This window comes from Procambarus clarkii, chromosome 23 (genome assembly GCF_040958095.1).
Source record: "Procambarus clarkii isolate CNS0578487 chromosome 23, FALCON_Pclarkii_2.0, whole genome shotgun sequence".
NCBI classification, from domain to species: domain Eukaryota; kingdom Metazoa; phylum Arthropoda; class Malacostraca; order Decapoda; family Cambaridae; genus Procambarus; species Procambarus clarkii.
This window is the reverse complement of record NC_091172.1, coordinates 31,125,116-31,269,294: the sequence shown is the minus strand read 5'-3', so window position 1 is coordinate 31,269,294 and position 144,179 is coordinate 31,125,116. Positions and strand designations below refer to the sequence as shown.

Genomic DNA, 144,179 nt, shown 5'->3' with positions numbered 1-144,179 from the left:
TTCCTTGAGCTTTATCAGTGTTAGGCCTCAGACGACCCGCAGCAGTGTAGCAACCTCGCCAATGAAGAGATTGAAAAAGTTGTGTTTGTATTCATAAGGAGAGCGACGAGCGAGGCAGGACCCGCCTGAGGTATACAGGTGTGTATGACACTGTATAACGGATTGAATATTAATAGTGCAAATTACACTAAAGCAATTTGGATGAGCAAGGAAGATGTGTATATGGATTTAGATTGCACATTGCCATTATTGCATGCATTTAATTCAAAATTGACAAAGAAACAATGCGAAAGATATGAAAGGTTTGATTTAGATCAAATCTAATGGTGAACTAGAATTTGTTTATGCTTAATTAGCTTCTAATTATAACTTGGGTTCTAATTTACTTCTAATTCTAAATTGGAATCTAATTTATTTCTAATTTTAAATTGGGGTTTAGATTATGCAGTAACTAATTTTAATCATTATCATTATCATTTAATCAGCTTTAATTGGACTTTTAAGGAAATAATGTATTGTAATTTTGTGTAAAACAACTCTATTATAAATGTAAAAATATTTATAAATAAAGATTTTGATTTTGAGTTTCGCGAAATTCCGTTTTGGATATTAAGGTCCTGATTTGGGACCCCACTATAGTGACTGCTGGGGTCAGAAGTGACCCCAGTGGGACCCCACTATAGTGAGGGTCCCACACACACACACACCTGTGTGTGTGTGTGTGTGTGTGTGTGTGTGTGTGTATTCACCTAGTTGTGCTTTCGGCGGTTGAGCTCTGGCTCTTTCGTTACGCCTGTCAACTGTCAATCAACTGGTGTACAGGTTCCTGAGCCTATTGGGCTCTATCATATCTACATTTGAAACTGTGTATGGAGTCAGCCTCCACCACATCACTGCCTAATGCATTCCATTTGTCTACTACTCTGACTGTGTGTGTGTGTGTGTGTGTGTGTGTGTATGGGGGGGGGGGATGGGGTGATGAGGAGAGGGAGGAGAGACAGATACCGTGGTCAAGTTACAAGTGCGGGCACAGGGCCAGGACGCCACAGTCCACTACTGTCTTTTGTTTATACAGGGGTCATCTACCTCTCCCTCTACCCTCCCCACCCCCCACCCCTCCTCTACCACAACTCCCCCCCCCTCCACATTCATCATAACACTGTTCCAAAATATCAGTTACTTCTAACAGGTAATCAGCACCCAATCTCTCTGCCACAAGCACTAGCCAAACCCACACACAAACCCTTAACAAAAGTCCTACAACAACAACAACAGAAGCTGTTCCTCGTTAACCATAGCCTCAACAACCACATATTACTGTACACATCATCGTTCACAAAAGGCCTACTTACATACATTACCCCCCCCCCCCTCCAAAAAAATATCATTATAAAACAAAACATAACCGTAGCCTACTGGTAGTATAATATCTGAAAGCCCCACACATTGAAACTCGAAAATATTCTCAAATATTTTATATTTATTGACTTTATTTTAACATTGTGTAGTATAACCCATTTTGTTGAATCTATCTTTTGTTCAGCTGCAACCTACTTAATTCATACAACACGGGTTGAGACTAACAACGCAATTCCGCTTAGAAACAAACACTGATGTCCTCAAGACATTTGTGTTGCTGTCGACCAGGGGCCAGATTCACGATACAGTTACGCAACCACTTACGAACCTGTCCATCTTTTCTCAATCTTTGGCGTCTTTGTTTACAATTATTAAACAGTTAATGAGCTCCGAAGCACCAGGAGGCTGTTTATAACAATAACAACAGTTGATTGGGAAGTTCTCATGCTTGTAAACTGTTTAATAAATGTAACCAAAGCCGTCAAAGATTGAGGAAAGATGCACACGTTCGTAAGTACTTGCGTAACTGCTTCGTGAATCTGGCCCCAGGACCTAGACTCACGAAGTTCCATGTATTTCTTCGTAAGCAAGTGAAGGAATTCTTAAGAACGAAGGTTCTTAAGAATTGCCTAAGAAGGTTCTAACGTCCGATTCAGAAAGATGTACTTGCAAAGATTTTAGCAACTTCACTTAAGTCTCACTAGATGTCAATAGGGCTTTTCGTTTGGCCAATCAGAGAGAGAGAAGGTAACATTTTTCCATGTTACAACTGTAGCCAATCACGACGGCTACATATCGGAGCTCATCCATTGTCACTTGTCACCTATTTATGTCGAATTTTCTTATAAAATTAATATATTTCCAAGTATAACTATGTTTTCTCAACATCTACAGCCAGCACTGACATTGCTGTAAACAAATATGTTATATTTTTTTTTACATACGTAATTCTAAGAGATATTGTGTGGCTTTCTTTGACGTTTCGATTTGAGAATCGATGGTATTTATTTATATATTTACCTAAATTTACCCAAGGGCCACTAAGTATCTAGTGGGCTCGACGAGGACAGAAAGCCGGCGGCTTGTTAAAGGTTCCGCCAATTATCCTAATGATATTTTCTAGCTAGATTTTGGCATTTACGGCTTCAGCGGGTAGGCGGTTCCATGGGTTTATAACCATCTGGATGAAAAAACATTTTTTTTCAGTACACACACAAATCACAATAGCGTGACGCATCAAATGAACAAATCCACAAGGTCCGTGACGAGGGTTCGAACCTACGTCTGAGAGCATCCCAGACGCTGCCTTAATCGACAATTCGCCCCATTCACTCGAGCTCTGTCAATAGGCCGTTCTATCTATAATATCGAGTGCATGGGGGAAATTGTGTAAAATCCTGGTTAGTGTCTCGGAGAGGCTGCAGGGTCCAAGTAAGGGCAGTGGAACTTCTGGTTGCAATTCTTTTCCATTTTGCACAGTCGATTAAAGCAGCGTCTCGGAGGCTCTCGTACATAGGTTCGAACCCTCGTCACGGCCCTTGGGGATTTGTTCATCTTTGCCAGTCCTAATTGAGGACATACTCTCCAACGCTATTTCTGTGACTGCCCTGTTATCAGTGACTTCACACCAAATAGTATGAGGTACTTTGAGCTCTGTAATTACTTCATACACTGAGGAATATGGAAGATATTCTTGTGCTGTACCCAGATTTTATTAATGGCGGTTAATAGATCACCTTACATTTCTTGTTCTCTCCTGATTCCATGTATGACTGGATATTGGTTATCCAATATCCCCACTTGTGAGGTGGGGATATTGGATGAGCTTGTAGCTGGTTTTTGATCTACACTGTGTGGTCCTTCATACAGATATATATATATATATATATATATATATATATATATATATATATATATATATATATATATATATATATATATATATATATATTTTACCAATTATTACCTCTTGTAATAAGCGTGAAATTGTTGTTTAGTCAGAGTTGATTTGTTCTTTGTATTGAGGCAGGTATTTTCTCCCCTGATTCCATGTATGACTAACCATCCTGTGAGAGAGGGAATATGGATGAGCTTGTAACTAGTTTCTGATCTACACTGTGTAATCTCTCAAACAGAATAGGGTAGCAGCATATTGCTGTGTATACTGAGCTTGTTAATAAAAATAAATCAGTAATAAAGGTTTTAAATTATAACTTGTATTATTATTACCAGTATTATCCTTATTAAATCATAAATGTTAACCATGGATCATTAAGATCTCATATTGATATGTATATGTTAATAATGTTGACCAAACCACACACTAGAATGCATATATAGCTAACATGAAGGACTCCTTGATGAGACTCGCCAGCAAAAAAAAATGTTTGTTTATAATAAAATCGATCCTCCGGGTTATGTAGTAGAGAAAAATTGAGTTATATCCAGTTTACGTAAAGCTACGAGTGGTTGAGAGCACTCTTAGCGCGAGGCGGTGTACTTACGAAGTTTTCCATTCTTAAATGTCTACCTGAATACCGACACAGCCGCTACGAAGATAAACGTTCCTAAGTACGTGGGTAACTGCTTCGGTATTTGTATGGTCAGCACAGTAATCGGACCAGGCAATGTGATGTAGTAATTGCGCGAATTCGCCTTGGCTATAGACACATCTGGCAGGTTAGTGAGGCTGAGCCACTACCAGAATATTCAGATTGTAAACTCTGTGATAAACCTTTAATGCATTCACTAGAACACTATATTGATGAATGTGAAACCGTAAAGGACTTTAGACCTCCTGGCCTATTGTACCACCAACTGTGTAACTATTTCATTGACTCAGGTGTTCTGGACGACATCCTAACAATTTACCCAAAATTTGCTTGTCCATTTTAAAGAATGAAGAACAATTTCTATTTATATTCTAAGCTGTATCACTTATGAACCCATCCCTGCCCTTGTGTGGCAGTGCACAATAGAAAGTTGTTTTCACATATCCACACATTAAAACATTGATTGTAACCATGATATATATGTGCTTCAGCCTACAGTTTAGACCTATTGTCTTATGTATGACCCTCTGTCCTGCGTGACAGTGAATACTAGCATTAACCTCAATTTAATAAGACTATCAAAATCCTCAGATTAGGCAAAATTGTAATTAATTTTGTCAATAAAGATGTTAATAATAATAAAATTCGTGAATCTGCCCCCAGGGGGCCAGATTCATCTTATCTCAATTCCAGAATTCATCTGGAATTGAGTTCATCTGGCCAGATTCATCTTTTTTCAAGATTCAGAACATTTTTTCTCAATCTTTGACGGCTTTTTTTACAATTATTAAACAGTTAATGAGCTCCGAAGCACCAGGAGGCTGTTTATAACAATAACAACAGTTGATTGGGAAGTTTTCATGCTTGTAAACTGTTTTATAAATGCAACCAAAGCCGTCAAATATTAAGAAAAGATGAACAATTTCGTAAGTACTCGTGTAACTGCTTCGTGAATCTGGCCCCAGCCCGTCATGTTGAACAGTAAGTCGCATTTTGACGTATAACTCCTCTAAGGCCATAATGTATTAATCACAGCGGCTCTCACAAGTGGTGTGATGTCCCGTTATCCTCTTACAAGTCCTCTGGTTGGTTAGGTTAGGGTACCTTAGTACGATAATTCCTTGACGCTAGCGAGAATGGACTCAGCTTCCCAACGTCAATAAACTGAAGTACTAAATTGCCCGAACCTAACCTGATCGTGGCCCCCCCCCCCCCCACGAAAAGAAAACGGGACATCACGTCAATTATGGGAGCCGCTGATTAGTTTATTAGGCTTTGACCTCAGGGAATATGTACGTCATAATACGACGTGCTACTGAAGAGACTGTACATGAACAAATCCACAAGGGCCGTGACGAGGATTCGAACCTGCGTCCGGGAGCATCCCAGATATGTACATGTACTCAGTACCTCCTCACCTTACACTACTCCTCTCTTCTATCACAAACTAATCAAATATTTTTGAAGACGCTGTAGAAAACTTTGAATATGAAATGTAAATATGGTTTGGTGGTGGTGGTACAATTTGTTTATATTTGCTATCCATCAAATTGCCTTGTTATTTTATTTATATACTGTGTGTTATGTAAATATACGCCACACCGCACTAATTGGAAGCTATTAATGTTTTATGGACGTGAACCTGTTCACTCCAGCCACACCTGTTCACTCCAGCCACAACTGTTCACTCCAGCCACACCTGTTCACTCCAGCCACACCTGTTCACTCCAGCCACACCTGTTCACTCCAGCCACACCTGTTCACTCCAGCCACAACTGTTCACTCCAGCCACACCTGTTCACTCCAGCCACAACTGTTCACTCCAGCCACAACTGTTCACTCCAGCCACAACTGTTCACTCCAGCCACAACTGTTCACTCCAGCCACAACTGTTCACTCCAGCCACAACTGTTCACTCCAGCCACTCTCTGGTTCACTCTCTGGTTGTTTTGCATTTCCTGCCATATCGTTCGCTCCAGTGTGCTGTTATTCTACTGTGCAAATCTGGGACCGTTCAGCATCTTCCATGCTCCGACAATAACTCGATCCCTCTCTCTCGTCTCCATTTTAGAGAGCATAATTTGAGAGGTTAAGGACAGTTACAGTATTTCAGTTGCTTTCTCATGTCTATGCGTGGCGAATATGTTGTCTGTATTCCTGTAATTCAGCAATGTTTCCTGGTGTGAAGGAGGAAGTGAGTACCGAGCAGTACTCAAGGCGGGACAGCACCAGTGAATTTAAAAGTATGATTTGGACCTTCTCATAATCCTATTATTTTCCTGGCGGGTGATGTATTTGTTTGTTATATTAACTCGATGTCAGGTCGTCAGTCATCATTATTCCCAGATACTTCGCATGTTGTTTTCCTTGTATGAGTGTGTCTTGTACCTTCTGTTACGTTGAAAGGTTTCATTTCTACCATATCTATCTGGAATTTATCATTGTTCAATGCCATGTCGTTTTCCGTTGCTATATAGATTTGATATCAGCTTGTACTTTTTCAGTGTCTTCTGCAGAAGTTATTTTCAAATACAAATACAAGTATTTATTCAGGTAAAGTACATACATACAAGGTGAAATACAAAAGTTGATGGATTCATAGACAGAGCTAGTACATACAATGCCTAAAGCTACTATTACGCAAAGCGTTTCGGGCAGGTTAGGTTAGGGTCCTCTGGTGAAAGGGGTTAGGGTCCCCTTTCATGGTGATTTTTCTTGTTGCCCGCACAGGATGACACGAAGCTGTGACTCGTATATCTGTCCACATCGAGAGATGCTTCATCTCTGAGGACGAGATGAAGCCAGGGAGCCACAACTGGCCCTCAGGTACACAACTTTGACTGTGCTTCGATATTTATTTTGGTTGACTTATTTATAAGAGCGTCAGCAGCAAGACATCTAACGATTCTTAAGCTTCATCTTGCCCTTGTTAGGCCCCATTTAGACTAAGCAATTCAGTCTTGGCCTCTGCACAACAAAATGGACATAAGATTCACTTGACTGTGTTCAGAGTTAGACGACAAGGTTAACCGCAGGAATTAAAAACCTCCCTTATGAAGAGAGACCAAAAGCTTAATTTACAATCTAGAGAAAGACGAAGAGTAAGGAGGAGACACGATTAAAATACATAGATGAAGGAGTAATAACAAAAGGGATATTAATAATATTTTAAATATATTCAACACAAAATAGAATTTGAAACAAGAGATAAAAGTCGAGAATTTGGAAATAACAGGATAAAGAAGAGAAGGGGGAGTAAGAGAAGAAGGAAGAGAAGAAGGAAGAGAAGAAGGAAGAGTACAAACAAAAGAAACCAGAAGAAATACACAGATGCGTCAGGGAGTATTTCAAGACTGTAAACAAGTAGAAATTCATCTAATTATATGTTTAGCATTCTTTGGGCGAGCCGGGAGACACTTTTATTACACGTGGGTGTTGTGTGGGACATGTGGGTGTTGTGTGGGACATGTGGGTGTTGTGTGGGACATGTGGGTGTTGTGTGGGACATGTGGGTGTTGTGTGGGACATGTGGGTGTTGTGTGGGACATCTGGGTGTTGTGTGGGACATGTGGGTGTTGTGTGGGACATGTGGGTGTTGTGTGGGACATCTGGGTGTTGTGTGGGACATGTGGGTGTTGTGTGGGACACGTGGGTGTTGTGTGGGACATGTGGGTGTTGTGTGGGACATGTGGGTGTTGTGTGGGACACGTGGGTGTTGTGTGGGACATGTGGGTGTTGTGTGGGACATGTGGGTGTTGTGTGGGACACGTGGGTGTTGTGTGGGACATGTGGGTGTTATGTGGGTGTTGTGTGGGACATCTGGGTGTTGTGAGGGATATGTGGGTGTTGTGTGGGACATGTGGGTGTTGTGACGGACATCTGGGTGTTGTGTGGGACATGTGGGTGTTGTGTGGGACATGTGGGTGTTGTGTGGGACATCTGGGTGTTGGTGGGACATGTGGGTGTTGTGTGGGACATGTGGGTGTTGTGTGGGACATCTGGGTGTTGTGAGGGATATGTGGGTGTTGTGTGGGACATGTGGGTGTTGTGTGGGACATGTGGGTGATGTGTGGGACATCTGGGTGTTGTGTGGGACATCTGGGTGTTGGTGGGACATGTGGGTGTTGTGTGGGACATGTGGGTGTTGTGTGGGACATCTGGGTGTTGTGAGGGATATGTGGGTGTTGTGTGGGACATGTGGGTGTTGTGTGGGACATCTGGGTGTTGTGTGGGACATGTGGGTGTTGTGTGGGACATGTGGGTGTTGTGTGGGACATGTGGGTGTTGTGTGGGACATGAGGGTGTTGTGTGGGACATGTGGGTGTTGTGTGGGACATGTGGGTGTTGTGTGGGACATCTGGGTGTTGTGTGGGACATGTTGGTGTTGTGTGGGACATCTGGGTGTTGTGTGGGACATGTTGGTGTTGTGTGGGACATCTGGGTGTTGTGTGGGACATCTGGGTGTTGTGTGGGACATCTGGGTGTTGTGTGGGACATGTTGGTGTTGTGTGGGACATCTGGGTGTTGTGTGGGACATCTGGGTGTTGTGTGGGACATGTTGGTGTTGTGTGGGACATGTGGGTGTTGTGTGGGACATGTGGGTGTTGTGTGGGACATGTGGGTGTTGTGTGGGACATCTGGGTGTTGTGAGGGACATGTGGGTGTTGTGTGGGACATCTGGGTGTTGTGAGGGACATCTGGGTGTTGTGTGGGACATCTGGGTGTTGTGAGGGACATGTGGGTGTTGTGTGGGACATCTGGGTGTTGTGAGAGACATCTGGGTGTTGTGTGGGACATCTGGGTGTTGTGTGGGACACGTGGGTGTTGTGTGGGACACGTGGGTGTTGTGTGGGACATCTGGGTGTTGTGTGGGACATCTGGGTGTTGTGAGAGACATCTGGGTGTTGTGTGGGACATCTGGGTGTTGTGTGGGACACGTGGGTGTTGTGTGGGACATCTGGGTGTTGTGTGGGACATCTGGGTGTTGTGTGGGACATCTGGGTGTTGTGTGGGATATCTGGGTGTTGTGTGGGACATCTGGGTGTTGTGTGAGACATCTGGGTGTTGTGTGGGATATCTGGGTGTTGTGTGGGACATCTGGGTGTTGTGTGGGACATCTGGGTGTTGTGTGGGATATCTGGGTGTTGTGTGGGACATCTGGGTGTTGTGTGGGACATCTGGGTGTTGTGTGGGACATCTGGGTGTTGTGTGGGACATCTGGGTGTTGTGAGGGACATCTGGGTGTTGTGTGAGACATCTGGGTGAGAGAGAGAGAGAGAGAGAGAGAGAGAGAGAGAGAGAGAGAGAGAGAGAGAGAGAGAGAGAGAGAGAGAGAGAGAGAGAGAGAGAGAGAGAGAGAGAGAGAGAGAGAGAGAGAGAGAGACTGTGAGAGAGAGAGAGAGAGAGAGAGAGAGAGAGAGAGAGAGAGAGAGAGAGAGAGAGAGAGAGAGAGAGAGAGAGAGAGAGAGAGAGAGAGAGAGAGAGAGAGAGAGACTGTGAGAGAGAGAGAGAGAGAGAGAGAGAGAGAGAGAGAGAGAGAGAGAGAGAGAGAGAGAGAGAGAGAGAGAGAGAGAGAGAGAGAGAGAGAGAGAGAGAGAGAGAGAGACTGTGTGAGAGAGAGAGAGACTGTGTGAGAGAGAGAGAGAGAGAGAGAGAGAGAGAGAGAGAGAGAGAGAGAGAGAGAGAGAGAGAGAGAGAGAGAGAGAGAGAGAGAGAGAGAGAGAGAGAGAGAGAGAGAGAGAGAGAGAGAGAGAGAGAGAGAGAAGGGGAGAGAGAGAGAGAGAGAGAGCTACCTGACGTGTATTATGGCAGCCTTTTGAGGGCAGCTACAGTGTGCAGCAGACTGTGGGCGGCCTCGCGGGCGCCCCCACACTGGGTTAATCTCGGAGGAGGTGGGCGGCTGTGGTGGGCGGCTGTGGTGGGCGGCTGTGGTGGTCGGCTGTGGTGGTTGGCTGTGGTGGGCGGCTGTGGTGGGCGACTGTGGTGGGCGGCTGTGGTGGGCGGCTGTGGTGGTCGGCTGTGGAGGGCGGCTGTGGTGGGCGGCTGTGGTGGGCGGCTGTGGTAGGCGGCTGTGGTGGGCGGCTGTGGAGGTCGGCAGTGGTGGGCGGCTGTAGTGGGCGGCTGTGGTGGGTGGCTGTGGTGGGCGGCTGTGGTGGGCGGCTGTGGTGGACGGCTGTGGAGGGCGGCTGTGGTGGACGGCTGTGGTGGGCGGCTATGGTGGGCGTCTGTGGTGGACGGCTGTGGTGGGCGGCTATGGTGGGCGGCTGTGGTGGGCGGCTGTGGTGGGCGGCTGTGGTGGGCGGCTGTGGAGGGCGGCTGTGGTGGACGGCTGTGGTGGGCGGCTATGGTGGGCGGCTGTGGTGGGCGGCTGGGCTTAATACACACCAGAAAGGCAGGTATAATTTGTAGTGTGAGTGGGTAGGGGGTTTCAGTAGCGTTGGAGGAGCTGTGGTAGCATTAGAGGAGATGTGGTAGCGTTGGAGGAGCTGTGGTAGCATTAGAGGAGATGTGGTAGCGTTGGAGGAGGTATGGTAGTGTTGGAGGTGTGGTAGCGTTGGAGTAGCTGTGGTAGCATTAGAGGAGATGAGGTAGCGTTGGAGGAGCTGTGGTAGCATTAGAGGAGATGAGGTAGCGTTGGAGGAGCTGTGGTAGTATTGGAGGAGATGAGGTAGCGTTGGAGGAGCTGTGGTAGCATTGGAGGAGGTGTGGTAGCGTTGGAGGAGGTATGGTAGTGTTGGAGGTGTGGTAGCGTTGGAGTAGCTGTGGTAGCGTTGGAGTAGCTGTGGTAGCGTTGGAGGAGCTGTGGTAGCATTAGAGGAGATGAGGTAGCGTTGGAGGAGCTGTGGTAGCATTGGAGGAGGTGTGGTAGCGTTGAGGAGGTATGGTAGTGTTGGAGGTGTGGTAGCGTTGGAGTAGCTGTGGTAGCGTTGGAGTAGCTGTGGTAGCGTTGGAGGAGCTGTGGTAGCGTTGGAGGAGCTGTGGTAGCGTTGGAGGAGGTATGGTAGCGTTGTCTCAGCAAGATGGGTCAAGTAGGAGACATGTGTAGGTGAGTCACTACCCCCCCCCCTCCCCCCTTAGCTACACCTGCTCCTTTTTATTTAAGCACACCTGTTCTCTTCACTCCATCTACACCTGCTCCTGTCCTCCCCCACATGCACCCAGTAATACTTGCCAACATACACTCATGCAAACTTTCAATACACTCTAAAATATACTGGGCGAGACACATATGCCCGCTGCCTTTCTTCACCTAAACTGATACCCGTGAGTCAGATAGCTGTATATCTATCTATCTATATCTATTGCCGGTGTGCTGTGTCCTCCTGAGATAACTAGAGCGTTATTGCTCTAAACTCACCACTAAACAACGTATTTAACTATGTACTCATTGACTGTCTAGGTAACGAACTAGACACTCAACAACGCCAAGTTGTCGAGTGTGAAAATTATTCAGTGCTTCGACTCGCAATTAAGCTTCGCTTCATCTTTGATTCTTGATGCCTCCCTAAGCATTTAACAAAGTTAAAGACACACACAAAATATATCTTTTAATGGATAGATACTTATATATTTCTTATGAGGTATGCAAATTAGTTTTCAAAAGGAGTAATGTCCCCCCTGCAAGTTTTTCACGAAAAAAAGGAGTTAAAGTTGTTGTCTTCAGTCCTCATATGTTTTGGTGTGTATCATCATGCAGTGACTGGGAGTTAACAGGAGCCCGCCCACCTGTTGCTAGCTCAGGCACCGGTACCAAGAGCGCTGCTTCACGCTCATGGTCTAGTTCTATTGATATCGTCCAAAGACGTAAAATATATAGAAATATGGAGATACAGATCTGAATAGAACGCACGTAAAATCTTACCAAATATGCTGAGTTTGTTTATAACTCACTGGCATCGGTTTACCCAAATCTTAAACTAAAATTACTAGGCACAGAGATGCCGGCAAAGTATTCTGAGAAGCATCATCGGTTATATTATATCCTCTTAGGTCTACTTGTAAATTATTCTGATGATATCAAAGACCAGGAGGTCGCAAGATATGCCGTTATGAGTGAAATTGGTCACGTTGAGACCTGGTCGAAAGTAGAGTTATTCAACAGCCAGCACCTCAACCTGTATGGCTGTGAATTATGGGTTATGAATGTAGAAAATATTCCAGACGTAACTTGGTAGTCAGTGCCATATATCTTGCCTGGCCTCATGTCCACACTCACACTCGAAGAAATAATTCATAAACTATTATATTCATTTATGTGAAGGGAGTCACCCATGTTGAGAAGCACTTTAAATGCTGTTGAAATCATATCAATGTTGCATGAGAGTGTTGAGAGTGTTGATCCTCGCTAGTGCTTAGACTTGTTCATGTATGAAGTTGAGGGGTGTGCAAATTGGTATAACTTCGTGGTATAATTAATTTATGTCAGTCCAATCCAATTAGGGTGTCCAATCCTTCAGATTGGACACCCTAATTTTGTGTTTTGTGTTTTCCCAATACATGTTTCACGACTGTAAATGTAAACTGTGAGCTTTAACAGTTGTACACCTGTTTCCTCTAGCCACACTTGTTCACTTCAACCACACCTGTACACCTGTTTACTCCATCCACACCTGTTCACTCTAGCCACACCTATACATCTGTTCACTTCAGCCACATCTGTACACGATGTGGACATGAGCACAAGGAACTGGGAAATGAGGACATGCAGCTTGGATAGAATGAAGGGAAGAAACCACTAGGACCGTCGGGAATCGAACGCAGACCTGCAAGAAGCGAGGCCTCCACTCTACAGACGAGTCCAAGTGGATAGATATAACCATAACCCAGATTTAAAGCCAAGAAAAAGTAGAGATCAGTTATCTCGAGGCGAGTCTTGGAGACCCTACCAGAGCAACCACAGTGGTTTGGAGGGAGCAAAGAAGGGTGTGCATGGACTGTTGGCGATGGTGCGTGGTGGTGGTGGTGGTGGTGGTGGTGGTGGTGGTGGTGGAGCAAGGGTGGTGATAGTGGTGTGGAAGAGGAAACAGTAATGGGGCGAGAGGGAAGTGAAGAGGGAGGGGGGGGGGGTGCTGTAGGGGCGGGAGGAAGAGAGAGCCAGAGTAGGGCAAGAGGGCCAGGAATAAAGATGACGGAGGCCCACTACATGGCTCCCCTCTCTTCTCCCCCCCCCCACCACCACCACCACCACCCACTGTAGCAAATAAACACTGATGTTAACACAGTGGGCAGGTAGGATGGTAGGTAGGCAGGCAGGCAGGCAGGCAGAGAGGCAGGCAGTCAGGCAAGCAGGCAGGCAGACAGACAGGCAGGAAGGCAGGAAGGCAGGCAGGCCGGCAGACAGGATAGGTATAGAGAGTGACAGCAGCCAAAGGTAGACAGGAAACGCAGGCAGAGCAAACAAGCAGACACAAGCAGAAAAAGGCAGGCTAAAGTATGCAGTGATGCAGGCAGGCGCAGGTTGGCAGACTGCTTGCTTGGGATATCCTTCATCTGACCTCATTATCCTTGCCCACATCAGCTATTTCACCTGTGATGATGCGACTGCCTTCCTCAGCTGTGACAGACCGCACGCCTCCACACGCCCACAACCTCTCCCATTATGCTGGGGCTTGCTTCTTATGTTTACCATTTATATTGACTATTCCATGCGGAGTCCATGCCTAACCGTGCTGCCTATTCTAGCACTGGTCTCACATAGGTTGTATAGAGTATCTTCAAAGAATTCTTATTAAGGTTTTCAAATTCTGTTACAATTTTTGCCAGCGTTCCATCTGCTGGCGATCATATACTCTTTATATGTCTGTCTGTGGTGTTGACGCCGGGCTTGTATCTACTCACAAATCTTTCTGTCTGTCCTATTCCAGTGATCCCTGTCCCTTTATGGCGCTTAAATTCCTCGGTAGTTTTGAGTAGTGTGCCAACATAAACATGTATGAGCTCACTCCCTCGGGTCGGTAACATTAGGGACACCAATAGTTCCCAGAGTGAGCACTCTAAGTCTGCACACGTCACAGCCCTCCAACCACAACTTTCTTAACTGGTGATCATTTGTTACCTGACCGTCAGGTACTGGGGTACCTGTCCAGGTATCCCAGCTTGCCTCGCCATCTTCTTTAAAAAAAACTTTCACTGGGGACAGTATTTTGATAAATGTGACCATGGTGTTATTGCACATAAAATGCGTTCAAAAGGAATTACCGGAAAAATAGGCAGATGGATCAACAATTTCCCGACTAACAGAACCCAATGTGTAATAGTGTGTGTCAAGCATGAGAATCCCTTAGAAAAAAAATGTTGTTGGGGACAGTATTAATTTTTTTGTTAGAAAGTAGGAGGATGCAGCATAACCAGCTGTCTCTTCCAACTGTATTTCGACGATCTTGTCTGCCATGATTTTCTCTTCTAAATCCATGTTGTCTGTTGCAAAGTTTATCCTCTCCAGGTACTCCATTATTCTCATCCTGATTCCTGACAACATTCACCAGCAAGCTGGCAGGAATGTGTGTCTATGACGCTGTGTATAATTTAGTGTTTCCTGTCAGATCTCCTTACTATTAGTATTGGGATTGGGGTTGCCTTTTCACTGATTTCCAGATCTCCAGTTTCGAGTATTTCATTAAGATTAGTAATTAGGTAGAGACACAGTACCCTTTTCAGAATTCGTCAGAAGCCTCCTCTAGCAGCCTTATACAACAGCCTCGTCTAGCAGCCTTATACAACAGCCTCGTCTAGCAGGCTTATACAACAGCCTCCTCTAGCAGCCTTATACAACAGCCTTCTTCAGCGGCCTCCATCAGTGGTTTCCTTCAGCAGCCTCCTACAACAGCCACAGTGACGCCTAGTCTGGTCCCGCTGATCTTGATGTGTCTAGTTCCTCCAGAGGATATTTTACTTCATCTTTAGTGTCCGCTATCTTATATTGTTTCCAGACATCTTTCGCCTCTCACTCTCATTCTCTAAACTGGTTCTATCGAGGAAACTTTTGGGCCCTCATGCTTAGCTCCTCACACACCTCGTTGTCGGTTTCGTTGAGAATATCCCCTTGTTTCCTCTGCTTGATCACAGGATTTCTTACTGTTGTTTTTCTTTCTTAAATGGCTACACAGTAACTTTGGTTGATCGTCAGCTTCTGTCTCTAAATTATTCTCGAATCGCCTAGCGGCATCTCTCCTGACTCTGGTGTACTTATTTCTGCCTTATTTAGTGCCTCTCAATTAGCCCTTGTGCCGAGTTCTCCGAAGACGTTCATCCCCCCCCCACTCCCGCAGTGTTTTGTGAGTGGGATTAAGTGCTCTGTGGCATGTGAGCATTTCCGGAGAGGCTCACAAAGACAGCTCATAGACTCATTATCTAATGTTAAATACGATAAAAGCTTTTGATATGTACTTTACTTTTGGTGAGGCTTTACAAAGTCTGGGTGTTATTACAAGTGGCAGGCTGGCCAGCGGTAGACGCGTGCCCTCTACTGAGGCTTTGTGTGGGGCACTTGTTCGGTGCTTGATGTGTTGTGGTGGTTGTTACTACACCACCAGTGGTGTGTGCTGGTCACGGTGGTGTCACTACACCACCAGTGGTGTGTGCTGGTCACGGTGGTGTGGTAGTCGTGCTTGGTAGTGTGGTGGTGGTGGGGCGGGTGGTAGTGTGGTGGTGGTGGGGCGGGTGGTAGTGTGGTGGTGGTGGGGCGGGTGGTAGTGTGGTGGTGGCGGGGCGGGAGGTAGTGTGGTGGTGGCGGGGCGGGAGGTAGTGTGGTGGTGGTGGGGCGGGTGGTAGTGTGGTGGTGGCGGGGCGGGTGGTAGTGTGGTGGTGGCGGGGCGGGAGGTAGTGTGGTGGTGGTGGGGCGGGTGGTAGTGTGGTGGTGGCGGGGCGGGAGGTGGTGTGGTGGTGGCGGGGCGGGTGGTAGTGTGGTGGTGGCGGGGCGGGTGGTAGTGTGGTGGTGGCGGGGCGGGTGGTAGTGTGGTGGTGGTGGGGCGGGTGGTAGTGTGGTGGTGGCGGGGCGGGAGGTGGTGTGGTGGTGGAAGCATGATAGCGCCTGGGATGTAGGGTGGATGCTCATGTCTGGCAAGTACCACCCCGGAAGTACACACCTTCTTATAAGGCTATTTCCACACACGCTAACACACACACACACACACACACACACACACACACACACACACACACACACACACACACACACACACACACACACACACACACACACACACACACACACTGCATTTACTCTCTTTGCACTTCGTGACACACACACACACACACACACACACACATATACACACACAGGAAGAAAGATCACGGGGTTGATATCACGCCAGACCTGTTCCCCGAAGCCCACATCAAAAGGATATCATCAGCGGCATATGCGAGGCTGACAAACATAAGAAGTGCTATTAAAAGCTAGTGTAAGAAATTATGCAGAACCTTGTATACCTCATATGTGAGATTAATACTGGAGTATGCGGCTCCAACCTGGAGCCTAGCCAAGCACAAGTGGAAAAAGAAAATGTTTAGAGGTATGCCTGGAGGCCTGGTCGACGTTGATACCCGAAATCAACCCATGATCTACGTCAAGGTATACCACCAGATTAGTCCTCGAGCTGAGAGGTATGAGCTGCGAGGAAAGAGTACTGCAACTAAACCTTAAGACACTGGAAGATAGACATGATTGGGAAGACACGATTACCACCTACAAAAATTCTCAGAGGAATTGACAGGGTAGATAAAAACTTAACTATTTAGTATGAGTGGTACACGATCAAGGTGGGTACTTAGTACCCAAATTAGCCACAGAGACGTTGGAAAGATTATTTCAGCGTCAGAGAAGTCAGCGAATAGGCAGTGATGTGGTGGGTCAGTGGGGTAAACTTTACGCTTCCAAGCTTCAGAGTCGCTGTTTAACACATGGAGGGAGAAATACAAAATATATTATTTGTGGCCTTCGCTTTAGCAAGAGTGCAGCAGTTGCCCGTGTCTGAAGAAACACATCATCAAACTAGAAAGGATGCAAAAATAAACTACTTTTTGGCTTCTGACAAAAATAAGAACTATGAGGAGAGGCCAGAGGAGTTAAATATGTCAACGCTGGAAAACGGAAATAAAACAAGATATGATCACGACATACAAAATATTGGGAGGTATTGACAAATGTGACACATTCTGAAAACCAGTAGTTTTTTTTAAACTACTTCAAGAACAAGAGACCATATATTTGAATTTAGAAAAGGAAGGTACTGAAAAAATACCAAAGTAATATTTTGTGACCAAGTGAATGGTGGATCCCAAACCAATTAGTAGTTTCAAAGCGTCATTTGACAGGATAATAGTAGATTGAACACACAAACACACACATATAAAGTGTGTGTGTGTGTGTGTGTGTGTGTGTGTGTGTGTGTGTGTGTGTGTGTGTGTGTGTGTGTGTGTGTGTGTGTGTGTGTGTGTGTGTGTGCGCTACAACAGCTACGCGGGCTGTTGTAGCCTTCTACAACAGCCCGCGTAGGGGCGCCGCGGGGGGCTGCCTACACCTGCCCATCTCTTCCTCACAACTAATACAACAAGAGACACATTTAGCTGGTTCCTAGTTCACGTGTGTGTGGGGGGGGGGCGGGGAGGGGTGCCACCACCTCCTGCCCTCCCCCCCCCCCACGAGGGGCAGTCTGCGGCAGTATAGGCTCCGCCAGCAGCAGCTGTGATGTCAGCTGTGGTGCGGCCTTCTCTGACCTCCTCACACCCATATTCCCGCCCACACACCGCCCACACACCGCCCACCGCACCCAATGCTAGCCAAGTCGCTTCCCTACCACCAGCCGATTATTTTTAGTATATATTTGTGCCTTTGGTATTACACTCTATGGTTAAGTGTGTGGGTGAGGGTGTGGGTGCCAGGGTGAGGGTGTGGGTGCCAGGCTGAGGGTGTGGGTGCCAGGCGCGGGCCACACAAGGCCCCCAATATGTTGCCAAAACAGGTGAAGGAGTCGAGTCATTGAGTGAAGCTCTCAATGCTTCAAGTTACCTGGAAGGTGATGGTGATCACCATCATTATAATGGTTACTTGGGGGCATATCGCTGCTGAGGATGAACATGTTGGTGCCTAATAGCCAGAACTGCACTACTTGGCCTAGTATGCACATTCCCATGTGTCTTACAGGCCGAATGATGTTCGTGATTTTGAAATATTTCTTCCAGATTGGTTCTTTTCTAACAATAATAACCTATTTTATTAAGAAAATGAAACTCACACCCCGCAAGTGATTCCCCAGTTGCATATAGTCCTGGGCACCATTCAGGCTTGTTTGTATTTGTGTTCCTAACGTGTGCCTCAAAGAATGAGGTGATTTGATAAAATACTATGCCCAAGATTACCATCAGAGTGCCGGCGGGCTGATGGGCAAAATAGCCTCGGCTACCATCAGGTTTCGACCGGTCGTAATGGTCGAGTGGATAAGGTGTCCTGTACACACCAGTTGCATTGTGCTCCTGGCAGTATGGGTTCGAGTCATTTCTGGAGTGTGAGTTTTCAGTTGCATATATATATATATATATATATATATATATATATATATATATATATATATATATATATATATATATATATATATATATATATATATATATATATATATATATATATATATATATATGTGTGTGTGTGTGTGTGTGTGTGTGTACTCACATATTTGTGCTTGCGGGGGTTGAGCTTTGGCTCTTTGGTCCCGCCTCTCAACTGTCAATCAACAGGTGTACAGATTCCTGAGCCTACTGGGCTCTATCATATCTACATTTAAAACTGTGTATGGAGTCAGCCTCCACCACATCACTGCCTAGTGTATTCCACCTGTTAACTACTCTGACACTGAAAAAGTTCTTTCTAACGTCCCTGTGGCTCATGTGGGACACCAGGCTCTTGGTTCAGAGCGCCGGACATACTGGCTACTGAGGCGACGGTGGTGAGTCACAGTGTGTCATGCAGGTGGGTGTCATGCTGGTGGGTGAGTACAATGAGTGTAAGGATGGACACCCAAGATACGTCTAGATCATTTCTTCAATTCACAGTTAAGCTTACCAAGGTCAGCATTGTATACGTCCCATAGTTACCATCCATACAAGCTCAGACACTGACTGTTAAATAACTTCACTTTCCATCAGGTATCAAGATGATTCATTCATGATGAAAATTGTTCTGACCTTCATGTCTCTGACATCATCAGAAACATGGACAAGTGGGCCCAATGGGACTATAATATGCCCCAGAAGCTTCTCCAGACACTTTACTGGAGTGTCTCTGCCTAGTAACTTAAGCTTGGCACCTCAACCACACGAGTCCGGTCAGTTACGAGCAGCCACGGCACACTGGCAGGTGCGGACGTCACCTCGTATTCTCCAATAAATCTTTCGCATATATCTAGCGTTTCCCAAACCTGTTTTGTTGGTGCAAATACAGCTAGATCATAACAGAAATATTGGCCTTAGCACTGCCTGAGCAACAGGAAGCTCTAATGGTTGACGCAACAGTCGGCAGGTAAAACACAATAGCAGTAAAACACCATCTTGTTTATACTCCATTTCTTAGGAAGAAATTTTCACAGAGAACATTTGCATAGTCGGTAAGAAATATGTAAATGTCTAACGGTAAAAAGACTTATTTTCCTGCTAAATGGTTCACTAAAAAGGTCGGTGTGTGTGTTCTGTTTTGTCCAAAACATTGGAAGCACCATGACTTGAAGTATGTGGGCAGCATGGGCAGGTGTGTGGGGGATGGGCAGCATGGGCAGGTGTGTGGAGGATGGGCAGCATGGGCAGGTGTCTGGAAGATGGGCAGCATGGGCAGGTGTCTGGAAGATGGGCAGCATGGGCAGGTGTCTGGAGGATGGTCAGCATGGGCAGGTGTGTGGGGGAGGGCAGCATGAGCAGGTGTCTGGAAGATGGGCAGCATGGGCAGGTGTCTGCAGGGCAGCATGGGCAGGTGTCTGGAAGATGGGCAGCATGGGCAGGTGTGTGGAGGGAGGGCAGCATGGGCAGGTGTGTGGAGGGAGGGCAGCATGGGCAGGTGTGTGGAGGGAGGGCAGCATGGGCAGGTGTGTGGAGGGAGGGCAGCATGGGCAGGTGTGTGGAGGGAGGGCAGCATGGGCAGGTGTGTGGAGGGAGGGCAGCATGGGCAGGTGTGTGGAGGGAGGGCAGCATGGGCAGGTGTGTGGAGGGAGGGCAGCATGGGCAGGTGTGTGGAGGGAGGACAGCATGGGCAGGTGTGTGGAGGGAGGGCAGCATGGGCAGGTGTGTGGAGGGAGGGCAGCATGGGCAGGTGTGTGGAGGGAGGGCAGCATGGGCAGGTGTGTGGAGGGAGGGCAGCATGGGCAGGTGTGTGGAGGGAGGGCAGCATGGGCAGGTGTGTGGAGGGAGGGCAGCATGGGCAGGTGTGTGGAGGGAGGGCAGAGTATGGTAGAGGGGCATGAGAGGCAGGTGTGATCAGACTGCACTAAGCACACCTTGAGGTAAATATAGCCCTCAGCCTTTTATGTGCGGGTATTTGTGGTCCATGTGGGTGTTTGAGGCGTGCCGGGGGGTATTTGGTCATACCCAGGCACCAGCCGGGGGGTATTTGGTCATACCCAGGCACCAGCCGGGGGGTATTTGGTCATACCCAGGCACCAGCCGGGGGGTATTTGGTCATACCCAGGCACCAGCCGGGGGGTATTTGGTCATACCCAGGCACCAGCCGGGGGGTATTTGGTCATACCCAGGCACCAGCCGGGGGGTATTTGGTCATACCCAGGCACCAGCCGGGGGGTATTTGGTCATACCCAGGCACCAGCCGGGGGGTATTTGGTCATACCCAGGCACCAGCCGGGGGGTATTTGGTCATACCCAGGCACCAGCCGGGGGGTATTTGGTCATACCCAGGCACCAGCCGGGGGGTATTTGGTCATACCCAGGCACCAGCCGGGGGGTATTTGGTCATACCCAGGCACCAGCCGGGGGGTATTTGGTCATACCCAGGCACCAGCCGGGGGGTATTTGGTCATACCCAGGCACCAGCCGGGGGGTATTTGGTCATACCCAGGCACCAGCCGGGGGGTATTTGGTCATACCCAGGCACCAGCCGGGGGGTATTTGGTCATACCCAGGCACCAGCCGGGGGGTATTTGGTCATACCCAGGCACCAGCCGGGGGGTATTTGGTCATACCCAGGCACCAGCCGGGGGGTATTTGGTCATACCCAGGCACCAGCCGGGGGGTATTTGGTCATACCCAGGCACCAGCCGGGGGGTATTTGGTCATACCCAGGCACCAGCCGGGGGGTATTTGGTCATACCCAGGCACCAGCCGGGGGGTATTTGGTCATACCCAGGCACCAGCCGGGGGGTATTTGGTCATACCCAGGCACCAGCCGGGGGGGGGGGGGGTATATGGTCATACTCAGGCACCAGCCGGGGGTTTTTCGTATCACAGGTGAGGCATGTATATAGTAGGTATATAAAAACACGCACCTATTCGAATGCAACTTTGTGATAAAATTTCAAAGCAATCGGTAAAGAGGTTTCGAAGATTTCCCTGACATGAAAAACACAAGTTTGTCAAAAAAGCATGCTGTTCCCTATCACAGACGTGACATCTATATAGTATGTATATAAAGACCCACTCAGATGCGAATGGAACGTTGTGTGAAAATTTCAAAGCATTCGGTGAAGAACCTTCGGAGATTATTTATATAGATTTTGCGTGACATTGTATTGGAATTGAGCTGTGTTGCTTACCATACCGCTCATTTCGTAAGTATAAGTATAGATGCCACACCTGTGACAGGTAAAAACATTTTTATTTTTTTTAAGAAACAGCGCCATCTGTTGCAGGTAAGAGCAACTCACGCTATATTAAATATGTTTCCATTCCATTTCAATATTTCCAATTTCATTGATAAATTGAATTTTCAAAGATTTCGAATTATTTTAATTTTCATTTAATTATTTTGTGTGACATTGTGTTGGAATTGAGCTGTGTTGTTTACAATACCATTCATTTCGTGAGTATAGTTTTTTTTTATTTATTTCAGTTTTTCATTTCGTTTTTTAACCGATTTTTCTTATATTTCAGTGATGGGAACATCAGATCACTTGATGTTCCCAATTTTCTGATGGGAACATCAGATCATTTGGGAAGGCATCGAACGAGGAAGTGGAGAATGGGAAGAACAAAGGGGGGAGAGGGGCAGATGGGAAGAGAGTAGGAATAGTGAAAGAGATATGAGAGAAAGGGAAGATAAGGAAAGAGGGAAGAGTAGGGAAGGGGAAAGAGAGACCGAGAGACACACAGCCAAGTGCTATATGACAAAGAGTACTGGGAAGACGGGGCACCACGAGGATAGCTCTCTCTCATCCTGTAACTATACTTGGGTAATTATACACACACACACACACACGCACGCCCGCACACTCACATGCACACACACACACACACACACACACACACACACACACACACACACACACACACACACACACACACACACACACACCGTCTATAAATATAAGGCAGGTAAGTCTTTAACCGTATGTGACACTATGACACCTTGTGGCCAGATGACGCGAGTGTCACGCGCTGGCCACCCCCCACTCACTCCTCCCCTCACCCACCTCCCCTCACCCACCTCCCCTCACCCACCTTCCCTCACCCACCACCCCTCACCCACCTCCCCCTCACCCACCTCCCCTCGTCCTCAACTCACAGTACCACTGACCCAACACCAGAAGTGAGCCGCCGGGCCCAGAATAGCCGCATGTGTCGCTCCATTATACAAACAAGGTGTGTGTTTTCTCTCTCTCTCAAGGTTACTGCTAAACAGCGGTGCACTATTGCTGGGAGAGTATTTCACCTCTTGCACTATTCTGGGATAGTATATGACCCCTGGTGGACTATTCTGGGAATGTACGATACCTGTTGGACTATCGTGGATAGTATAACATCTGCTGGACTATTTAGGGGTAGTAGGTCACTCTCTGGACTATTCAGGGAAAACAAGAATGTATAAAAAGTGAGCTTCAAGGCAATGTACTCAAACATAGACGAGATTACAATTAAAACAAGCAAACTTGGAGAAAGGTCATAAGAAGAAAAAGCAGACATAATAGCACTAACAGAAACAAAACTAACAAATGCAGTGTTTCTGCAGGAATACTATGTAGTAAGGAAAGAGAGGGAAGGAAGAGGTGGCGGTGGAGTAGCTCTGCTGATAAGAAAAGACTGGAGTTTTGAGGAGGGCTGTGAAAGTTTCAGCGACCACATAACAGTACAATGGGAATTGGGGGACAAACCTTATAGTAATAGTCATATATAATCCCCCACCAAATGACAGAATACCCAGATATGATAGAAACAACATGGCCATCATTAATATAATAGAGAGAGCAGCTTCTGTTACTAGCAGGAACGGACCCAGACTGCTAATCATGAGGGAAATTCAACCACGGGGAAAATAGATTGGGAGAACAGAGACCCACATGGAAGACCAGATACATGGAGAGCTAAGCTGCTGGACGTGGCAACAAGAAACTTTCGAGGCCAACACGTCTTGGGATCAACAAGAATGAGAGGAGAAGATGAACCAGCAATACATGATCTGATATTCACCCTGAATGAGTTGGATATATGGGAAGTAAAAGGGGATGCCCCCATGGGAATGAGTGACCACAGTCTACTGATATTTGAGTAACAGGTAGAGTTAGGGGTAATCTCACCCATGGAAGAACTAGATAGCAAGGTTCTGGGATACCGAAAGGGAAATTATCAGATAAGAAAATTCATAAGATAAATTCCATGGGACACAGGACTCAGAACTAAGACCGTATAAGACATGATGGACTATGTCACCCAAAAGTGTCAGGAGGCGGTAAACAGGTTTATCCCGGCCCAAAAGGAAAACAATGAGTAACAAAAGAAGATTCCGTGGTTTAATAGGGCCATTTAATAGGCTTCCATTTAATAGGTTTAATAGGCTTCGTTTAATAGGCTTCGTTTAATAGGCTTCGATTTAATATGGAAGGTAAGGAACACAACAAAAGGGCAAGGAGGTACATCCGAAATATCAGAACAGACAGCAGAGAGAGAGAGAGACACTTTCCATAGCGCCAGGAATGAGTATGTCAGTGTGAGAACTGAGGCAGAGAGACAGTATGATATTGATATAGCACATAAACAATGATATCACATAACGTGACATATATCAATGAGAAAATCAACTAAGACAATTAATTAGGCGCGATCCTACGACCTTGGCATTGCCAGCCGCGTACTGTACCACTACAAGTTGTAGAGTAGACTGACTTTAACACGATAACAATGGTCTAGTGGTAGAGTACGTGGCTGACAGTGCCAAGCTCGTAGCATCCCGCCCACCTCATTACCATAGTGGACTTTCTCAAAGCAAATAAAACAAAGATGGAACAAAAACTGTTCTACAGTCACATCAGAGAGAAAATGACAGTGAAAGAACAAGTGGTGAAGTAGGTAATTATCACACACAGTGTTGAGGGGAAGTACACACAGTGTTGAGGGGAAGTACACACAGTGTTGAGGGGAAGTACACCACAGTGTTGAGGGGAAGTACACACAGTGTTGAGGGGAATTACACCACAGTGTTGAGGGGAAGTACACACAGTGTTGAGGGGAAGTACGCCACAGTGTTGAGGGGAAGTACACCACAGTGTTGAGGGGAAGTACACCACAGTGTTGAGGGGAAGTACACACAGTGTTGAGGGGAAGTACGCCACAGTGTTGAGGGGAAGTACACCACAGTGTTGAGGGGAAGTACACACAGTGTTGAGGGGAATTACACCACAGTGTTGAGGGGAAGTACACACAGTGTTGAGGGGAAGTACGCCACAGTGTTGAGGGGAAGTACACCACAGTGTTGAGGGGAAGTACACCACAGTGTTGAGGGGAAGTACACACAGTGTTGAGGGGAAGTACGCCACAGTGTTGAGGGGAATTACACCACAGTGTTGAGGGGAAGTACACACAGTGTTGAGGGGAAGTACACACAGTGTTGAGGGGAAGTACACACAGTGTTGAGGGGAAGTACACCACAGTGTTGAGGGGAAGTACACCACAGTGTTGAGGGGAAGTACACACAGTGTTGAGGGGAAGTACACCACAGTGTTGAGGGGAAGTACACACAGTGTTGAGGGGAAGTACACACAGTGTTGAGGGGAAGTACACACAGTGTTGAGGGGAAGTACACACAGTGTTGAGGGGAAGTACACCACAGTGTTGAGGGGAAGTACACCACAGTGTTGAGGGGAAGTACACCACAGTGTTGAGGGGAAGTACACCACAGTGTTGAGGGGAAGTACACACAGTGTTGAGGGGAAGTACACCACAGTGTTGAGGGGAAGTACACCACAGTGTTGAGGGGAAGTACACACAGTGTTGAGGGGAAGTACACCACAGTGTTGAGGGGAAGTACACACAGTGTTGAGGGGAAGTACACCACAGTGTTGAGGGGAAGTACACCACAGTGTTGAGGGGAAGTACACCACAGTGTTGAGGGGAAGTACACACAGTGTTGAGGGGAAGTACACCACAGTGTTGAGGGGAAGTACACCACAGTGTTGAGGGGAAGTACACACAGTGTTGAGGGGAAGTACACCACAGTGTTGAGGGGAAGTACACACAGTGTTGAGGGGAAGTACACACAGTGTTGAGGGGAAGTACACCACAGTGTTGAGGGGAAGTACACACAGTGTTGAGGGGAAGTACACCACAGTGTTGAGGGGAAGTACACCACAGTGTTGAGGGGAAGTACACACATTGTTGAGGGGAAGTACACATAGTGTTGAGGGGAAGTACACCACAGTGTTGAGGGGAAGCACACCACAGTGTTGAGGGGAAGTACACCACAGTGTTGAGGGGAAGTACACCACAGTGTTGAGGGGAAGTACACCACAGTGTTGAGGGGAAGCACACCACAGTGTTGAGGGGAAGTACACCACAGTGTTGAGGGGAAGCACACCACAGTGTTGAGGGGAAGTACACCACAGTGTTGAGGGGAAGTACACCACAGTGTTGAGGGGAAGTACACCACAGTGTTGAGGGGAAGCACACCACAGTGTTGAGGGGAAGCACACCACAGTGTTGAGGGGAAGTACACATAGTGTTGAGGGGAAGTACACCACAGTGTTGAGGGGAAGTACACCACAGTGTTGAGGGGAAGTACACCACAGTGTTGAGGGGAAGTACACCACAGTGTTGAGGGGAAGCACACCACAGTGTTGAGGGGAAGTACACATAGTGTTGAGGGGAAGTACACCACAGTGTTGAGGGGAAGTACACCACAGTGTTGAGGGGAAGTACACCATAGTGTTGAGGGGAAGTACACACAGTGTTGAGGGGAAGTACACACAGTGTTGAGGGGAAGTACACACAGTGTTGAGGGGAAGCACACACAGTGTTGAGGGGAAGTACACACAGTGTTGAGGGGAAGCACACACAGTGTTGAGGGGAAGTACACACAGTGTTGAGGGGAAGCACACACAGTGTTGAGGGGAAGTACACACAGTGTTGAGGGGAAGACACGGGCGCCACTCCCTACGGCTGGTCGTGGGACAGCAGTAGAAGTCAAGAGACCTTGAAATTGTTGGCATAGACGTCATTCTCTGCCAGCAACGGTAAGCTCTGGTCTGCAGCGTCTCATGATCTCATGGAGAAGGGAGAGATATGAGGGCGAGGAGGGGCGGAAATATGAGAGGCGAGAGGTGTGAGGAGTGAGAAGGGGAGAAATATGAGGGCGAGGAATATTCCCTCACTCACGAAAAATATAATCGTTTCAACTGCCATCAACTTGGTGATGTTGTGTTCCTGCTTCCATGTGTGTGTGTGTGTGTGTGTGTGTGTGTGTGTGTGTGTGTGTGTGTGTGTGTGTGTGTGTGTGTGTGTGTGTGTGTGTGTGTGTGTGTGTGTGGACGTGTGTGTGTGTGGAAGTTGCTAAGCTGGAGTGGCGATGTAACTCTTGTGAGGGACATGAGGCCAGTCCAAGACCTGGGATATGAGGAGAGAATGAGGGAGCGGTACCCAGCGCTTGAGTTAACAGTGGCTCAGTGCTCAATAACCCACTGTACTCATGTATGAGAATACATCTCTAAATCTGTCTGTCTATGTTGGGCAAAATGTATGAGTGATGGTTAGTGTTGTACAGGACAACAATCTCCTTCTGACTTGACTGCCCAACTATATATATATATATATATATATATATATATATATATATATATATATATATATATATATATATATATATATATATATATATATATATATATATCCGGCAAATCCTTAGTCCTAATTTTCCCCGGAAAACGACCCGTCAAATCGTTTAACAACCAGGTGCCCAATCACTGCTAAGGTGAACAGGGGCTTTAGTTAAGGATTGGCGCTCAGTCAATCTTCCCAGGCCAGGATACGAACGAGCATTAAACAATAATAATAATAATAACAATAATAATTTTACTGCTAAAAAAATACCCAGGAATGTGCTACAGTGGTTAATTATCTAGTAGAGAAAGTGCATCTTAGCAAACACAGAACGTAGAGAACACTGTATTGTTTCCTCACAATACTGTAACAACGTTGTTGAAAGGTTGGAGGTGGTTGAGTTAGCAGCTGAGGTACAACACCACTTGGGTCGGGACCCCAGAGCTGAGAGCCGCACGATGCCTTCACCCACACTGTCTCTTATTGTGAGGATATTACCCGCTCCACCATACTCTATAGCAGCACGGAGAGGCAGCAGGAGCGTGTACAGACACAGAGGCAGCAGGAGCGTGTATACATACAGAGGCAGCAGGAGCGTGTATAGACACAGAGGCAGCAGGAGCGTGTACAGACACAGAGGCAGCAGGAGCGTGTATACATACAGAGGCAGCAGGAGCGTGTACAGATACAGAGGCAGCAGGAGCGTGTACAGATACAGAGGCAGCAGGAGCGTGTACAGATACAGAGGCAGCAGGAGCGTGTATACATACAGAGGCAGCAGGAGCGTGTACAGACACAGAGGCAGCAGGAGCGTGTATACATACAGAGGCAGCAGGAGCGTGTACAGATACAGAGGCAGCAGGAGCGTGTACAGATACAGAGGCAGCAGGAGCGTGTATACATACAGAGGCAGCAGGAGCGTGTACAGACACAGAGGCAGCAGGAGCGTGTATACATACAGAGGCAGCAGGAGCGTGTACAGATACAGAGGCAGCAGGAGCGTGTACAGATACAGAGGCAGCAGGAGCGTGTATACATACAGAGGCAGCAGGAGCGTGTACAGACACAGAGGCAGCAGGAGCGTGTATACATACAGAGGCAGCAGGAGCGTGTACAGATACAGAGGCAGCAGGAGCGTGTACAGATACAGAGGCAGCAGGAGCGTGTATCTGAAGCATCTATGTATACCGCTCCAAGCTAATCGGGGACGCCGGCCCTATACTGGAGAATAATGTCTCTCACAGCCAGTACCTATTATGGTGTGATATTATCTGTGGGCGGAGTGGCGAGGGGGGAGATGTGAGGGGCGAGGAGGGGAGATGTGAGGGGCGAGGAGGGGAGATGTGAGTGGCGAGGGGGGAGATATGAGGGGCGAGGAGGGGAGATGTGAGGGACGAGGGGGGAGATGTGAGGGGCGAGGGAGGAGATGTGAGGGACGAGGAGGGGAGATGTGAGGGGCGAGGGGGGAGATGTGAGGGACGAGGAGGGGAGATGTGAGGGGCGAGGGGGGAGATGTGAGGGACGAGGAGGGGAGATGTGAGGGGCGAGGGGGGAGATGTGAGGGACGAGGAGGGGAGATGTGAGGGGCGGGGGGGGAGATGTGAGGGGCGAGGAGGGGAGATGTGAGGGGCGAGGAGGGGAGATGTGAGGGGCGAGGGGGGAGATGTGAGGGACGAGGAGGGGAGAAGAGGGGCGAGGTGGAGATATGAGGGGCAAGGAGGGGATATGAGGGGCAAGGAGGGGAGATATGAGGGGCGAGGAGGGGAGATATGAGGGGCGAGGAGGGGAGATATGAGGGGCGAGGAGGAGATATGAGGGGCGAGGAGTGGAGATATGAGGGGCGAGGAGGGGAGATATGAGGGGCGAGGAGGGGAGATATGAGGGGCGAGGAGATATGAGGGGCGAGGAGGAGATATGAGGGGCGAGGAGGAGATATGAGGGGCGAGGAGGGGAGATATGAGGGGCGAGGAGGAGATATGAGGGGCGAGGAGGGAAGATATGAGGGGCGAGGAGGAGGAGATAGGAGGGGCGAGGAGGGGAGATATGAGGGGCGAGGAGGAGATATGAGGGGCGAGGAGGAGATATGAGGGGCGAGGAGGGGAGATATGAGGGGCGAGGAGGGGAGATATGAGGGGCGAGGAGGTGAGATATGAGGGGCGAGGAGGGGAGATATGAGGGGCGAGGAGGGGAGATATGAGGGGCGAGAAGGAGATATGAGGGGCGAGGAGGAGATATGAGGGGCGAGGAGGAGGAGATATGAGGGGCGAGGAGGGGAGATATGAGGGGCGAGGAGGGTAGATATGAGGGGCGAGGAGGGGAGATATGACGGGCGAGGTGGAGGAGATATGAGGGGCGAGGAGGGGAGATATGAGGGGCGAGGAGGGTAGATATAAGGGGCGAGGAGGAGATATGAGGGGCGAGGAGGGTAGATATGAGGGGCGAGGAGGGGAGATATGACGGGCGAGGTGGAGGAGATATGAGGGGCGAGGAGGGGAGATATGAGGGGCGAGGAGGGGAGATATGAGAAGCGAGGAGGAGATATGAGGGGCGAGGAGATATGAGGGGCGAGGAGGGGAGATATGAGGGGCGAGGAGGGGAGATATGAGGGGCGAGGTGGAGGAGATATGAGGGGCGAGGAGGGTAGATATGAGGGGCGAGGAGGGGAGACATGAGGGGCGAGGTGGAGGAGATATGAGGGGCGAGGAGGGTAGATATGAGGGGCGAGGAGGGGAGACATGAGGGGCGAGGTGGAGGAGATATGAGGGGCGAGGAGTGTAGATATGAGGGGCGAGGAGGGGAGATATGAGGGGCGAGGAGGGGAGATATGAGGGGCGAGGAGGAGGAGATATGAGGCGCCAAGTCATGGGAAACAGGACTAAATCAGCGGGTGAGATAACTGAAGCAACAGATCAAACAAAAACAACAGAAGCAGGTGTGTAGCAGGAGTAACAGTAGCAGGTGTGTAGCAGAAGAAACAGCTTGGTGTGTAGCAGGATGAATAACAGGTGTAGCAGGGGTAACATCTAGCAGGTGTGTAGCAGGAGCAGCCATAACGGGTGTGTAGCAGAAGCAACAGTACCAGGTATGCAGCAAGAGAAACTCTAGTAGGTGTGTAGCAAGAGCAACAGTAGCAGGAGCAACTCTAGCAGGTGTTTAGCAGGAGCAACCATAGCAGGTGTGTAGCAGGAGCAACTCTAGCAGGTGTTTAGCAGGAGTAACCATAGCAGGTGTGTAGCAGGAGCAACTCTAGCAGGTGTATAGCAGGAGCAACTCTAGCAGATGTGTAGTAGGATCAACAGTAGCAGGTGTGAAGCAGGAGCAACCGTAGTAGGTGTGTAGCAGGATGAAAAATAGCAGGTGTAGCAGGGGTAACATCCAGCAAGTATTTAGCAGGAGCAACTCTAGCAGGTGTGTAGCAGGATCAACAGGAACAACAGTAGCAGGTGTGTAGCAGGATGAATAATAGCAGGTGTAGCAGGGGTAACATCCAGCAAGTATTTAGCAGGAGCAACTCTAGCAGGTGTGTAACAGGAGCAACAGTAGCAGGTGGGTAGCAGGAGCAACAGTAGCAGGTGTGTAGCAAGCAACAGTAGCAGGTGTGTAGCAGGAGCAACAGTAGCAAGTGTGTAGCAGGAGCAACAGTAGCAGGTGTGTAGCAGGAGCAACTCTAGAAGGTAACAGGTGTGTAGCACGAGCAAATGTAGCAGGTGTGTAGCAGGAGCACTTCTTGCAGATGTGTACCAGGCGCAACAGTAGCAGGCATGTGGCAGGAACAACAGTAGCAGGTGTGTAGCAAGAGCAACTCTAGCAGGTGTGTAGTAGGATCAACAGTAGAGGTGTATAGGATAAGCAACGGTAGCAGGTGTGTAGCAGGGTCAACAGTAACAGGTGTGTAGCAGGAAGAACAGTAGCAGGTGTGTAGCAGGATCAACAGTAGCAGCAGTAACAGGGTCCTCAGTAGCAGGTGTGTAGCAGAATCAACAGTAGCAGGTGTTTAGCAGGAGCAACATTAGCAGGTGTGTAGAAGGATCAACAGTAGCAGGTGTGTAGCAGGAACAAAAGTTGCAGGAGCACATCTAGCAGGTGTCTAGCAGGAGCAACAGTAGCAGCAGTAACAGGGTCCTCAGTAGCAGGTGTGTAGCAGAATCAACAGTAGCAGGTGTTTAGCAGGAGCAACATTAGCAGGTGTGTAGAAGGATCAACGGTAGCAGGTGTGTAGCAGGAACAAAAGTTGCAGGAGCACATCTAGCAGGTGTCTAGCAGGAGCAACAGTAGAAAGTGGTATTAGGAAAAACTTGTGAAGTAGGAACAGCTGAAAAAAAAGAGGAGCAACTGGCCCTGTTAAAGGAGCTGATTAAGTAACAACAGCATGAGAAGGAAGATACAAGAAATGCAACAAGAAAACAATCGTTTCAGAAATATTAAGAGACCAGAAACAGCAAGAAATGGAGCAAAAGCAGCAGGAGCAGCATCAGCAGCAGGAGCATCAGCAGCAGCAGCAGCAGCAGGAGCATCAGCATCAGCAGCAGCAGCAGGAGCATCAGCATCAGCAGCAGCAGCAGGTGCATCAGCAGCAGCAGCAGCAGCAGCAGGAGTAGTATTACCAGAAACGGCAGCAACAACAGCAGAGACGATCAGGTTGACGCCCACTACAAACTACCGTCAAGTTCCTCCTCCCATCGCTGCACACGGCCCCAGCTGGGTCCCGGCGTGCCGTGTGCAGAGGGTATTCTTGGCAATGGCCGCAGGGAAGGGGGCGGCTCCCCCAAGAAAACCTGCGGCGGGGCTGACTTGGTCCTCAATCGTAATAAGGCGAGGAGTCGAGAGGCAGTGTCCATCCGAGGAGGAAGCAGCAGCTAGCTAGCGAGCCTGTAGTGTTACCCGTGTGAAGGTAGGGGGGGTGTGTGGGGGCCTGTCTGGTATACCCCAAGACACTTACACTTGTGCTTCACCAGGCTTACATCTTTGTCCAGTGTATCGCACTCAACTTGCGGCGGTGTAGGCAGTAGTACCCGAGGCTTGTACACGCGTCGCTGGTGCTGTTTAGCGGCCACCTAAGCCCTGGTGGTGGTGTCGTTCGGGTGAGGGGCCACTCAGGACACAGGTGGCGCGCTGTGTTGTGTCCGATGAGAACACCCCCTTCATCACAGGAGACACAGCTGTGTACCGCAGCAGGCAGGTGCTGTGTTTGAGTGACAGGTACCAATGGTCCAGCAGCACCTGCATCCCTAGGCCCTCAAGAGGCACCTCCTGGCACCCAGGGCCATCCCCGTGTCTTCTTCAGGAACTTTAGCCCCAAAATTTTAATTCGTAAGCAACTCCCCCACCGAAGGTCAGGACTTGTACGGAAGTTTGCTCGAGTTGTGTGTGGGTCAGGCCCTGAGCAGCGAGGTCTGACAGGCCCTGAGCAGCGAGGTCTGACAGGCCCTGAGCAGCGAGGTCTGACAGGCCCTGAGCAGCGAGGTCTGACAGGCCCTGAGCAGCGAGGTCTGACAGGCCCTGAGCAGCGAGGTCTGACAGGCCCTGAGCAGCGAGGTCTGACAGGCCCTGAACAGCGAGGTCTGACAGGCCTGGAGCAGCGAGGTCTGACAGGCCCTGAGCAATAGAGTCTGACAGGTCCAGAGCAGCATAGTCTGTCAGTTCCTGAGCAGCATGGTCTGTCAGGCCCTGAACAGCATGGTCTGTCAGGCCCTGAACAGCATGGTCTGTCAGGCCCTGAACAGCATGGTCTGTCAGTTCCTGAGCAGCATGGTCTGTCAGTTCCAGAGCAGCATGGTCTGTCAGGCCCTGAGCAGCATGGTCTGTCAGGCCCTGAGCAGCATGGTCTGTCAGGCCCTGAGCAGCATGGTCTGTCAGGCCCTGAGCAACATGGTCTGTCAGGTCCTGAGCAGCGAGGTCTGACAGTTCCTGAGCAGCGAAGTCTGACAGTTCCTGAGCAGCGAAGTCTGACAGTTCCTGAGCAGCGAAGTCTGACAGTTCCTGAGCAGCGAAGTCTGACAGTTCCTGAGCAATAGGGTCTGACCAAAACTTAACAAAGCTGTTAACTGCCAGTGAGATCGAAGTTCAGTTTGAGTCCGATTTTACTGATGCTCAATTAGATTCATTTCTTTTATCAGAAGAAAATACACCACAGTGCATTTATTTTAAAGTTCTAATGTCTATATGTGTGTAAAGTCACATACACACGTTTGTGTGTATTGCTAGAGCCCTAATGTCAGCGTTCTGAATACGTTGAATTGGACACTTTTCCAGGGAGGATCTTCAACTATTATTCTTTACCAAGGTAGGGAAGGTGGCAAGAGGCCGGTTGTGTGTTGTTAATCACACGGAGAACCTCACCCATGCCGACCCCGACCCAAGAGGCACCTCGTCAACCCCATCCTGAGCGTCAGTCAGGCTCAAGGGGTCACGAAGGAGCGTCCACCGTATCTTCCCCCCACCCCACTCCACCTCCGCCACTCCATACTGAGGGTATTATAATACCCACGTGCCTCATTAGGCTTGTAATTACATCCTGGCTTGTAATTGGCTGGTGGAGAAGTTTGTAGACTGCAGCTTCAGTAAGGGATAGAGAGATGGTGGTGTTTTAATATTTCTGAAAATGGTGGTAATATTGTATTTCACCTGATCTCAGGAGATAACGAAGATACCACGATACTTTCCTGTACCACTGTGGTGAACTGTGACTCAATTGTACCACGGCTCTACGGGCATAACGTACCCATCTGTACCAAAGTGTTGTACGCTACGCCTACCTGTACATAATTAAGGTACACACTCCAACTCTGCAAAGGCTGAAATGGTACGCTGTACCTACTTCTTCACTGCTGCATAAAGCTACACTATGTCCATCTGCACCGTCTTAAGAGCTGTGCCGTCTTAAGTCCCTGTATCGCGAGGTACAATGGTACTCTGCCTCTATCATGAAGTGCGATGGTACAGCAAGCCTACAAAAACAAAAACCTTTATACACCGGTACAGTGAAAATACGTATACAAGCGGGTGTGGCGGTGTACACTGTACCGGTAACTAGGCACATGAACTGTGATCACTGATGACATACACAGTAGTGAGGTTTCAGAGCGCGATCAGAAGGTATAGCAGGTCGGAGTCAGTTCGTTGTTACCACAGTGTAATTTTCGACGTTAGTAAGGGTTCAGGTTGTTAGGAAGGGTGCCAGAGAGGGTGCTGCCGGACAGCGGGCCCGGAGCTGGCACTCGACTCATCCAGAAATAGCGGTGGCACTACGAGCCAAAATTAGCTTGTAGCTTGGTTGGCGAATGGAGGTGCCGGCTGCTCCTGCTCCGGTATTCCTTACCTCTCGCTGTCTCAACTACATTCTTTCTTTAATCTTTAAACAAACTCGCAATTAAAATAATGCAACTATCAACACAGGGCTAGCTGTAGGTTTTCATGTCAAACATACTTTTATATTCGTTTATCTGATTTTCCGGTTTATTATACTGAAGCGGTAGAGAGAGCCAGGTATATGGGTGCTGTAGTTAATTTGACAATTCATTCGCCTCTCTGAGATACTAATTAAGATATTTGTTTATGAAATACATCATTATTTGATATAACTGTGCACATACATAGTAGTGTCACATTTGTACCTGCAAATACACCTTTGCTCTTCATATATACATCAGGCTGTACATACACCTTGAAGAATACCCCACTTCTAGGTGTATATACACTGAAAGTTTACTTAAGTCTTTGACTACGTTTAACACAAAAGTGTTGTTTTTGGTTGCTAAGTAAAACTATTGTGGCGGCCTTAAACCTCTCGTGGTTGACAGGCCTTATGCCCAGCATCATAACATAGCCACGAACACAGAATATCTTTCTAAAATTAATTAATGAGCAAATCGAGTGAACGTTGGTGAACTCAACGGTTGTAGGCCCTCATGCCCATTGATCATTATTTCCAAAGTTATTTGCAACATTGATCTTTAATTCCAAGGTGATACATTCTTACCCCTGTGAATTCACACACACACAGGACTAAGCTGGAAAAAGTTCAGAGGTAAGACACTAGGCTAGTCCCAGAACTAAGAGGCTTGAGTTACGAAGAAAGGCTGCGTGAAATGCACCTCACGTCGCTGGAAGATAGGAGAGCTCGGTTAGACATGATCACCACCTATAAAATTCTAAGAGGAATTGACAGGGTAGATAAACAAAATTGTCTAACACTGGTGGTACGCAAACAAGGGGACACATGTGGAAACTGAGTACCCAAATGAGCCACAGGGCCGTTAGAAAGAACTTTGTCAGTGTCAGAGTAGTTACAGGTGGAATGCATTAAGCAGTGATGTGGTGGAGGCTGACTCCATACACAGTTTCAAGTGTAGATATGATAGAGCCCAATAGGCTCAGGAACCTGTACACCAGTTGATTGACAGTTGAGAGGCGGGACCAAAGAGCCAGCGCTCAACCCCCGTAAGCACACCTAGGTGAGTACACACACACTGGGTACAACAGCCGGTGAACTCTAAGAACTTTCACAGTAAACGTACAATTCTTTAAATTGAATATTTTACCTGATATGTAATACCCATTACTCAGCGAGCACCCGTCGCTTTTATCTATGATAATGAACTTTACACTAACAGCAAAATTTATAAATTTTTAATCTCGAGCACTAGCAAAATATGAACTGGGGTCATCACATGAACTCCAATTCAAATCTCTTACTGCTCTAAACTTCAGTGCTCAGTTTCAGGTTGTGAAATCCATTCACATTACACACACACACGTACTACAGAGTGAGAGGCTCATATACTTAAGACATTTCTCTCCCCAGGCCGACCACCGCCGCAGACATGCCATTCAAGCCTCCATCCACCCCAAAATGCCCCAAGTGCGAGAAGTCTGTATACCACGCCGAGGCGCGGGTGGTGGGCGACGTGTCCTTCCACAAGGAATGCTACAAGTGCAGTAAGTCATCAGTACTTTTCATTTTCTACACTGACACCTTACTATCGCAAATGTGGACACCCAACAAAGAGTGCTATTTGTACGTCGGCGTACATACACAGATTATTTACTGTAATGTTTGCACTCAGGACTGTTATCTAATTCATGGTTATTCAGTAAGCTGTTGTAATGGTTGCATTAAATCCCACACGGTTGATAGGCGTTTTGGCCAACACAAATGTAGGCTTGGTTTCAATTCCTTCAAGACATAAACAGCCATTTTATATAACAAGTAAATTACATTAAGCATTACTCAAATTTCGTCTATGACGAGCGCAGCGTGAAGGTGCTAAATAGTTACCCAGGTTCCACGCTTTCCTTTTATAATTACATACTTTAGATTCTATTAAATTTTCCTCAAATATAATAATAAGCTTATGTTACGTAGGTGTCCAACGCAACTAATGTAATACCTGTGCAACCTACCCCCAGGTATGTGCAATAAGATGCTGGATTCTACCAACTCCAACCTGCACGAGAATGTGCTCTACTGCAAGACCTGCCACGGCCGCAAGTTTGGTCCCAAGGGCTACGGCTTCGGCGGTGGCGCTGCTGGCCTCAGCATGGACACCGGCTCACACCTCGAGGAGTAAGTGTTCCTTCCCCATCACGTTCCTCACCATTGGTACCATTAGTGGAGCCTCGCTGCTCAGAGCCCACGACCCGCAAGGGCGCCCACGACCCCATCCCCAAGGGCGGGAGGTTGGGTCCTGCTCCCCGTGTAGCTCGTGCCTGTAGACACGGGGCTGGGCAGTCACCTCCGTCAAGGGCACCTCTTTTTCCTCATTGGGTGTAATGATTTATTTCATCAAATTTCACGGTTCATTAACCATAAATGTGTTGAGTGCACAGTTAGCTCCAGAGCTCAATGCTCATGTTTGGGTGCACAGTTAGTTCTGTGTTCGCAAACGCCAGTTTGTTGAAGAATTCAAATACAGTACTGTTATTAGTAATATTAAAATGGCCACGGGTGCTAGTTTAAAGAGAGCAGGCCGTTCTCATTGGCGTATGATGTGAAGTTGTTTAGTATAACCAGTAGCGTACCAGCTTAGGCAACCACCTAACTTACAAAAGCGCCGAGTCTATTATTCAGGCTTTCTTTTCGTGCAAGTTATGGTGCTTTAAATCCCAACCACTTGGGCTGGACGGTAGTGACGGTCTCGCTTTCAGCAGGTCGGCGTTCAGTCCCCGACCGTCCAAGTGGTTGGGCACCATTCCTTCCCCCCCCCCCCCCCGTCCCATCCCATATCCTTATCCTGACCCCTTCCCAGTGCTATATAGTCGTAATGGCTTGGCGAGTTCCCCCTGATAGTTCCCTTGGTGCTTTAAATTCACGAAAGCACATGTATTTAGACGCTAGGACTGTATCATTCACACTGCCGGGCATGAGGTGAGAACGGCTTATTGAGAGTACCAACTCCTAGGAAGATGTAGTTAGGACCAACTCCTAGGGAGGTGTAGTTAGGAACAACTCCTAGGGAGATGTAGTTAGGAAGGTGTTAGGAGCACTCCTAGGAAGCTGCAGTTAGGATCAACTCCCAGGAAGGTGTAGTTATGGGTAGCAAATCGTGAAGTATTAGTAATTATAATATATTTTTCTGAATCATTCTAGAGAGTTATCCTCCAATATCAGTTATGTTATGCGAAGGACTTATATGGAAAAAAATGCCCCAATTAATTAAATAAAACTAAACCAATGTCACCTAGACTTCAAAATGAGTCACCTAAAAATTAGTGAATGTGTTCCCGCTGTGACAAAACTGGTCGGTTAAAACACATCATCATCATCTACATTCTTCATTATACTAACACCTTTATTGCAAAATTTTCAAGTTCATTTTTATTTATTTTATTTATATTTGTTCCTTCACATCGAGCTTGTGTTTATGTTAATGTCCCTACTGAAAATGTGAACGATTTGTCTGACCGTTTCCATAATCATGAAGATGGAAGCCTAACCTGCAAAAAATTGTCATATGTTATACAATTTCTAATCTGACCACATGTTTTTTCCTTTCTGAGAAAATAGCTACTCATTCTTCACATTATTCTTATTATTTTTATTATCGATTCCGTCTTTAATTGGTTATTTTATTCCCTCTCAGTCAGAGGATAGAGGGCCTTCTCTTGCTTTTTGTTAACAATCATCAAGGTTATTTATACCTGTAAGACGAAACTTCTCAATTGGTTAAGTCACGTTCCGGTAATCGCTACCTGGAGTACACACTGGATGTACACTGGTACATGTAGTACACACTAAGTGTACACTGCTGCATGGAGTACACATGGCGATATATATATAGATATATATTCGATCACAAGTAGTCTTCACCAGTGTTAAAAGTAATCTTACGGACTCAAAAGAGACAGCTTAAATCATTAAAAAGAATGTAAATAAATAAATAAATATATATATACACAAAAACTGAGAAGACACTCTGTGGTAGCTGCCTCCGAGCTGCGATAACCAGTTGGGAAGTTTCCCTCACTGATAAAATACTGCCTCTCCAGGACGCTTCCAGCGACTCACGCTCTCTCCCCTTCCTCCCCTACAGAAAGAAGTAAAAGCTCCTCCTACGCCTCAATATACAGTCTTGAAAATTCAAAAGCGTAGAGCCCGACTGGTAACACGAGGATCTTAGTTAGTGCCTGGGATGAATGCTGTTGCCTTGGAGACTATTACGATTCAAATTGTCATTTTGAGGAATCAGATTTGTTTGATGGATTTCCTCTTTACTATTGCTAAACGCTCTCATTCTCTCTCTCTCTCTCGTCTCCACTGCTATGGTAACACCAGTGCACCAGCAATGAAAAAAACTATTGGATCGCAATGTTCGGAGCCTAAAATTGTGTGCATTGGCTTACTGTGACACAGTAACTGAAGCTATCAAGCCTGACTATGCAGCCCGCTTCATGCTTAAACGCTACGCTACGCTACACGCGGCTTCGGACTCTGCTACGCCTCTTATTAAACGCTATTTACGCTCAGTTTAGTTCGAAACGACTTCCTGTCAAGAGGGTGCTGACGAACAGGCACCATGACTCTCTGGTGATGTCAGACCTAGCTGACACAAGCTAACGCGTGTCACTAATAACTGTTGTAAAGCTGGCGTCAGCTGAGCAGCTGGAGCCCAGAGCACCTGACAACTCTGCTGACAGCCAGCTCTGACGCACCACAGAGTCGCTTGTCTACCGCTGCGCCTTCTTTGGGGAGACATCTTGGAGTACGATAAGTTGCTTCATGCTAAGTCACTAACAATGTGGGTGACAGACAACGGTTGATCTCATGACCAATAAAGCCTAGCCTCCCTCTCTCCTCGCCCCGCGGACCCCCGCAGGGGGAGCAATAGGCTATAACACTCCAAAAACAGCTCTCAGCCTTACTATTTGGTAAAGAAGCAGTTACAAATGGCATTCATTTAGGGTTTAAGTCACCCACTACGCTTATTATATTTATTTATGCTATGCTTAAAAGGCTTTATTTTTTTGCTTATAGTGCTAACTATTTTTATACGCTCAGTCGACGTTCCTATTGTAACCTCTGTGGAATATTTTTATAGGAAATATACGCTACAAAGAAATGAATTCTTGGGTTTCCTTCCAACATTCACCATATTGAGTGCAACTGTGAGCAGACCACAGGTTGTGAGGCCGCCTCTGTGACGAGGTGAGCCTCAGGGGGTGGCAAGCAGGACTGTCCTGCAGGGGGATAAACATGTGTGCCAGTGTTCGACTCCCACCTCCGGAACACTTACTGATGCTACCTAGATCTTAATAAACATTTTAACAACCACTACAAATCTATCTGTGCATGCTCCTCCTTGTAAGCAAAACGGGCATCGCTTGGCTCCAGTAGTTTGTCAGAGAGAATGCTCTGAAGAAGGTGGAAACGTAACAGCCATAACACTATACACGTGTCCAGTGTCAGAGTACAGGCCAGCTTGAGCTGCCTTGGTGCCTCTAGGTGTATGTAATGTTTATCCTTGTGGCTTATATATGGTTACTTGCCACTTACTAAACAATAGAGAAAGCCCTCTAACCTCTGATTTGCCCCGGAATCTTAAAGCTACGAAAGTACACAATGGAATCAGATGTTTTTTCTCTGTTCTAAAAAAACGTAAGAGATCTTGTTGACCTAAAAAGAATTTGTTGCAGGATTGGCCCTTCCTGTGCCCCCCCGGCACCTACCGTACCCTGTCTTATCTAGCTGTTTAGTATAGACCTACGTCTTAATTCAGTGTTACATTTCCACCTTCAAGAAGGCGGTGCCACAACAGTTAAATAATGTAATGATATGAGCACCTGATATAGCCCTACAAGCCACACAACAAGTTAAGACTACCAACGCCACTTTCTGCCTTAATAAGTCTGTATACAAAAGGTAGGCAATACATAATATATATATATATATATATATATATATATTATATATATATATATATGTATATATATATATATATATATACATATATATATATATATATATATATATATATATATATATATATATATATATATATATATATATATAATGAGAGTATACATCTTTAAATATGGCACAATTAATAGAATACTTATGTTGGGCAGTAAAAGTAATACAAACTAATAATGACATTTCATAGGACTAAATGGCATCATAGAAATAAGAGAAATCATGAGGCTGCCAGTAACTATAAGATGAAGCATAAGGACAAGTCAGGTGAGAAGCCGTGGTTGAGGCCCTCAAAGCCTCAGGGACCTTGAAGGTGTAAAAGGTAACAATTAACACAATAGGCGCTCTATAGAGCCACCTGAAATGAGTGCCACAAAGGTGAATCCTCAGGAATCCTCATGTTGTCCTCATAACAAACACTGGAGAATGTGTAGGGAATGTGGCGTATTGTGTGGAGCGTCTCACCGGTGGGAACACCATCCAACCATACCCCTACTACTACGAGTCTGACGCCTCCTGAACCTGTCTCTCTCTCTCTGGGCTTGTCTTCGGTGCAGGAGGAATGACTATGTGAAGCCCTACAAGCCGCCGCGAGCGGAAGCGGGCGAGGGGTGTCCGCGATGTGGGGGCAAGGTCTTCGCGGCTGAGCTTATGCTAGCCAAGGGCAAGGTAAGTCACTCTTATTTAACTTGAACGTGTCGCTCTAGCAGCTAAGTTACTGATAAGTTATACACATGTGTGTTATCCTACTTTTGGGTCTAATTTACTGGTGAAGTACACACACACACACACACACACACACACACACACACACACACACACACACACACACACACACACACACACACACACACACACACACACACACACACACACACACGTGCGCGAGTTCAATGCGTCTACCAAAGCTACTGTTAAGTTTCATTGCGGGTACTTTTTATTGGGTAAACTGCAGTGATATGTCACTCAGTTAACACTTCAGTGATAGAGTTGCCAGATATACCGAGAGCTGGTACAACACTACCTATACCGAGAGCTGGTACAACACTACCTATACCGAGAGCTGGTACAACACTACCTATACCGAGAGTTGGTACAACACTACCTATACCGAGAGCTGGTACAACACTACCTATACCGAGAGTTGGTACAACACTACCTATACCGAGAGCTGGTACAACACTACCTATACCGAGAGCTGGTACAACACTACCTATACCGAGAGCTGGTACAACACTGCCTATACCGAGAGCTGGTACAACACTACCTATACCGAGAGCTGGTACAACACTACCTATACCAAGAGCTGGTACAACACTACCTATACCAAGAGCTAGTACAACACTACCTATACCGAGAGCTGGTACAACACTACCTATACCAAGAGCTGGTACAACACTACCTATACCAAGAGCTGGTACAACACTACCTATACCGAGAGCTGGTACATCACTACCAGTCTAGTCAGGTGGTCTAGTGGAATAACTAGACCAGCTGACTAGACCAGACGATTAGATCAGCTGACTAGATCAGCTGACTATACACAGCTGACTAGACCACCTGACTAGACCACCTGACTAGACCACCTGACTGGTATTAAGAATATTTACAATTTTTGCTATGATGGTGTTGTTATAAGTTTTGTTGATGCCAGCAGTGTTACTGATGTTGTCAGTAACACTGCTGATGTTACTGATGTTGTCAGCAGTTTCGTTGATGTTGGAAGTATTCATATGGCTTCCTGCTGGCCGAGCGGTCACCCATACAGCGGCTGTCTTAACCTGAGTGCACCAGTGATCTATGTTGTCAGCCGTATAACTGTTCTCTTCTGTTGTTGTCAGCCGTATAACTGCTCTCTTCTGTTGTTGTCAGCCATATAACTGTTCTCTTCTGTTGTTGTCAGCCGTATAACTGTTCTCTTCTGTTGTTGTCAGCCGTATAACTGCTCTCTTCTGTTGTTGTCAGCCGTATAACTGCTCTCTTCTGTTGTTGTCAGCCGTATAACTGTTCTCTTCTGTTGTTGTCAGCCGTATAACTGCTCTCTTCTGTTGTTGTCAGCCGTATAACTGTTCTCTTCTGTTGTTGTCAGCCGTATAACTGTTCTCTTCTGTTGTTGTCAGCCGTATAACTGTTCTCTTCTGTTGTTGTCAGCCATATAACTGTTCTCTTCTGTTGTTGTCAGCCGTATAACTGTTCTCTTCTGTTGTTGTCAGCCGTATAACTGTTCTCTTCTGTTGTTGTCAGCCGTATAACTGTTCTCTTCTGTTGTCAGCCATATAACTGTTCTCTTCTGTTGTTGTCAGCCGTATAACTGTTCTCTTCTGTTGTTGTCAGCCGTATAACTGTTCTCTTCTGTTGTTGTCAGCCGTATAACTGTTCTCTTCTGTTGTTGTCAGCCATATAACTGTTCTCTTCTGTTGTTGTCAGCCGTATAACTGTTCTCTTCTGTTGTTGTCAGCCGTATAACTGTTCTCTTCTGTTGTTGTCAGCCGAATAACTTTCTCTTCTGTTGTTGTCAGCCGAATAACTGATGTACTCTGTTGTTGTCATCGATGTAACTGATCTATTCTGTTGATGTCAGCTGTATAGCTGATCTGTTGGTGTCAGCAATATAACTGATACATTCTGTTGCTGTCCAAATTTGCCAAATTGGTCCAAAATTGGCCACAAATACGACGATGTTAGACGTTCATTTCTACTCATGTTCGTTCTAAGTGTTGCCGTCAGTCGTTCACATTTGCTGCTGTGAGGCACTGAAACTGACAGTGCCATTAGCGCGGCTCGTCAGTCTAATTTACTGTCCTAACAGGGCCTAACAGGGGAGCTCCCGCCTTTCTTTCATCCCATGGACCTACAGTTATCTCAAAGGTGAGACTAGAAGGCACAATTTTCTCCTCTTTGAAGGTTAACTTCCACAGACTGTATGACGCCGGGTAGTTACGAGGTCCTAGTCCTCGCAGACTGTATGATGCCGGGTAGTTACGAGGTCCTAGTCCTCGCAGACTGTATGATGCCGGGTAGTTACGAGGTCCTAGTCCTCGCAGACTGTATGATGCCGGGTAGTTACGAGGTCCTAGTCCTCGCAGACTGTATGATGCCGGGTAGTTACGAGGTCCTATATAGTCCTCGCAGACTGTATGATGCCGGGTAGTTACGAGGTCCTAGTCCTCGCAAACAGCGAACCATTAACCGTTGCTGGTATCGTTATACGTCAAAATACGATGTACGTATTTTCTCGTACATACGTATACAACATGACGTACGTACAAAAATACGTACGTATACAAAATACGTACGTACGTATACAACATGATGGACTGCCAAGACCTGTCCTTAGTTGATATTTTGTGTACTGATTTCCAATACAAGTATAATTATGGTATTACTCAAGAACTCCGCGTCTTACACAAGCCAACCTCAAACAAAACCAGTCTCATGCGTAGTTGAATTTGAAACCAACATTCACTGCAGTTAGGAGACCGATTACTGGAGATAGATATTGAAGACTACAGCTAGAGACCATTACTGGAGTTAAGGACCGACCGCTGTAGTTAGATATCGACCATTATAGAGACTAACAATTAAAATTAGAGACCGACCATTACAGTTTGAGGTAAAACAACCTTCCCTCTAACAACTGTGGTTGGAGACCGACCAATACAGCGAGAGAACGACCAATACAGCTGGAGACCGACCAATACAGCTGGAGACCGACCAATACAGCTAGAGACCGACCAATACAGCTAGAGAACGACCAATACAGCTAGAGACCGACCAATACAGCTAGAGACCGACCAATACAGCTAGAGACCGACCAATACAGCTAGAGACCGACCAATATACCTAGAGACCGACCAATACAGCTAGAGAACGACCAATATAGCTAGAGACCGACCAATATAGCTAGAGACCGACCAATACAGCTAGAGACCGACCAATACAGCTAGAGACCGACCAATACAGCGAGAGACCAACCAATGCAGCTAGAGACCTACTAATATACCTAGAGACCGATTAATACAGCTAGAGACCGACCAATAATGCAGCTAGAGACCTACTAATATACCTAGAGACCGATTAATACGGCTAGAGACCAACCAATGCAGCTAGAGACCTACTAATATACCTAGAGACCGACTAATATAGTTAGAGACCGACTAATACTGCTAGAGACAGTCCATTGTAATAAGAGTTCTACCACTATAGCTAAAGCCTAACTACTGTAGTTAGAGACCGATGACCACATCTACAGTGTAGTCTGACCGTTTCATATAGAGACTGACAGCTCTCTACTCTACACAATGAGAAGTTTGAACAATAGTTGTCAGTTCTTAGAAAATAACGTTTCCTTTATTTATCGAAAATAATTCAGTTCACAGTTTGAAAATAAGACAACAACAACAATAATAAGAAAACCGACAGAAGCCGTGAGAGGGTTTCGAACCTATGGGCTTAGTACATCTGGGAACACCCAGCGTTAAGGTTCGAACCCTCATCATGGCTCCTGTGGATTTGTTCAATAATAATAATAATAATAATAATAATAATAATAATAATAATAATAATAATAATAATAATAATAAACTTGGCTACTGGTTGAAACCAAGCTGCCACATACATAAGGCGATCACAGTAACATCATGTATCTCTGAGAACCATTGGAGCAGGACCATGGGTATGGGACCCGCGTCCTGTGTAACTGACAGATGTTCAGACACATAAGCGCGGCTAGTGTCTCAGGTGATCCAGGACGATGGGTCGGACCCACTCTCCTGCTCCAAAGGTTTTCCCCCAAAGGTGAGAGCTTCCAAAGAGCCCGTCAGCAAGACCCTTGGACACGTCTGGTGGCCATGTATATAACTTGGGCACGTCTGGTGGCCATGTAAATAACTTGGGCACGTCTGGTGGCCATGTATATAACCTGGGCACTTCTGGTGGCCATGTATATAACCTGGGCACTTCTGGTGACCATGTACATAACTTGGGCACGTCTGGTGGAAATGTATATAACTTGGGCACGTCTGGTGGAAATGTATATAACTTGGGCACGTCTGGTGGCCACGTATATAACTTGGGCACTTCTGGTGGCCATGTATATAACTTGGGCACTTCTGGTGGCCATGTATATACCTTGGGCACTTCTGGTGGCCATGTATATAACTTGGGCACGTCTGGTGGCCATGTATATAACTTGGGCACTTCTGGTGGTCATGTATATAACTTGGGCACTTCTGGTGGTCATGTATATAACTTGGGCACTTCTGGTGGCCATGTATATAACTTGGGCACGTCTGGTGGCCATGTATATAACTTGGGCACTTCTTCATACCAACGCACTCGCTCATACATCTACATACATACATAACACATTTACACATAATACATAAATACATATACTTATTCAGATGAAATTGCAGTTACCGGTTCACTAGTGGAACAGTTTTCTTTCGCTTGCCCCTCCCCCTCCCCCCAACACAGGCCACCAGGTGTAAAGAGTTAGGGGAGTGTAGGTGAATACACACACCTTACACGGAACACTTACACACTTATATAGTCCCACACCGATGCGCTCACTCGTAAGGGGATCATATACACACACAAATATATATATTCACACACACACACACATTATATATATATATATATATATATATATATATATATATATATATATATATATATATATATATATATATATATATATATATATATATATATATACACATTTGGTTATGTGTTACAGAGGACGATAGATGTCAAAATAAATTACCCCTTCTCTCCTCCCCCCCCCCCAAAAAAAAAAAAAAAATCTATCCGTTGTCTAACCTTTAAACCATGAGTTTAAAGGTCAGATACCTGATATGAGTTAATTAATACATTACCTATTAATTAACTACACAGTCTTTACGGCAAAGGAAATCATAACTTCGGTATTTATTCATTGAATGATGTGAAAACTTCCCCTTCAAAGGCAGGTGGAGATAATGTATTTTCAGTAAACAAAAAATGTTTACGAACAATAAATTAATAGAGCAATTATTTGCGCGCTTAAATATATACTTTAAACATGAAGTAACATAAAAAGCAACATTACAAACCAGGATAAAAATGATCACGTAATACCTTTTTTTTTATTTTAAATCACATTTACTTCTTACATAATTTGTACTCAAACACTCTAGCAAAATATGAAATGAATGAATAAGTAACAAGTTAGACAAGAAACATTATAAGGGGGTGAAACTGTGTCTATAAAACGGAGTCAGCCACAGCACGTCCGCCCCTCGCTGCGGTGAGACAGTAACTGACGACACTGGACACGGGCTGAAGAGTCTCCGCGCAATAAAATATTAATTTACAAATTTGTAACAAAACCATAAAGTCTACCAGATTAAATGTATTCACAAATTAATTTAATTTCACAAATTAATCAGTAATGAAAATGAATCCATCTGATCAAAAATGGTACAGAACAAATAGTGAAATACAAATTAATGATCTTCTCACGTGTGGACCTAGTTCGTGGAGAGGAGGGCATAAGGTGTAAGGCGGCCTTCAAAACTCACGATGCCAACACAAGCAAATGGGTGATTCCAAGGATCAACATTACCGCGGCCCGGTTTCTGACCAGACCGCCTAATTTGTGGTCTGACCAACCAGACTGTTAGAGGCAGCTGCTCACAGTCTTACATAAAGTTTACATTCAGGGTGATCAGGTATCCTTTGGAGGTGTTTATCAAGTTCTCTCTTGAACACCGTGAGAACAATTCATTTACATATATTCAGTACTTACATAAAATCTTTTCCTGAATAAAATATGTGTTCTTAAGCACATGTAGTTGCGTACAGGAAGAGGACACTCATCAAGAGGAGAGCAACTGGAACACCTCAGAACTAACTGTTGTTAAGCCAAACTCGGTTCACAACATTAAAATGTGATTTAAAATACACTCAGGAAAATATTTTGTAGATCAAATGAAAGCTTAAAGGCTTAGCGCTACGGGGCTGAGTAAACACACACACAGTTCCTCAATAGGAAAAGGAGAATATTTTAGTTGACCTAACTTCAAGTCTCTCACCAGAGGCACACACATCAACAGAGCCTCATCAGCGGCACATGCAAACCTGATAAATACCTGGATACCTGTCAAAAATGTGGACAAGTAGGCATTCAAGGCACTGTGCACAACCTACGTGAGAACACTATTGGGTTATGCAGCTCATGCATGGAGTCCATATCTATAAAAACACATCTCGAGAAATTCCAGAAATATGCCACCAGACTTGTTCCAGAACTGAAAGGGCTGAAATACGAGGAAAGACTGAAGGAGGTGGATCGTATTACACTAAATAAGAAACGAAAAAGAGACATGATTGCGACGTAAAAGATCCCATGGGATATTAACAAAGTTACCAATAGCACAATGTGTATCAGGTGCAAGAGAGAGAGAACACGCGAGGAAATTAGACACAGAAGTCACAGGTATGGGAAGAACAATTTATTAAAGCCTAATAGTGTATTGAATGGAACCATATTACGTAATCAAAGCTAATTCCATACATAAGTTTAAATACAAATATAATATAAATGTAATGGGCCAGGAGCTATTGCATCAAGCGACCGACAGGAGGAAAGGTCAGATTCCAAGAGCGGGCGCTCGACCTCGTAGGTGCCATTAGGTTAGTACAGTTGACATATAATATATTCCTCCAATAAAGTAAACTAAAACCCGTGTAATTAGGGAACAGTTGATTGAACGTCCCGAGAGGCGGGACCTAGGAGCTGAAACCTAACCTCCACAGACAGACAGACAGACAAGAGAGCACAAACATTCCCGTGTCGGTTCTCTCTCGTCATCAATAGAGCTTCAGTCAATAACTACAGTTTCAATATCGGGTACAGCCCAGGCACAATCTGCCCACTCCCTCGTTCATCCTGCCTCACCCTCCACCTTCATAACAAAATATAGTTTTACGTACATAATATTTTTCTCCACGAGACGAGAACAGCTTGTTTGTTCAGCGGTGTTCAGCGGTGTTCAGCGGTGTTCAGCGGTGTTCAGCGGTGTTCAGCGGTGTTCAGCGGTGTTCAGCGGTGTTCAGAGGTGTTCAGCGGTGTTCAGCGGTGTTCAGCGAGACTAGCCACACGCGTCCATATGTTGTTCATATCTGTTCATCGCTGATTGAAAGGTTGATCTGTATTCAATTAATATGTTATGTATTGAATTTCTAATGTGTCCTCCGGCTGGTGTGCCCTGCCTCCATGTCCTCATGTGTCATGTGTCATACCAGAGTATGGGAACGATTGTGCATGAGAGGACAGCGCTAGGAGATACATGGGAGAGAGTCTAAGTGTTACATGGGAGGGAAAGTGATGGGGGAAAGTTCCATGCACCATACCTCTCACCCCCCCCATGTATCGCTCCCTCACTCTCATGTATTGCTCTCTCACCCTCACATGTGTCACACCTCACTTTCTCCTTGTGTCACGCTTCATTCCCACATGTCTCACTCACCCATTCCCATGTATCATTCTCCCATTCCCACATGTATCACTCACCCATTGCCATGTATCACCCATTTCTCCCCTCTCTCATATCCCTTGGCTCACCAATCAGTTCCACCATGTATCACCCCTCATCCCCTCCACATGTATTACTATGTATCACCCACTTATTTCATGTATCACCCCTTTATTCTCACATGTATCACCCCTTTATTCTCACATGTATCACCCCTTTATTCTCACATGTATCACCCCTTTATTCTCACATGTATCACCCCTTTATTCTCACATGTATCACCCCTTTATTCTCACATGTATCACCCCTTTATTATCTCTCCTTTGTTATTCGTGACTCTTTTGGCAACAAATGTAATCACGGAATAACCGGATTGGTCTTCCGGCTGATGGAATTGAATTGTATATTTCTGGGCAGGAGAGGATCAGACCTTCATGATAGCCACGGCTCTTTCAGACGTTGCCACGGCTGTTTCAGACGTTGCCACGGCTGCTTCGGACGTTGCCATGGCTGTTTTAGACGTTACCATGGCTCTTCCGGACGTTGCCACGGCTGTTTCAGACGTTGCCACGGCTGTTTTAGACGTTGCCATGGCTCTTCCGGACGTTGCCACGGCTGTTTCAGACGTTGCCACGGCTGTTTAGGACGTTGTCATGGCTGTTTTAGACGTTGCCATGGCTCTTCCGGACGTTGCCACGGCTGTTTCAGACGTTGCCATAGAAGACACCGTTACCTGTCTGGTTGACATGTCAGTCGGAGGCCGGCTGAAGGGATCACCGCGGCGTATTGCTATGGCAACCCTTCCTGCAGCTCCTTCACTACTAGTCATTTCTCCAATTGTGAACATTTCTTCTTCTTTTTCCACTCTGTTAATCCCCCCTAAGTATTTTATACGTCTCCATCATGTCTCCCCTTTCTCTCTCTCATCATTCCTAGCGTCTTCAGGTTTAGCTTCTTTAGTCTCTGTTCATACCCCCATCCCTCGCAATATTGGAACGAGCCTTGTTGCAAACTTATGGCCTTTTCGAGTTGGGGCTGCACACTCTAACACTGGTCTCACATACGCGGTGTTCAGTGATCTAAATGCTTCATTATTTATGTTCCTGAATGATGTTCTGAATTTTGCTAGCGTAGGAGTATGCTGCTGATGTTATCCTGTTTATATGAGCCTCTGGAGTTAGGATTGATGTTATGTCCACTTCCAGGTCTTTTGGTCTCCTGATGATCAAAACTTCCTTCACCTTATACTTGCTGGTGTTAAACTCTACTAGTCATTTCTGGGACCAACTCTGCAGCTTGTATAAGTCGTAGTGGAGAATCTTACATTCCTCATCTGTCACAACTCTTCTCATGAGTTTTATATCCTCTGGAGACATTGACATATAATACTCAGCTCCTGTAGAGAGATCGTTTACATATATGAGAACTAGTAAGGGTCCCAGCACTGATCCTTGAGGCACTCCGCTTGTTACTTTACGCCAGTCCCACTTCTCGTGTGGCGTGTGTGTGTGTGTGTGTGTGTGTGTGTGTGTGTGTGTGTGTGTGTGTGTGTGTGTGTGTGTGTGTGTGTGTGTGTGTGTGTGTGTGTGTGTGTGTGTGTGTGTGTGTGTGTGTGTGTGTGTGTGTGTGTGTGTGTGTGTGTGTGTGTGTGTGTGTGTGTGTGTGTGTGTGTGTGTGTGTGTGTGTGTGTGTGTGTGTGTGTGTGTGTGTGTGTGTGTGTGTGTGTGTGTGTGTGTGTGTGTGTGTGTGTGTGTGTGTGTGTGTGTGTGTGTGTGTGTGTGTGTGTGTGTGTGTGTGTGTGTGTGTGTGTGTGTGTGTGTGTGTGTGTGTGTGTGTGTGTGTGTGTGTGTGTGTGTGTGTGTGTGTGTGTGTGTGTGTGTGTGTGTGTGTGTGTGTGTGTGTGTGTGTGTGTGTGTGTGTGTGTGTGTGTGTGTGTGTGTGTGTGTGTGTGTGTGTGTGTGTGTGTGTGTGTGTGTGTGTGTGTGTGTGTGTGTGTGTGTGTGTGTGTGTGTGTGTGTGTGTGTGTGTGTGTGTGTGTGTGTGTGTGTGTGTGTGTGTGTGTGTGTGTGTGTGTGTGTGTGTGTGTGTGTGTGTGTGTGTGTGTGTGTGCAATTGAAATTATAAACAACTTAAGCAATGAAAAACTAGTACCAACAAACATAAGTTCCAAATAATACACACATATAAATGTTTGGGGGCGCGTTTCCTCTCACCCAATGGCCCTGTTCACCTAGTAGTAGATAGGTACCCAGGAATTAGTCAGCTTATGAAGTTGCATCCTGGGGGGGGAGGGTCAGAAAATTGACCTCTCGGAGGGGACCTTGACATAAATCAAACATTTATATACATTGGCTGCCTGTCCCCCGACACAGTGAATAAAAATCGAGAGCCCTTTACTCTTGACAACCACCCAATTCAACATATGAATGCAGGCAGAATACTGGGATACACAAGCTGAAAATATTCTGAGCCCTTGACACGAGCACCCAGCTACCCTAACACAAGGCTCTAGTCGGGCCGCTTCTCCAATACCCTCAAGCACCACTACATACCTTGAAGGAACTAACATGCAAACACTACAGTGTAACATAAGGCGCTCAGAAGAGCAGCAAAACACCGTCCACCATGTGACCAGACAATCCAGGAGCTCCATCAAGCCCTGAACACACAACCACTGAACATCAGACTACAGCACCAAGCCACCAGGGTGTGGAACACTCTCAAAATGTTAGGAGACCCAATGAAAGACTAGTCCAGGATGAGACGACTAACTGCCATAGCTGGTGGCCCAAGAGCTTGGATGTACTCGAGGGCAACCAAGCACAACAATATATACTTAGGTGAAAACACCAGAACTCCCCCCCCCCGTCCCCACACACACAAAAAAATATAAAGACCCTTAAACCAAACGTCCAAAAATTACGTACACAAGCATCAGAGTGTGTATATTTGAATTCTACACAGTATACACCTATAGACACCTGTATAGGTTGACATATATGTGAGGAACCTTATGAACATTACATCTCTAGTGCAAGTGAGAGCAAGCTGCCAGCACACACACATCGTGTCAGCAAGGCGGACTGCCCGCCAGCTATCATAACCCACATTATATTTCCCATTTCTAAACTTTTCCCTTCATCTGTACCTCTTCATTTTCTTTACTGTAGCCAAAAAAGAAAAGGAAATATCAGAAGGGGCGAGAGAGAGAAGGTGGGAGGACACTGCAGGTGGGTGGGGGGATGGGGGGTGTTGGGTGGGGGAGCCAGGGTGACGGGGGTGGACATACAGTAAGGGTGGTTGTGTGGTGGTGACGGGGGGACAGGGAAGTCATGGGACACCACAGGGAAGCTGCTGAGTTAGGTTATCACCTTTAATTAACGACACTATAACCCCAACCAGCGGCTCGTGCCACGTAAAACAACATGGTATACCTCACCCAACAGGAACTATTATATAAAACAGGAGGCGCCATTTGACTTCTGCGCAGTACACCAAGTAGGCTTAAGCTGACTATGTGCTTCAAACTTCACATCAATACAATGAGGCATACTCAAGATATATTGCAGCATACTCATGTTCACAAAGACTTCACAATCTTCTTGAGGTTATCTTGAGATGATTTCGGGGCTTTAGTGTCCCCGCGGGCCGGTCCTCGACCAGGCCTCTACCCCCAGGAAGCAGCCCGTGACAGCTGACTAACTCCCAGGTACCTATTTTACTGCTAGGTAACAGGGGCATAGGGTGAAAGAAACTCTGCCAATGGTTTCTCGCCGGCGCCTGGGATCGAACCCAGGACCACAGGATCACAAGTCCAGTGTGCTGTCCGCTCGGCCGACCGGCTCCCATAGCATAGTTATGAGAGAATAATGAGGCCAAGTGAGGTAGGTCCTCTGAATGAGGGACCTTTGAGCCCATGATGGTTCGGTCGGAAGTGCATGCGCCTGGGAAGTTCAGGGATGTAGGTTCGAGCCTACTGCTTGGCCTCAATATCTTCCCTTATACCAAAACAATAACGTCAGCATAGGCCTACACTGTCCCAGTAACGAAAGAGGTCTATTAGACTCCCACATATGTGTTCCTGGTACCAAGTCAATACCTGGAGGCCTCCTGAGTTCATCTCACCAGTGTTGCTATGACAAGTTGTGCAACACAACGAACACTCAATACACTGATATGTTCTTTACCTAGTGATAAGAAACCTGCTGGAATTAAATACAAATAAATACAACTAATAAATTAAAATGAGATACCAAATGATTTCATTAACATTAATAATAAGCAAAATAATGATTCAAAATCAGACTCTAGTTGTATATAAAAATATTACACATTGATGGACATATTTAATTTCCTTAATTTAAAATAAAGTTCACATAATTACTAAAGATAAAAGTAATAACAATAATAACCATTATAATTATTATTAAAATATTAAGACAACGTCCACTAGCGACATTCGAACCAACATGAACACACGAAATCATGACTTTATATAATACTGTTTTGTTTGATAAAAGTTAAGACTTTTATCATTAGTATCATGCATAAGAAATTACATAACATCAGTTGATCGAGGGTAGACAGGCAGGTCTAAAGAGCTGAAGGTCAACCTCTAAGCATAGAGCAAGATGAGTGCATCTAGACTAGAGGCAAGCAGTCCCTACGCTACCAACATGTGCTCACTAACCAATAAAATCATTTACCTTTTTGTGGTTAATAATACGACTGACTGAAGATCCTCTGGTCTGCCTCTCTGTTTCTCTCTGTCTCTCTCTGTCTCTCTGTCTCTCTCTGTCTCTCTCCGTGTCTCTTTCTCTCTCTCTCTGTCTCTTTCCGTGTCTCTCTCTCTTTCTCTGTCTCTCTGTCTCTCCACATCAAAATCATTATTTATTTACTTCTTATTTTGCCAAGGATAACAAAAATCCAGTTGTTATTCACTATCATAACCCCACCATCTGACGTCTGATAACGTCATCATCTGACGTCTCATAACGTCATCATCTGACGTCTCATAACCCCACCATCTGACGTCTGATAACGTCATCATCTGACGTCTATAACCCCACCATCTGACGTCTCATAACCCCACCATCTGACGTCTCATAACCCCACCATCTGACGTCTCATAACGTCATCATCTGACGTCTCATAACCCCACCATCTGACGTCTCATAACCTCACCATCTGACGTCTATAACCCCACCATCTGACGTCCCATAACCCCACCATCTGACGTCTATAACCCCACCATCTGACGTCTCATAACCCCACCATCTGACGTCTCATAACCCCACCATCTGACGTCTATAACCCCACCATCTGACGTCTCATAACCCCACCATCTGACGTCTCATAACCCCACCATCTGACGTCTCATAACCCCACCATCTGACGTCTCATAACCCCACCACCTGACGTCTGGACATCTGATGTACACACGCTGTATATCTCAACAATACTCATCACTCTGCCCGGGAGACAGATGGCATACGAAACCTCTTGATCTCGACTCATCAAGTGCTTGATGTACCTCCCGCTCTCTTAACATACGTAGTTCAGTATACTTTCCTGAACCTACACAATAGTTGTCTATGTGGCAGGTCAAGCCTCGCTGGGTGACCTACCTGACCCTGAGACAGGCCAAGCCTCGCTGGGTGACCTACCTGACCCTGAGACAGGTCAAGCCTCGCTGGGTGACCTACCTGACACTGAGACAGGTCAAGCCACGCTGGGTGACCTACCTGACCCTGAGACAGGTCAAGCCTCGCTGGGTGACCTACCTGACACTGAGACAGGTCAAGCCTCGCTGGGTGACCTACCTGACACTGAGACAGGTCAAGCCACGCTGGGTGACCTACCTGACCCTGAGACAGGTCAAGCCTCGCTGGGTGACCTACCTGACACTGAGACAGGTCAAACCTCGCTGGGTGACCTACCTGACACTGAGACAGGTCAAACCTCGCTGGGTGACCTACCTGACACTGAGACAGGTCAAACCTCGCTGGGTGACCTACCTGACACTGAGACAGGTCAAACCTCGCTGGGTGACCTACCTGACACTGAGACAGGTCAAACCTCGCTGGGTGACCTACCTGACACTGAGACAGGTCAAGCCACGCTGGGTGACCTACCTGACCCTGAGACAGGTCAAGCTACGCTGGGTGACCTGCCTGACCCTGAGACAGGTCAAGCCTCGCTAAGTGGCCTGACCAATAGCAGAACCTCACACGAGACTACTGTCACACTGACGTCTAAATACCCAAATATACGTAGATGTGATCAAGTGTGTATACATAACATGAAGGAAGAGGACTGTATACTGAAGGGGATCTTGTATACACAGGATTCCACTAATGAGGTCTTAAGAGGTACAGGGTATCTAGATACAGAACGGTAACCACGTTACTATTCTGACAGACAAACTAATTCACAGAACAGATAAACGTAGGAGTCTATAGCCAATTTAAGATGGAGATAACAGAGAATAACATAACCAAAAATAACCTGGTAAAAATCAAACACAAGCCAGAGACAAATTAGTTTTATTATTAAGTGTTATTATTATTATATTATTATTATAATAATTTATTATTATATTTATTATTTTATTATTAAAAATTAAGACAAATTCTCCCTCAACGTGCAGATAACGCAGCCAATTACGATACAAAATCATTTCAATTTGATCTCGACGGACAATAAATCAGGGACACTATCTACTATCAATACAAAAAAAAAAACCTCAGATCCCAATCTCACGTGTTTACACAAACATTAAAACACCCAAAAGGAAAAAAAAAAAAAAAATAATCGGGAAGGGCTGTTTAGTAAATACAGTTTCGACAATAAGAGGATTGAGTGGGCACAACACAGAACTAGTGAACATCCAGTAGGAAAGGTTCAGTACCCAGTCTTCCCGGCAAGGATTACACCAACTGACAGCTGAGGTATATACAATATGCTGGAGATATGTTTGTTTGTAGAAGACTCACCAGGTCCATCTTAGGGCCCATCAGGCCCAACTTAAGGCCACACACATCAGAAAATGAAAAGACGGAGGCCAGATTCACGAAGAAGTTACGCAAGCACTTACGAACGTGCACGTTTTTCCTCCATCTTTGGTTACATTTATTAAACAGTTTACAAGCATGAAAACTTGCCAATCAACTGTTGTTATTGTTATAAACAGCCTCCTGGTGCTTCGCAGCTCATTAACTGTTTAATAATTGTAAACAAAGCTGCCAAGGATTGAAAAAAGATGGACAGGTTCGTAAGTGCTGGCGTAACTGCTTCGTGAATCTGGCCCCTGGCTGGTCCGTCCGTCCTGGACCGTTATCAAGTCGTATGTGCGACATTATCACACATATGACTTAATAATAGCCCGGGACGGACCGAAACGTCGTAGTTTCTTCATCATCTGGTGTGTGGTTTGGTCATCATACAGTGATGGTGACACCACCACCACACACAGTGATGGTGACACCACCACCACACACAGTGATGGTGACACCACTACCACACACAGTGATGGTGACACCACCACCACACAGTTAGAGTTTAACCCAACCAAATGTAATGTAATGAAGATAGGTGTAGGGAGCAGGAGGCCTGATACAAGGATGATACAATAGTATCATCTGGGAGAGTAAATTTTACAAGAGTCCGAGAAAGAAAAAGACTTGGGGGTTGATATCACGCCAGACCTGTCTCCTACAGCCCATATCAAGAGGATAACATCAACGGCATACGCCAGGCTGGCCAACATAAGAACGGCATTCAGAAACTTGTGTAAGGAATCATTCAGAACTTTGTATACCACATATGTCAGACCAATCCTGGAGTATGCAGCTCCAGCATGGAGTCCATATCTAATCAAAGATAAGACCAAACTGGAAAAGGTTCAAAGGTTTGCCACCAGACTAGTACCCGAGCTGAGAGGTATGAGCTACGATGAGAGACTACGGGAATTAAACCTCACTTCGCTGGAAGACAGAAGAGTTAGGGGGGACATGATCACCACATTCAAGATTCTCAAGGGAATTGATAGGGTAGATAAAGACAGGCTATTTAACACAAGGGGCACACGCACTAGGGGACACAGGTGGAAACTGAGTGCCCAAATGAGCTACAGAGATATTAGAAGTGGTTGACAAATGGAATGCATTAGGCAGCGATGTGGTGGAGGCTGACTCCATACACAGTTTCAAGTGTAGATATGATAGAGCCCGATAGGCTCAGGAACCTGTACACCTGTTGATTGACAGTTGAGAGGCGGGACCAAAGAGCCAGAGCTCAACCCCCGCAAGCACAATTAGGTGAGTACACAGAGATGGTGACACCACCACCACCACACACAGTGATGGTGACACCACCACCACCACACACAGTGATGGTGACACCACCACCACACACAGTGATGGTGACACCACCACCACACACAGTGATGGTGACACCACCACCACACACAGTGATGGTGACACCAAGGATTAAAACAGAAGAGGACTGTTTGAGGCTTCAAGAAGACCTAGACAAGCTGAAGGAATGGTCGAACAAATGGTTGTTAGAGTTTAACCCAACCAAATGTAATGTAATGAAGATAGGTGTAGGGAGCAGGAGGCCAGATACAAGGTATCATCTGGGAGAGGAAATTCTTCAGGAGTCAGAGAAGGAAAAAGACTTGGGGGTTGATATCACGCCAGACCTGTCTCCTGCAGCACATATCAAGCGGATAACATCAGCGGCATATGCCAGGCTGGCCAACATACGAACGGCATTCAGAAACTTGTGTAAAGAATCATTCAGAACTTTGTATACCACATATGTCAGGCCAATCCTGGAGTATGCAGCCCCAGCATGGAGTCCATATCTAGTCAAGGATAAGACTAAACTGGAAAAGGTTCAAAGGTTTGCCACCAGACTAGTACCCGAGCTGAGAGGTATGAGCTACGAGGAGAGACTACGGGAATTAAACCTCACTTCGCTGGAAGACAGAAGAGTTAGGGGGGACATGATCACCACATTCAAGATTCTGAAGGGGATTGATAGGGTAGATAAAGACAGTCTATTTAACACAAGGGGAACACGCACAAGGGGACACAGGTGGAAACTGAGTGCCCAAATGAGCCACAGAGATATTAGAAAGAACTTTTTTAGTGTCAGAGTGGTTGACAAATGGAATGCATTAGGGGGTGATGTGGTGGAGGCTGACTCCATACACAGTTTCAAGTGTAGATATGACAGAGCCCGATAGGCTCAGGAATCTGTACACCTGTTGATTGACGGTTGAGAGGCGGGACCAAAGAGCCAGAGCTCAACCCCCGCAAACACAACTAGGTGAGTACAACTAGGTGAGTACACAGTGATGGTGACACCACCACCACCACACACAGAGATGGTGACACCACCACCACCACACACAGTGATGGTGACACCGCCACCACCACCACACAACACTCACCACCACCGCTCACAATGCTCTCTCATCACATATTCATCACCTCTACTCGGTTTCCATAATTTAAATCTCTTCTTCCCCCTCAGACCCTCAGACCGCTGCGATGTATTCAGTGAGTCAGTGAATACAGCGGTCAGCGCTCTGGGGGTGTATTGTAGTGTAGTGTATTATGCTAAACCGCATCTTACTGTATCATTTTATTTTGTGTATACAAGATTTACTGTCAAGTACTTTTTGTTCGCCTCATTTGGGTAATATGTTAATATTCTGTTCGTGTTTTGTTCTCTGTTCTCTCTCTCTGTTATTCTTCTAAGTGTGTTCTCGCTTGCCCCGTGTTCCCTTGTTCTTCCTATCTGTGTGTGCACCCCCGAGGTCCCCCCTGAACACATGTGCACCCCCAAGGTCCTTCCTGAACACATGTGCACCCCCCGAGGTCCTTCCTGAACACATGTGCACCCCCAAGGTCCTCCCTGAACACATGTGTACCCCGAGGTCCTCCCTGAACACATGTGTACCCCGAGGTCCTCCCTGAACACATGTGCACCCCCAAGGTCCCCCCTGAACACATGTGTACCCCGAGGTCCTCCCTGAACACATGTATACACCCCCAAGGTCCTCCCTGAACACATGTATACACCCCCAAGGTCCTCCCTGAACACATGTGTACCCCGAGGTCCTCCCTGAACACATGTGTACCCCGAGGTCCTCCCTGAACACATGTGTACCCCGAGGTCCTCCCTGAACACATGTATACACCCCCAAGGTCCTCCCTGAACACATGTGTACCCCGAGGTCCTCCCTGAACACATGTGTACCCCGAGGTCCTCCCTGAACACATGTGCACCCCCAAGGTCCTCCCTGAACACATGTGTACCCCGAGGTTTTCCCTGAACACATGTGCACCCCCAAGGTCCCCCCTGAACACATGTATACACCCCCAAGGTCCTCCCTGAACACATGTGTACCCCGAGGTTTTCCCTGAACACATGTGCACCCCCAAGGTCCCCCCTGAACACATGTATACACCCCAAGGTCCCCCTGAACACATGTATACACCCCCGAGGTCCCCCCAGAACACATGTATACACCCCCAAGGTCCCCCCAGAACACATGTATACACCCCCGAGGTCCTTCTGAACACATGTATACACCCCCAAGGTCCCCCCTGAACACATGTGCACCCCCAAGGTCCCCCCTGAACATATGTAAACCAGACACTCTCCCCCACCAGAGCTACCACCGCACCTGCTTCAACTGCAAGGCGTGCCGCAAGCCTCTCGACTCCGTCGTTCACTGCGATGGTCCAGACAAGGAAGTCTACTGTAAAGGTGAGTCCTCACGTCTCCTCCTGCGACTCCTGACTCACGCGTCTCACTCCTCACTCATCTCATTCATCACTGGTCTCAGTCCTCACCCATCTCATTCATCACTGGTCTCAGTCCTCACCCATCTCATTCATCACTGGTCTCAGTCCTCACCCATATTGAGTGTTTAATTATTTTATCTGCTACTGCTCTCCTGTGTGGTGATGGTGAGTACATGGTAAACATGGGTGGTGGAAGGAGCACTGTGGCCGAGGAGGAGAGTCAGGTCAGTAGGGGCGGTGGGAGGCATGTTTTGTGCGCTCATTATGTGGGTTATTGCAGCCATGTTGGTGGCCTCATGAGGCTCTATGTTGTTGACACCGTGAGGGACCCTTGTGGTGGAGTAGTGTGGTTGTTGACACTGTGAAGGACCCTAGTGGTGGAGTAGTGTGGTTGTTGACACGGTGAAGGACCCTAGTGGTGGAGTAGTGTGGTTGTTGACACGGTGAAGGACCCTAGTGGTGGAGTAGTGTGGTTGTTGACACCGTGAAGGACCCTCGTGGTGGAGTAGTGTGGTTGTTGACACGGTGAATGTCCCTAGTGGTGGAGTAGTGTGGTTGTTGACACGGTGAATGTCCCTAGTGGTGGAGTAGTGTGGTTGTTGACACGGTGAAGGATTATGTCGATGATCGGTGTGACACGGATCATTACAAAAGAGGTTCGTAACATGAAGAGCGGCGACCAAACTCTTGGCCCGGGTGCCCAGAGAGGCAATATTCAACAGGTGTATTGGACTGGAGAAGGTTGCTTAAGCTTATAGCCCAGAGCGTTGACAGAGGTGATGATCTGAGACTATGGTAGGGTAGAGTGGGTACACCTATGGTGGTGGTTGTGGGTTGTTGTGGAAGTTCCCTCCAGTGTATTACACTACAATCTTGCCTAGGTTAATAGCTTCTACTTCAGCAATAGTTGTATTGATCCACTTGTCGACCCTAATGTTCAGGGCTACGGTGGGGGGAGGGGGGGGGGGGTCACGTGTAATTTGCATAAATATATTCATAAATATGCATAAATTGAAATGGTGGTGGTATTTTCAAGATGTTATTTTTGAGAGTTCCTGTTGTCTGAGGAACATAACAGAACAGTTGAAGGAGTTATTGAGTCGAATTATGGCCGACAGTTAGGTTGTGTCTTAGCTCCTGTTCTGCCTCCCGGTGCTAGGAGGAGGGTTTACCTGAATACCACCATCTCTAGTGGCCTCCACGGGGACAGAAAGCTGGTGAGTTGTCAAAGCCCCCCCCCACTCCCCCGTCATTCTTGGGGATTTTTTCCCAAATTATATTTTGGTCTGGAGTATTGTCTTCTGGAGAGGGGGGGGGGTTATCTTGAGATGATTTCGGGGCTTTAGTGTCCCCGCGGCCCGGTCCTCGACCAGGCCTCCAACCTCAGGAAGCAGCCCGTGACAGCTGACTAACACCCAGGTACCTATTTTTACTGCTGCGTAACACGGGCATAGGGTGAAAGAAACTCTGGCCATTGTTTCTCTCCGGCGCCCGGGATCGAACCCGGGACCACAGGATCACAAGTCCAGCGTGTTGTCCGCTCGGCCGACCGGCTCCCGACCGAGGGGGGGGGCAATTCCATGGGTTTATTACCATATGGGTGAACAAGCCGCTCATTTATTGTCACATATTGTTACTCGTAGTTTTTGTCTTCTGTGTAAGTTATATTGAACATGTACATGAGATGAGCCTTGTTATGTCCGGTTTGTAGTGTTGTCGAGTTAGTATTAACTTAGTGTTGTTAAAGGGGTGAGTTAGTGCTGTGGCTCTCAACCACTCCTGATATGAGAGTTCATTTAGGTCTGGCATGACTCTTATCGCTCTGAGCTGAACTTTTCCAAAAGCAGATATGCTTCTGTAAGGTGAGGTCTCCATGTTGGCTACAGTTGTCCACACGAGGACGCACCACACACTTTTACACTTGAATAACCACTTTCTTATCCCTTAAAGTCAAAGGTTCGTTTCATTATTCCTGCTCCATTACCGAGGCTCCCACTTGGGCAACATTAACAACTCTCAGGTTGTGTTCTTCATCACAATACTGCATGGTTGTGTTGATGGCGTGGCGGTCATGAGGTGTACTGCTGAGCCCTACATGCACCGTCTTGCACGACGGAGCATCTCTTACAACGCCTGCATCTCGTGCTCTCACCTGGCCAGTGTGCTCGTAGACACCTGGCCAGTGTGCTCGTAGACACCTGGCCAGTGTGCTCGTAGACACCTGGCCAGTGTGCTCGTAGACACCTGGCCAGTGTGCTCGTAGACACCTGGCCAGTGTGTTCGTAGACACCTGGCCAGTGTGCTCGTAGACACCTGGCCAGTGTGCTCGTAGACACCTGGCCAGTGTGCTCGTAGAGACCTGGCCAGTGTGCTCGTAGACACCTGGCCAGTGTGCTCGTAGACACCTGGCCAGTGTGCTCGTAGAGACCTGGCCAGTGTGCTCGTAGACACCTGGCCAGTGTGCTCGTAGACACCTGGCCAGTGTGCTCGTAGAGACCACAGTAACACTGACCATGGTACTGTCCCTCTGTAACACATCACAGGTTCAGCGCTCTTGTTAGCTGGGTTCAATCACCCCATCTTAGTTTTTTATCTGACCCTAAACTACCTTAGCAGCCTGACCTGATCTATATATGCATGTTACTCCTCAGGTCGACTTAACCTACGTAAAACTTGACCTAATTAAGTTCATTTTATTAACAATAGATTAATGTATATAGATACACTATTATGTAAATATACGAAATTGCCTTGTCTGCTAAGGCAAATAGTCCCTCTGTACCCCCCCCACCACACACACACACACACACACACACACACACACACACACACACACACATACACACACACTCACACACACACACACACACACACACACACACACACACACACACACACACACACACTCACACACACACACACACACACACACACACACACATTTTGTCTTGTGACCATCGTGTTGGGTGGACGTGGGTTGGGAGCTCCTGTCTCACTAGTGGAGTGGGAGGGGTAATCAGGCAGCTTCGAAGTGAAAAAGTGTGTACAAGTGAATGAAAAAACCTTGAGTTTTGGCCAGAGCCATAAAGTAGTGAAGAAAAACAGTTTAAATAGCGTAATTCAAAATAGTTGTAGTATTGTGGCAGTGTGTAGTGTGGAGCAGACCTCACCGACCTCTGACCGCGTGACCTCACCCCGGCAGCAACCCTCCTACCACCACGGGGACGACGCTTGGAGATTCACTCACCTATTGTGTTAGCAGGACGGTAAGATACTTGGAACCCCTGTGGGTAAGGTTGCATTATAGCAATGACTAGGTCAGGAAGGGCGTCTAGGTCCAGCAGTATTATGATTGAGGAAGAAGATAGGTTTGTGGAGAAGATGATTGGGAAATTTGTAGAGAAGAGGGATGTTTGGATAGGTGATCTAATCCAGGGGATTAAAAGTGAAGTCTTTAATAAGATACAGGGCGAGGTTCAAAGACTCAAACAAGAGTTTATGGATTATATTCAAGAGGAAATCAGGAAGAGCAGGGTAGAATGGCAAGGAGAAATATCTAGGCTTACTAATGAATTTGGCAGGAATAAGGGAAGCTTGGCAGGGGAAGGGGAAGTAGTAGTAGTAGGTGGAGTAGCGGGTGTAGGAGGGGTGGGGGTCAGCCAGGGAGAGGGCCACCAGCATGACCCTGAACTGAGAAAGAGGACAATCATAATCCATGGATTACTTGAAGCCAGGGCACCATCGAGGCAGGAAAGGATGGAGATTGAGGATTTGGAACTACAGGGGATCTTGAGAGACATGAGAGCCCAGATGGCAGGGAATGAGGTGCAAGTCCACCGACGCATTGGACCATACAACTGTAACAGGAAACGACCTGTCCTGGTACAGTTCACTAACGAAGAGGCAGTGGATTACATACTGCATCACAAACACCTACTCAGAGGTAGCGAAAATTACTACAACGTATTTATTGACAAATTCATGACGAAGGAGGAACAGATTGCCCACAGAGCAAGCAAACAACAATACGACTCTTCCCATTTGAGCGCAGCTACACACCCCAGTGCTAATCCACCCCATGCTAACCAGCTCACACGTGCTTCTCAGGTCACCCCTTTCCCAAATCAGCCGCCCCTGCTTATCTCCCCAGCACATCCCTTGACCCCTCTGACCCCACTGGAGTCAAATTCATCCCACATTCCAAGGACCCCCTCATCACCTCAACCCCCAAAACCCGTCCAGCCCTCGTCCCCTCAACCCCCAAAACCCACCCAGCTCTCATCTCCTCAACCCCCAAATCCCATCCAGACCTCATCCCCTCAACCCCAAGAACCCACCCAGACCTCATCCCCTCAACACCCAAAGCCTACCCTGCCCTCACCCCTCCTCATCCCCTCTCCTTCCATGTGACCCCCCACCCTTGCGAGGGAGGTGGGAGGTCCCCCCCACCCCCTCTATCCATCCCCCTCCCAACCTCTCAACCTCTATCTGTCTCCCAACCTTACGCCATCTCCCAACCCCTCTATGCCCTCCCTAATCTTCAGACCCAGTATGCCCTTCCTACTCCAGACCTACCTACCCAGGCCCTACCCCAGACCCTCCTACCTACCTTCCTAGAAGCCCAGCCCCCAGTAGCCCCCCAAGCACCCCTCCTGAACTCTTTCACCCCCCATACACCCCCCGGACCCCCCCAGACACCCCCTGGATCCCCCCGGACATCCCCCGGACCCTCCCCGCCCCCAGTCATCCCCCAGACACCCCCCAGATCCCCCAGATCCCCTCTGCCCCCAGTCACCCCCCAGACATCCCCCAGATCCCCCCAGACCCCCAGAGAAAGGGAGAACTCTGGTACAAGAGTTTCCATGAAGAATCTCAAGGTTTGGTACACCAATGCTGATGGGGTATCTAATAAAGCAGAAGAGATAAAAGAAAGAGTGAGTGAAGCAGATCCTGACATAGTTGCAATTGTGGAAACTAAAATTAATGACATGATCTCAGATGCTATCTTTCCTGAAGGGTACCAGGTGATACGAAAAGAGAGGACACAGAGACAGGGAGGGGGAGTAGCACTCCTAATAAAGCGGAAATGGAAGTTTGAAGACCTGGGAAATCGAGTTACCAATGAGTGCACAAGCTTCATACATGGAACTCTGACAGTAGATGGGAGGAAGATTGTGATCATGGTAATCTACAATCCCCCACCAAACAGTAGAAGACCCAGGCAGGAGTATGATGACAACAACAAAGCATGTATTGATGAACTGCAGAAGGCAGCAACACTAGCCCACAGAATGAGAGCGAAGCTGCTGATCATGGGGGACCTAAATCATGGAGAGATAAATTGGGAATCAAGGAATCCCCATGGAGGGGATGAAACGTGGGGAGCAAAATTAGTAGATGTTATAGACAGGAATTTCCTGACACAACATGTGAAGGAAGACACAAGGGAAAGAGGAGGAGATGCACCGAGCCTATTAGACCTGATTTTCACCCAGAACGTAGAAGATATCGAGAATTTAGAGCATGAAATACCTCTAGGGGCCAGTGACCATTGTGTCCTAGTCTTTGACTACATGATGGAATTCAAAATTATGACCATGGGACAAGAGATCTGGGAAAGGAGAGCTGACTACAGGAAAGGGGACTATATGAGGATAAGGGACTATCTGGGTGAAGTGCAGTGGGAGGAAGAAATTAGAGGAAAAACAGTCCAAGATATGATGGACCTAGTCATACAGAAATGCCAGGAGGCCGAAGAGAGATTTATACCAACGGTAAAGGGAAAAAATAAGAAGGAATATAATAACCCATGGTTTAATAGACAGTGTCAGGAAGCAAAAATGGCCAGCAGGCGGGAGTGGAGGAAGTACAGAAGACAAAGAACAGAGGACAACAGAAGCAGATACAACAGAGCTAGGAACGATTACATTAACATAAGACGAACATCGGAAAGGGACTATGAGAACGATATTGCAATCAAAGCGAAAAAACAACCTAAGTTACTACACAGTCATATAAGAAGAAAAATGTCGGTGAACGACCAAGTGACAAGACTAAGGAAGACAGAGGGGGCATATACTGAAAGTGACAAGGAAATCTGCGAGGCACTGAATGCCAGTTTCCATGGAGTGTTCACTACCGAGCCTGAGCAGCTCCCATTGTTGGAAGGGGTTACCCTAGATGAAAGACTATCAGATATAGAGGTGACAGCAGAGGAGGTAATGAAACAGTTGACAACTCTAGATGCAACTAAAGCAGTTGGACCAGACAAAGTATCACCGTGGATACTAAAAGAAGCAGCACAGGCCCTCAGCGTGCCTCTGGCAATGATCTTTAATGAGTCACTTATGTCAGGAGAATTGCCCAGTTGCTGGAAGAAGGCAAATGTCGTGCCGATCTTCAAGAAAGGAGATAGGGAGGAGGCACTTAACTACAGACCTGTATCACTGACAAGCATCCCCTGTAAAATACTGGAAAGAATAATTAGGCTACGACTGGTTGCACACCTGGAGAACATTAGGTTTGTGAACAAACATCAACATGGGTTCTGGACAGGGAAATCGTGCCTAACAAACCTTCTGGAATTCTATGATAAAATAACGAGGATAAGACAGGACAGAGATGGTTGGGCAGACTGCATATTTCTGGACTGCCAAAAAGCCTTTGATACAGTACCGCACATGAGACTGCTGTTCAAGCTCGAGAGGCAGGCGGGGGTGGGGGGAAAGGTCCTAGAATGGATAAGGAACTACCTAACAGGAAGGAGCCAAAGAGTTACGGTAAGGGGCGAGAAGTCGGACTGGCGAACAGTAACAAGTGGAGTACCACAAGGATCGGTGCTGGGACCAATTCTATTTCTTGTGTATGTTAACGACATGTTTACAGGCGTAGAGTCCTACATGTCGATGTTTGCGGATGATGCAAAGTTGATGAGAAGAGTTGTGACAGATGAGGATTGCAGGATCCTCCAAGAGGACCTGAACAGATTGCAGAGATGGTCAGAGAAATGGCTACTAGAATTCAACACGAGCAAATGTAAAGTTATGGAAATGGGACTAGGAGATAGGAGACCAAAGGGACAGTACACAATGAAGGGGAACAGCCTACCTGTAACGACGCGTGAAAGAGACCTGGGGGTGGACGTAACACCTAATCTATCTCCTGAGGCACATATTAATAGGATAACGACAGCAGCGTACTCTACACTGGCAAAAGTTAGAACATCATTCAGAAACCTAAGTAAGGAGGCATTTAGGGCGCTTTACACTGCCTACGTAAGGCCAGTCTTAGAGTATGCCGCCTCATCATGGAGTCCCCATCTGAAGAAGCATATAATGAAACTGGAAAAGGTTCAGAGGTTTGCAACGAGACTCGTCCCAGAGCTACGAGGGATGGGGTATGAAGAGCGCCTGAGGGAACTGTGCCTTACGACACTAGAAAGAAGAAGGGAGAGGGGGGACATGATAGGAACGTATAAGATACTCAGAGGAATTGACAGAGTGGACATAGACGAAATGTTCACACGGAATAGTAACAGAACGAGAGGACATGGATGGAAGCTTGAAACTCAGATGAGTCACAGAGATGTAAGGAAGTTTTCTTTTAGCGTGAGAGTAGTGGGGAAATGGAATGCACTTCAGGAACAGGTTGTGGAAGCAAATACTATTCATAATTTTAAAACCAGGTATGATAGGGAAATGGGACAGGAGTCATTGCTGTAAACAACCGATGCTCGAAAGGCGGGATCCAAGAGTCAATGCTCGATCCTGCAAGCACATATAGGTGAGTACATATAGGTGAGTACACACACACACACACACACACACACACACACACACACACACACACACACACACACACACACACACACTCACACACACACACACACACACACACACACACACACACACACACACACACACACACACACACACACACACACACACACACACACACACACACACACACACTCACACACACACACACACACACACACACACACACACACACACACACACACACACACACACACACACACACATATACACTTAGAGTATGCCGCCTCATCATGGAGTCCCCATCTGAAGAAGCATATAATGAAACTGGAAAAGGTTCAGAGGTTTGCAACGAGACTCGTCCCAGAGCTACGAGGGATGGGGTATGAAGAGCGCCTGAGGGAACTGTGCCTTACGACACTAGAAAGAAGAAGGGAGAGGGGGGACATGATAGGAACGTATAAGATACTCAGAGGAATTGACAGAGTGGACATAGACGAAATGTTCACACGGAATAGTAACAGAACGAGAGGACATGGATGGAAGCTTGAAACTCAGATGAGTCACAGAGATGTTAGGAAGTTTTCTTTTAGCGTGAGAGTAGTGGGGAAATGGAATGCACTTCAGGAACAGGTTGTGGAAGCAAATACTATTCATAATTTTAAAACCAGGTATGATAGGGAAATGGGACAGGAGTCATTGCTGTAAACAACCGATGCTCGAAAGGCGGGATCCAAGAGTCAATGCTCGATCCTGCAAGCACATATAGGTGAGTACATATAGGTGAGTACACACACGGGGTCTGGACAGCACGCAGGACTCGTAATTCTGTGGCCCGGGTTCGATTCCCGGACCAGGCAGAAACAAATGGGTAAAGTTTCTTTCCACCCTCAATGCCCCCTGTTACCTAGCAGTAAATAGGTACCTGGGAGTTAGACAGCTTCTACGGGCTGCTTCCTGGGTGTGTGTGTGTGTAGGAAAAAAATACTAAAAAAAAATAATTAGTTAATAGTTAGTAACGGTTGAATAACAATTGAGAGGCGGGCCGTAAGAGCAAAGCTCAACCCCAGCAAGCACAACTAGGTGAATACACACACACACACACACACACACACTGGATAGCTGGCTGAGTGAACAGCGCTCTAGACTCATGGACCTAGGGACCGGGGTTCGATCCCGGACGCCGGCGGAAAAACAAATGGGCAGAGTTTCTTTCATCCTGATGCCCCTGTTACCTAGGAGTAAATAGATACCTGGGAGTTAGACAGTTGTTACGGGCTGCTTCCTGTTCGTGTGTGTGTGTGTTAAGAAATATATGTTATTGGGAATTCTGACTCGTGGGATTTTATTATTTATTTTAATTATTAATTGATTAAGTTAATGAATTCGAATTTATAATTTAAATTTAATTATTATTTTATTTCTTACGATAGCTTAGTGGACTGTAAGAATTTAAATTATCCCAAGAGTCATATCCCTTCACAAGTTTGGGGGTTTATAAGTTGTAGCCAAACACTCGAGAATTATCGAGTAACAGGAAAATTTATACTAATCAGCTAGTTGGTAAATCTATTGGAGGTTTGAGTACTCAATCGCCTTATCTGATTTGAAGGCTTGAATTTGGGTACTAGTGTGGGACACGTGGGCACTCAGCCAGGTATGGCCCTGGTGGGTGTGGCGTCGATACGTGGCCACGTGTTGCCACGAGTAGATGTCGCCAAGTTCCTCAGGTTGCCACAGAAGATCCGCCGGATGGATACAATATAGCTACTGCAAATATCCTCCTAATCACAGATATGGCACATCAGTTATTAATTGTCACGTGATTGTGAGAAGCTCACCCGATTTTGGGTGTTCGCCTGACTCATCACCGGCTGCCTATTATAATATTATAAGGCCCGGTAATAACATGTAGATTATTTTGACAAACCGGATACGAGGTAGTCTCGTAGTGTTGAGGTAGCGGCAGCAGAGGAACGTAATGATGGCTCCGGTCACGAGTATGAACGTGGCTGTCCAGTGTGCTTCCTCACAGGAGATATGCTGGTTATATAATGGAGTCTCCTGCCTTCCCAGGCCCTAGTCACGCCTCTAGGAACAGTACAATTTTCTGCCCATTTATGGACGAAGGAAGGGAGGCGTTGATTTGAATTATTATATTATTTAATCCAGTCACAGGGAACAGTTTTTTATTGATTTTAATACTGGACTGGAGGTTTAAAGTGATTATTTAATATTTGATGTAGATATGTTATGGCGTGGCAATAACATCCCATGTTTATGGGAAAATTGCGCTGTAATCTCATTTTCTTTGAACGAATTACTAAATTAATTTGTGTTAGTATGGGTTAATTGATTAATACAGGAACAGCAACGTAATTAGTTGCATATTGTATTAAAGAATAAGTAAATGGGATCGGTTTTCCCCCGACATATGTAGTAGAAGTAATAGAGGAAAAATTGATTGGTTAGAAAGGCGGGGTTCAAAAGCTAATAGCCCGAATCTGCAGGTACAAATAGTACAAATTGTAAATATAAACACACACACACACACACACTTCTATTTCTTGTATATGTTAACGACATGTTTACAGGCGTAGAGTCCTACATGTCGATGTTTGCGGATGATGCAAAGTTGATGAGAAGAGTTGTGACAGATGAGGATTGCAGGATCCTCCAAGAGGACCTGAACAGATTGCAGAGATGGTCAGAGAAATGGCTACTAGAATTCAACACGAGCAAATGTAAAGTTATGGAAATGGGACTAGGAGATAGGAGACCAAAGGGACAGTACACAATGAAGGGGAACAGCCTACCTGTAACGACGCGTGAAAGAGACCTGGGGGTGGACGTAACACCTAATCTATCTCCTGAGGCACATATTAATAGGATAACGACAGCAGCGTACTCTACACTGGCAAAAGTTAGAACATCATTCAGAAACCTAAGTAAGGAGGCATTTAGGGCGCTTTACACTGCCTACGTAAGGCCAGTCTTAGAGTATGCCGCCTCATCATGGAGTCCCCATCTGAAGAAGCATATAATGAAACTGGAAAAGGTTCAGAGGTTTGCAACGAGACTCGTCCCAGAGCTACGAGGGATGGGGTATGAAGAGCGCCTGAGGGAACTGTGCCTTACGACACTAGAAAGAAGAAGGGAGAGGGGGGACATGATAGGAACGTATAAGATACTCAGAGGAATTGACAGAGTGGACATAGACGAAATGTTCACACGGAATAGTAACAGAACGAGAGGACATGGATGGAAGCTTGAAACTCAGATGAGTCACAGAGATGTAAGGAAGTTTTCTTTTAGCGTGAGAGTAGTGGGGAAATGGAATGCACTTCAGGAACAGGTTGTGGAAGCAAATACTATTCATAATTTTAAAACCAGGTATGATAGGGAAATGGGACAGGAGTCATTGCTGTAAACAACCGATGCTCGAAAGGCGGGATCCAAGAGTCAATGCTCGATCCTGCAAGCACATATAGGTGAGTACATATAGGTGAGTACACACACGAGAGAGAGGTATCAGGTATCAGGCAAAGTACCAGGATATAACGTTACCAGAGACCTGCCCCCCCCCACACCGTTATCAGTGCCAGAGCTGTGCTAGTGACATACCTGGAGGGTGCCAAACCTCTCCACTACCTCTCCCCCGGCACCCCTACCGGCACCCCGCCTGCCACCCACATGGTCTATCGGTGAATGACGTCCCGGGCTCGAATCCTCGACCTAGTAGAAACAATTTGGCAGCATTTCTTTTCACCTCGTGCTTCTATTTACCCATCAAGAACCAGGTACCTGAGAGTCAGCCAGCTGTTGATGGTTGCAGCCTTTTGAAGGACAGTAGTTAGGCAAATATAAATACATACACGTGTTCAATGACAAGCCGCGTGCACACACACACACACACACACACACACACACACACACACACACACACACACACACACACACACACACACACACACACACACACACACACACACACACACACACACACACACACACACACACACACACACACACACACTAGGTGAGTACACACACACTAGGTGAGTACACACACACGCCCTGTGCCAAATCAAGGAAGGACCAACTGGGAACCAATCCTTCTGGACTTGGTAGTAAACCAGTTGGTGGGTGGTGTTCCGAGGGGAAACTAGTGGGCAGGGCTTAGCATGAGGTATGGGAAGGGAAAGCTCTCAGCCTGCTTGTTAACAGGAGTCGGCAGGCGTCTGCTGCTGCACCCTCCTGTGTAAACAAGTGAGGGAGGAGCGTGGGCGTCTCTCAGTACGAGGAGACAGTCACGTCGCGGTCAAGTTCATTCGAATCCACATTGTATGGCTGAGAGTGATGCAAGCTAGGAGAGGCCAGGGCAATGGGTCGAGAACCCTGTAGGAAGTGCCCTTTGTATTGGAGAGAACAAGAGCATCCAGCCAAGCTTCGGGGACGGACTCAGTATCCCAGGTTTGGTTACAAATACGTCCTGAGAACCGTAAGGAAGAGGGAGGGGAGGCGGCAGAGGGGCCACCCTCGGGGGCCACCACCGGCCTGCAGTAGCGACGAGACACAACAAACCCAAGTTCCGGAGGAGTAAAGAAATTGCTGAAGGAGTACCAAAACTGTGCTCAAACTTTAATGGGCGAGAACAGCATTTTCTGTCAAGAAGTTAGGAGGTGAGAGCAGGTGTTAATTTCTAAGAAATGAGAACCGAATCTGGTCTCGACAGTCCAGGGACCTATAGGGATACCGTCTTTCTAATGCCCATTTGACAAGTCTAATTAGCCAGCCTCTAGTCGATTGGTTCAGTCGGACCCCCTCTAGAATCTCCAAATTTACCCTTCCTCCCTCCACCAAACAAAGAATTTTGCTCCCACGATCTGCAATTGATTGCCGATTGATTGATTGATTGATGAATATTAAGCCACCCAAGAGGTGACACGAACATGAGTAGTCCGTAAGTGGTAAATGTTTTTAGTGAATGTGATATTTAGTCGTGAAAAGATATACTATGTGCTGAGCGGGCAATTAAAGTAACATGGCTCAGAGCTGATTGCTTGGCTGAACTACAATATGAAGGGAAACAGGGAATATGCAGGTCACCATGAATGGGGAAACACATGGGTGCCAGAGACACCCTACTAGGGCCTGCTTTGTACATTTTGTTTGGATAATGTACCCACTGGTCGTCCTAGCAGTGGTAGTCGAACGGTTAGAGAAACAAATCTATATTAATTTTACCGACATACAATTCTCTTTAATTTTAACTGTGCCACCGATTCCTAGAGTTGGAACCATTTTTTTGGTATTTAGAGTTGTGCCACAGTAATAGTAAACTAGTTTCAGAGTTTGTGAACATAGATCAGGATGTAGTGTAAGGTTAAATAGGATAAAACGTGCAGTTTCAGACCCGTATGAAGAGAGTTTAGGACCCAGAGTTGACGTTTCTGACACTGATATCATCTATATCAGCTGGTCACTAAGATGGCAACATGAACTCCAAAGTTGCCAGTCAAAACAAGTTACAGAAGTAGTGTAGTGTTAAGGTCCAGCCCAACCACTTGGGCTGGACGGTAGTGCGTCAGTCTTGCTTTATGCAGGTTGGCGTTCAATCCCCGACCGTCCAAGTGGTTGGTCACCATTCCTTCCCTCCGTCCCATCCCAAATCCTTATCCTGACCCCTTCCCAGTGCTATACAGCATTGGAATTCGGCTTACCGCTTGCTCCTGATACTTCCCTTCTCTTCCCATCTCAAAAATGTAGTACCATCAACATTCAGAAAGTAGCGTGTTGCGCTCATGTCTTCAGGAGAGATACACATTGTCACATATACTATAAAGATACGCATATACGAGACAGGTGTAGGGAGGCATCAATATATAGTGTGGGAGAGCAGCCTCGTCCACCAAGCTATCACTCCAAACAAAACCAAAAACAAAATGCAACCGTTTTACCTAACCAGAAACGTACGAACCCAAGCAACCCACCTAACCTATCGAGGCTGATACGTATTAAACGTCAATATTATGTCGGTCCATTTTTTTTACCCAAGTTTAAGGGATTGTTCGATTCCGTAATAAATGCGACGTATTAGTTCAGAGGACAGGCGGAGGAGAGGGAGACTCGGGCTATTGTGTTTGGCCTGAAGCTGGAGATGAAAGTGATCTTCAGTCCTCAGCATCTTGGGAGGGAAAGGAGAGATGTAATATGGAAGGCGATGAACGCCCAAGATGCCGTGAGGTCTCCTTCTCACATCTCTTGGTTAAGGTTTTGCATCTCATTCATTTGGAAATCAGCAGCAGTTGCAATGTTGCATTATCCAACGCTCGCCTGCAACAGACAGTTGCCGGATGGCCTTTGTTGAGATCACTGAGGTGCTTGGATAAGTATAAATTACCGTGACATTCTTACAGACAGATCCTAAAAGAAATCGATATTTTACGGCCAAAAGTATCGTAATACACCGTTTAAGGAACGTTCCTGTCCCTATGAAACGTCACACTGAACGGTTTATGGCTTAAAATTTGGCATTTGTTCAACCCCTCAAAGCATTCTGTCAGGCACTTGTGCAATGGTCCTCAAAAGTGCATATTTCCAATGCTTTTATTTCCTGTCCTCCAAAAAACAGTTGCAATAGATGAAAAGTACAAAATATGGACTGTTTCGCACAAAATATTACGTGTAATTTTAAGGAGGGTTAGAGAAAGAGCACAACCAAACCTATTTCCTCGTAGGCCTAGTGCAGTATATATATATATATATATATATATATATATATATATATATATATATATATATATATATATATATATATATATATATATATATATATAACTGAAAACTCACACCCCAGAAGTGACTCGAACCCATACTCCCAGAAGCAACGCAACTGGTATGTACAAGACGCCTTAATCCACTTGACCATCACGACCGGACAAAATGAGGTGATAGCCGAGGCTATTTGAACCACCCCACCGCCGGCACTCGGATAGTAATCTTGGGCATAGCATGAAGGTCAAGTGGATTAAGGCGTCTTGTACATACCAGTTGCGTTGCTTCTGGGAGTATGGGTTCGAGTCACTTCTGGGGTGTGAGTTTTCAGTTGCATATTGTCCTGGGGACCATTCAGGCTTGTTCACATTTGTGTTCCTCACGTGTGCCCCAAAGAATGAGGTGATTTGGTAAAATGCTATGCCCAAGATTACTATCCGAGTGCCGGCGGTGGGGTGGTTCAAATAGCCTCGGCTATCACCTCATTTTGTCCGGTCGTGATGGTCAAGTGGATTAAGGCGTCTTGTACATACCAGTTGCGTTGCTTCTGGGAGTATGGGTTCGAGTCACTTCTGGGGTGTGAGTTTTCAGTTGCATATTGTCCTGGGGACCATTCAGGCTTGTTCGCATATATATATATATATATATATATATATATATATATATATATATATATATATATATATATATATATATATATATATATATATATATATACGTAACAATTAGGCCCAATATTGTGTATGTTAGGCCTAGGATTTCTTATTTAAGGCTAGGTCAGGCTAGGTTGATGATCATAGGCTGTATCAGTTACGTCATTCAGACTCATAATACATGTGGACCCTTTTGTATACAACAGTTCAGGTTTTGTATATTCCCTATAATTGTTATCGGTCCTATCATTGTATATTGTTCTCCATAGTTGCTATATCATCTATCATTGTGTATATATCCCTTCACACTTGCTACAGCTCCCGCTAGTACAGTCGGGTTAGTTTTCGACTCACAATCGAGAATTCCGGATTCGGATCCCGGTCGGGACCGAAATGGTTGGGCATATTTTATTTTACCTAATGCCTCTGTTCACCTAGTAGCAAGTAGGTACCCAGGAGTTAATCAGCTTGTTGTGGGGTGGCATCCTGGGGGGGGGGAGGGCACTACACCCAGGAGGAGGGAGGGTGTGGAGTGAAGTACCTCGATATAAGCTTAACATCTATGGATACACTCTGGCTGCCTGTCCCGCCACACAATGAATTATTAAAATTATTATGAAGAATGTTTCATTATAGATTATTACATATATTATTATCATTGTGTATATTCCTCAAAAGTTGCTATATAGGTCCTCCTTTTGGAGGGTGGTATTCAGTAAACAGGAGTCACCAGCCCGCGGTGACACCCAGACTGTACACATATATAGACACAGTCTCAGTGGGAGAGCGGGTTCAGGTATTTACTGTTATTTTTCATTTCTCTCGGGGTCATAAAAATTTTCATTCGGGAGTCAGTCGTCCTAAAATTTTCATTTAGTGGACTGTCGTCTTAAAAGCTTCACTGATGGGTGAGCTGTGCTAGAATCTTACTCTGCAATCTTGCAAATATGAAACTGGGAGCTTGTTTTCCTTAATTTCTATCTTATTACGTTTCTATCCAATTTTAAAACACTTTCATCTTCCTTCTTGAGACATGGAGTTATCTGGATAAGAAGTGGAAGAGGAGAATCAGGAAAAGAAAAAGAGGGAAGTGGGAAGGAAGGAGAGCTGTTGAGGTGCCAGGAAAGGAGGGGAATCAGGATGGCAAGGTAGCGTAAGTGCCAGAGGGGAGACAGGTGAGGGGATGGAAACGTGGGTCTGAATGTCGTGTGTAGGGACTGTTGGGGTGGGCCAGGAGTTGGTGGCTGGGGTGGGCCAGGAGTTGGTGGCTGGGGTGGGCCAGGAGTTGGTGGCTGGGGTGGGCCAGGAGTTGGTGGCTGGGGTGGGCCAGGAGTTGGTGGCTGGGGTGGGCCAGGAGTTGGTGGCTGGGGTGGGCCAGGAGTTGGTGGCTGGGGTGGGCCAGGAGTTGGTGGCTGGGGTGGGCCAGGAGTTGGTGGCTGGGGTGGGCCAGGAGTTGGTGGCTGGGGTGGGCCAGGAGTTGGTGGCTGGGGTGGGCCAGGAGTTGGTGGCTGGGGTTGGCCTGCCACCCATCACCTCACTACACTGCCATTAGATGCCAAAAGCGAATGGGAGGCACTTTACTGGATTTGATACCCGCCCGCTGCCACCACCCTCCCACCCGCCCTCTGCCACCACCCACCCACCCGCCCACTGCCACCACCACCCACCCGCCCGCCCGCTGCCACCACTACTTCACCTACCAGATAACTCAGGGCGGAAAAGGCACTTTTGGGGTCGTTATCGGGCCGCGAGGTGGCGGGCGACCAGGACCACTGGCACGTGTTGTTCGTTGTTAACAATGACGTAGAGAGTCAGGTAGTAATGAGGGACGGAACGGTCAGGGTGAGACAGGGTGAGAGAGGGAGGGAGGGGGACATGAGGGTGAGAGATGGGGGGGGGGGAAGGAGGGAGGTAGGACGTGATAAGGTCTATTCTTACAAGTGAATACTGGAAGAGGAAGAGGCTCCGTTGCTTCAAGTATTACAGAGTGTACACCTTATGTGAAGAATAGTCACTAATACAGGGTTAGTACAGCACTGATGTTGGGCAGGTGAGCCCCGGGCCCAAGGCAGGTGAGCCCTGGACCCTTCACCTGAGAACCATTACCAACTTGTGAGGAGTCATTAAGAACACAACAATTTCATGAATCACACACACACATAATTACGAATATTCAATAATCAATATGGGTCCACGGGAGTGGTCCGTGTGTCTCATCCTGTGAGTGGACCATGGTCCCTGTGAGTGGACCATGGTCCGTGTGAGTGGACCATGGTCCCTGTGAGTGGACCATGGTCCCTGTGAGTGGACCATGGTCCCTGTGAGTGGACCATGGTCCGTGTGAGTGGACCATGGTCCGTGTACCTGTGTCTACCAAGTGCTCAGACACTGATACTAAGCTTCGTCAGTACCCGGCTTAATGTTCTCGGTCCATCTCACAGCCTAAGTGGCCCCTCGACACTGTTACTGTGTGAACCACAGGTGATACAAATATGATACATATCCATATTCATGAAGAGATAAGACATATCCATGCGAAAATGTGACACATATCTACGAGGAGATATAACACAGACCCATGATAACATATGACATATAATCATAAGGAGACATGACTCACATTCATGAGGGGACATGGCTCACATTCTCTTCATGAGGAGATATGACTCACATTCATGAGGAGACATGGCTCACATTCATGAGGAGACATGACTCACATTCTCTTCATGAGGAGATATGACTCACATTCATGAGGAGATGACTCACATTCATGAGGGGACATGACTCACATGCATGAGAAGACATGACTCACATTCATGAGGGGATATGACTCACATTCATGAGGGGACATGACTCACATTCATGAGGGGACATGACTCACATGCATGAGAAGACATGACTCACATTCATGAGGGGATATGACTCACATTCATGAGGGGACATGACTCACATTCTCTTCATGAGGAGACATGACTCACATTCTCTTCATGAGGAGATATGACTCACATGCATGAGAAGACATGACTCACATTCATGAGGGGACATGACTCACATTCATGAGGGGACATGACTCACATGCATGAGAAGACATGACTCACATTCATGAGGGGATATGACTCACATTCATGAGGGGATATGACTCACATTCATGAGGGGATATGACTCACATTCATGAGGGGATATGACTCACATTCATGAGGGGATATGACTCACATTCATGAGGGGATATGACTCACATTCATGAGGGGACATGACTCACATGCATGAGGAGATATGACCCACATTCATGAGGAGACATGACTCGCATTCATGAGGAGACATGACTCACATTCTCTTCATGAGGAGATATGACTCACATTCATGAGGAGATATGACTCACATTCATGAGGGGACATGACTCACATTCATGAGGGGACATGACTCACATTCTCTTCATGAGGAGATATGACTCACATTCATGACGGGACATGACCCACACTTATGAGGGGACATGACTGACATGTATGAGGAGACATAACTGTCATGTATGAGGAGACATGACTCACATGTATTATGAAACATGACTGACATGTATGAGGAGACATGACTCACATTCATGAGGGGACATGACTGACATGCATGAGGAGACATGACTGACATGCATGAGGAGACATGACTGACATGTATGAGGAGACATGACTGACATGTAGGAGACATGACTGACATGCATGAGGAGACATGACCCACACTTATGATGAAACATGACTGACATGTAGGAGACATGACTGACATGCATGAGGAGACATGACTGACATGTATGAGGAGACATGACTGACATGTAGGAGGAGACATGACTGACATGCATGAGGAGACAGGAAGCGGCCCCAGGACCACTCGTGACCCGCGAGCACTGGTGATGGGGTAGAGTGCGGGGCGCCGGTAAGAGTGGCCGGCACTCCCATGAGTGCCGCCGCGTGTGAGGCGGGCTATCAGGTGCCAGCTTTAGCGTGCTGGGCGGTGGCCCCGTGGAGGGCCACGGTGCCAACACTCTCAACTGGTATATATAGACCGGAGACTCTTCTATACCACCCCCCTCTCTCTGCCACCCCCTCTCTCTGCCACCCCTCTCTGCCACCCCTCTCTGCCACCCCCTCCCTGCCACCCCTCTCTGCCACCCCTCTCTGCCACCCCCTCTCTGCCACCCCTCCCTGCCACCTCTCTCTGCCACCCTCCCTGTCAGCCTTCCTGCCACTCCTGTCACGCAGGGGTCACTGTGGCGGGGTCAGTCATGGGTCACAGTGGCATATGGTGTGTGTGTGTGTGTGTGTGTGTGTGTGCATGTGTGTGCATGTGTGTGTGTGTATATACATGAATATGAGTGTGCCTGTACAGCAAGTGCGTTCGCGCATGCGCTACACAGGAGACGCGCATCCATTGGCCGTGTTGAATCTGGATCTTCATCCTGATTGGCTGGCGGCCCAGCATCGAATCTTCTTTCAACCACAAGAAACCCACACCAAGCATTGTTTACCTTATATGGCAGCTGCGCGCGCACCCCGCCGCCCCCATCAAACCCCATCATTTTATAATCTCTTCCATATGAGGTGTGAATGTTGGCACTATGGGGCTCTATAACTTCCTCAGGCACTCAGGAGGCACTAAGGTAACCTGATTATTATTATTATACAATGTGTCAGCAACATGCGCTATGTTTACAACATAAACAGAATACCAAATGCGAAGAATCAGACAATGAAGAGGCACAGTGAGGTGGTTATGGGCGCTGGGGGGAAGTTAGGGGCGCTGGGATGCGTTTAGGGAGCTGGGAGGAAGCCACATGCGCCGAGAGGAGGTTATGGGTGCTGGAAGAATTTTATAGGCCTCGGGACAAAGGGATTGGCGCTGGGAGGAGGAAGTTAGAGGCGCCGGGAGGAAGTTAGGGACTCTGGGAGGACGTTATTGTCGCTGGGAGGAAGTTATAGGGGGTGGGAGGAAATTATGGGCGTTGGGAGAAAGTTACTTGCGCTGAGAGGACGTTAAACGCGCTGTTCGGAAGTTATGGGGGTTTAGATTTTGTTATTGGCGCCGGGAGGAAGTTATGAGCGCTGGGAGCCCGTTATTGGCACTGGAAGAAATTTATGGGCACTAGGAAGACGTTATGGGCGCTAGGAGGAAGTTAGAAGCGCTGGGAGGAAACTAGTTTCTGGTTAGGACGTGAGGGGCGCTGGCAGGGAGTGAGTGAGAGACGCTGAGAAGACGTTAAGGCTGCTGGGAGAAAGTTTGGGGCGCTGGGATTGAGTAAGGGCACTGGGAGGAGAATAGAGGCTCTTGGAGGAAGCTAGGGGCGCTGGGAGGTCGTGAGTGAGGGGTGTTGGAGGGTACAAGATGACTTGGCACCTACATGATTGCTATATGCTGCGCTGGGAGATGGTCCCACCTGGTGGCCCACCGGCCGCCAGGCAACAACTGCTCACCTCTCATCGAACAGCTGGGTCCTGCAGCAACAGCTCAATGTGTTCTTAAGTGTTCTCAAAATGTTCTGCAATGTGGTTAAGGTAGAACAAGGAAGACGTGAGTCAGAGGTGCGGTGACAGAGTATGGGACGACCCATTAACATGTCATGTTGTTAATGACCTGTGAGAGGGGAGACTAGATGATGCCAGCCAGGGGGGGCAAACCGAGAATGGGTTCGAGCAAGGGGGTCACTGTGCCAGGAGGCTGGGAAAAAGGGGGAGAGGAATTTTGGGTTATAGGCTTATAGAAGCCAAGCACCACCCCCACATCTCCCCGGGAGAGCGCGCGGGCACGCAGAAGCCATCATCATGCTCCTTAGTTGGTGGTAGGCCTAAGTGTCTAGGAGAGTGAAACGGACGATTAACCAGGAGGTCCATTGTGTGTGTGGGGGGGGGAGGGGGGAGGTCTTACCTGGAGGCCGAGATGAGGCCAGAGTGGGGGGGGGGTAGAGGGGGGAGGTCTTAACTGGGGGCCGAGATGAGGCCAGAGTGGGGGGGGGGTAGAGGGGGGAGGTCTTACCTGGAGGCCGAGATGAGGCCAGAGTGGGGGAAGGGGGCTTTTGGCAAGGACAGGAACAGTGTGGGAGGCAGAAGCCATAAAAGTGGGGAGCAAACCTCCGATCTCTGGGATTGGATAGTTCGTCAGCTGTAATTGTGAGTACTTGTAGTCCCTATTCAGACACCATTGACGTATTGAGACCAAAACGTCGTTATCCGTTCACTTTCTGGTGTGTGATTTGGTCAACCATTGACATTATATTTATTAGACTTTATTAGGATCTTCAGCCCCTCCTCCGAATAGACAGTACGTTTTAATAATAAATGTAATAAGTACAATCCTGACTACCGGCTTAGTACATAAATACACTTAATCACCAGAATCGCACCAAAAAATATTGTGAATATTAGAGTTTACCTGAAAATCTGTATAGAAAACCACGACCTAACCTAAGCGTTTTAGTGTAGGAGGACAGGCATTTTATTGTTTCTTAATAACAATTAGTACTTAACCTATAGCTATATTGATATTACAGTTTTATAAAACTAATAAAACAAAACTAAAATCTTTCAATAAATTATAAAGTAACTCAGAATATTTTCAAATTTTGTATAAAATCTCTAGTGTTTAATAAAACTGAAAAAGAAATCCTTTATATTTAAAATTTATGTGTACAGAAGTGAACATGAAAATTTCATCCTAAAATTTTGAGTGTCTTGACAGAAAACGAGGAAAATAAATGGGGAGGTAAATGTAACGGCACAATTAAGTGTATTTTTGTACTATGCAGACAGTAAGGAATGTATTTATATTTAATATTAGAACGTACTGTCTAATCGCGGGATGCGTTGACATTTTTATAAAAGGCCTGTTTTTAACCTGTTAAAAAAATAATGTTAAGGAACAAAGAAGATCTTTAAGTAGTTATTGTTTTCCTGTCTGGTTCACTTAGTGGCTAGTCCGCTTGTGCTATGCTATCCCCTTTCTTTCATTACCCGACTTAATTGTAAAATCGCCCTCTCCGATTCTTAGTATCATTGATGTGGGGAACATGTGCATGAGGGCCCAAGGGCCAGGCGAGACTTCCCCTCTCCCAGGACTTCCCTGGAAGAGCTGGGACAACCCGTTCTCGCACTTGCTTTCAGTCAATATTGGCTTATATAATAAGTGCATATGTGACATACTAATTGATTGTGAATATTTTAGTTTACCTTGAAAATCTTCATAGAAAACACCGACCTCACCTAACCTTCTTAGTATGTTAAGCAGAAGGTTAGGTGAGGTCGGTGTTTTCTATGAAGCTTTTCAAGGTAAACTAAAATATTTACAATAAATTATTATGTCACATATGCACTTATTAAATAAGCCAATATTGACTATAAGCAAGTGCGAGAACGGGTTGCCTGGGCACACGGAACTGCTATTGAAGCCAGAACATCTGCCGGCTCACTGCACACACCATTATATTAAGAACTAAATCCTCAAGTATGATAACAGTTTCCTAAATGAAAAAAGGATGGAGTGAGAGGAGTTAGAGTAGAGGGAGTGTATGAGGCTCCAGGGCACGAGGGGAAGCATTATCAATACAGCTGAACCGTTATTAAAATGTCAAAAGGAGGGTCATTCAGTAATTAATGAGGCGTTTACACACTGCTATAGTGATGAGGGTCAAAGAGTCGACCCTCTCCGCTGTTCTGGCGCGCGTGCCTGCTGACCTGCTTCTTGCCCTCGACAGCCACCACCACCACCACCACCAGCAGCACTACCACCACCACCACCACCACCACCACCACCAGCAGCAGCAGCAGGACAATGTTACTGTTCGAGCTGCTGAAGCACACAGACTTAATCGTCATAAATAATTATCAATATAATGTATTTATTTTTCTCCGAGTTCAATCCCCTCATCATATAATAGTCTCCCTGTGCGCCACAAAGGTGGGGAGTGGTGCACTTGTTGTGGAGACAGAGCCCACACAAAAGAGGAGAGGGAGTGTGGTTACCTACAACCCTCTCCCTCTCTCACATCTTCTTGGACACCACAAGTTGCCATAAGTATTCCCCTCAACATGCCACAAATTTCCAAACACAACAGCCTGGTAATTTTAATATACTGGTCTGACTGTCGTGGGATGAGTGGTGAGCGCCCATGACACACTATGCTCCGTCACAGGCTCGGCGTTCGATGCCAAGCAAGCCTGCAACACTCACCTTAATAGTGGTTACTTTTAATATATTATTCCAATTTAAGTCCTACGATTCACATTTTACATTTTCTGTTAATTACCTATTGCCAATTTCGAGAATTTTTCTAGTACCAGAGCCCGGCCTGTGACCAGCATTTTCTGCTCACTGTTTGGTGTTGTGTTGGTAGTCCGAAGGCCCACATAACCATCACAGCCAGGCTGGTCCGGTAATCCCAACAGAAACATATCCAGTCATCTCCTGAAAAATTCCATTGCTGTTCCCGTAACATTTAAATATTTGTTGATAGGAGACTGAAGAGTGGTGGGGCTGTGGTACATCTGACACTTCCTGTCATATCTCTCTCTCAGTGTGTTGTAATGTTATTGTGCAGACCTGGAACCTGACCTTCTAGTACTGCCATGTGTGTTTAAGGATATATCTTTCTCGTCTTCGTTCCATGGGGAACAGTTTGAGTTGGATTAAGTAAGTAATTATTATCAAAAGAAGGCACCAAGCCGGGAGGCTATGTAGCTCCAGTGAGCCGGTCCAGTAGTTGGCCAGCTTCATGTTTTCTCTGTAAACAGTAAAGAATCTCTTTAGATTTTCCAGCTCTGCAATCCCGCCTGCCTGGAAATGGGACACGAGGACTGAACAATATTCCTAACCAGGTAGTGCCAGAGGTCTGGAGAGTACCATCATTGGTGTGGCAACCAAAGATGTCATAGCAATGATGCCATATAGCCCCAACTAACAGAAGTTGAAGTTCTCCACAGGTCAGCAGAAGCGGCGACGGAGTTGCTGACCCCTGACTCAGGTCACCTGGATTAGATGCGTGTACCTGTTAATGTCCCATGACTGCCCTCAGGTGCCATGATGCCCCTACTGACTGCTCCCTATTCTGTGTCTCCCAGTATGCTATGGGAAGAACTTTGGGCCCAAAGGTTACGGCTTTGGCACCGGTGCTGGCACCCTCACCTGCGGCTACGACGAAGTGTAAGTGGGTGCCGCGGGCTCACCCCCCCCCCGGTGCCGGCGGGTTGTGCCCACAGCTGCTGGTGTGGCACTTGTGCTTGTACTGGTGGCACCACTGGTGTTAGTGCCAGTAACAGCACTCACGTTGACACAGTTGGCAGCACTGACGTTAGTACTGGTGACAGTGCTGATCTTAGTACTGGCACTGGACCTGATGCTTGTACTGGTACTAGTGCCTACAGGCACTGCTGATGCTGCTGGAGTGTGAGAAACACTTGTCACACTGGTAGCGAGTGGCTGGGTGGTGTAACTACCTGTGGGTGCTACGCTAACTACCTGTGGGTGCTGCGCTAACTAGTTGCTCACAGAAGGGCTTTTGTCGGCGCTAACTACCCACGGGTTAAGCGATAACTACCAGCCCACAGAATGGCCTGGTCCAGTGAACCGCCTCAACTCGGCTACACATTTTTAACACATCTAAAATATCTTTTTTTATAATTTTGATGTAGTTTTCCTGTCGATATTCTAAAAAAAAAAGCATTAATTACATATTATTTGTTTATTAATACGCTATAACCCGCTGTTCAGCGCAATGTTACAACGCTATAAACTTATTAAAAAAATAGATTATACACGCGCTTATTTTAAAATACCATTTAAGAAACTGATGGCTGCTTTCCTAACTAAAAAAAATACCATATTTTGTTCCACATTACAGAGAAACTCCGCCGGAGACTTAACCTATTGACCCGAGTTTGTTGTGTCCTCAGTGAGGTGTTGGTGGTGAGGGAGTAGAGGGCTCTGAGTGTGTGGGGCTGATGTAGCTTGGCTTCTTCTTCTTCTTCCTCAGTCTGCTACGGCAAGAAGTTCGGACCTAAGGGCTACGGATTTGGCCACGGAGGAGGGACTTTGCAATGCGATCCGGACTCGTAGGTTGCATGCAGTGTCCTTGCCACTTGTTGCTTGTTGGTGCCAGACACCAGCATGTATCCTTCCTTGTTGGTGACAGACACCAGCATGTATCCTTCCTTGTTGGTGCCAGACACCAGCATGTATCCTTCCTTGTTGGTGACAGACACCAGCATGTATCCTTCCTTGTTGGTGCCAGACACCAGCATGTATCCTTCCTTGTTGGTGCCAGACACCAGCATGTATCCTTCCTTGTTGGTGCCAGACACCAGCATGTATCCTTCCTTGTTGGTGCCAGACACCAGCATGTATCCTTCCTTGTTGGTGCCAGACACCAGCCATGTATCCTTCCTTGTTGGTGCCAGACACCAGCATGTATCCTTCCTTGTTGGTGCCAGACACCAGCATGTATCCTTCCTTGTTGGTGCTAGACACCAGCATGTATCCTTCCTTGTTGGTGCCAGACACCAGCATGTATCCTTCCTTGTTGGTGCCAGACTCCAGCCATGTATCCTTCCTTGTTGGTGCCAGACACCAGCATGTATCCTTCCTTGTTGGTGCCAGACTCCAGCCATGTATAATTCCTTGTTGGTGCCAGACACCAGCATGTAACCTTCCTTGTTGGTGCCAGAGACCAGCATGTATCCTTGTCACCTGTTGCTTGTCACAGCTATTATAATAACCATTGCAGAATTGATGACAGTAGAGTAGTTGCCGAGTAGTACTAAACAGGCAGCACTATAGTGTTGGGCACAATGAAGCCATTGCCAGCTGCAACACTTGCCAACACCCGCTAGCAGCAACACCTGTACCCTGCCAACACTCGCCAGCTGCAACACCTACACCCTGCCAACACCTGCACCCTGCCAACACCCTAACCCATAGATACCCACCGTGTGGTAATTACCTTACTAACCCGGACCAGAATTCATTAAACATTTACACAACCTCTTACGACACCTGTACATCTTTCCTCAGCCATGACATGGGATGTTTACATTTATTAAATAGTTTGAGGTCTCCAAAGTACTATCAGGTTGTTCATAACAATAATAACCTTGGATTGAAAAGTCCCAAAGTTCATAAACTGCTTAATAAATGTAAATAATGTCGCCCTGATCAAGGAGAGATGCACAGGTTTCGTATGCTGTTGATGAATGCTGATCACGCATTCCGTGTCATCTCTAACGGTGCCACGGTGACCTGTGTGCTGGCACTGGTGCCTCGCCTGCTGTGCTAAGCATGTTCGATATCCTTATATTGTCGTCTTGCCCTGTGTTGGCCATCATCCTCCTCCACACTGCTGTCAGCAGGTGGCACCCTGCAAGTCCACTGTCTCAATGATAGCACTGTCCTCATCATGGTGCTAAATGCTCACGGCAGCCTTGTGCGTCAGTGGTAATGCTTTTCTTCCTTGGCAACCTTGTTTTCTTTGCAATGCTGCTTCCTTGACAACGCTGTTTCCTTGGGACTCATTTTCACAGGAAAGCCTGTCAATGGTTACCATATATAGCTGCGGCAACACTTGACAACCTTTTGTTGCTATAGTAAATATTGATAAACACAATAACTCCTGATTGATTGTCATATCAGTCCTAAGCTGTTATGGCAACACTCGAGTGTCATAGTGATCAGATACTGACGAAGAGGATTGTCTGTCAAATTATAAATATAAATAGTGAATTAAGTTAAAATCCAACCATTAAATAAAGAAGTCAAATCAAGAGTTTCGTGAAGTCTAAAAAACAACAACTGTAAATCAAGACTTTGGTAACCATTTGTGCCCCTAACATGCCTATTTGTCCTTAACTGCATGATAATGTTAATTTATTATTTTCAATTATAAAGCAAATTTTTATTACTTTTAGTAAATACAGTTAATTAACTAGCCAGTACCGCAAATTTGCATATGCTTACACAGCTTTAAATGTATGCAGCAGTAGAGGAATATAAGTTGCGGGCGAGGATGCCAGAGTGAAGCCTAATAAGGTAAGTTTATACCCAGAGACGTAACTTGTTGTGGTAAGTTATATTTTGAGATGACTCTCATTGTGCACTTGCTCTCCTCTCGTCTCTAGCACCTCACTCTCATACACTCCACACACAAGCACTCCTCCCAATACAACCTCCCATATATATATATATATATACAACCAACTCCCCCTTACCTCCCACACACACAACCTCTCCCTCCTTCATAGGGAGGGAGAGGGTCATACACTTTGTATTTGAAAGAGTAGAGCTCAGCCCCCACAAGCACATCTAGGTGAACACACAGCCTCCCCCACCAACAAACACGCACAGCCCCGTCCTCCTAAAGTGAAAGTACTTATTGGTACTTACCACCAACGTTACTGTACGTAGTGATGGACCACCAGAAAGTTGACTTTTGTATTATTGTAGTTAGGCAAACAGGATTTTTTTTTAACCGCAACATAAATCCTAACCTCTACTAGCCCTCTTAGTACCAATATAGAACATATATGTGCTATACTAGGCCTAGGAATATTTGAGTCCTGTTCTTAGCTTTTGTTTCCCAGACTAAAAAAAATTATTTGTACAAAAAGAAGTTTACTGGTGGTCCATCGCTACATACTTGCGACCAAATAATTACACAGAGTACTATCATTTCATGGGGACGGGGGTTGCCACACACACACACAACACTGCCATACACACAACACTGCCATACACACCCAGGGGGACATCGCCTACACCCTCCAGCAGGACACCACCATTAACCCATTCTCGTGACGTGTTCCTCAGCGCTCCTCTGGTGCGGCCCCACGGCAACCCCGACGCCATCCTGCCCGTGGTGGAGGGCGAGACGCCGTGTCCTCGCTGTGGCGGCAGGGTCTTCAGCGCCGAGATGATGATGGCTAAGAACAAGGTGGGTTGTGTGCTGGCGTCGAGCCCTCACCCTTGAGTTGTGTTGCACGGCGTCGAGCCCTTATCTTTGAGCTGTGTTGCACGGCGTCGACCCCTCACCCTTGAGTGGAGATGTACTCCAAACCCGCATATGCTTTATACTATTACAAAAAAAAACTTCTTCACACCATAAGATATACAGGTGTCACGCCTGATTCACTCTCAACCTACATTTTAATAACATTTTAATAACATATATAATAACTAAGCTTGTTGGTTTCTCTCCCCCCCCCCTTCAGCCATACCACAAGAAGTGCTTCAAGTGCAGAGTGTGCAAGCGGCCTCTGGACTCCATGGTCCACTGTGACGGTGCCGACGGGGACGTCTACTGCAAGCTCTGCTACGCCAAGAAGTACGGGCCTAAGGGCTACGGCTTCGCTGCTGGCGGTGGCGGCGTCCTGACCGCCGAGAACATCCCGTGAGTCCTGCACCCTCGTGTTCACGTCATGTGTGTTTCCTTTAAGGTGATCTCGGTCCACCATCAGCGTCCAGGGTGTGAAGGTGCACGATACACTGCCTTGTACTTGCCAACCACAAGACCCGTGCTCGAGCGCCCCTGGTCTTCTTACCTCACAATGTCACATTTACTCTTTAATATGTTTTGTGAAATAGTACGTATTTCCTTACATAAGTGGACAGTACTTACAAGATATCTTACAGCTTGACAAAAAGCGTAACGCATTTAAGATTAAAATAAACTGCAGACGGCCTATTGGCCCATGCAAGGCAACTTCTATTTACTTGCACACAAACTCATTCATATGTATTTGAGCTACGCCCGAAATAATCCATCTACTTTTTTTATAAGACTATTACGGCTACTAATGGTTTCGGTGACGCAGGGGCGGTGAGGCAATGCCTGGAGTCAACCCCGGGTCCGTGGTTCTCGATGTTAGCAAGATCCAGGCCGAGGAGGGCAAGGGATGCCCACGCTGTGGCGGCAAGGTCTTCATGGCTGAGGAGATTAATGCTCGTGGCAGAGTGAGTAGACCTATTGTTGTTGCTTGCGAGAGTAGGTCTCTCGTTGATGCTTGCGAGAGTAGGTCTCTCGTTGTTGCTTGCGAGAGTAGACCTCTCGTTGTTGCTTGCGAGAGTAGACCTCTCGTTGTTACTTGCGAAATCAGGTCTTCCATTGTAACATTAAAAGAATCTGTTAAACTTCAGTTACTTGCACTAACTTCCCGTTCTTCTTGCCGGCAGTCATTCCACAAGCGCTGCTACAGCTGCTCCCACTGTCACCGCCCGCTGGACTCCATGACAGGGTGTGACTCACCTGATGGAGAGGTCTACTGCAAGCTCTGTTACGCCAAGAAGTACGGCCCTAAGGGCTACGGCTTCGCTGCTGGAGGTGGCGGCGTCCTGACCGCCGAGAACATCACGTGAGTGTCCGTCTTATAGACAGAGATCTTACAATTGTTATTCTATTTTGATAATTGACAGCTTATTCCCGTTTGCAGGTAAACAGGTTGTGTGTGTATATATGTGAGTACACACACAATACGAGGACATTACATGCTTGTACCCGAGTGTTAATGTAACATGTGGTGGCAGGGACCTGCCTACACCTCATTCCGTGTTTACCAAGTACTTAGCACCTTGATTTATGTATCGCTGGCAGATGCAGAACAAAAAAATTCATAAACTCAACACCAGCACTCAAGCATCGCTACTCACACTCAAGAGGGCAGCGAATTTAAGTGAAGAAGATAATTGCGAGCTTCTTCCGGTAGGGAGGAAAACAAACACAAAACATTTCCAAACACCAACAGACTGCTGGATCTAAATGAAGCCCCAAGCAATGCAATTCTCGGATATAAAAGGAAAAAATATTTATTACTTAGATTAGTTTGGTAAACGTGATGCCTTTTTTTAATTAATTGTTGTCATACGCTTTTAGGCACATTTATTATATCATTTTTCTCTTATTTGCTTGTGTTGCTGGGAAAGTTTTCTCAGTCAAGAGTGTCACTATTTTTATCGTGACAAATATTTGTATTAAACCATGTCCTAATCTTATCCTAGCAAGGCAAATTAACTACGCCTTAATCGTCAACTTGTGAGACAATTAACCAAGTCTTAATGATCACCTTGTAAAACTGTGCGTCAAGAAAGTAGACAGAGATTACATAAATGTAGTAAAGTCGAAGTGGGGAACCGTTATTATTGGGGTGCCCCGGGGCTCTCTCCAGGAACATCTGTTGTTTGTCACATATACTGAACAATTTAGACACAGGATTAAACAACAACATTTGCAGATTTGAAGACAATACAAAAATAGTGCTTATTTTATGACACGATTTAAAACAATTATATGTACCCAGACGAAAGACTTACTTGGCTCTTCTCCAAAAAAGTATTGTCTTGTTTACAGTTATTGATGTTTTATTTTAATATATTATATGCGAACTATTTTCTGCATGTGACAATATTATATTTAACTACTGAAGCATTCAGGTTTGCAAGATTCTGTTGGTTCTCTGTTTTTCCAATGACAAATAACCCTTGAAAATGTAAACATATTTTATATAGCCACTAAACCTTTTCTAAGCATCGTTCAGGTCACGTCTCCCAAATAATCTTCCCATATATAAAACTTGGACACATTTCAATCACTAACATGCACTCATTATCGACACACATCAACAAGTAATTTGTCGATTAACTTTATTGTTCACGTTATCACCTGTAACAAGATCTACAGTTGCTGTTTAAACAGAAGCTTGGATATGTGGGTCAAGAGTGAGCTCCTCACGCAGCTGCCCTAGACCACTCTCTTTCCATTTGACACTCAAGTAAAAAATCCAATCTTTTGCATTACGTAAGAGCAAAGGAACTGCAGAAGGCCTATTGGAATTTACGCAACCGACACAGGACACTTTCTAATTAGTTCATAAATAAACTTGGCCCATTGTTGATAGATAGTGATTTGTTCCGACTTTAATATAAGCCAATTCTAATTTCTATAACTATGTCCCACTCGTTGCAGAAAGCTCCTGGTCTCTGATTATACTTTGTTAGTTTCAGGGGATTGAGAAAGTTGTTTATGTCTCTCAATGTTTACTACATGGATTTTAGTTTCTTTCTACGTGTATTGAGTAGAGATTATTAGTGATTGGTTTAGACTTTACTGTCGATTTTAAGTAGAATTTGAAAATCAATGCAACTGAAGAAACGTGTTAGATGTGTTGAGTGCGAGAGAAAGACACGTCAGTTTAATGGTAATTTCCTTCCAGCGGTGGAGACCAGTCGGCAGCGCTGGCCAAGAAGGCGGACGCGGCCCGTATGAACGTGGGCAGGATCAAGGCCGAGGAGGGCAAGGGGTGTCCCCGGTGTGGCGGCAAGGTCTTCATGGCTGAAGAGATGCACGCCCGCGGCCGCAGCTGGCACAAGGGCTGCTACAGCTGCTGCCACTGCCACCGCCCGCTGGACTCCATGGTGGGCTGCGACGCCCCCGACGGGGAGATCTACTGCAAGCTCTGCTACGCCAAGAAGTACGGGCCCAAGGGCTACGGCTTCGCGGCCGGCAGCGGCGGAGTTCTGGTTGCTGAGAACATTCCGTAAGTGTGTCGTACGCTCATCGCAATAGCCTTAAAGTTCTTTAGAGATTGAGTTGTGTAATTATGAAGCTATGTATAAAACCTTTCATAACGTGTGTGAAGCAAACGCCGTGACCGATGCCCATATTACAGGGGCGGAGTAGCCCACTTGGCTGGCATCAGTGCGGCGTCTGGAGCCATCGACACTACGTCCATCCCTGCCGCCCCTGGCGAGGGTTGCCCACGCTGTGGTGGCAAGGTCTTCAGCGCCGAGGAGAAGCTCTCTCGCAACAAGGTGCGTGCGGTGTGCACACACGCGCGCACATACACACACACGCGCGTGCACACACACACACACAACAGTGTGTGTATGTGTGGGGCCTACAGGGGCCAGTGGCTGTTTGGACAGCACGCTAGACACGTAATCCTGTGGTCCGGGGTTCGATTCCCGGCGCCGGCGAGAAACAATGGGCAGAGTTTCTTTCACCCTGATGCCCCTGTTACCTAGCAGTAAACAGGTACCTGGGAGTTAGACAGCTGTTACGGGGTGCTTCCTGGGGGTGTGTGTAGGGGGAAAAAATAGTTAGTAGTCAGTAACAGTTGATTGACATTTGAGAAGCGGGCCGAAAGAGCAGAGCTCAACCCCGTTAAGCTAAACTAGATGAATACTAGGTGAATACTAGGTGAATACACGGTTCAGTAATTCAGGAATGGAACCATATTCAAGGAACCATGCGGTTCCTTGAATATGGAACCAATATCAATATTTTTTCTATTTATTATTAAGATTTTGGGGTTATCAATTACACGGACGTAATTGATGCCCGACCACTTGAACTACTATCCATACGCCCCCCCCCCCCCCAGGTCATATTTCATCCAAAACTATCCCTTTCCCTGGTACGACCGCTTGTACAGCTATCCATCCCCCTGACATGACCTCTTATATGACTTACTCTTTCCCTGGTACAACTATCCATCCCCCCCCCCCTCACTTGACCCGACCACGTGTACGACTATTCATCCCCCTAAAACGACCACTTGTACGACTATTCATCCCCGTAACACGACCACTTGTACGACCACCCATCCCTCCGACACCACCACCATGTGTACGACAATCCCTCCCCTCCCCCCATCCCTCCGACACCACCACCATGTGTACGACAATCCCTCCCCTCCCCCCATCCTGACACGACCACACAACTTGGGCTGCCCTCCGGCACGACCACTAACACGCCTCCCCTGGTGTACAGAAGTGGCACAAACGCTGCTACAGCTGCCGCGAGTGCTTCCGGCCCCTGGACTCCATGGTGCTGTGCGACGCCCCCGACGGCGACATCTACTGCAAGCTCTGCTACGCCAAGAAGTACGGGCCCAAGGGTTACGGCTTCGCTGCCGGCGCTGGCGGCGTCCTGGTGCCAGAGAACATCTCGTGAGTTGTGGCTCCTTACACATTTTTGTATATGTATATGGAAATACTATGTTGTATATGTAGCATGAGAGAGAGAGAGAGAGAGAGAGAGAGAGAGAGAGAGAGAGAGAGAGAGAGAGAGAGAGAGAGAGAGAGACAGACAGACAGACAGAGAGAGAGAGAGAGAGAGAGAGAGAGAGAGAGAGAGAGAGAGAGAGAGAGACAGACAGACAGACAGACAGACAGACAGAGAGAGAGAGAGAGAGAGAGAGAGAGAGAGAGAGAGAGAGAGAGAGAGAGAGAGAGAGAGAGAGAGAGAGAGAGACAGAGAGAGAGACAGAGAGAGAGAGAGACAGAGAGAGAGAGAGAGAGAGAGAGAGAGAGAGAGAGAGAGAGAGAGAGAGAGAGAGAGAGAGAGAGAGAGAGAGAGAGAGAGAGAGAGAGAGAGAGAGACAGAGAGAGAGACAGAGAGAGAGACAGAGAGAGAGAGAGAGACAGAGAGAGAGAGAGAGAGAGAGAGAGAGAGAGAGAGAGAGAGAGAGAGAGAGAGAGAGAGAGAGAGAGAGAGAGAGAGAGAGAGAGAGAGAGAGAGAGAGAGAGACAGAGAGAGACAGAGAGAGAGAGAGAGAGACAGAGAGAGAGAGAGAGAGAGAGAGAGAGAGAGAGAGAGAGAGAGAGAGAGAGAGAGAGAGAGAGAGACAGAGAGAGAGACAGAGAGAGAGAGAGAGAGAGAGACAGAGAGAGAGAGAGACAGAGAGAGAGACAGAGAGAGAGAGAGAGAGAGAGAGAGAGAGAGAGAGAGAGAGAGAGAGAGAGAGAGAGAGAGAGAGAGAGAGAGAGAGACAGAGAGAGAGAGAGAGAGAGAGAGAGAGAGAGAGAGAGAGAGAGAGAGAGAGAGAGAGAGAGAGAGAGAGAGAGAGAGAGAGAGAGAGAGAGACAGAGAGAGAGAGAGACAGAGAGAGAGAGAGACAGAGAGAGAGAGAGAGAGAGAGAGAGAGAGAGAGAGAGAGAGAGAGAGAGAGAGAGAGAGAGAGAGAGAGAGAGAGAGAGAGAGAGAGAGAGAGAGAGAGAGAGAGAGAGAGAGAGAGAGAGAGAGATCACACAATGAAACACCTACAATGATAAGAGAAGAGCATGGGAGACTGTCTGTATCACATACCATCAACTAATGTACTTGTTGTGTGTACGTCAGCGTCGACGACGAGTCGCAAGGTGTGGGAGACCAGCAGCTGGTGACAAGCTCCGCCTTCACCGTCCTGGATGTCACTAAGATCCCCGCCAAGGAGGGTCAGGCACGCTGCCCCCGCTGCGCAGGCGCGGTATTCCAGGCAGAGTCCATGCCCTGCAGAGGCAAGGTGAGGGGGAAGGGAGCAGTTGACCCCAATCATGCCCCGTCCCACGTCTTCCCCATCTGTCCCACCCTCTTTACCCATCCCCCCAGCATGCACCTTTCCAGTAAAAATAATAAATTACATATTACTCTGACAGTTTAACGTATACCGACATGTATCGGGTCATATCCAACAAAGTATTCTTATAGAGCCGTCAGGCCTCTCACCCTGACCTCAGTATGTTGATCTGTGTGTGTGTGTGTGTGCCCATCAGGAGTGGCACAAGCGATGCTACAACTGCTGTGAGTGCCACCGACCGCTCGACTCCATGCTGTCGTGCGACGCCCCCGACGGGGAGATCTACTGCAAGCTCTGCTACGCCAAGCGCCACGGGCCCAAGGGCTACGGCTACGGCCACTGCCCGGCCCTCGTCTCCATCGGCACTGAGGACGGCGCACCCATGCCGTGAGTGGCACTCTCTGTCTGGGGGGGAGGGAGTGGCAGTGATGATGGCGATGCTTGTGATGGTTATGGTGGTTGAAGTGATGATAGTGTGGTGATGATAGTGCGGTAGGGGGCCCCTAGTGATTGGGGTAGTAGGCCTAATGATGGTGGCTGTGGTGATGATGGTATAGTAGGCTTAGTAGTATTGGTGATGGTGATTATTGTGATAATAGGATCAGAAATGGTGATAATGACAGTTTAAAGAGTGTTTAGGAGCTAGGGGCAGAGTGTGAGTACAAGTGCCCATCACCAAGGGCAGCCCTGGCCGCTGTGTTGTGGTTAATCCAGTGCCGCTGCTCTCCCTCAAGTGCCTGACGGCAGGAGCCGGGTTTACCGACCCTCCACCCAAGTGAAGTTTAGGAGCACCCGTCAGGTGTAGGTTAGTGGCTCCTCCTCTATCTCCCCCTCCTTCATGACGCTCTCTCCCCCCTTCTCCCTCCAGCACTGACATCCGACAGTTTGGGTTCGGTGCGAAGCCCACCAAGACCTGGGCACCCCCTGCAGGCTCCTCGCGCCCCACCCCGGCCGCCGGCAGCGCCCCCTGGAGGACAGGAGGAGGGAAGCCAGCCCCCAACCAGGTACATCTTATTATTCCTCCACCTGAGCCAGTGCCCATCGGCTCAGCAGTGCCACTGCCGCGAGGGTTTGATTCGGTGAGACTAACGCCTCTTTAACATCGTAGTCCAACACGCTGTATATATATATTGTGTTGATAATATTTGAATTCTGTTAACACTTTATGGAGTTGCAATATTAATATTTCTGATTATTTTCTTATTAATAAAATTAAATTTATGGCTGATTCTACTAGTAATATATATATATATATATATATATATATATATATATATATATATATATATATATATATATATATATATATATATATATATATATATATATATATATAATTCTCTGGTGTCTTTACTACTCTCGTATCTTGTAGTGCTAGGCTTGTACACTGTGTGGTATAGAGAACTAGTCTCTATATAGAGAGCCGTCTCTAACACCTGGCTTTTCTGTAGATGTTAGAACTCATGCTCTTAGTCCTTTGTTCCCTGGCAAACATATATGCAAGTGTATGTACACACACACACACACACACACACACACACACACACACACACACACACACACACACACACACACACACACACACACACACACACACACACACCACACACACACACACACACACACACACACACACACACACACACACACACACACACACACACACACACTCACACACACTCACACGCACCACAAGGTAGGAGGCCTCGCGGCTAAGTGGACAGAATTCGTGAGTCGTAGTCCTAAGAACTCAGGTTCGATTTCCGGCCGAGGCAGAAACAAATGGGCAGTTTCTTTCACCCTGATGCATCCGTTCACCTAGCCGTAAATAGGACCTGGGAGTTAAACAGCTGCTACAGGCTGCTTCCTGAGGATGTGTGTGTGGGCGTGTTAGAGAGAAATATATGTAGTGGACATAATAGAGGAAAATTAGATTGGTTAGAAAGGCGAGGTCCAAGAGTTAATAACTCGATTCTGCAGTCGCAAATAGTATGTTGTTGTTAAAGATTCGCTACTTGGAACAAGCAGTTCCAAGTAGCACGGGCTATGGTGAGCCCGTAGTTACTTCGCAAATAGTAAATTCGCACGTTCTGAGTATAACAGTGATGCACTGGACACGTCAATTAGTCAGGAAAAGGCTTACACTGGATGGGCGACATCGCAGACAGCCTCATTCTTGGCTGCGGGCGGGAAGGTGAGGGAGGGGGGGGGGGTACAAGGACAAGCCTAGCAGGCTTTCTGACCCTGACAACAGCATACCACACCATCACACACACGCACATATATCACATATAAACATACCGCAACACATAATACCACACAAACATACGCTAACGCACAAATACACACAAACAAAGGGTTGACGGACATGTAAAACAAAAACACATACAAGCACACACGTCTATAACAGAAATCAAACAAAAAAGTTGTTAAACGCTTAAGGCCAACCCGCACCAGAGCACAACACTACAACCCAACCCAGAACTACGCCACGCTTACAACATCTAACACCCTAACTGGCCGCAGCAAGACTGTCTCTCAACACTCACACTAACCACTTCTTTGAGACGTAGAGTGTTGCAACATCTAAGACAGTGAAGCAACACTGCAACACCAGAGAGAGAGAGACTGGTGCCCACTGGGGCATCTCTCACCATCACCACAACACAATGTACCCACCCAGGAGACTGACGCACTCCCTGGGGTTCTTGCACAGTCGCATGGCCTCTGGGGTCTCGGTCAGGCTCAAGCCCTGGGTAGTAGCCAGCAGGTGAGCATGCACAGTGCCCCTCAGCAGGTGACCGTGTAGAGCTCTTCTCAGGTGACTGTGCAGTCGGGCTCCCAGCAGACGAGCAGCAGCAGCAGCAGCCAGGTGGTGGTGCAGGAAGCTGAGAGGCAGGTGAGTGTGCAGCAGGCCCCTCCTGCCCAGGAGGTGGTGGGGCTCGCCACGCAGGCCTCTAGCGAGACGGTGCAACAGGTGTCTCAAACAAGTGTGCAGCAGGTGTCGTCTAGTGTACAACAGTCGTCCAGCGTGCAGCAGTCATCCAGCGTGCAGCAGTCGTCTAGCGTGCAGCAGTCGTCTAGCGTGCAGCAGTCTAGCGTGCAGCAGTCGTCCAGCGTGCAGGAAGTCTCTAGTGGCAGCTTCTCTAGCCAGGAGACATCGACTGAAGCTTCCAGCAGCGTGAGCCAGGTGGAGCAGGTGTCGGTGCAGCAGGTACAGATAAGCAGCGTCAGCGGCCAAACGGTCAAGAGTAAAGTTCGCAGAATCATCAAGAAGGTATGGAAACCACACTCGGACCATGATAATCAAAGGAACATACGGAAATTGTTAAATGAAGCGAGGGAAGAGGTACAGACCTCACACACAACTGGCGTTTGACCCACAGACACAAGACCGTCAGTGTGATCATCTTCTGGAGCGGAAACAGCTGATGAGTCCGCAACTCGTCCTGCTTAATGAGTTATCATGCGCGATAATCTATACTAATCTATCCACTCAGCTATCATTTTGTTAAGATCGTTGCTCATCATTGTTACTATAAAATGTATTACTTTACCAATACAGCCTGGGTTTTCTAGCCCCAAAAAAGGCCCTTAACGTGACTGGGTCCATCGTGGAGGCGAGACACGCCGACATGGTGGTACACAGTTTCTGAAGTTGGCACTCGCTAAAAATGGTGCGCGACCTTGACGCCGCATGGTCCAGCAACCTTGAGGCCGCATGGTCCAGCAACCTTGAGGCCGCATGGTCCAGCAACCTTGAGGCCGCATGGTCCAGCAACCTTGAGGCCGCATGGTCCAGCAACCTTGAGGCCGCATGGTCCAGCAACCTTGAGGCCGCATGGTCCAGCAACCTTGAGGCCGCATGGTCCAGCAACCTTGAGGCCGCATGGTCCAGCAACCTTGAGGCCGCATGGTCCAGCAACCTTGAGGCCGCATGGTCCAGCAACCTTGAGGCCGCATGGTCCAATAACCTTGAGGCCGCATGGTCCAGCAACCTTGAGGCCGCATGGTCCAGCAACCTTGAGGCCGCATGGTCCAGCAACCTTGAGGCCGCATGGTCCAGCAACCTTGAGGCCGCATGGTCCAGTAACCTCGAGGCCGCATGGTCCAGCAACCTCGAGGCCGCATGGTCCAGCAACCTCGAGGCCGCATGGTCCAGCAACCTCGAGGCCGCATGGTCCAGCAACCTCGAGGCCGCATGGGCCGGCAACCTCGAGGCCGCATGGTCCAGCAACCTTGAGGCCGCATGGTCCAGCAACCTCGAGGCCGCATGGTCCAGCAACCTCGAGGCCGCATGGTCCAGCAACCTCGAGGCCGCATGGTCCAGCAACCTTGAGCGCAGTGCTGCTGTCGACAGCGCAAACTGTTGCTTTACGTGCCACAAGAACCGCGGCTCCGGAACAGAAATTCAAAAATTTATACAGGTTCAGCAAGAGGGCAAAAATAAATATAATTAATACCTTAAATGCAGTTATAACGGAGTTATATCAGTCTCCGTTATAACTGGATATTACGTTAGGACCAGATCTATATTATTAGTTATAAGTATTTTAGAAATTTAAGGATAAACTAATGTAGTACTAGATTTACACCTCTTGCTTACGAGACGCCATTGTTCTAATTTTCAAAGGATTAGTTACTTAAGTAAACTTTTGATACTCAGGGAACTTTAAACTTTTACAAAGATTTTTACCCCGGGTCCTAATGCGAATTATTTCTTTTTTACACACAGAGTGCTAAATAAAATCGATCTTAATCACTCCTCCACACAAAATTTAAACAGCCTACGTTACTTTTTTTAAAATATCCAAAAGCCTTTAAATTATACCTGCAAAAAGTAAACTGAAGTATAAATTACCTTCATTGCCAATTTGATACACGTTGAGAACATAAACCAATTATTCAATAAAACGGAATTTGATCCAACGAATCAGTTTCCCAATTACCAAAGACAATCAGACTCGTTCTCTTGCTGACGTTAATCATAATAAAATAACAGTGTAGTAAAATAAACCAGATTTATTGATCCAGTACATTTTTTTTTTTTTATAAATGCCTAAAGTCATTTTTGCTTGTATTTAAGATTTTGCCCTGTGATTTATGTGCGTGTTTAACTAGTGATGTGTTTGTGTTGTATCAGTGGTGGAGTGTATGTTTTTAATCAGTGGTGGAGTGTATGTTTTTTACCAGTGGTGGAGTGAGTATGTGTTTTTTAATAGTGAAGCGTGTGTGTTTGTTTAACAGTGGTGGAATGTTTGTGAGTGTTTTAACAGTTGTGGAGTTTGCATATATGTATTACCAGTGGTGGAGTACGTATTATCAATGTTGCGTGAATGGTTGTGAAGTCGTATGTGTGTTGTCATCTAGCTGTGTGAGTGTATGTTTTGTTTCTAGTGGTGGTATGTCAGTGTGTACACTGTTACTAGTGGAGGTCTGTTTTCGTTCATGCTTGTGTGTGTTTCACCAGTGAGGATGTGTATTTTGTTATCAGCAGTGATGATTTTTACTCTTGGCAGTTTGAGTGGATTACCAGTGGTAATCGTGTGCACTGATACCTAGTGGTAATGTGTGCGTGTTCCCTATTGTGGGTTTTATTTTGGGAATGATGTTTTTTCAGTGATGTTTGTTTTGTCAAAGGAGGTGTGTGTGATAAACCTGCTCTACCAGTTTATATGCATTTTGGTGATGGTGCAGACCTGTGTTTTCCGTTTAATCCCATCGCTGCCACCATTGCGTCCAGTGGCTCTTAATAGTCTTAACCCGTCTTAACCCGTAACCCGTCTCCCACCCCTTCCCTTCCCGTTCAAACAAATTCCAGTTCTCACGAATATAAATATATAATTCAGAATACTGTATATAAATAATCAAATCACTCCACTCTGTTATTTACAAATTATATATGTACTTTCGTTGTATCTGCGTTTTCTGTTGTCTCCAGCCTGCATGCTGTAATATTCAGTAATTCCATAAGCTCGTATATATATAAATTCTGTCATGATATTCATGTGTTGGGTGTGGTGCTGGTCGGTGTTTCGTGTCGAGTTATCGTGTTTCATGCCATGTTCACACTGTTCACCTAATGTTCACCTAAATATCACACCTAGTATGATGTTTAATGCTATGTTTATGACCGTAGTGGTTTATTTGCGTTGAGTGCGTGTGTGACGCAAAACATGCGAGAGAACAACATGCTTGATGCAATCTTTGTCATCCCCAGGGAGAGACGACACCAGGAGCTCGTGTTGGGCAGGACGGTCGACCAGTCGCACAAGGTATACCAGTCTTAACTAGCACTTCTCTCCGGACTATAGAACCTCATTTTACCTCATGAGTATACTACCCTATAAATTACTCCTTTCCTTGTTTTATACTATTACTGCACATCCCCTGGATAAACAACACTTCACTCTGTATGCACTGACCACTCTACCCTTCCCTCACACACTGACCACTCTACCCTTCCCTCACACACTGACCACTCTACCCTTCCCTCACAAACTGACTACTCTACCCTTCCCTCACACACTGAACACTCTACCCTTCCCTCACACACTGACCACTCTACCCTTCCCTCACACACTGACCACTCTACCCTTCCCTCACACACTGACCACTCTACCCTTCCCTCACACACTGAACACTCTACCCTTCCCTCACACACTGACCACTCTACCCTTCCCTCACACACTGACCACTCTACCCTTCCCTCACACACTGACCACTCTACCCTTCCCTCACACACTGAACACTCTACCCTTCCCTCACACACTGACCACTCTACCCCTCCCTCACACACTGACCACTCTACCCTTCCCTCACACACTGACCACTCTACCCCTCCCTCACACACTGACCACTCTACCCTTCCCTCACACACTGACCACTCTACCCTTCCCTCACACACTGACCACTCTACCCTTCCCTCACACACTGAACACTCTACCCTTCCCTCACACACTGACCACTCTACCCTTCCCTCACACACTGACCACTCTACCCTTCCCTCACACACTGAACACTCTACCCTTCCCTCACACACTGACCACTCTACCCTTCCCTCACACACTGACCACTCTACCCTTCCCTCGCACACTTTCCGACCTTTTGATAACATCTTCCAAGACGGAATTCTAATCTATTTTCTTTGAACTTTTTTAACTAAGATAGTAAAATTTCCTTAGATTTTTTTAGAGTTAAGCTGAATTGCCTTGTCATTAAGAGTACATATTTAGCAAGTCATAGATTTAAAAAAAAAGTAATATCCAATATATAGTATAATGCCTAGTACAACAAGTTAGTTGCATATTAGAGTGAAATACATATTTGTATATATATTTTTAATGCTATATTGATTTGGGACAATAATTTAGCAATATGACTTTTAGCGTCTAGATTTTTACAGTGAATTGTTTCGAATGGTGAATGTTATGGTAAGTGTGACGACGGAGCGGTGTGCTGATGGTTGACTCTCAGGCGCACTCGCTCTCTCTGTCTCTTCTTTAGTCTGTGTCGCAGGCTGTGTCCTGGTGAGAGTTTCCCAGTCTCTGTGTCGTAGTCTGTGTACTGGTGAGAGTTCCCCCTGCCTCTGTGTCGTAGTCTGTGTCCTGGTGAGAGTTCCCCCTGCCTCTGTGTCGTAGTCTGTGTCCTGGTGAGAGTTTCTCAGCCTCTGTGTCGTAGTCTGTGTACTGGTGAGAGTTCCCCTGCCTCTGTGTCGTAGTCTGTGTCCTGGCGAGAGTTTCCCAGCCTCTGTGTCGTAGTCTGTGTCCTGGTGAGAGTTTCCCAGCCTCTGTGTCGTAGTCTGTGTACTGGTGAGAGTTCCCCTGCCTCTGTGTCGTAGTCTGTGTACTGGTGAGAGTTCCCCTGCCTCTGTGTCGTAGTCTGTGTACTGGTGAGAGTTCCCCTGCCTCTGTGTCGTAGTCTACTAATCTTCCCTTCCCCCACCCCAAACCCCACCACAGGGTGGGCGGTTGGGGTGAGTTGCTCCTCTCCCCTCATCCCACGGACACCTCCCCTCTAGTGGTTCATCACATTCCTTGACTTACTCATCAATCACCTAATCCAAATTATCTATACTTTGCTGAGATTTAATTTTGAGATTTTGCTGAGATTATAATTTTAATAATAATAATAATACTTTATTTATTCCTAATTTTCTTTATGACCAGTTTATAATTTCAGGTTTTTTTCTATTTATTTTGTTATTTTTTCAATTTAAAGTTCATTTAATTTTAATTTGTTTATGTAACATCTTTCGATGAGCCACAGAGACGAATCAGCACTAGTGAGAAGTCACTTCCATCTTCAACACAAGATGTGTGACTTGTTCAAGACTGTGAATACAATAGCCACCTTTATTTATATACACTTTGAAATGTAGTCTTTATTACTTGGTGTTCTATCATCAGAGCTGTGTGTGGGTGTCATGATCTTCATCACAGTCTCTCTGTCATGATCTTCATCACAGTCTCTCTCTGTCATGATCTTCATCACAGTCTCTCTGTCACGATCTTCATCACAGTCTCTCTGTCATGATCTTCATCACAGTCTCTCTGTCATGATCTTCATCACAGTCTCTCTGTCATGATCTTCATCACAGTCTCTCTGTCATGATCTTCATCACAGTCTCTCTGTCATGATCTTCATCACAGTCTCTCTCTCTCTCTGTCATGATCTTCATCACAGTCTCTCTGTCATGATCTTCATCACAGTCTCTCTGTCATGATCTTCATCACAGTCTCTCTGTCATGATCTTCATCACAGTCTCTCTGTCATGATCTTCATCACAGTCTCTCTGTCATGATCTTCATCACAGTCTCTCTGTCATGATCTTCATCACAGTCTCTCTCTCTCTCTGTCATGATCTTCATCACAGTCTCTCTGTCATGATCTTCATCACAGTCTCTCTGTCATGATCTTCATCACAGTCTCTCTGTCATGATCTTCATCACAGTCTCTCTGTCATGATCTTCATCACAGTCTCTCTGTCATGATCTTCATCACAGTCTCTCTCTGTCATGATCTTCATCACAGTCTCTCTCTGTCATGATCTTCATCACAGTCTCTCTCTGTCATGATCTTCATCACAGTCTCTCTCTCTGTCATGATCTTCATCACAGTCTCTCTCTGTCATGATCTTCATCACAGTCTCTCTCTGTCATGATCTTCATCACAGTCTCTCTCTCTGTCATGATCTTCATCACAGTCTCTCTCTGTCATGATCTTCATCACAGTCTCTCTCTCTCTGTCATGATCTTCATCACAGTCTCTCTCTCTCTCTGTCATGATCTTCATCACAGTCTCTCTCTGTCATGATCTTCATCACAGTCTCTCTCTCTCTGTCATGATCTTCATCACAGTCTCTCTCTGTCATGATCTTCATCACAGTCTCTCTGTCATGATCTTCATCACAGTCTCTCTCTGTCATGATCTTCATCACAGTCTCTCTCTGTCATGATCTTCATCACAGCCTCTCTCTGTCATGATCTTCATCACAGCCTCTCTCTGTCATGATCTTCATCACAGCCTCTCTCTGTCATGATCTTCATCACAGTCTCTCTGTCATGATCTTCATCACAGCCTCTCTCTGTCATGATCTTCATCACAGCCTCTCTCTGTCATGATCTTCATCACAGTCTCTCTCTCTCTGTCATGATCTTCATCACAGTCTCTCTCTCTCTGTCATGATCTTCATCACAGTCTCTCTCTCTCTGTCATGATCTTCATCACAGTCTCTCTCTGTCATGATCTTCATCACAGTCTCTCTCTCTCTGTCATGATCTTCATCACAGCCTCTCTGTCATGATCTTCATCACAGTCTCTCTCTGTCATGATCTTCATCACAGTCTCTCTCTCTCTGTCATGATCTTCATCACAGTCTCTCTGTCATGATCTTCATCACAGTCTCTCTCTGTCATGATCTTCATCACAGTCTCTCTCTCTCTGTCATGATCTTCATCACAGTCTCTCTGTCATGATCTTCATCACAGTCTCTCTCTCTGTCATGATCTTCATCACAGTCTCTCTCTCTGTCATGATCTTCATCACATCTCTCTCTCATGACCTTTATCACAGCTCTATATATTTCTCTCCTCTGTGTCCTGACCACCAACTCCAGAATGGTAATTTCGAAATACATAATTTTCCCCGTTTAACGATCAGCCAATCTACGCCCCCTACACCACCAAGGTTGGTGTTACCTTGTGGTTGTCAACACGGTCAATGAGTTAACTGGTCAAACCTAAATCACACTACGTTATTAAGGGAACGATAGATATATAAATAAACCCACAGGTGACAAGTAAAACAAACACAAATTTTGCAAACTAAATAAGTGGCTTTGTTGTCTCTGTGGGTCTGGAAAGTTATTTATTTTATTTATGTTATACTAATGCACGTTCATCTGTGGTTCTTTACCTCTCTTCTGCAGAACCTCCGCTCGGGGGCCCCCACGACCTGTCCTATACTGGTGTTCACCCGGGTGATCTCCTTTACCTGGACCTGCCTCCCAATCAGTTTATACCGTCTGATCTGCCTGCCAATCAGTTAATTCAGTCTGACCTCCCTGCCAATCAGTTTATCCAGTCTGACCTGCCTCCCGATCAGTTTATCCAGTCTGACCTACCCGCGAATCATCTCATTCCGGCTGACCTTCCTGCTAATCACCTCCTCCAGTCTGACTTACCCCTTACTGACCTGCTCTCTGGCGCTGACCTAACCTTGCCCAGTGCTGAGGTCAACATTCCTCCAGAAATGCCCGCTGATGCTGCCGACCCCCAAGCTAACATTCCCCCAGAAATCCTGGCCGAGATGGCAGCTTATCACTCTGCCCTGTCGGCCGAGCAGACTGCTGTGTCCATCCAGCAGTCTAGCATGTCCTCTGAGCACTCTGCTGTGTCCTCCTTCCAACAGTCATCGGTGTCCGTTGTCGAGCAGGAAGTCCATATGTCCTCTGGGTATTCGTCTTCTTCCGTGTCTGAGTCTGTGGGCCAGTCCCAGTTCTCGAGCTCACAGCCCTTGGCCGATGCCCAATTCGGGTTGGGGTCCCAGCGGGCACCTGAGGCCCTCTGTGAGCAGGGAGATGCCCTCAACCAGGCACTCCAAGGTGAGGGTCTTCCCGCAGGTGAAGCAGCAATTTTTCCTCCAGGTGCTGACGAAGAAGAGGAAGAGGACGAAGAAGAGGAGGAGGAGGAGGAGGAGGAAGAGGAGGAGGAAGAGATGTAAACGAAGAACGAGAAAAGACTTCCAGAGTTGTAGACGACGAAGCCAGCCATTGCCACCCACCAGATGGAGGATACACCAGCTTCAACTCCCCTACCCCCCCCCCCCCCAACCAGATGGAGGTCACACCAGACAAACCTGTTACATCGTTCAAAGGGCAATACCGCTCACTTGGACACCCTCAGCAACTGGCTTTCTTTCAACTGGTGTATTTTGATGTTAAAAAAAAAAATGTAAATTGGTGTGTGTATTGCGCACAGTTGTGTGTCTCCTCCAGCAGCAGTAGTATCTCTATGCTTCACAGTCCGCGCTCTGTACTTCTTCTCCGACTGTGGTATCTCCACAAGCGGTACCAAGCCCTTGATTCTCCACGAGATAAAGATAGGACTCGTCTCCATTTGCCACCAGGCTGTTATAGATGGGTCGGAGAACAGTAGATCGATCAACTTGTTGCATGTAGATTAGACAGTAATAAAAAAATATGCACTGAATCAAAACAGCCAACAAAGCTCTTCCCTAAAAACATCAAAGTTCACAAACGCAATCCCGACCTCTAAGGATGGATTCTCCTTGTATTTCCGAATCGAATTCTCATTTTCTTCCGAGTCGTGTAAGAGTTAAGAGACTATCACGCTTGTATCTCTCGTCAAGAGCGCTCCCTCATCCACGGGTGATAGGGGGATATCCCTTATCTCCAGGAGAGGAATGCCTGATCTACGGGTGAGAGATATTTCTGATCTACGGATAAGAGAGATCCCTGATCCACGGATGAGAGGGCCGAGATGATGTCGAACGAACGAACGACGGCGCGAGAGGGCGGGGGGTGGATGAGGCGCGGACGGTCCCAGTGCTGGACCACTGCTGAGCTGCGGCCCTCCGCCCCACCCACCACCCACCTCCAGCTGCTGCCATGTAAGGGCCGCCCTGCCCACCACCACTTGCAATTGTCTCGAGACACGCGTTTTATCACACTTTTAGTTTATAGAGACGGTATATAGCCAAGAATACTTGTTTCATGTCATACTCTGGTGAGTATTTCTCTCGGTCTTGAACGAACATGGCACAGGGATAAGAGATCTTAGGAGATACGATGTGTGATCAATTGTTGATATTCATGATTAAACTCGCATTCGGAAAAGAATATATATATACTTTGTTTCAAAATGCATGTTAGGTAAAGTTTTCACCTCTAAGGATTACATTCACACTCTTCCGAGGTCATAGCCGAAGCGCTACCTGCAGTAGCCCGTAGCCACAGCCAACCTCGCCTTAAAACTGCAATAAGTGACGGAGAGACAATAAGCGTCTAAACAGAAAGGGTTTCCACTGTCAAACAGTTGTATATAATTTGCAGAACGATCATCCTCGATAACTTTCGGGTTATGAGCACAGATCTTGGCGGATACTTACAATTGGATTAGCGTAGCAAAGGAACAGTGGAGGAGTAACTTCTGCTCTTAGTGATGCATCCGCGAGGACCACAAATCTCTGGCTCCTCATCAATAAGGAACAAAAGGCTCCAACTCCTCATCACTAAGACGTTAGTTTCTCTTTTGCCACTGACAATATTTCCACATCATTTTCTTTACTCTTAGGAGAGAGCAGAGAGAAACGGAACTCAATTTTAGTTCCGAGATGAATAGCGGGATCACCTGGTAATGTCTTGAGTTAACGAGACGTCTTGAGTCTCTCCCACGACTCTACAGGCACTACACGAGTCCACGCTAACATTTAACTCACTCTCTCTATATTTATTGTTTCTTCTGAAGAGTTTTGAAAAGTACACGGTGTGTGCCTTCACCGTTGCCAAATGTAAGGCACTTAGGATTTAACTAACAGGTCCAAAGATGAATTATAGTTATCCTTGACCCTGGTTGTATAGCGCTAAGGAGAAGGTTCTTCTGCTCGGGCTTAACGAGGGGACAAGCGTTACTATAGAGCAGGAGAACCTTCCTAATCGTGTTCAATCCTCCTATTTTTAACACTCCAGTGTTATTTTTGCCTTGTACAAGAACCTCCCCCCCCCCCACCGATAATGTTTCTGATTTTTTCCCCGTATAAGTGCTTGTAAGTGTTTATGGATCTTGTACGAAGCACTTCACTTCCGTGATGTCCTCTCCTCCTCCTCCTGTGAGCACATGTTCGCATCACTGCCGACTGGACATGATCAGTCAGTGACATTTCCCAGACGGGCTCAGAACACAGCCGACCACAGTGCCAAGGCTGGTGGAAGCCCCCCCCCCCAGGACAGGAGGTCTACCTCCTCCCCCCCCCCCCCACACATCGTCAGCTACAGTGCCGGAGGTCGGGCCATCACTGGTTCTGTCATTATGATCATTCGTGTCATTATTAGTAATGTAGTTATTATCGAGGTCAACTGGTTACTCGAACTTTCACTCTGATAAGCCTAGTCTGTTATGTGGTTGTGGTTGTGTTAGACTAGAGTTGTGAAGCAGAGGGACGACCGTTAGCCACACACACAACGCTTTCTATCATCAATCTCACATTCTGCATTTGTTTTAATTAAATATTAAATGTTTTATCACTCTCTTCAGTTTATTATCACCTTTCTAAGAGATCGACCACTACTGATAAAAATGATAATATAAGAAAATTGTCTCATGTAGAACAAGGTAAGGTAATTATCAGGAGAAAGTACTGTCACTACAACTATTATAGTACTTGGAAGGGATCAGGATAACGATTTGGAATGAGACTATTTCAATTCTTCCTTTATTATGTACCCCATACCCATCCCGGGCAGTGGTGGGGTTACAGAGGCACATAATGGGTTCAGGGACTAAACCCTATAGTTCGTTCAGCTAAGCAAGTGACAATCTTTTGAAACTAGTTAAACAATTGTTAATGTTACACACACACACACACACGCACACACACACACACACACACACACACACACACACACACACACACACACACACACACACACACACACACACACACACACACACACACACACACATATATATATATGTCGTACCTAGTAGCAGGAACGCACTTCTCAGCCTACTATGCAAGGCCCGATTTGCCTAATAAGCCAAGTTTTCATGAATTAATGTTTTTTCGACTACCTAACCTACCTAACCTAAACTAACCTAACTTTTTCGGCTACGTAACCTAACCTAACCTATAAAGATAGGTTAGGTTAGGTTAGGTAGGGTTGGTTAGGTTCGGTCATATATCTACGTTAATTTTAACTCCAATTAAAAAAAATTGACCTCATACATAATGAAATGGGTAGCTTTATCATTTCATAAGAAAAAAATTAGAGAAAATATATTATTTCAGGAAAACTTGGCTTATTAGGCAAATCGGGGCTTGCATAGTAGGCCGAGAAGTGCATTCTGGCTACTAGGTACGACATATATATATATATATATATATATATATATATATATATATATATATACATATATATATATATATATATATATATATATATATATATATATATATATATATATATATATATATGAGCTTCATTCCCACAGATAATTTATTAGAAGCTATTAAAGCAACATCAGCCAGAACCTTGCAACACATCCCTAAAGCAGCCCGCCCCAATGAAGCAGACAAATTATCCGCCCTCCTGAGAAAGGTCAACGACTCTCCTGGAACGACCCAAGCATGGCACAACCTCCTAATGTTTGGCAACATATGTCTAGCCACCCCTGCAAGGAGAGACAAAACCTTAGCTGCCTCAGTCATCAAAGCCATAAATGATTTTCCCAGGGAGGACAACCAGGTGCGCCTTCCCACACGCGCGAGAAATGAAGGAAACACTATTGGCGCAATAAGAGTCACCACCAATGAGGACTCAATTACTGATAGAGATACCACAACAACTCAAGCCCTAAGGGAGAAACACCCACCCAGGGCTCCACGTAAGGATGACATTCTACAAGGTGGGGCTACTGGAGCAGAACCTCTCTGGGTGTCCGAATCTGTGGTCCATAAAGCAGCCTTATCTTTCCCAACAGGATCAGCAGGTGGGTTCACAGGACTAAAACCCAACCACATCAAATGCTCAACCCTACACTGGGTGACATAGCACAGGGCCTCCTGGTGGAACTAACTAGATTCACCAACACATGTCAAGATGCCAACATACCAGAAACCATAAGACCTATCATTTTTGGAGCATCTCTTTGTGCCCTAAAGAAAAAGGATGGAGGGATCAGTCCAATAGCTGTGGGCAATTCCCTCCGGCGTCTCGTCGTAAAGGCTGCTGCAAGCACAGTTAGCGAGGCACCGGCCACCATGCTAAAGCCAAAACAGCTCGGGTTCGGCATTCCACAAGGTTGCGAGGCGGCAGCCCATGCAGCTCGAGCCTTCATCGCCAACATCACAGACGAAAAGGCCCTTATCAAGCTAGATTTAAAAAATGCCTTCAATTTGGTGCGGAGGGATGCTGTACTCCGTGCGGTTCATAGTCATTTCCCTTCCCTCTACCCTTTTGTACATTCATGCTACAGTATGGATCTAAAGCTACTTTTTGGCGAATATGAAATTGACTCGCGAGAAGGCGTCCAACAGGGTGATCCCCTTGTTCCTCTCCTTTTCTGCTTTCTCATCAAACAAGTCACAGAAGTCCTGGCCAGCGAGCTTAACATCTGGTTCTTGGATGATGGTACCCTAGCTGGCTCCCAAGACTCCCTCCTGGAGGACATCAGAACAATCCAGGAGCAAGGTGCAGTTTTAGGCCTCACCCTGAACCCTTCCAAGTGTGAAATAATATGTTCCAACCATGGCATCATAGAGAGAATAGAGGGTGTTCTGCCAAATATTTATATAACTAAACCTGAAAACAGCACACTCCTAGGAGCCCCGCTGGGACTGAAAGCCATCGATAAGATCCTTGATAGAAAAATCGCCGACCTTAAGAGGATGGATGGGAGGATTGATGATATTGATGCTCATGATGCACTTTACCTCATTACCAGATGCCTGTCCCTCCCCAGGTTAATCTACTTTTTGAGGTGTTCACCATCCTACAGTGGCCAAAAACTAGGTAAATATGATCTGTTACTGAAATCAACGTTAGAAAAAGCCGTCAACCTCTCTCTTGATGACTTACAGTGAAACAAGCTTCTCTTCCAGTAAGACTTGGGGGCCTCGGAGTTAGAACAGCAACGCAAATCACTGTACCAGCCTTCCTGTCCTCCTCCTCAGCATCCGATAACCTTGTGAAGGAAATTCTACCTGCCTACTTACATGTGTACACTCAGATGGCAGGTGTACACGATCCCACACCTGCAGGAGTACACGATCCCAATTTTATACGCTGTGCCACCGAGTGGGTCTCTCGTGCAGGTGCATCACCTCAACCACCATCCCCAAAAGCCCACAAGCAATCCAGCTGGGATGGCCCCATTGTAGACCAAGTTGCTGCAGAGTGCCTGGGTGCTGCAACAACACAACACGACATTGCTTACCTCACAGCAGTAGCTGCCCCACATGCATGGGATTTTCTGTTAGCAACCCCAGTGTCGGCAACTGGCACACGTCTCGCCCCACACGCCCTCCGAGTTGCTGTGGCCCTCCGCCTTGCTACCCCAATCCACACCAAATATAGGTGTATTTACGGCGAGGTGGTGGCAAACAGGTATGGTCACCATGGCCTACTCTGCCAAAGCACAAGGGGATGGCACTCGAGACATAGTGAAGTTAATGACATCATCAAGAGGAGCCTCACCACAGCTGAATGTCCAGCCGAGAGAGAGCCCCGTTACCTAACACCCCGTAACTCTGATGCTCTTATTGGTCGCCCAGATGGTATCACTGTGAACCCCTGGAAGAAAGGCAAGCAGTTGGTGTGGGACTACATGTGCGTATCAACCCTGGCTAACACTTACATTAACCTCAGTGTTGCACAACCAGGTGGCGCTGCCACCCACAGGGAAGCAGCCAAATCCAGTAAGTATAGAGAGCTGGATCACCACTACAATTTTGAACCCCATTGCTTCTGAGACACTCGGCGCCTGGGGTAAGAGTGCCACCAGTTTTTTAAGGAACTGGGTTCTAGGCTAATTGAAACAACAAGAGACCCTAGAGTTACCAGCTTCCTTTTCCAGCGCCTCAGTGTGGCGATACAGAGGGGAAATGTATACTGCATTTAGGGTTTCTGCCGCCACCTGAGGAGCTGGAGGAACTCGACAACTTATGATAATCATCTTTGTACCCGATATGTAACTCCTTTTTTGTAACAAAATTTAAGACTTCACAGAGGGCCCTCGTCTCGAAGCACTTTACAGGGGCCCCTCGTCTCGAAGCATCTCACAGGGGCTCTCGTCTTGAAGCATCCCACAAGGGCCCTCATCTTGAAGCACTTCACATTGGCCCTCGTCTCATAGCACTCCACAGTGCTATGAGACGAGGGCCAATTTTCAGCTAATGGCTGAAAAGTGCGAGTCCAGTTCGTTTGTAGTCAACACTGGACCCCAACAATAGTACCACTGAGATGAAGAACAGCCGACAAGTCAAGAACAAATTTACCCTCAATTTACACAGAAGCACACTAACGTGAGATACATCAATGAGAAAATCAATTGGAGTAGTGAGGTGACTCGATCAGGGTACTACCTGCCTTGCACTTTACCCCTGTACCATAACATGGCATATATTTGACAACCTGGAATTCCACCTAAATGCACAGAAAGTCTTCTACTTTACCCGTAATCTAATGGACTCGTGCAGATATGAGAGAGAGAGAGAGAGAGGTGGCGGGGTGTCGGCAGTAAAGGTGGAGACGTAGGATCTCAATCTCTCAAATTTAGCTATGTGGATGGCCTTACGGATCACCACAGTCACTTTCTGAAGCAGAAGAAAATATTTAGATGTATTCTGCCCAACGACGTTTCTTCCAGAGCCATAAGCAGGCGGCGCACAGCACGAGCACCGTTTGCATTCCATCAAGGAAGACACTTCTGTGCTCCACAGGAGGCATAGCGAGGAACAGAACAGAGACCAGAATCTATTAAGATATCAAATATGACAAAGGAGAGAGCAAGAGAGACAGACATCAGACGGGCAAGAAAGAGCAGCATGGAGAGTAAAAAGATTCCAGATGGGAAGAGAGATGGATGGAAAGAGAAAAAGGAAACTAGGATGGGTAAAATGGTCACTGTTATGAGGTCATCAAGGACTCTCAATGCCACGTCTATAAAAATGAAAGAGAAGCACAGAGAAAGATCTATGCTGGAAAGAGTGAGAGAGTTAACATAAGTCGGCTCACTGGATTCCAGAAGAGAAGAGGGCACGAAAGGGTCTATAGAAGACAGCCTCAGGTATTTGTAAGGACATCGCGCCAGGAGGCGTGTCGACAATTAAATCACCTAAGAGGAGCGTAGGCTTCAGCTCTGAGTTTAAAAGGGGCTTGAGATCTGGAAGACAAATCGTTACACTTGGAGGGAGATAAGTGGAACAGACTGTATACCAATTATTCACAAAGATACCAGCGTTGGTGGAATGAACATCTAATTGAAAAAGGGGGAACAAAAGGACCATCGTTCTGGACCACGAGAGCAGCAGAGTTAGGCTTATCAGAAGCTGGAGGGAAGGAGGAAAGGAATAACCACGGAATCAACCAGATCGAGTACCAACCATCGCTTCCTGGACACACACACACACGCACCTTTCCCCCTACAATATTCATCACACCCGTCACACTCATCAATCACCTTGTCGTGAAACACTCATCACACAAAGGTGGCAACCCCCACGAACAATTAAAAGACCACAGCACATAACAACCAAACACATTCTCAAGATTTAGTAACCCAATGCTGATGAAATCTTTAACAAAGCAAGTGAACTCAATGAATCAATGAGACAGAGACCCGATATAATGGCATAGAGGAAACATAAATTGCTGAGGAAAGACATTCATAACAGAGGACTTTGTTTCGTTTGAATGCTTTTGAACGTTTTGATGAAGCAATTGTAGAATACATTGAGACTAACACGCTACATCTTGGATTAAAACACCTGATGAAATGATGATAGTAAAATATTGACTTAAAAAAATCAATTTGAGGCCTGTTAATGTGTGGCCCAGGCCTAGAAGTCCACGAGGCTCCTCCATCCCAGAAAAGGCCTTGCCCGAGCACCCCAAAATGTCCCTTTCCCCTCTTTTAAACATTTTAAGTTCAGCTGTAATATGTGTAATCCATTATGGGGGATGTATAACATCGGTAAAGAAGGCATGTAGGGCGTTAGTGCAGGAGCTGCGGTGGGTTAGCTTAAGCATTTTCATACTAATTAAAGCATTAATTTAAATGCTTCGTTCACATACATAATGAATATTGAGTTTCGTGATTATTAGTAATTTGGATGCAAGTGATCATCCTCGGATGATCCTCATGGCTTCATTTTGTCACTTTTGTCCTGCATTTCACCCATTCCAGTGAGTGAATGATTTTGTCAAGCATTCACCCACTGGAGTAAGCACAGGTGCAACATTATCAATCGAACATCTAATATATATAGAAAATAAAATTATTGTGCTTCTGTCATTTAGGCCTTAACTGGGGTGAACACTTAGGTTAAGAGTCCCGAGGATCCTCACTCTCTGTCCTGGGAGCCCCAGTCTGGCTCCCACGTCCTTAGTCAACACTGCGCAGGTGGTCCGGGGACGGGTAAGGTGAGGGAAGGAGGAGAGAGCGAGTGAGAGTAGTGTGTGTGTGTGCCTCTAGCGGGGAGCGTTCCCCCCTCTCTCTCTCTCTACTCTCTCACTTCCCTCTCCGCTAAACTTGCTGCCCGCTCGGCTGGTTAAGTGTGCACCGCGGTCCCCGCTATCAGTGTCTGTGCTCGTTCTCCCAAGGGTGAGTGTCTCTCCACCCAAAACCTTCACCACCCTCCCAAGGGTGAGTGTGTCTCCACCCAGACAGTTCACCACCCTCCTAAGGGTGAGTGTGTCTCCACCTAGACACTTCATCACCCTCCCAAGGGTGAGTGTGTCTCCACCCAGGCACTTCACCACCCTCTCAAGGGTAAGTGTGTCTTCACCCAGAGTGTTCACCACCCTTGAGTGCACTCACAGGAACTACTCTCCAAAGAGCTCAGTGTTCGTAGGTCAGCATTTCATCCCAACAAAATAGTCACTGAAATATAGTGTGGTCCTAGAAGGGTGTGAAAAGAAGTGTATCTTGATGGTGAACGTTAGAGCAGTGTGTAAGGGTGACCCCAGGGTGTGAGTGTAAGGGTGACCCCAGGGTGTGAGTGTAAGGGTGACCCCAGGGTGTGAGTGTAAGGGTGACCCCAGGGTGTGAGTGTAAGGGTGGCCCTGGGTGTGAGTGTAAGGGTGACCCCAGGGTGTGAGTGTAAGGGTGACCCCAGGGTGTGAGTGTAAGGGTGACCCCAGGGTGTGAGTGTAAGGGTGACCCCAGGGTGTGAGTGTAAGGGTGACCCCAGGGTGTGAGTGTAAGGGTGACCCCAGGGTGTGAGTGTAAGGGTGACCCCAGGGTGTGAGTGTAAGGGTGACCCCAGGGTGTGAGTGTAAGGGTGACCCCAGGGTGTGAGTGTAAGGGTGACCCCAGGGTGTGAGTGTAAGGGTGACCCCAGGGTGTGAGTGTAAGGGTGACCCCAGGGTGTGAGTGTAAGGGTGACCCCAGGATGTGTGTAAGGGTGACCCCAGGGTGTGAGTGTAAGGGTGACCCCAGGGTGTGAGTGTAAGGGTGACCCCAGGGTGTGAGTGTAAGGGTGACCCCAGGGTGTGAGTGTAAGGGTGACCCCAGGGTGTGAGTGTAAGGGTGACCCCAGGGTGTGAGTGTAAGGGTGACCCCAGGATGTGTGTAAGGGTGACCCCAGGGTGTGAGTGTAAGGGTGACCCCAGGGTGTGAGTGTAAGGGTGACCCCAGGGTGTGAGTGTAAGGGTGACCCCAGGGTGTGAGTGTAAGGGTGACCCCAGGATGTGTGTAAGGGTGACCCCAGGGTGTGAGTGTAAGGGTGACCCCAGGGTGTGAGTGTAAGGGTGACCCCAGGGTGTGAGTGTAAGGGTGACCCCAGGGTGTGAGTGTAAGGGTGACCCCAGGGTGTGAAGGTAAGGGTGACCCCAGGGTGTGAGTGTAAGGGTGACCCCAGGGTGTGAGTGTAAGGGTGACCCCAGGGTGTGAGTGTAAGGGTGACCCCAGGGTGTGAGTGTAAGGGTGACCCCAGGGTGTGAGTGTAAGGGTGACCCCAGGGTGTGAGTGTAAGGGTGACCCCAGGGTGTGAGTGTAAGGGTGACCCCAGGGTGTGAGTGTAAGGGTGACCCCAGGGTGTGAGTGTAAGGGTGACCCCAGGGTGTGAGTGTAAGGGTGACCCCAGGGTGTGAGTGTAAGGGTGACCCCAGGGTGTGAGTGTAAGGGTGACCCCAGGGTGTGAGTGTAAGGGTGACCCCAGGGTGTGAGTGTAAGGGTGACCCCAGGGTGTGAGTGTAAGGGTGACCCCAGGGTGTGAGTGTAAGGGTGACCCCAGGGTGTGAGTGTAAGGGTGACCCCAGGGTGTGATGAAGAAGTGTCATGATCAGTGTTAACCGAGTAATGCTGGTTCTTGTACACTGTGCACCAGCTGAGTACAAAGCCTGTGCATTTTGCACCAACTGTATGCATATCCTGTGCACTTTTCACCAGCTGAATGCATATCCTATGTACTGTGCACCAGTTGTATGCATACCCTGCGCACTGTGTACCAGCTGTATGCATATACTGTGCAATGTGCACCAGCTGTATGTATATCATGTGCACTGTGCACCAGCTGTATACATAACCTATGCATTGTGTACCAGCTGTATGCATCATGTGCACTGTTCACCAGCTGCATGCATCTTGTGCACTGTGCACCAGCTGTATGCATATCCTGTGCAATGTGCACCAGCTGTGTGCATATCCTGTGCAATGTGCACCAGCTGTGTGCATATCCTGTGCAATGTGCACCAGCTGTGTGCATATCCTGTGCAATGTGCACCAGCTGTATGCATATCCTGTGCAATGTGCACCAGCTGTGTGCATATACTGTGCAATGTGCACCAGCTGTGTGCATATCATGTGCACTGTGCACGAGCTGTGTGCATATCCTGTGCAATGTGCACCAGCTGTATGCATATCCTGTGCAATGTGCACCAGCTGTATGCATATCCTGTACAATGTGCACCAGCTGTGTGCATATCCTGTGCAATGTGCACCAGCTGTGTGCATATCATGTGCACTGTGCACCAGCTGTATTCATATCCGGGGAGCCGGTCGGCCGAGCGGACAGCACGTTGGACAAGTGATCATGTGGTCCCGGATTCGATCCCGGGCGCCGGCGAGAAACGATGGGCAGCTTCTTTCACCCTATGCTCCTGTTACCTAGCAATAAATAGGTACCTGGGAGTTAGGCAGCTATCACGGGCTGCTTCCTGGGGGTGGAGGCCTGGTCGAGGACCGGGTCGCGGGGACACTAAAGCCCCGAAATCAGCTCAAGATAACCTCAAGATATATGCTGTGCACCAACTGTATGCATATCCTGTGCACCAGATTTTTTATTGTTGCCGCCGGAGGCGGCTAGTTTATTGTGCACCCCATAAATGATGAGCACTGAGCTACCGCTCACAGGATGAGCACCGCTCATCCTGTGAGCGGTAGCGCAAAAAGCATTACAGAGGGCACAAAAGGTCTTTATCAGACCTCATCTTAGATTATTACATAAACAATTTCATCTATCCTTCGCACCTTATAGTTACAATGTCAGCTAGTTACAGAGAATGTTATATTTCAAGAGCTATATACTTACAGTAAGTCATTATACATTAATGGTAGGTCTTATCGCTAATACATAATAGTTTGATCAATGGAGATGTTACAGTCATAGGGGAGCTTCTGTTTATTATTAGTCTTCACAATACACTACTTGTTTCGTTATCTCATATGTCGTTTATCTACTGGAAGTGAAATATGGATACAGTGCAAGGATTTCAGGTAATTTATCCATGGTAATAAGATAGGTTACCATATCATACAACGTGAGCTTAGATTTATCTCTAAATGGCTCAATTTTACTACAATCCAAGATATAGTGTTCGAGTGTGTGTCCCTGTCTTTGTCCACACACTTTACACTTTACTTCATCTAGATCCCTATACAAGCCGAACTGCCAGAGATACTTGTAGCCAAGTCTTATACGAGCTGTGACAACATCTGTTAGTCTACTGACTTTGTTACTTGCCCCATACACATGTTTTACTTTACACATTTCATTGTGATAAACAATGGACCTGCTAGTTCCAGTTTGCACTGTTCTACTTTCTTCAAATCCATCCAGGAGTTCTCGTCTAATGACACTTTTAAGGGACCTATTTGATAACTCAAGATTCCGTTCAATACTGTCTTTATTTACTGCAGCCTTAGCAAGGGCGTCAACTTTGTCATGTTCCTGCAGGCCAATGTGAGAAGGAATCCACAACATTTTTATATTTACCCTCTTGCTAAGTATTCTTATATATCTACGTCTAGCTTCCAAGATAAGCACGTTATTACTTGATTGCAAACTGTTTATTGCTCGTAGTGAGGAAAGGGAGTCAGAAATGATTAAGCTGTCTACTTCAGTGTTGTCAATAATTTCGAGTGCTACCAGTATTGCTACCAACTCAGCTTGCATTGTGGATGCCCAGTTACTAATTCTTATATTCCTTTGAATTGTGCTGCCATCGGGCTGATGAGCAATAACAGCACTTCCTGCCCTCCCTGTAGCTGTGTTGAGTGATCCGTCAGTGTATATGGTCTGTGCTATGTTGTTTTCAGCTTGTATATTGTGAATGTGTTCTATGGTGCTTAATTTAGCAGCAAGCTGAGCATGAGGGTTGTTTGTGATTAGTTTCTTGGTGGGGTATGCAGGGGTCAGGATGTCAAAAGGTACTATCTGCCAGGGTGGAAGAAAGTGCTGTACTCTTTCATCTGTATATACATCGTGCAGTCCCATCATTTTAATATGAGTGGCTGTTCTTTGAATCCATTTAGACTAGCTAGTTCCATTTCGTATGTGTTCTAACAGTGCAACTGACACAATGTTGTTTTTGTTATCACGCAGAAGCTTTAGTCACATCATAAGATTAATTTCAAATATTCTGTCTCGAATGCTAAGTATATTTAATTCTTTCCGCATGTTGAGAACTTTAGTAGCTATAGGACAGCCAAGTATAATTCTGAGTGCTTCATTTTGCATTTTTTTCCAGTCTATCAATACTTTTGCCATTTTGCAGGACTAAAGCTGGTGCATGATACTCTATCAGAGACCTTATATACGCTAAATACATCATTTTTGCTATTCTAATATTAACACCGTATTTAGGGCTGTACCCCACTACAGTTCTGAGAGCCTTGAGTCTGTCTCTACACTGTTGATGTAACTTATTGACTGCAGTTGAGGTACAAGGGACAGAGACACCAAGGTATTTGAAAGAAGAGACATAGTCTATTGGTATGTTATCTATCTTAAGTTTTCGTGGTCCACTTTTGCGATTGCCAATTTGTCTGTTAAATACCTTAGTTTTAGTAGCGCTGATTACAAGACCAAGGCTCTCACAAGCTGTATGTATACAATTTAAGACTGTTTGCATTTCGTGGTGAGTTTTAGTATGTACAAGGATGTCATCTGCATAGTTGGTAGTGATGTTTGCCGGACTAGTTGGTGTAACACCAGTGTGGTGTAGACGGTGTAACACAAGTGTGGTGTGGACGGTGTAACACAAGTGTGGTGTGGACGGTGTAACACAAGTGTGGTGTGGACGGTGTAACACCAGTGTGGTGTAGACGGTGTCACACCAGTGTGGTGTAGACGGTGTCACACCAGTGTGGTGTGGACGGTGTCACACCAGTGTGGTGTAGACGGTGTAACACAAGTGTGGTGTGGACGGTGTAACACCAGTGTGGTGTAGACGGTGTAACACCAGTGTGGTGTAGACGGTGTCACACAAGTGTGGTGTAGACGGTGTCACACAAGTGTGGTGTAGACGGTGTAACACCAGTGTGGTGTAGACGGTGTAACACCAGTGTGGTGTAGACGGTGTAACACCAGTGTGGTGTAGACGGTGTAACACCAGTGTGGTGTAGACGGTGTAACACCAGTGTGGTGTAGACGGTGTAACACCAGTGTGGTGTAGACGGTGTAACACCAGTGTGGTGTAGACGGTGTAACACCAGTGTGGTGTAGACGGTGTCACACAAGTGTGGTGTAGACGGTGTAACACCAGTGTGGTGTAGACGGTGTAACACCAGTGAGGTGTAGACGGTGTAACACAAGTGTGGTGTAGACGGTGTAACACCAGTGTGGTGTAGACGGTGTAACACCAGTGTGGTGTAGACGGTGTAACACCAGTGTGGTGTAGACGGTGTCACACCAGTGTGGTGTAGACGGTGTCACACCAGTGTGGTGTAGACGGTGTAACACCAGTGTGGTGTAGACGGTGTCACATTGTGTACTTTTGCCGGCGCTAAAAAAAATATGAAAATAGGGCAGTAAATTTCTTCAAGAGTCCCAAAATTGCTTAAATACAACTGAAATCGCTTTGCAATATTGACGAGCAATTGGCAGACGCAGCTTAAAGCAGGGTTCTCGGCCATGGAAATAATATAAATTCCAGAAATCAGCTTGACATTTGTTGAATTTACCAAATTTGAATATACAAAAAAGGTGTGGTAGTGATGACCTCTAGGAACCTTAAACCAAGAAAATCAAAGTATAAAGGAACATGGTAATTGGGATACCTGAGTCTATACCCAGATGGGTTTAGTTTACAACAAGATGTTTAGAACGGATGTATACACTGCGAGGTGTAGCCTGCCTCTTGGTGTTTATACACTCACAGTTTACTCCTGGACTGTGCTCGGGAGAACAGTCTACTGTCTGGTTGCTCAGTATAGGCTCTTTTGCCAGCCTTAGTAACCCTCGAGAGGTTGATAGGCCTTAGGCCACATAAGACGTCTTATCTTATTCCTCAGCCTATCTTATCTAGCCTATTTATTTTGTTAGGACCCGCTTAGCTTACGCAGGTCAACTTTTATCTTCATAATAGTGGAAATGGTCGGTATAGCGACGGTCTCGCCTCATGCAGGCGTTCAGTCCCCGACCGTCCAAGCAGTTGGGCACCATTCCTTCCCAAATCCTTATCTTGACCATGTGGGGAATTCTGACTAGTGGATTTTTATTTAATTTATTTTAATTATTAATTAATTGAATTGTAATTGGTGTATAACTAAATTTATTTATTATTACGTATGATTCCCACAAGTCATATCCCTGCACAAGTTTGGGGGGGGGGTTATAAGTTGTAGACTCTCAATCTAGAATTATCGATTAACAGGAAAATTTATACTAATGGTTAGTTCTACTGGGGTTAGTTTGAGTACTCAATCTCCTTACCTGATTTGAAGGCTTCAGTTTGAGTGTCATTGGGACACGTGGGCACTCAGCCAGGTATGGCCCTGGTGGGTGTGGCGTCGATACGTGGCCACGTGTTGCCACGAGTAGATGTCGCCAAGTTCCTCAGGTTGCCACAGAAAATCTGCAGGATGGATACAATATAGCTACTGCAAATATCCTCCTAATCACAGATATGGCACATAAATTATTAATTGTTACGTGATTGTGAGAAGCTCACCTGATTTTGGGTGTTCGCCTGACTCATCACCGGTTGGAAAGCATCAATATTAACGGATACTGCAATAAAAATACAATATTTACACAACCGGAAAGAGGTACTCCCGTAATTTAGAGGATGCCAGCAGCAGAAGAACGTAAAGATGACTCGGGTCACGAGTATTAACGTGGCTGCTAATTGAGCGTCCTCACAGGAGGCTTACTGGCTACACAATGGCGTCCTCGACTGTAACACGTAAGGCGAACGTAGAACTAGCCAGGACTGCTAACTGGGAAAGAAAATGGAGGATCACCACCAACCCAGACAAGATCCAAATCAGCACTGTCGGCTGTTTGGCCTACACAATTGAAGATGAGGGGTGGGAATAAGGATCAGGGTGAACACATAGCCATCTCAAACACCAACACAGTGTTTGGATACAACTTCAATAGGCTACTTAACTCCACCCAGAACGTCTCCCAGAAGGCAGCGATGGCTAAGGGTTCCCTGTCGAGGCTACTCCGCTTCAGGCAAGCCCCAGCCCACGTCAAGCTCCACCTGTACAGAATAAGTATAAAGACCAAGAATCGAGTACCCTTACGTCCCCCCTGAACCTCACAACAAAACCAACATGCTGAAGATCCAACGGGTCCAAAACAAAGCAGTTCTCTTCGCAGCGGGCCTGTCGCTGGCGGACAGGGTAAGCACAGACCAGATCCATGTTAGACTCAACATGATGCCAATGAACACCAGGCTCAGCTACCTGGCCAGAAGGCAGCTGTACCGCATGAAGCACATGCATGTCCCAGACCCCGAAGAACCCCACGAAGCAGTGAACACCACCAGTGACTACGAGAGCCATGAACCACCACACACAACCACAAGAATCACTCTCCAACAAAAAGTGATCAGACCTTCCCAAGACCTCAAATACTAAGTGGCCTTCCAGACGACCATCCCGGACCCGATTTATTCCTAAAATAACAAAAAAAAAATCAATAAAATAAAAATACAAACAATAACAACAATTTTTTGCGCTATTAGAAGAGTAACCACCCTGATGTTGCTAAGATTAATCTCCTGCAGCCAACACCATCGGCTCTAGGGATTCCAGACACCAGCTGGGACACAAACACTAGCCACCAGCCAATGTACTGACAACCCAACATACCACATAACCAAACAAACGACACACACATATGCAAACCCATGGTGGACAGGCCACCGAACTTTCGAGCTTCCACTCTCTCTACACCCACATCCTTTTCCAGAATTTACCCTCCGCATCCCTCTACCTCCCCCCCCCCCCTCCCCCATCCTTTCCAAACCCTTTGGACATCAAAGCGCAGTGGCGTCCTCCCTCCTCCCTCCCCCCCCCCGACCTTGTGTCGTCTGGTCGTCGACCGGGCCGACGAAGGTCGGCCGGAGGCCTGGTCGACGACCGGGCAGCGGGGACGTTAAGCCCCGGAAGCACCTCAAGGTAACCTCAAGGTCGTCACTGGGAACCGGTACAATTTTCGGCCCATTAATGGACAAAGATAAGGAGGCGTTGGTTGTGTCTATTATATGATGTGATCAAGTCACAGAGAACACTTTTTTAATGATTTTAATACTGGACTGAAGGTTTTAGTGTTTGTTTAATAGCTGATGTAGATATTTTAACGGCGTGGCAAAAAAAATCCCATGTTCAAAGGAAATTTCCATTGTAATCTCGTTTTCTTTGAACGAGCTGCTAAAGTAACTTTTGTTAGTATTGGTTATCGGATTAGAACAAGAACAGCAGCGCAATTATCTGCATATTGTAACTAAGAACATTAAAAAAATTAGTTTTTTTCCGACAAACCTAACCTTCCCAGAGCTATATGGGCATAATGGCTTGGCGCTTTACCCCTGATAACTCCGTCCCTCCCTCCATAATATTGAAAGAACATACAATCACCTGAACGTGTGCAAGGAACAATGACAAAGATAACCCCAGGATGTACAATCCTCCCCTACGAGGAGCATGATACGACTGAGGGATCAAAATAAAAGAATATAACAAGGGCGATATGAATAAGGTTTCATATATATCAACACAAAATAGGACACGAAACGCACAGAAAAATGACATGTTTCTGTCCTGCCAGGGAATTGAAACCGGCTCCCTTGGTTGCATGCCAAGAACGTAGACCACTATGCCATAGGTAACATAGTGGCAAGCAATAGGCAATAATGACATCTCACCTGAAACAAAAGATGAATGTTGCAATCCGAGGTCAGGATTCACCAATCACTTACGAAGCCTATACATCTTTTCTTGATCAAGAGTGCTTTGTTTACACTAATTAAACTGCTTACCAGCTTGGAAACTTCACAACCCATGGTTATCATTGTTATAAACAACCTCGTAGTGTTTCGGGGACCACAAGCTGTTTACTAAATGTAAACAAAGCCGCCATGACTGAGGAAAGACGTACAGGTCAGAGGTAAGTAAGAGGTAAGAGGTCAGGTAAATGCCTAATCAATCCAGGCCCTGTAATGTATTAAGGTTATGAAAGCGACTCCAACTAGCGACTGGAGTTTTATACGGAAATATCACAGTCTACTCGGCTCCAGCGATAGATAAGCAAACGTGACGAAGATTGAGAGTGTAAGATCACCTGTTGTCTCTCACACTCTGCTGTGAGAGACACCTGCTGCGAGAGACACCTGCTGTGAGAGACACCTGCTGCGAGAGACACCTGCTGTGAGAGACACCTGCTGCGAGAGACACCTGCTGCGAGAGACACCTGCTGCGAGAGACACCTGCTGCGAGAGACACCTGTTCAGAGCTCGAGAGTTGGATCCTGAGAACTTTGGGGGACAGAATAGTCGCGCGTCCAAGTTGTTTAATAGTTAGGAGCAGGCTATTGATGTGGCCATGAGACAGTGGCCATGAGACAGTAGCTGTGAGACAGTGGCCACGAGACAGTAGCTGTGAGACAGTGGCCATGAGACAGTAGCTGTGAGACAGTGGCCATGAGACAGTAGCTGTGAGACAGTAGCTGTGAGACAGTGGCCACGAGACAGTAGCTGTGAGACAGTGGCCACGAGACAGTAGCTGTGAGACAGTGGCCATGAGACAGTAGCTGTGAGACAGTAACCGAGACTGTATTTACCTGTGAGTGACTGGGAGAAACCAGGTCAAGTTCTTCACGGAGCATCAAGAACTAGACCTATGATGGGCTAGTTTGATGATAATAAATGATATCCACACTTATCAAATGCCTTCGCAAAGTACGAGCATACATCCGCATTTTGTTCGTAATGCTTCCGTGATGTTGTCAAAGTGGTTGAGTAATCACAAAGGCCAGGATCTTCCCTGCTCTAAATCCACGTTGACCTGGGTTGTGGAGTTCATCGTTCTCCATAAAACTGGAGACTTGAGTCCTAATCACTCTTTTTAAACAAAAACAAACTTATGTGTGATGTTAGTAAGACTGGTCTATTGGTTCTTTTTTGGCCAATGATTTGTGTCTTGCCTTGTGTAGTGGAGCTATATCACCTGGTGTGTGGTATCTCACCTGTATGTAAACTTTTTCTCCACACTTCACTGCTCTAGCGTCACTGGGACTTTGCGTTTCTTTATACATGTGAAATTCCAGAGTTTTGACCCGGAGCTGAGTGCATGGGAATGTTGTGAATTTCTCCGTCAAAGTGAGCTGTGCTCGTGTAGATAGATATCAGTTACATTGTCTGACTTCTGAATATCGTTCATAAAGAAACTGTCCTGATTTTCAACGTTCATGTTGTTTCTTGGGGGTGCTCAACACAGCCTCAAGTTGTTCTTTTAGGATGTCATTGATTTCTTTCTGGTCCTCTGCGTGTAAACCGTCACTTGTAAGTATAGGTCCAATACTGGTCCAGGTTTTTTATTATGATTTTACGTGTGTGAAAAGGTACCGGGAACATGCCTGGAGAGAGTTCTGAGAGTTCTTCTACTCCCAGAGCCCGGCCTGAGGCCAGGCTCGACTTGTGATAACTTGGTCCAACAGGCTGTTGTTTAAAGCGGCCCGCAGGCCCACATATCCACTACAGCCTGGTTGGTCCGGCCTTTCTTTCAAGAACTTATTGAATATAATATATTGAACTTATTCAATATATTATTAAACACCTATCACCTTTGTTCCAGCAATATTTCTAATACTTTCTGGGAGGGTGTTGAACAGCTGTGGACCTCTGATGTTCAGACAGTGCTCTCTGATTGTGCCTATGGCACCTCTACTCTTCTATTCGGAATTTCCATCTGTATCTTTCGTTCCAGTCTGTTGTTATTCTAATGTGTAAATTTGGGACCTGGCCTTCAAATATCTTCCATGTATATATATTTTGTATTTCTGTTGATCTCTTGTATAGCTCTGATCCATTTGTGTCTCTTTTGTCTGGTATGATCGCTTCAGCTTCTGCTGTATTTCTTCAATTACAGTTTGGTAACTTTCCAATGTTAAGAGTTTTCTTCCATACTTTCTCTTGAAGTTGTGGATGGAGGCGGCTTCTATACCGTCTTCTTTTTCTTGCCTCAACAGTGTTTCTCTCTTCCATCTGTGTTCTCCCGTCCTATCTACTGCCAGTTTTAAGAGGCTCTTCTTTTCTTTATTGTCTGTCCCTTTAATATATTACATGTAGTGTTAGGCTTACAATCGATCAATCGTGGGATGGTCAGTTAGGCCGCCACAATAGGTATAAGATCTACGAGTAGTATACCTGAATATATACTACATACATGAGAGAATACTTTAGTCCAGGACTAAAGTATACTCTCATCTATACACCGAGAAGCAGATATACTTGTCGGTGTATATATCATTGTTGCCGTACATCGTGAGCATATCCTTTTGGTCATACTTAATAACGTGTCGACAAGGGTGACTGATTCCACAACACGCTCCTCTCCTCCCTACACACACATATGTGTGTACTTAAGATATGTACAGGAGTAGACAACTCTGAAGCTGGTAGCAGGCTGAGAGCTTTCCCTTCCCACACCTCATGGTAAGTCTGGCCCTACATGTTTTTCCTGGAACACGATTCGCCAATTGATTAACAACCGGGTACGTAATTACCGCTGGGTGAATAGGGGCGAAAAGTTAAGGATTTGTGCCCAGTTAATCCTCCCTGGCCAGGTGATAAACCTGGGTGATATCACTGACGAGGCGCGGGGAGTGTGTTACTGCTCTCTCTTTCCCTCTCTCTCTCTCTCAATGCATAATAATAGTCGAGCACAATCATTAATCCAATTTTCACGTCAAGATGACGCTGCAACATGAGTGTTTAATTGCAAGCTGTGCAATCAAATGCTCATTCGAATACATCTAAATATTTGTGTAATTGTAGCCCTTATTCATTTGTTTTAATTGAAAACTGGAGTATTGTTTATTTATCATCAGCTGTTGTGAGTGTACTCACCTCAGTGTGCGTGTAGGGTCGAGCTTCAGCTCCCAAACCCCACTTTGCTATTTGGTTCGTAAATGTTAAGGACTCGGATTGTGAAGGAAAACTGTGTACACCTCTATGCCACCTCGGTGTTCTCTAGCGCCATTTCCTCATGATCGAGAAAAGGGTAATTTCTGACACCCTTAAAATCCTCTTGGGAGTAAACGTGTCCTCGTTGATACCTTTTTGTTTAGTAATATTATGGTCAACTGTCATCTTAATGCCTCACATTCATCATAGGCTTCTTACATTTTCAAACACTAGTTTACACATGACATACATCATGCTTATATTTGTTTTTGGGTGATCAGGACCAGCTTTACTCTACCGAGTTACTCGTCACCCGGCTTACAACTGGAGATGTTGACATAGGCATTGACAACACACCGCTAGTACCTATCAGGACACTCACTGTTAGCATTAGAGCACATTTCCGTGCTATTTTCCTTAGTAAGGACCGCACGGTTAAAGCGACCATTCCTTTCCAAGACTGTTACATCTCAAACAGGTAGTCTACTCCACTCTCAATCTCGTAAGTGAACCTTAGCATTGAACTTCGCTCGAATGCATCCTTAAGCCGCAACAAGTGCTCAGTATCAGGTACCTGCAGGATTATGTCATCTAAATATCTACAGTATATAGTCGGCATCAGGTCCATATCAAGAAGGACTTTCTGTTCGACAGTACCCAGGTATAAATTAGCAAATAGGACACCACGGGGGGGGGGGTGGAAGGCCACAGCGACGCCTTCTACTTGCTCATACAAGCGCTCATCAAGACTCATGAAGAGTGGCTCTTCAGTACAAGCTTGGAGGAGTCTTCTAAGTGTGCCTTCCTGGGATGTCAAGGGGAGTACCAGCAGGATCCCGATCAACTCTGTCCACCATCATTCCAGTGGTCTCCTCCACGGACACATTGGTGAAGAGCGACTCTGCGTCAAGAGATGCTCTCACTCCTGATGCCTGCGACCCCCCCCCCCCCCCCGCGATAAGTCAACAAATTCCTTTGTAGACATAAGGCTGATGGCTTGTGGTATGTATGGAGTTAGTACAGAGAAGAGTCGCTTAGCCAGTCTGTACGTGGGCTGATGATGGGTCGAAGTGGGTTTCCAGGTTTGTGGATCTTGACAGTTCAATATTCTTATCCAGGCTTGTGCTCTGCAGTAGATTTCAGCAGGTGAGGTCAGACCATATGGCATTAACAGTTTCAACCAATCAGTTTACCTTCTCGTTTAATTCAGCAGTAGTGTCTCCAGTGATCCTTTGGAAGTTAGGTTGATCAGAGAGGATGAGGAACATTTTCTCCGTATATTCATCTTCTTGAGGATGACATATTGGCGATTTATCACTTCTTCTTGCAACTATTTTCCTGTTCTCTCGAAGCTCATTAGCTGCCGCTTTAAGCTCAGGAGTCTGGTGCTTCTGTAGTTACTACGAGCTTTTCCCCCTCCGGCAAAAGCTGTGCTTACAATGTATCCTTGGTGGTGACCTATCCTTCTGGACCATAAAACACTTTCGATTTTGACAACAAATCTAAGAATAAATACTAACGAAAAAGTATTTACATTTTCTAGAATCCTCCCCAATGTTCATGGTGGTAAACATTATTCAAAATCGACTGAAACCGTACGAAGATGATTCGATTTTAGGACAATGATTAAGGTTCTGAAATTGAAATTCCCCCTTCACAAATATTGAAGGGGAAGTATTATTCCCCTTAAATTATTTGAAGGGGATACTCCAATTATTTTCATTTAATATAATTTTTTCCAAATTCACTTAGAAGTTACTTTATTTTTATTTATATATAAAAAGAAGATTGCGTAATGTGGGAGAGGAGAAGAATAGGGTTTAGAGAAGATTGCGTAATGTGGGAGAGGAGAAGAATAGGGTTTAGAGAAGATTGCGTAATGTGGGAGAGGAGAAGAATAGGGTTTAGAGAAGATTGCGTAATGTGGGAGAGGAGAAGAATAGGGTTTAGAGAAGATTGAAGTTTCAGAGTGAGAATTAGCGTCCGTCTGGTTTAGTGTTGGGACCCTTAAAAAAAAAATCCAAAATTTATTTTCAATTTTTTTCATTTAAAAATTACGTCCATTTTCGGCCATACGGGCAAACGGCTAAATTCAGACGTAATTTGTAAGAGGACAGGTTACCAGAAACCGAGTAAACTCTCAGTGTATATACAAGGAGAAGAGGGTTCATCTCTGGGTATACATACATATTGTATATCAATTGCTGATAAATATTCATTACTGAAGCCTATGCATGCGGGCTGGGGGTGGGGGGCAAAGGAACGATGTATACAATTGACCAAAATCTCTGAAGTCAAGCCTAGTGCTACTACATTAGGCTTTCTTGCCACAACACAAACAAAAGGGAAAACAGACAAGAATATCGGTACAATATTAAGATAGGGAGTTGCCTCAATAACACAATTGTTGTGATTGTTATTCGGTTTTTAATCAGGTTTTGTGCCTTCCAAAAATATCTTCGTAATTCTTACCATGTCAAAACCAATAGTTCTAGTAAAATGTTAGTAAAGTTAATAGGATTAAAGAGCAGAAGCAGATTATGAATAGAAATCAATGTTTTGCGAACAGAGAGGAAGGAGATGATCGCAACATAGAAGATACTGAGGGAAGCTCACAAGGTGGACAAGGACGGCCTCTATGAATTAAGATGAAGTAGAATGAGCGAACATAAGTCGACGTTGGAAACGCAAGAAATATACGAAAATAATCGTACCCTGAACGTTGGTCACCAAGGAGAATGCACTTAACGTTCACATGAAAATGAAAGACAATTTTACCAGATAATGAAGAATGCCAGAGTGGGAAGAGAATAAAATGGGAGGTAGAAAAGTGATGGAGAGGAGTGGAAAGTTGAGAGGCAACGAATCAAACGAGATATGAAGCTGCAAAAATATGTTTTAATTCCGAAATCGTCTTCTGTTCCTATTCATTTTCTAAAATATAACGAAGTAGAGAGACGGAGACAGACACGAAGAGAGAAAAAGAGGGCCAGAAAGGAGAGAGACAGAGACAGAGAGAGAGACAGACACACACACACACACAGATGGACAGACAGAAAGAGAGACAGACAGAGAGAGACCTCTAATTGGATCGCATCCCTCTGGCCAAATCATTAGATAGATATTCCTCGGAGAATTAAAAGTATTATAATATTTACCCGCGCTGCCCCGCAAGCAAACAGCTGCAGGGAACCGAGAATATGCCTCTGGAATATATCTTTGATTATAAGTCACTCTAGGCCATCACTCTCCCGTACCACAAGGTATGCACTCCCACATTAAGTTTTCACGAAATGTTAATTATAATCATAACACTAAAAATAATAATAAAGTAATAACAAAATACAATAATTAAGAATAATTAAATATAATAACCATTTGAAGACTAAAATATTATTATTTTACTAGTATACTTATATCAAGTAATAAAATGGACGTATCGACATAAGGCTCTTAAAATTAAATTATGTCCATGTGATATTACCTTAACATTTGCAAACCACTCATGCTGGTGTTGCTATGGTAACGCAACCACTCATGCTGGTGTTGCTATGGTAACGCAACCACTCATGCTGGTGTTGCTATGGTAACGCAACCACTCATGCTGGTGTTGCTATGGTAACGCAACCACTCATGCTGGTGTTGCTATGGTAACGCAACCACTCATGCTGGTGTTGCTATGGTAACGCAACCACTCATGCTGGTGTTGCTATGGTAACGCAACCACTCATGCTGGTGTTGCTATGGTAACGCAACCACTCACGCTGGTGTTGCTATGGTAACGCAACCACTCATGCTGCTGTTGCTATGGTAACGCAACCACTCATGCTGGTGTTGCTATGGTAACGCAACCACTCATGCTGGTGTTGCTATGGTAACGCAACCACTCATGCTGGTGTTGCTATGGTAACGCAACCACTCACGCTGGTGTTGCTATGGTAACGCAACCACTCATGCTGCTGTTGCTATGGTAACGCAACCACTCGTCCTGCTGTTACCATGATGATGCAACCTGTGGTACTGGTGTTGCCATGGTGACGCCTCCCATCCTCAACCTATGTTCGTCCAAACTGCAGCCTACGCCAAAGACGCATTCATCAATTTTAATACTGCGTATTCAGAACTGGTATTTTATCCAATATATATTAATATATATTAGATAAATATATAATATATATATAATATATATATAATATATATATATATATATATATATATATATATATATATATATATATATATATATATATATATATATATATATATATATATATATATATTTTATTAAATATGACCGAAAAAGTAAGATTAATAATTCTAACACGAATTTTCTCAATCTTTCGTACATTATGCTTCACTGTTGGAGGTAAATCAAAAATCACTTCTCCAAAATTCATTTTTATTTCTAGTCTGACGCGACACGGGCGCGTTTCGTAAAACTTATTACATTTTCAAAGACTTCACAAATACACAAATGATTAGAACTTGCGTTTCCCTGATTTTATATCTACATTTGAGTGAGGTGGGAAGGGTGATGTGGCATTACATTTGAGTGAGGTGGGAAGGATGATGTGGCATTAGAGGATATTAATAGGGTATTAAAAGTATCAACACAAGACAGAACACGAAACAATGGATATTGAATAGAAGTGTTTGTAGAAAGCCTATTGGTCCATATTTCTTGATGCTTCTATATTGGAGCGGAGTCTTGAGGTGGGTAGAATATAGTTGTGCAATAATTGGCTGTTGATTGCTGGTGTTGACTTCTTGATGTGTAGTGCCTCGCAAACGTCAAGCCGCCTGCTATCGCTGTATCTATCGATGATTTCTGTGTTGTTTACTAGGATTTCTCTGGCGATGGTTTGGTTATGGGAAGAGATTATATGTTCCTTAATGGAGCCCTGTTGTTTATGCATCGTTAAACGCCTAGAAAGAGATGTTGTTGTCTTGCCTATATACTGGGTTTTTTGGAGCTTACAGTCCCCAAGTGGGCATTTGAAGGCATAGACGACGTTAGTCTCTTTTAAAGCGTTCTGTTTCGTGTCTGGAGAGTTTCTCATGAGTAGGCTGGCCGTTTTTCTGGTTTTATAGTAAATCGTCAGTTGTATCCTCTGATTTTTGTCTGTAGGGATAACGTTTCTATTAACAATATCTTTCAGGACCCTTTCCTCTGTTTTATGAGCTGTGGAAAAGAAGTTCCTGTAAAATAGTCTAATAGGGGGTATAGGTGTTGTGTTAGTTGTCTCTTCGGAGGTTGCATGACTTTTCACTTTCCTTCTTATGATGTCTTCGATGAAACCATTGGAGAAGCCGTTATTGACTAGAACCTGCCTTACCCTACAGAGTTCTTCGTCGACTTGCTTCCATTCTGAGCTGTGGCTGAGAGCACGGTCGACGTATGCGTTAACAACACTCCTCTTGTACCTGTCAGGGCAGTCGCTGTTGGCATTTAGGCACATTCCTATGTTTGTTTCCTTTGTGTAGACTGCAGTGTGGAAACCTCCGCCCTTTTCCATGACTGTTACATCTAGAAAAGGCAGCTTCCCATCCTTTTCCGTCTCGTAAGTGAAACGCAGCACGGAACTCTGCTCAAATGCCTCCTTCAGCTCCTGCAGATGTCTGACATCAGGTACCTGTGTAAAAATGTCGTCAACATACCTGCAGTATATGGCCGGTTTCAAGTTCATGTCGACTAAGACTTTTTGCTCGATGGTACCCATATTTAATAAAATATGTCTACAGGAAAGACTGCTACCAAAATATACTAATATATATATATATATATATATATATATATATATATATATATATATATATATATATATATATATATATATATATATATGCAATTGACGATCACAAAACACTGATCATTTGTATGCGGAAAAACCACAAAGAAATGGGGAAGAGAGATGAACGTTTCGGCCTGTTAAAGCCGTTGTCAACACCAGACTGATTAGAGAAAGAGAGAGAGGATACAGGCCAACACCTGGAACCTGACCAACCCATCTCTAGGGAAAGAATTACCAGAAACAGGAATAGCTTAAGCTTAGAGTGGTCAAAGAGGATTAAGAGGTCCAAGAATAGGGATGAAAGATTAAAGAAAAGCCTCATGAACACACAATAAATGAATATCAAATTGTAATGAGACATTGTAAGCCTCCCTTTCAGAGTTTTTTCTTAAACTGTTGTGTAATATTGTAACTTAAAACTGAGTCAAGTTTGTACATACCAGTACTAACATTGAGAAGATTTGGACATTGACTAATTAGGGCAGACTCAATTAAATTCCGTTCCACAAAGCCATTGCAATTGGCAGTGCTTTTCGCCCCATCCCAATTAATAGTGTGATCACACAAACTTGCATGTAGATACAAAGCATTAGACGTTTGGGCAGTTCTTATACTATAAGCATGTTGGGACATACGTAATTGTAAGGATTTTCCTGTTTGTCCAAGATACACAGACTCACAATCATTGCAGGGAATCAAATACACACAACCTGCTGTACCAGGGAAGTTTTTTATTAAATTAGACTTGATTGAAATTAGACTATAATAATTAGTGAACATCAAATTGATATTAAGGTTCTTAAAAACTGGGGAAAGTTTCTCAAATCTCATCGCATAAGGTACCACCAATGAGTTTCTATTTTCTGGTATCGCTTTGGAGACATTATTATAAAACGTACATTTAGCTTTCCCAAACGAACAATCCAAAAACATCTTAGGCTACTGTAAACTCTTCCCAATTTCATATATTTTAGCTATCTCTTCATCAAAAAACTCGGGGCTGCATACCCTCAAAGCTCGAAGAAACATTCCTGAAAATACTGCCTGTTTAACTTTGCTATGATGATTCGAATAATAATGAACAAACGACCCCATGTTGGTATGTTTTCTATACACATTAAATTTGAACCTTCTATTGACTCTATGAATCATAATGTCCAAAAACGGAGGAGTACCATTCTCCTCATTTTCACATGTGAATTTTATTGAAGGTACCAAAGAATTAAGTTCATTAAGAATAACAATTTGGTCTTGGTCACTCGGCCATACACACAAAATATCGTCGACATTCCTAAACCAGACTACATTAGAGGGGATAATCCTGGATAAGATTTTTGTTTCGAAGAACTTCATATACAAATTGCTCAAAACTGGGGAAAGGGGATTGCCCATAGCCATTCCAAATGTTTGTTTGAAAATTTTTCCATTGAAACTGAAATAATTGTCTTTTATACATAATTTGATAAGTTCCAACACATTATTGGTCTGCAAGCTCAAATTATATTCAAACCACTTTCTAAGTGGTTGGTTAAAGTTTTGTCCCCTATCGTTGGTACTATTTCTAACTCGCACTTAACTAACAATGTAGACTTAATTAATAAGCTATCCACTAAATTTGAATTTTGATTTTAAACTAGTAAGTTTTGACGTGACTGCTTTATTCACTAAAGTACCTGTTGGTGATTTGTTAGAATACCTACGTGAGGAACTGCCTAAATATAATTTGAGCTTGCAGACCAATAATGTGTTGGAACTTATCAAATTATGTATAAAAGACAATTATTTCAGTTTCAATGGAAAAATTTTCAAACAAACAAACAAACAGCCAGATACCCACACCCACGTACAGACTAGCGAAGCGACTCAACGGCTTGCTGACTCCTTATGTCAGTTGCGCCTTCAGCCTTAAGTCTCCAAAGGAATTTGTTGACAAACTGCGGAGAACACTGGCCACTGGGATAAGAGCCTCGTTGGACGTAGAATCACTGTTTACCAACGTACCTGTGGATGAAACAATCGCGATGATAGCGGACACAGTGTATCGTGATCCGGCCTGTACTCCTCTTGACATACCAGAAAACATTCTAAGGAAACTACTCCAAGCTTGTACTAAAGAGGCACCCTTCTTGAGCCCGGATGGGCACATGTATAAGCAAGTAGATGGGGTCGCCATGGGTTCTCCCCTAGGTGTCCTGTTTGCGAACTTCTACATGGGTACCATCGAACAAAAGGTCTTAGTCGACATGAACTTGAAACTGGCCATATACTGCAGGTATGTTGACAACATTTTTACACAGGTACCTGATGTTAGACATCTGCAGGAGCTGAAGGAGACATTTGAGCGGAATTCTGTGTTGCGTTTCACTTACGAGATGGAGAAGGATGGGAAGCTGCCCTTTCTAGATGTAACAGTTATGGAAAGGAGCGGAGGTTTCCATACTGCAGTCTACACTAAAGAAACAAACATAGGAATGTGCCTCAATGCCAACAGTGACTGCCCAGACAGGTACAAGAGGAGTGTTGTTAACGCTTATGTCGACCGTGCTCTCAGCCACAGCTCAGGATGGAAGCAAGTCGATGAAGAACTCTGTAGGGCAAGGCAGGTCCTAGTCAACAACGGCTTCTCCAATGGTTTCGTTGAAGACATCATAAGAAGGAAAGTGAAACGCCATGCAACCTCTGAAGAGACAACTAACACAACACCTGTACCCCCTATTAGACTATTTTACAGGAACTTCTTTTCCACAGCTCATAAAACGGAGGAAAGGGCCCTGAAAGATATTGTTAATAGAAACGTTATCCCTACAGACAAAAATCAGAAGATACAATTGACGATTTACTATAAAACCAAGAAAACTGCCAACCTACTCATGAGAAACTCTCCAGACACAAAGCAGAACGCTTTGAAAAGAGACCAACGTTGTCTATGCCTTCAAATGCCCTCTTGGGGACTGTAAGCCTCAAAAAACCCAGTATATAGGCAAGACAACAACATCTCTTTCCAGGCGTTTAACGATGCATAAGCAACAGGGCTCCATTAAGGAACATATAATCTCTTCCCATAACCAGACCATCACCAGAGAAGTCTTAACAAAAAACACGGAAATCATCGATAGATACAGCGATAGCAGGCGGCTTGATATCTGCGAGGCACTACATATTAAGAAGTCAACACCAGCAATCAACAGCCAATTAATGCACAACTATATTCTACCCACTTCAAGACTCCGCTCCAATATAGAAGCATCAAGAAATATGGACCAATAGGCTTTCTACAATTACTTCCATTCAATACCCATTGTTTCGTCCTCCTCCAGCTGTAGGAGTCTACACATTTTGTGACGTTGGCTAGTGTTCGTCACACGCCCGCTGCTGCCATGATTAAGCACAGGTTAATAACTCGTCTGGTTAATGTTGTTGGTGTGGGGGCGACGACCACGGTGGGGTGGGAGATGGTCGTGGGGTGGGGGCGACCCGGCTGCCCTCCTCTACTACTTGTAGCTTCCAGTGTTGAGTGTTCAATAAACCCTTGAACTATATGTTTAACACTTCTCTAACCCTGTCCATGGAGGACAGAAGAAAATGTATATATGCTGGTTAGCATTGTAAATGTGTGGCCACGTCTGTGGTAGAAAATAATAATAATTATAAAAAAAAAAGTGTAAAACACAAGGTTATATAAATATACATACAGAGTCCTACACAGAGATGAAAATACACTGAGCTTACTTTAATCCTGGACTATGTTTAGGGCTAAAGTATACACGGTAGTTGGTCAGTCAGCACTTGTGGTGGCCTTCACAAGCCTCCAGAGGTTGACTGTCCCTCCCCCCAACACCACGCCAGGTCCACAGCTGCGGCTTCACGTGGCTCCTCCTGCACTGATTAATTTGTCCAGTTGTTGATAAAAAAGATTTACTTAGCGTGACCACCAAAATTTGCTAGTACTTTTTATTAAAAATTTTACTGTTATTTGTAGTGAGTGAATTCAGTCAAGATCATACAACTTAACAATTTTATTATAATTTATAAAAAAAGCCCGTATGTTACTGATAAGTATCGTGTCACAGATTGGATGTATTTATCATTTTCTTTGAGTAAATTGTACTGTTAAACTTTCTTAATTTGGACTTATACAGAAACTCAAGTTTATTCTTTCCATTTTTTTAGGTGAGAGGACAATTTTCAGCTATATTTGTAACACAGAATATTTCATTATTAAATCACAGAGATCACCCGCTCCATCGTATTACAAATAACATCGTACATAGTTCTCGATATTATTACACCTTCATAGAATTTCCACCGAAATAGCCTAGTTTACGGCTCAACAAAAGTTCCTGAGAAAAAATATAAAATTGTGAGTTAAACTGAGACAAATATTAGATTATTCTGCGACTGGGGAGAGAAATTAATCGTAGCAATGAATTTTCCAAGACAGGGAGGGTTGTTTAAGTAGGTTGGTGAAGTGGTCCTGAATGCTGTATAAGGGTTCATGTCTCTTGTATGTGAAAGGGGTTGTGTCTATACGGGGAGTTTGGTCCATGTATGCCGTGTATACACTTTGTCGGGTGTTTCGTGTATAATGTATGAGGTGTGTCGTGTATGGAACATACCTCATATGATATGTTTGATTGGTTTTCAAATGAGCTGCGAGGGGGAAAGCCTCGTAGTCACTATTCACGGCCCAGAAGAGCCTCTCCCTCAACCCTTTAACACAATAACACAAACATATGTGTGGAAGTTGGATGTTTAGATTATCGTTGTCACTAAAGAGAGACTTCATAATGAACAAACAACTCCCGACTGAAGATGACAACCAGACAAAAGAAGTAACGATAAGTATCTGTCCCAAAAATGAAACTCGTTCGTATTATATCCGATACAAAAAATATATCAAAACTATTGATATGAAATTGAACGTAACGTTAAGTGCACAAGCAAACACAGAAGACCTGCAGCTTCGATTAATCTTATTGGCCTTATAATAATATTAACTAATTTACTACCAATCGTAGCCTAGCCTAACTAAATCGAACTTAATTGGTCCTACCAAAACCTAAATGAACCTACCTTTATCTAACTGAACCTAGCTGTTGTTGTTTTAGATTCAGCTACTCGGAACAAAAAGTTGCAAGTAGCACAGGCTATGGTGAGCCCGTAGTGGACTTACCTGGCACAGGAGAGGGAGAACCTACCCTAACCTAATTGAACCTACCTTAATCTAACTGAACTCTACTTTAATCTAATTAAACCTACCTAACCTAATCTACCTTAATCTAACTAGACCTACCCTACCCTAAATTAAGTTTGCCTACCTTAACATATCTAAACCTACCCTAACCTAACTAAACTTACCTTACCTAACTAAACCTACACAACCCTAACTAACCTACCCTAACCTCATTAGCCCACCTTAACTAATGTTGCCCTAACCTAACTAAACGTAATCTACCCTAACCTAAACTAAGTACACTTAACCAAGTCTAACTTAACCTAACCTTACCCCTAACCAAACTAAACCTAACCATGCCTGACTTAACCTAACCTAACTTAACCTAAGCTAACTAAACTTAACCTAACTTAACCTAAGCTAACTAAACTTAACCTAACCTTACCCTTTATCCTAGCCTAACCTAACCTAACCTGAACAAATATAATGTACTCTAGCCTAGCTTTTTACTGCATACTGGGACGAATACAAGCAAAATATTGCCTATAAGCGTGTGTGTAAACATTATGCACAATTCTGAATAATAATAAGCATGTCAAAACCTGCATTTACTCTTTGAACGTCGTATTTATAATATTATCGTGAGGTCAGGTTAAAAAAAATCATATTTGGAAGATGATCTACTTTGCGATGCAGCTATGGGACTATTTTGAGTCCGTACGATCCTTGGAACTCCATGGACGTGATTTCGATCCCAAAGAATCACTTCAGTATCTTTGCATATTAAACCTAATTTTAATGTGAAACGTTTCTTTGAATATAATAAACATCAATTAATAACCCATTTATGTTATGTAATATGTCCCCAGGTGCGGCCAGGTGGTCATCAAGCAACACCAGGTACACTCAGGGGTGCCAGAAGCAACACCAGGTGCACTCAGGTGTGCCAGAAGCAACACCAGGTGCGCCCAGGTGTGGTGGGGGCCCTCAAGCAACACCAGGTGCACTCAGGTGTGCCAGAAGCAACACCAGGCACACTCAGGGGTGCCACAAGCAACACCAGGTGCGGCCAGGTGGTCATCAAGTAACACCAGGTACACTCAGGGGTGCCACAAGCAACACCAGGTGCACTCAGGGGTGCCACAAGCAACACCAGGTACACTCAGGGGTGCCACAAGCAACACCAGGTACACTCAGGGGTGCCACAAGCAACACCAGGTACACTCAGGGGTGCCACAAGCAACACCAGGTGCGCCCAGGTGTGGTGGGGGCCCTCAAGCAACAACAGGTGCCCTCAGGGGGGGGAGCACAAGCAACACAAGGTTCTCCCAAGTGGTCATCAAGCAGCACCAGATGAGCTTAGGGGAGGCCCTCCAGCAGTACCAGGTGAGGTCTTGTGGTCCTCAACACCAAGTGAGCCGAGGTGGACCTCACGTCAGACCAGGTAACCCCCGAGACACACCAGCATGGCCTCCCTCAGCCCTTTAGTGACCTTTCCTGTTAGCAGTGACCTCTGGGACGCCTCCAGCCCGGACGCCTTCAACCACACAGCCAACCCACTCATTCCCGAGGGGGCCAAGATTATCCAACACGGGTGAGTGCGCCGAGGTTCACCTGGGGACCGGGGGCGGGGAGGGGGAGGTACATCATCTCCTGAGGTAGAGATGAGGGAGGACATTTTAATTGCGGTCTGTCATCTTCCCTGTAAACAACCTTTGTTGTCAACAGCGTTTTTCACTTTTTGCATAAGACCATTTTGTGGTTTAATTATCAGTGACCAGAGTCGAGGTTTCTCTGGTGCTACGCTCCGGGAAGGTTGCATATAATAAAAGGTTTTAATATCCTTCCCTCATGTTCTCCTCTTCTATCTTCGATCTTCCCTTTTCTCTCTTTCTCCTCCGTCCCACTTCTCTCTCATTCTCCTCTCACTTGTCTCTCCCCCCTCATTCTTATGCCTAATTTTTCTTCCTGCCCTTTCTCGCTCTCCCCCCTTTTCCCTCCGTCAGTTCCATTTTCCCCTCCTCCTCTTCCCTCTATTCTTCCCGTATTCTATCTTCATCCTCCCTATCCCTACCACCCCGTCTGTTAAAAATATGAGAAAGAAAAGGAGAGACAGGAAAATGAAGAGAAAAATGATAGGGAAAGCAAGAAAGACAGCAACAGAGAGGTATCGTAAACCTAACCACAGTTCTTTACAGTGCGGGTCTGAGTTCGATCCTCAATAGTCCAGGTGGTGAGGGGGGGGGGGAACATTCAATAATCCCAATGCTCCCATCCCCAGCTCTTGTTCTGTCCTCATGCCCCTTCACTATCCTTTTGAGATGTATCTTATTGTTTCAATAAACGTACTTGAACTTACCCCATTGCGATCCATCTAATTACCCATAGCTACCCAAAGCCTCCTAACATTACGTAAGTAATGAAGAAATGTGACATATTTACTCACTATAATGTTAGTGCTGAATGTAGAACATGAAAAATACTTCTACTCTGAAATAATAAAATTTTATAACGAAATTAGACGAAACTATGTGGCAGCTGATGCCAAAGGAAGTCGACGATCCAAGCGACAATGTTGCTGCTTTGTGTAATTAGATGGAGCCAATAGCATTGTAAAATGATATCATTTAAGAGTAAAAATATTGTTCATGTTCTACTTTCAGCACCAACATTATAGTGAGTAAAGATGTCATATTTCTTTACTACTTACGTAATGCTAGGAGACCTTGGGTTGCTTTGGGTAGCTGTGGATAACTAGACGGACCCCTCGTCACACTGACTTCTCCTGATAGTTACATTATACGAGAACAAAGAGACTCAGGACTGGCAATGGCAAAGGTGTAAGATATCAACAAAGGTCACAGTCCACTAGGCTGTTTGAATATATTTTTGTTAATTATCAGTGGAAAGCGCCAAGCTATCACAACTTTTTAGCACTTGGAAGGGGTCAGGATACGGATCTGGGATGGGGCGGGAGGGAAAGGAATGGTACCCAACCGCTTGGACGGTCGGGGATTGAACGCCGACCTGCATGACGCGAGACCGTTGCTCTACCGTCCAGCCAAAGTGGTTGGCCACAGTAGGCTACTTCCCTTAGTTCGTGAACCTTGGTTCATGAACTACAGGTTCATAAGCCAAGGGTTCACTAACCAAAGATTCATGAACTAAAGATTCATGAACTAAGTGTTCAAGAACAAAGAATACAGATTCGTTTTTCCTTCTGGAAAAAAATAATTGATTCTGCATTTTTGTTTTTCAATAACAGTTGGATCTGTCAGTCTGTTTAATAACAGACTGACTGCTCGTACAACACAGCAGTCCTAGGTTGACTCTGAAAGCAGACACGTCATCAGTACTGGGACACTACATGGGACCACTAGGAAACATCACTTACTGGCTGACATAAACATACACCCTGTTGCTCAATAGATGGCGCTGCTTTTCTAAGCGTCACCTCACCAGAGGTCAGCACCAGCTACCTCACGAGCCGACTAGGACAAGAATCTAGCCTGTCTAGCTGGTATATCCTCGGCACAACTAGATGGCGTCGTCCATTTGGAGGGGGTTTCTGGAGCGGACTCACAGATGGCATTGACGTCACTGCTCCGTGTTCCGACGGTGGTCTTGGGTTCGTAACAATTATGCAGCGCCTTACTCACTCTTTCTCCTGGTCCAACCCGTTCTCGCAAATTTAATAAGTCAATATTGACTTATTAAATATGTGCATAGGTGACATACTTAACATAATAGTTTCCCTTGAAAAGCTTCATAGAAAACACCGACCTTATCTAACCTACTTAGTATGTTAAGATAAGCATCTTATTGCTTCGTAATTACAATTATTACCTAACCTATACCTATAATAGGTTAAGTAACAATTGTAATTACGAAGCTATAAGATGCTTATTTTAACATACTAAGTAGGTTAGGTAAGGTCGGTGTTTTCTATGAAGCTTTTCAAGGGAAACTATTATGTTTAGTATGTCACCTATGCACGCAACTAATAAGTCAATATTGACTTATTAAATTTGCGAGAACGGGTTGTTCACAGATGGATCAGTAGACCAGCAGGGACAAGAAACCGGAGCTGCAGTTAAAGCAGGAAACTCTGTAAATAGTTGGAGGCTCTCAAATGGGTGTTCGACTTTACAAACAGAGATGCTAGCCATTCAAAGGGCTTCGGAACATGCTGTTGCTGAACATCGACAACATGTTATCATACATACAGATTCGAGAACCGCCATTGAAACCTTGAAACAAGAACACATACTTGTTTTGATGAAAGGGAACAGTAGAACAACAGAAGTACACTTACATCGCATCAGGCTTGGATACCCATGTGCATGGGAAATAGGCTTACAGGTTTTAGAAGAGGAGAGGAAATGTCAGCACTGTGGAGAAATGCCCGACAGACCACTGAAACTTATCTAACACAGTGTACAGTTATAAACCCATTAAGATTTCAACTTACATTCAACAGAGAAGAAGTTATTAAACACATATGGCAAAATCTTACTGAAGCGACCATACGAGTCATAAATACTCATATTCCGCCTAAGTAAAACAGAAACAAGTAACATTTAGTGGGCCAGCCAGAGGCTTAGGGGACGCAGGACTATCCTTGCAAAAAAAATAGTTAAAGTGTGCATACATTTTTTAAGGGACACCCTGCGTATTCTAGATTCTTTGTATTGGATCTGTCTAGTGTTTCTGATAATATTATTTTCTCCTGGGTAGCCTACTCCACCCAGAACAAGAACTTCTTGGTTACATTCATTTTTTCCAATTGTTCACTCGCAAATGTTTTCAGGAATTTATTTGTAACAATTTCACAGATTTCTTCTTGTGTGTGTGTGTGTGTGTGTGTATGTTTGTGTGTGTGTGTGTATTCACCTAGTTGTGCTTGCGGGGGTTGAGCTCTGCTCTTTCGGCCCGCCTCTCAACTGTCAATCAACTGTTTCTACTACTACTTTTTTTCCCACACCACACACACACACACACACACACAAGGGGCACACGCACAAGGGGACACAGGTGGAAACTGAGTGCCCAAATGAGCCACAGAGATATTAGAAAGAACTTTTTTAGTGTCAGAGTGGTTGACAAATGGAATGCATTAGGAAGTGATGTGGTGGAGGCTGACTCCATACACAGTTTCAAGTGTAGATATGACAGAGCCCGATAGGCTCAGGAATCTGTACACCTGTTGATTGACGGTTGAGAGGCGGGACCAAAGAGCCAGAGCTCAACCCCCGCAAACACAACTAGGTGAGTACAACTAGGTGAGTACACACACACCAGGAAGCAGCCCGTGACAGCTGACTAACTCCCAGGTACCTATTTACTGCTAGGTAACAGGGGCATAGGGTGAAAGAAACTATACCCATCGTTTCTCGCCAGCGCCCGGGATCGAACCCGGGACTACAGGATCACGTGTCCAGCGTGCTGTCCGCTCAGTTGTGGCCGTTGTGTGTGTGTGTGTGTGTGTGTGTGTGTCTTACTACGAGCATGTATTTGCCGTGTGTGTGTGTGTGCATATTTTCGTGTGTATGTGTATATGTGCGTGTATGTGTGGTCTGAGGATACTGGTAGATAGTGGACCTGTTAACATTGTACTCTCCTTCATACCACTGTTGGTGGGTGTGCCTGGCGCCAGGGAGGTGTGGACGGCGGCAGTGATCCAGCGGGTGGTGACTCTGGCGGTGCTGATGGTGCTGAGTCTGGCCGGCAACCTGCTGGTGATCGTCCTGCTGACCTGCTCCAGGGTCCGCTCCGCCTCCTCCAGGGTCAACGTCTTCATCATCAACCTGGCCATCGGGGACCTCGCCGTCTGCGTCATCACCATGACTGGGGAGATACTCTTCGAGGTGGGTGTGTGGGTGTCCAGTGGGTGTGTGGGTGTCGGGTCCGGTGGGTGTCGGGTCCCGTGGGTGTCAGGTCCGGTGGGTGTCGGGTAGGCTTGGGTGACACAGACAGGAGCGAGAGAGTGATGCTTCAAACAGTTTGTTTGAGGTAAATTGAGTCAACATTATTTTTGAAGGATATCTACCATTTCTAGGTGTAAATATGCCAGATCATACACGTCGTCACAGAATTTCTGCATTAATGTATTTGTGTATCAGTATACATGTGTATGGTGGTGAGGCAGCGGTACACTGGCACGGCTGTACCAGTGTACCGCTGCCACCAGTGCACCGCTGCCACCAGTGCACCGCTGCCACCAGTGTACCGCTGCCACCAGTGTACCGCTGCCACCAGTGTACCGCTGCCACCAGTGCACCGCTGCCACCAGTGTACCGCTGCCACCAGTGCACCGCTGCCACCAGTGTACCGCTGCCACCAGTGCACCGCTGCCACCAGTGCACCGCTGCCACCAGTGTACCGCTGCCTCACCGCATAACTGCACCAGTCTGTCTAGGCACAAATGTACAGCGGTGCCAATTACAAGTA

General features: G+C 46.1%; 2 protein-coding genes across 4 annotated transcripts; one reads left to right on the top strand and one right to left on the bottom strand.

The window, feature by feature from the left end:
• Window positions 1-31,876: 31,876 nt before the first annotated feature.
• On the top strand, window positions 31,877-108,215 carry LOC123763964 (muscle LIM protein Mlp84B). 3 transcript variants are annotated; one of them, XM_045751343.2, is made up of 19 exons: window positions 31,877-32,034; window positions 35,947-36,080; window positions 36,552-36,708; window positions 41,109-41,220; window positions 59,762-59,858; window positions 84,191-84,272; window positions 87,927-88,050; window positions 88,328-88,506; window positions 88,931-89,069; window positions 89,289-89,467; window positions 91,322-91,645; window positions 91,778-91,919; window positions 92,881-93,059; window positions 94,231-94,393; window positions 94,644-94,834; window positions 95,316-95,526; window positions 97,269-97,346; window positions 100,668-100,722; window positions 105,594-108,215. In XM_045751343.2, the coding sequence occupies exons 2-19, from the start codon at window positions 35,966-35,968 to the stop codon at window positions 105,668-105,670; spliced, it is 2,604 nt and encodes an 867-aa protein (XP_045607299.1). In that variant the 5' UTR covers window positions 31,877-32,034; window positions 35,947-35,965; the 3' UTR covers window positions 105,671-108,215. The 3 variants fall into 3 exon arrangements, with proteins under 3 accessions (XP_045607299.1, XP_045607298.1, XP_045607300.1); XM_045751342.2 differs by having other exon boundaries at window positions 97,269-97,724; XM_045751344.2 differs by lacking the exon at window positions 97,269-97,346 and having other exon boundaries at window positions 95,316-95,451.
• On the bottom strand, window positions 32,433-33,486 carry LOC138367801 (uncharacterized). The gene is made up of 2 exons (XM_069329771.1): window positions 33,483-33,486; window positions 32,433-33,187 (listed from the first exon to the last, which is right to left on the bottom strand). Exons 1-2 carry the CDS (start codon window positions 33,484-33,486, stop codon window positions 32,433-32,435), a joined length of 759 nt encoding a protein of 252 aa, XP_069185872.1.
• Window positions 108,216-144,179: the final 35,964 nt, after the last annotated feature.

Coding starts and splice junctions, on each gene's coding strand:
- LOC123763964 (XM_045751342.2), top strand. CDS start 35,966: ATGCCATTCAAGCCTCCATCCACCCCAAAATGCCCCAAGTGCGAGAAG. Junction 89,468..91,321: donor CTGACCGCCGAGAACATCAC/GTGAGTGTCCGT, acceptor ATTTCCTTCCAG/CGGTGGAGACCAGTCGGCAG. Junction 100,723..105,593: donor CGGTCGACCAGTCGCACAAG/GTATACCAGTCT, acceptor TTTTTCCTCCAG/GTGCTGACGAAGAAGAGGAA.